Here is a 144,179-nt window from a genome sequence, read left to right on the forward strand (position 1 = left end):
AGAAGCAGAATTACAGCGTCATCATTGTTTTGGACGTGCAGACATCAGGGAGATGGAAACCAGGCCTCGGTCTACTGTACAGGAAGGTAATGTTAACAAGGGTATAGCAAGCGCTGATGTTACTGAGATGCGGACAGAAAACATTCCTAAAACCGGAATGCAACAGAATGATAATAACGGTACAGTAAACCAGAATTTCGTCTCATTTTATTTTACCAATGTTCCGGACGATATTTCTTATTATTCTTTACGGCAAGGATTTGAGGTGTGTGGGATTATGGAGGATGTTTACTTGGCTAGAAAGCGTAATGTTAACGGTGCTTTGTTTGACTTTGTCCGATATGCTAAGGTTAAAGATGTTGAGAAATTATTGAAAGCAGTGAATAATGTATGGTTTGGTGAATGTAAGGTGGTGGCGAAGGTGTCTAGTTTTGATCGTTATGGTAATAAGCTTGGTGAGGGTGGTAACCGTAGTGAGGGATGAAAAAACAATTTTAGAGAGGGAGGGAAAAATATGATGAGGGAGTTAGTATCAACGAGGGAGAAATTAGAAAGTTGGTGGGAACAGGGGTAGTTGAAAATGGTGAGGGAGAAAAAGTTAATTTAGAGGTAGAAAAAAGAAAGTGTGGGGAGAATGAGGGGGTTTCCGTAGGTGGTGCAAGGGTGGTTGAGGAAGGGGTGAAGGAACGTGCTGGGAAGGGAAGTAATGTGGTGCATTCAAAACAAATTTATGTCCATAAATACATGTCTGATGCTTCTGATACCATGTGGGCATCGAAGGGTGTGGTGGTCACAGTTTTGAACGGGGAAGCTATTCGAGTTATGCAGCGTCGAATTTTTTATGCTGGTTTCGAAAAAATTGACATCATTCCTTTGGGTGCTTACAAGGTTCTTGTTCGATCTACGAAAGATGAGGATGTTAGTGTTATGTTCTCGGAAGCACCATATTTTTTTGGTAATTTTTTCTCGTCACCAGTCAAGTGGAATAACGATGTTATTGTTTGCGAAAGAGGTGCGTGGGTAAGAATATATGGTGTGCCGTTACACGCGTGGAAAATTAACTTTTTCAAATTTTGCGTTTTTGATTGTGGATGCCTGCTGAAAGCTGATGAATTTACTTTTGAAAAAGAGCATCTTGATTAGGCGCGGGTTTTATTGTCGACCGTATCTTTGGAAGTGATTAATGCTGATGCTACTATTATGATTGATGGTGTTCGTTTTGACTTTAAAATCATTGAAGAGTGGGGTGACTCATTAGGTGAAGATGCTTGTTTATTTGATGAGGAAGATGTCAGAGAGGGTCGTAATGACGGCACAACTGAAGCTTTAGAGGAGGACATAGGTAGGGAGGATATTGATGCCTTTGTGAACCAAATTTCAGAAGATTGGGGTCATGATAATGTGGTACAAATTCAGAATGATAAGGAAGACTTGGCTGAGTTTAAATATGGGAAGGCAGCTGCTAGACATCCATTTAATGTTCCAATGCCTTCGGTTGATAAACATGACTCACATAGTTTGAAAAATGATGATAAAGTAATTAAGTTGGTGGCTAGTCAATTGTCTCATAAACCTGATGTTCAAGTGGTGAAACAAAATGTTACAGCTGATGGCAGAAGGTCTCGTGAGGTGAAAAGTGAAGCAAGGAAAATAGCTAAACGCACTACTTCATGTCCACCGGACCGTGTTCATTCAGTTACTCCGGGACCGTGGAGTTTGAAGTGGATTAATAGACAAAATAATGCGGATAAAATTGTTAATAACAAGACGCTTTTAGCAGAGGTTCCGCGAGCTATTAAGAAGAAGGGGGGGTGGTGCTTCTCGCCATAAGGTTCCAAGTTTAAAACGAATTGCAAGACTTCCAGCAAAAGATCGTCATGAAATTCTTCGTGCTCTTCGAAAGACTGTTAAGAAGCACAGGGGGTTGTTTGATGGCTCTAAGAATAAGGTATCTTCTGATGAGAGTTTTTCCCAACCTTCTGGTTCTCTATCATCTGTTAATAATGACTGGACGAATTGGCTTGTGCTTCATGGAAATAAAAATAATGCGGTTGATGATGTGTGGGGGATAGGGAAGGCAGTGGGACTGAAATTCACAAGAGACAAAAATAATATGTTTGACGTCTTGTCGGGGGCGGGAAGAAAAAATAAGGATGGTGATGGAAAAGGGCAGTAGGCCACGGGTAGTGAGGGTTCTGGGCAGGTGGTGGTTTTGTTTGTAATGAATATAATTTCGTGGAATGTCAGGGGATTATGGAGGTATGAAAATAGGAGTGAAGTTCGTCAATTAGTGAAGGAGAAACACCCGTTTATTCTTTGTATCCAAGAAACTAAGATGGCTTTGGCTGATGCTTTTATTTGTAAATCTTTATGGAAAAATAGATGTGAAAATCACTTATTTCAATAAAAGGGGAAAGAGAAAAACGAGTTAGAGGGGTGATTTTGGGTCAAAAATTGACCCTAAACCACCCCTTTTTGGTAGATGAAGGAGAAGAAACTAGGATTTTGGTGACGGCTCACTAGAGAGAGAAAGGAAAAAGAAAAAGGTTTTTATCCATGGTTACGTTTTTTTTCAAATTTACCGCTCTTAAAACTAAGGTTAATAGGTTTGTTATTGAATTTTGATTTGAAACGAAATTGATAAATTACTTTATTTATAATATTGTTGCTGAAATATTTATTTCTAAAATTATGCATGAATTCAAAAACAAGAATAAGAAAATATAAGCAAGTAATCATTTTTGATGTCATAATCCCTTTTGGACTTACCATCTCAATCTTAAATGGTCTATAAACATTTTTTTAATGAAGTTGGTTGGAAAAAATGATTTTAGAGTAAATATTATAACCCAATTTGTAACAAAAAAAAACTTAAAAGACCAATTGATAAAAAAACATAAAAGTTTAATTATTTATTATTTTTGATAGAAATTTTTTAATTTGTTATAAACATCTAATTTAAAGGACTAAGATTTATTTTTTGTTGATCAAAGGGCTAAGATTTATTTAGCCAAAAAAGACACTCCATCCGTTTTATTTTAATAGTCGTTTTAGAGTTGTGCATGATTTAAAAAAATGATTAATTGAAATGATTTTAATGTTAAAAATAGTGTAATTTACTCAAATATCCTTGTTAATTGTAGTTAGCGAAGTAGTTAGAGAGAGTGGAATTCAGTAAATAAATGTATATTTAAACAATAAAAAATAAATGTCGTATCCATATTCTAAAATGATGATTATTTTTTTTTTGACGCTAAAATGTTGATTATTGGAAACATAAACAAATATTGAAGTGACAATTAAAATGAGACGAAGTAAAAACTTTGTTTTTTGAACTGAAATGATATTTGTATAATAATTTTTTAACAATTTTGTGACAACTTTTTCTCTCTCATAGTAATATTGTATATATTTTTTTTTTGACAAAATTATATTATATATATAATATTTACTTTATCTCTCTATTGTTTTATTTAGTAGATTCATTGTTTCTAAAGTTGTCATATAAATTGTTGCTAATTAACTCAACTCTTTTACACGTTTATAAAGTAACAACAAAGTAGTACCCCACGTTTTCTACCACTGTTGCTCACCTCCGCGCCCGTTTCTCTCGGTGAGTTCCTTGTTCCCAATGAATTGATTCAATCCTGCTATGCTAGTAATTTTTTGATGTGTTGGGAGACATTTGATTATGCCACTTGTAAAATCTTTTACTTTAACTCTTGCTTGCTTAAATGCACACAAACTGTTTGATAAAATGCTCCAAACATTTTCCATCTTCAAAATTTATGTTATGCCAGGATTAAGAGTGAATCCAAACCAGCCATGCCTTGTAAGGAGAAAATTAACAGCATGGGAGTTGAGGAATCCATGGAAGCAGTTCGTAACTATTCTCTCCGGTCAGCAGCTATTATCACTGAGGCTATCAAAACTTTTGAGACGGAGCGCTCCAAATTGGAGTCGGAGTTGAATTCTCTTCGAATTGATTGTAATGAGAAGCAGAAGGAAATTCTCAAACTGGAAGATGACGCTTATGATAGTTATGAGGATGGATTTGAGAATGCTCTTCAGCAGATTCGGGTACTTTACCCTGCCATTGATCTTTCTGGAGCAGATTCGATGATGCGTGTCCTAAGAGGTCGGATTGTAGATCCTCTGGCCAAAGCTCCTTTTGGTGTTGTGACAAGCGCTGGTTCACGTACACAAAGTGAGCACTAAAGTTTGGTTGTTCGACTTGATTTGATATGTTCAACAATTATTTCTGTCCGTTTTCTTCTTTGATTTTGAGTAGTGTGTTGTATTATTCGCAAGGTCACTTTTGTACCATCACTATGTTTATTGTAAACCATGCACTTTCGCGACTCTTGTTCTTCTGTTGTACCCGAGCTAAGCTCAGTTTTACACTATTCTATTTGTTCCAATTAATGGTCTGTTTCAGCTTCTGTTTCTATGACAATATTCTATTTATGCCAATGCAGGGTTTCAACACCACTTCATTATTAAAAAGTAAAAAAAATGCAAAAAATATAATAGTTCTTTAAATTATTGTAACTTCACATATAACCTACAAAGAACAAATTTAAAACAAGTAACATAGACGAAAAAAATTAACAGAAAATTAATCTTATCAGCAAACAAACTAATGAATCAAAAGTAAAATAAACTTAGAAGGAAAGTGCAATAATTTCTTAATGAAAACAATTTATATGCAGAAAAAAATGGATTGTATTCTATTCTACCTTTTATTATTAAAAATATTTTATAAAGAAGCACTTATTAAGTACTTATGATGTAAGCGCTTAACTAAATTCTGTATCTAAATAGGGCTGCAGTGAAGAAAGAAAAAAAATATGGAAAAAAAGACTAATCTAGTGTGAGATTCTTCCATAATGCAAAGTTATCCATCAGACTTAAGTAGTGTCATAGCTAAAGATGGAATTACTGTTTTGTCCAACACCATAACATATATTGAAGAAGTGGTGTTTATGTTTAGGTGTGAAGGTGGCAATCAGAAATTTGAGGGAGCAACAGAAGAAAGCACATAAAGTATTGAATGAGAATAAGAATAAAATAAAGACCAACCACCTTACTTGAATGTGTTGGCATTAAACATAGATATTTTTGTTTTGGAGGTATGTCCAAAAAGGGGAAAATGGAATTTCATCAATCTCTTGTTCACTGGTTTTGTTCTTTTTGTTAAGGGTGTACAATGTAGGTGTCTTATCAGAGCAAGGATAAGAGAATTTTGGTTGATCTTGTATTATTTGAATGAATTTGAGAAAGGAGAGAAATTGAACATGATGAAAATTAACTAAATCTAGCAAAAATAGTTCTCATTGAGTGTATCATACAACCTGTCACAATCACAAAAACGATGAGTGACGATGAGACACAAATATAGGTTTGTTTTGTTTTTTGTTGAAACAATGCTTGTGGAGTTCGTGTCTAAGTTGTGAGGACTAATACTACCTTGAATTTCTACTTATATGAGTGACATTGATTTCTGTCAAATTTTCAAACGATTTTCATGTATTTTTCATTCGTAGACCATATGAGATACTTCTCCACCTTAGAGGCTCAGCTAAACAAAATTACAATCACAAAAACACAAGAAAACCTGACAGAATTTTGTTTGTATTAAATTTCAAACACTTCTATTTGAAATATCACACAGACATGCAACTCAACTAAACATGTGTGCCACACTACATTATATTTCCTCTTTTTGATACATGCTGCACTGCCTACTGACTGGATAGCCTCTGTGCCTGTGATCCTTAAATTTCTTGATAAGCCACTGCCTCTAGTTTTTCACTTGCAACTCTTTCAGCACACCCTTAAATCAACCTTTTCAAATACACTGTAGAATCTGTCACCGAGACTGTTAAATATTTTCCACACTTCGGCACCTTCGAGTGAGCTGAGATGGCTGAGACTAAAGCGATCTATCAGGAGTCTAGGACATTTCAATAGTTCTGAACCTCAAAGATTGAGGCCACGAGGAGCTGAAGCTGAAAAGAAAAATTAATGACAGCTCAATAAATTGTCATATCTCTTAATATAATATGTTCGGTAAGTTTTAATCATTTCGTCGAATCTTGAATCAGAGACATAAGGTTGGTATAAGACGATCCATTCTCCATCAAAGTAACCCTACACTTTTTACTCATCTCTTTTACATTCCTCCTAATCTCATCACTATTGTTCATCAAAGTACTAACACCATTCTTAACTTCTTCTGCACGCACCAGATCCCCACCTACCCTATAGTCCAGCCTAATCTCCACCGCTAATCCCAATTCCCTAACCATCTGGAATGCATTCATTTGTTGCTCCTCATAGACCGGCCATGTGGCAATTGGCACACCAAACCACAAACTCTCTAAAATTGAGTTCCAACCACAATGCGACACGAATCCACCCACCGCCTTGTGGGCCAGTACCTTGGCTTGTGGGACCCATCCACATACTATACCCATTCCCACAGTCCGTTCCAAAAACCCATCCGGTAGAACATTCTCGTAACTCGCATAGTCTCTTGGGTCTGCTAACTGGGCCTTCGGAGGTCCACGTAAAGCCCATAAAAATCTAATCCCAGCCCATTCAAGACCAATAGCAATTTGCTCTACTTGTTTTACTTCAAGACTCCCCAAGCTACCAAAGCAAAGAAAAACCACAGACCCAACAGGCTGTAAATCTAGCCACTCCATGATATAATTATATTGGACCGGGTTTGGGTCCCATTGGACCGGTCTAACAAGGTTGAGAACCGGTCCAATCGGGTAAACAGGTGGAAGTTGCAAATCGTTGTAAAGTGATTGAAGAGCATAAGGTTCAAGCTCTTGTAATGTATTTACCACAATACCTTTTGTTTCTCTGTACCTCTTTGCATGGTATGAAACCCATGAATAAGCGTCTTCTTCGGTTTTCCAGTCCAAGACCAAGTTAGGCAAAACAAGTTTCGGAAGCAAGTTTTGGAAAGTCGGAATTTCAAACTCATTTTCCAATTCAACTGATTTGAGTTGAGGAATGTGCAGCGTGAATCCGAGAAAACTCGCAGGCGATGCGAAGAAGAGGTAGCAAGGTACGGATATCTCATTCGCAACATCGATGATGGTGGTGGAGAACATGTCAACAAACAAAGCAGCGAGTTTAACCGAGTTGTTTTTTGTGAGGCTGAGGAGTGTGTTTTTTATGTTGTTTGTGTGTTTTTGTATGAGGAAGGAAATATAAGCGATTAATGATTGGTATTGATCAGGTGTTGGAGGGTCTACGGTAGGAAGGTGGATGAAACGGAGATTAGTTGCGGAGGAAGGACGTGATTGGAGGTAAGTGTTAACGAGTGGTAGCTTTGGTATGTTGATGATAAGAATGGTTGCAAAGAGTTGAGGGTGGTGTTTGGTTAGATGGTTAGCAAATTCAACTGTGGGAACCATGTTTCCAATGGTTGGTGTTGAAATGAAAACCACCTCAAATTTAGTCATGATGATGATTGAGTCACTACTACAGTCTTCTCTAGATTGTGTGATATCGTGTGGTATGAATGCATATATAATAATGAGGAAAAAATATAATGGCCAATGAGGAATAGAGAGAGATAATGTTATATTTTGGAGTTTAGTTAGGTACATCAATTATAGATAATGGCAGTGAGACAAATGCATAGAATTTTGTAAACTACATTATCAAGAAGATGTGCAATACAAGGCATCACTGTCCAAAGGTAAAAGACAAGCATTGAGTCTTTGGCATTTGTACACTTTGCTCACAATAAACCAAGCAATTAGTAATAAAATTGACACAATGCTTACCAAATGTGTGATAGAAGTAAAATACAAGCCAGCTTGCAATCACTAAAACAATATTCAAATGAAGTATGCAGTAAGTAATAACAATATCAAGTTACAACCCAAAATACCAAACCAGTAAATATACAAAAATTCACTACCATCAGCCATAAAAACTAATGTAAAAATGGTTACAAGATAAAAATCCTAAGATAAAACCAAAATACAAGCATATATAACATTTTCAAGCCACAACATATACTCCTGTGTGACACACGCTACTGTTCCATATTTAACACTCCCCATTCCATGTATTAAAAGATGTAAAAGTTTTGTAATACTAATCTTTCATAAGTATTGGAGCAAAAATGATTTTGTTAGTAAGTTAATGTTTTGGAATTTATTAAATGCTGACCAAGTTTTGTTTGTTAATTTTTTCTAGTGCTTTGGTAGTATGATAAAGGGTTGGAGTCAACGTGTGATTAAATTTCACTTCAAATAGCTCTAGGCTTCCTCACATTGTAATATAGGAACAAAACTACATTGATCTTGCTATGATCTTGCTCACAAGTTTTAGTTCAACCGGCAAAAATGCCGGAATTGTTGTTAGGCCAGACGCCGTGACCAAGGTTCGTACCCCAACTCCTCCATTTATGTGTGTGAGTTTTCAATAACTATTGTAATTTTGTCTATCCACAAAAATTAAAAGAAAAACTCCGATTGAATTTGAACAACCTAATTTCATTCATATGCAGAAACTGTACCAAGGCTTGTCCATCTTAGCAATGACATGATGAAAAACCAGTTTGCTGTCAGTAATAGCAAATATCAAATTACAAGAAAATACCAAACCAGTTATCACAAAACCATTATGTCGAAAGAGAGTTACATCGAAAATTCACTAAAAGGAGTAACTAAAAAGTAATGTATGCTAAAAAGTAAATGTGCACTTACAATAATGGTGATACAAGACTCTCATGGTAAACATATTGTATATACATGCAACCACTAATCCCAGGGGAATCCACCCTACCATTATTTAAGTTGTAGAAGACCAACTTATCCCATATCAGCACAACAACATGATCTTCAAGAATGAGCACTGGTTTAATATAATAAAACGTGTGTTGTACATGATTCCGTAACTGCTCATGAGGGATCATCATCAACCTAGTCCAGGATTCAGCAACTCCATATGTTTTCATCAACCACAAAACCGAATGAGTTTTGTTCTCGTCAAAATACACATAAAGACAGTTATTGGAAACACATAACCTAGGATTGCAGACATTGACACCATCATGTTCAGGCAGCAGCAATTCCTTATAAATCTCCTTTTCAAGATCAAAGGAAATAATCACTCTTTGATTAGAACTAACAACCCATTGCACGAACCAAAAATAGTATATTCAGTTTCTAAGTCGAACTCAGCAGCTTTAGGTTCTAACGAGTCCTGGAAAAAGCGTTTCATGCTGAAGCTAACAGATTTGGCAGGTTGTGATAGGTTTTCAAGCAATGACTCAACTGGGAGAGATATGATATATTCTAAAGAAGAAAATAAATGCTGGTGAGTTATGTTTGGACTCATGGTTAAGCTCTGAAGGTGACTTTTTACGAAACAGGGATCAGAGATTAGGGTTTTCCATGATTTGCAAACAAGTTTCAATTGCAGTAGGGATCTCACTGGAAGTCTCAAGAGGATCTGAAAGACGACATCATCCGGCAAGACGGGTGATGGTCGCCGCCAGTGAAGTAAACCGTCACTCATTGAATTTGAGGATATGTGTTGTGAATTGTTTGCAGAAGAAAGTTACGTTGGGTATAAGGAGGGCTGTTTGACGATGGACTAAAAAATAGTGTGAATCTATATTGTGTATACAAGAAAATAGGGGATTTTGGTGTAACTTTTTAATTATTTCAATTATACCCTTATACAAATTTTTATAAAATATTATATTGTTGGTGTTAAAAAAAAGATAAAAATAAAGAATATTATCTTGTGTCATTGAAAAAAATAATTATAGTTTGTTGAATTTGTTACAATTTGAAAGTAACATATATTTATATTTATAATTTTCATAAAAATTAAAATTTCAACCGTTCATAATTTAGTAAAATAAAAAGAGAGGTCCTCGTGAACTTAGCTCAGTTGCTATGGACAATGCATAAAAATATACAAAGGTACGAGGTTCAAATCCCAACCACCACCAAAAAAATAAATAAAAAGAGAGCGAAAAGAGAGATTGAGTGATAAGAACTGGTTTCCCTAAAAAAAAGTGATAAGTGCTGTTTATTTTTTTTAGTTGGAGTTTAATTGGGATAATATTATTTTTAAATATCTTTAAAAAAATTAAAATTTGAATTTTCACTAATATAATAATAATAATATACTAAAATTAATGTCCGTCGATTTTACTAACATGACATGATGTATCTTTTATTCTCATGAAATTTTTGAAGATTACATGGTCATTTTGCAAATAATCAGATTGGTCGTTACATTCTCAATCCCTATCCCTGTTTTTCTAACTTTATCAAACAACCTTATGATTTGTCAAGAAAAAACCTAGAAAAATGTAGATTGTTCCTTGATTTTTGATTTTCACCATGAATCCTTTTTTATGTAGAAATTTTCTCCATGAATCCAATATCCTAAACAAATTTAAATTTGATATTGAAAACAGTGATAAGGTCGGTTATAAATCCCTCTTTAAGAAAAATAAAATGATTACTAAAAAAGTAAAAATCAATTACTAATGTAATTATTTTTTTTTCCCGATCAAACTAATATAAGAAAAAAAATAAAGGCTTTTTTTTGACAAAATAATAAAGTTAGTATCCACTAAACTTCATTAAATGTCCTACGTTCAACCATTAAAATAGAATAAGAAAGTCCTAAAAAGAAATAGAATAAGAAAGTTAATTTTTTGAGAGAGAATAATAAAGTTAATGTCTCGCTAATTTGCATATAAAGTAAAATTAAATTTAATAGAAATACCGCATTAATGTTAATTTTGACGGTGTTTTACATATAAAATAACAAAATATTTAATAGAAACACTACATTGACGATGAGAGAGAGTGGTCCAGTGAGAAAGAGAAGCGGTTACCCTATCCACCGAGGGCCACCGCGACGGTATTCACCTTCGCCGGAAGTGAGGTACTATACAGGGGGGATCTAAGCAGGGTGCCACTAAATGGGAGGGATAGGGGAGAGTGGTCCGACGTGAGACCGTGAAGAGGGAAAGCGTAGGAACAGGTGGCAGACAGACAGGACAGGGTTTGGGAGGAGCAGCGGCGTGGAGGTTCAAGGCAGCAAGGGCAGTATAGGGTTAGGGCAAGGTTTGGTTCTAAATGGGGAGATTTTGAATCTGAGGATTCACATGATTTTTGTGAGCTGATTCTTTCCAATGATGGGCAGGTCATACTACAGTAATCACGTCATGATCGGTTTCATGGTGAAGAATCACACAGGGAAGGAATACTATCACCGTGTCACCAATGGCGTTCGTTGTCTCGGAGAAGGTATCACAGTCGTATGAATAATCGTGCAGGTTCTAGGGTTGAGAGGTAGCGCCGTATTTCGTTTTCACCAGAAAGGAAACCTTGCAACACAAATTGATAGAAGGGGCTAATGTGTTTTGCGTAGGGGAGCTCATTGTGCACTGATGAAAAAACAGCAAGGTCCCTTAGATACAGTACGACAAGAAGCAGAATTACAGCGTCATCATTGTTTTGGACGTGCAGACATCAGGGAGATGGAAACCAGGCCTCGGTCTACTGTACAGGAAGGTAATGTTAACAAGGGTATAGCAAGCGCTGATGTTACTGAGATGCGGACAGAAAACATTCCTAAAACCGGAATGCAACAGAATGATAATAACGGTACAGTAAACCAGAATTTCGTCTCATTTTATTTTACCAATGTTCCGGACGATATTTCTTATTATTCTTTACGGCAAGGATTTGAGGTGTGTGGGATTATGGAGGATGTTTACTTGGCTAGAAAGCGTAATGTTAACGGTGCTTTGTTTGACTTTGTCCGATATGCTAAGGTTAAAGATGTTGAGAAATTATTGAAAGCAGTGAATAATGTATGGTTTGGTGAATGTAAGGTGGTGGCGAAGGTGTCTAGTTTTGATCGTTATGGTAATAAGCTTGGTGAGGGTGGTAACCGTAGTGAGGGATGAAAAAACAATTTTAGAGAGGGAGGGAAAAATATGATGAGGGAGTTAGTATCAACGAGGGAGAAATTAGAAAGTTGGTGGGAACAGGGGTAGTTGAAAATGGTGAGGGAGAAAAAGTTAATTTAGAGGTAGAAAAAAGAAAGTGTGGGGAGAATGAGGGGGTTTCCGTAGGTGGTGCAAGGGTGGTTGAGGAAGGGGTGAAGGAACGTGCTGGGAAGGGAAGTAATGTGGTGCATTCAAAACAAATTTATGTCCATAAATACATGTCTGATGCTTCTGATACCATGTGGGCATCGAAGGGTGTGGTGGTCACAGTTTTGAACGGGGAAGCTATTCGAGTTATGCAGCGTCGAATTTTTTATGTTGGTTTCGAAAAAATCGACATCATTCCTTTGGGTGCTTACAAGGTTCTTGTTCGATCTACGAAAGATGAGGATGTTAGTGTTATGTTCTCGGAAGCACCATATTTTTTTGGTAATTTTTTCTCGTCACCAGTCAAGTGGAATAAAGATGTTATTGTTTGCGAAAGAGGTGCGTGGGTAAGAATATATGGTGTGCCGTTACACGCGTGGAAAATTAACTTTTTCAAATTTTGCGTTTTTGATTGTGGATGCCTGCTGAAAGCTGATGAATTTACTTTTGAAAAAGAGCATCTTGATTAGGCGCGGGTTTTATTGTCGACCGTATCTTTGGAAGTGATTAATGCTGATGCTACTATTATGATTGATGGTGTTCGTTTTGACTTTAAAATCATTGAAGAGTGGGGTGACTCATTAGGTGAAGATGCTTGTTTATTTGATGAGGAAGATGTCAGAGAGGGTCGTAATGACGGCACAACTGAAGCTTTAGAGGAGGACATAGGTAGGGAGGATATTGATGCCTTTGTGAACCAAATTTCAGAAGATTGGGGTCATGATAATGTGGTACAAATTCAGAATGATAAGGAAGACTTGGCTGAGTTTAAATATGGGAAGGCAGCTGCTAGACATCCATTTAATGTTCCAATGCCTTCGGTTGATAAACATGACTCACATAGTTTGAAAAATGATGATAAAGTAATTAAGTTGGTGGCTAGTCAATTGTATCATAAACCTGATGTTCAAGTGGTGAAACAAAATGTTACAGCTGATGGCAGAAGGTCTCGTGAGGTGAAAAGTGAAGCAAGGAAAATAGCTAAACGCACTACTTCATGTCCACCGGACCGTGTTCATTCAGTTACTCCGGGACCGTGGAGTTTGAAGTGGATTAATAGACAAAATAATGCGGATAAAATTGTTAATAACAAGACGCTTTTAGCAGAGGTTCCGCGAGCTATTAAGAAGAAGGGGGGGTGGTGCTTCTCGCCATAAGGTTCCAAGTTTAAAACGAATTGCAAGACTTCCAGCAAAAGATCGTCATGAAATTCTTCGTGCTCTTCGAAAGACTGTTAAGAAGCACAAGGGGTTGTTTGATGGCTCTAAGAATAAGGTATCTTCTGATGAGAGTTTTTCCCAACCTTCTGGTTCTCTATCATCTGTTAATAATGACTGGACGAATTGGCTTGTGCTTCATGGAAATAAAAATAATGCGGTTGATGATGTGTGGGGGATAGGGAAGGCAGTGGGACTGAAATTCACAAGAGACAAAAATAATATGTTTGACGTCTTGTCGGGGGCGGGAAGAAAAAATAAGGATGGTGATGGAAAAGGGCAGTAGGCCACGGGTAGTGAGGGTTCTGGGCAGGTGGTGGTTTTGTTTGTAATGAATATAATTTCGTGGAATGTCAGGGGATTATGGAGGTATGAAAATAGGAGTGAAGTTCGTCAATTAGTGAAGGAGAAACACCCGTTTATTCTTTGTATCCAAGAAACTAAGATGGCTTTGGCTGATGCTTTTATTTGTAAATCTTTATGGAAAAATAGATGTGAAAATCACTTATTTCAATAAAAGGGAAAGAGAAAAACGAGTTAGAGGGGTGATTTTGGGTCAAAAATTGACCCTAAACCACCCCTCTTTGGTAGATGAAGGAGAAGAAACTAGGATTTTGGTGACGGCTCACTAGAGAGAGAAAGGAAAAAGAAAAAGGTTTTTATCCATGGTTACGTTTTTTTTCAAATTTACCGCTCTTAAAACTAAGGTTAATAGGTTTGTTATTGAATTTTGATTTGAAACGAAATTGATAAATTACTTTATTTATAATATTGTTGCTGAAATATTTATTTCTAAAATTATGCATGAATTCAAAAACAAGAATAAGAAAATATAAGCAAGTAATCATGTTTGATGTCATAATCCCTTTTGGACTTACCATCTCAATCTTAAATGGTCTATAAACATTTTTTTAATGAAGTTGGTTGGAAAAAATGATTTTAGAGTAAATATTATAACCCAATTTGTAACAAAAAAAAACTTAAAAGACCAATTGATAAAAAAACATAAAAGTTTAATTATTTATTATTTTTGATAGAAAATTTTTAATTTGTTATAAACATCTAATTTAAAGGACTAAGATTTATTTTTTGTTGATCAAAGGGCTAAGATTTATTTAGCCAAAAAAGACACTCCATCCGTTTTATTTTAATAGTCGTTTTAGAGTTGTGCATGATTTAAAAAAATGATTAATTGAAATGATTTTAATGTTAAAAATAGTGTAATTTACTCAAATATCCTTGTTAATTGTAGTTAGCGAAGTAGTTAGAGAGTGGAATTCAGTAAATAAATGTATATTTAAACAATAAAAAATAAATGTCGTATCCATATTCTAAAATGATGATTATTTTTTTTTTGACGCTAAAATGTTGATTATTGGAAACATAAACAAATATTGAAGTGACAATTAAAATGAGACGAAGTAAAAACTTTGTTTTTTGAACTGAAATGATATTTGTATAATAATTTTTTAATAATTTTGTGACAACTTTTTCTCTCTCATAGTAATATTATATATTTTTTTTTTGACAAAGTTATATTATATATATAATATTTACTTTATCTCTCTATTGTTTTATTTAGTAGATTCATTGTTTCTAAAGTTGTCATATAAATTGTTGCTAATTAACTCAACTCTTTTACACGTTTATAAAGTAACAACAAAGTAGTACCCCACGTTTTCTACCACTGTTGCTCACCTCCGCGCCCGTTTCTCTCGGTGAGTTCCTTGTTCCCAATGAATTGATTCAATCCTGCTATGCTAGTAATTTTTTGATGTGTTGGGAGACATTTGATTATGCCACTTGTAAAATCTTTTACTTTAACTCTTGCTTGCTTAAATGCACACAAACTGTTTGATAAAATGCTCCAAACATTTTCCATCTTCAAAATTTATGTTATGCCAGGATTAAGAGTGAATCCAAACCAGCCATGCCTTGTAAGGAGAAAATTAACAGCATGGGAGTTGAGGAATCCATGGAAGCAGTTCGTAACTATTCTCTCCGGTCAGCAGCTATTATCACTGAGGCTATCAAAACTTTTGAGACGGAGCGCTCCAAATTGGAGTCGGAGTTGAATTCTCTTCGAATTGATTGTAATGAGAAGCAGAAGGAAATTCTCAAACTGGAAGGTGACGCTTATGATAGTTATGAGGATGGATTTGAGAATGCTCTTCAGCAGATTCGGGTACTTTACCCTGCCATTGATCTTTCTGGAGCAGATTCGATGATGCGTGTCCTAAGAGGTCGGATTGTAGATCCTCTGGATAAAGCTCCTTTTGGTGTTGTGACAAGCGCTGGTTCACGCACACAAACTGAGCATTAAAGTTTGGTTGTTCGACTTGATTTGATATGTTCAACAATTATTTCTGTCCGTTTTCTTCTTTGATTTTGAGCAGTGTGTTGTATTATTCGCAAGGTCACTTTTGTACCATCACTATGTTTATTGTAAACCATGCACTTTCGCGACTCTTGTTCTTCTGTTGTACCCGAGCTAAGCTCAGTTTTACACTATTCTATTTGTTCCAATTAATGGTCTGTTTCAGCTTCTGTTTCTATGACAATATTCTATTTATGCCAATGCAGGGTTTCAACACCACTTCATTATTAAAAAGTAAAAAAAATGCAAAAAATGTAATAGTTCTTTAAATTATTGTAACTTCACATATAACCTACAAAGAACAAATTTAAAACAAGTAACATAGACGAAAAAAATTAACAGAAAATTAATCTTATCAGCAAACAAACTAATGAATCAAAAGTAAAATAAACTTAGAAGGAAAGTGCAATAATTTCTTAATGAAAACAATTTATATGCAGAAAAAAATGGATTGTATTCTATTCTACCTTTTATTATTAAAAATATTTTATAAAGAAGCACTTATTAAGTACTTATGATGTAAGCGCTTAACTAAATTCTGTATCTAAATAGGGCTGCAGTGAAGAAAGAAAAAAAATATGGAAAAAAAGACTAATCTAGTGTGAGATTCTTCCATAATGCAAAGTTATCCATCAGACTTAAGTAGTGTCATAGCTAAAGATGGAATTACTGTTTTGTCCAACACCATAACATATATTGAAGAAGTGGTGTTTATGTTTAGGTGTGAAGGTGGCAAACAGAAATTTGAGGGAGCAACAGAAGAAAGCACATAAAAAATTGAATGTGAGTAAGAATAAAATAAAGACCTACTTGAATGTGTTGGCATTAAACACATTCAAGGGGAAAATGGAATTTCATCAATCTCTTGTTCACTGGTTTTGTTCTTTTTGTTAAGGGTGTACAATGTAGGTGTCTTATCAGAGCAAGGATAAGAAAATTTTGGTTGATCTTGTATTATTTGAATGAATTTGAGAAAGGAGAGAAATTGAACATGATGAAAATTAACTAAATCTAGCAAAAATAGTTCTCGTTGAGTGTATCAAGAAACTGATACATACACTAAAATCATCTTGGAATGTAAAGCAAGAAACTGATAAAAATGTGCAGAAATTATAGTTGCAGAGGACCCCCTGTACCTGCACCTATACTTGCACCCTCATGCCTTTTTTAATGGATAAAATGAAGTTCTATTCAATGGAAATGGTTGATCATGGGACTTAAAAGGGATTCTTTTCTATGAAGTTGATATTAACTTCGGTAGAGTTAGAGACACAAATTTAGGTTTGTTTTGTTTTTTGTTGAAACAATGCTTATGGAGTTCGTGTCTAAGTTGTGAGGACTAATACTACCTTGAATTTCTACTTATATGAGTGACATTGATTTCTGTCAAATTTTCAAACGATTTTCATGTATTTTTCATTCGTAGACCATATGAGATACTTCTCCACCTTAGACGCTCAGCTAAACAAAATTACAATCACAAAAAGCTCAGAAAACCAATGACAGAATTTTGTTTGTATTAAATTTCAAACACTTCTATTTGAAATATCACCAGACATGCAACTCAACTAAACATGTGTGCCACACTACATTATATTTCCTCTTTTTGATACATGCTGCACTGCCTACTGACTGGATAGCGCTTGTGCCTGTGATCCTTAAATTTCTTGATAAGCCACTGCCTATAGTTTTTCACTTTCAACTCTTTCAGCACACCCTTAAATCTACCTTTTCAAATACACTGTAGAATCTGTCACCGAGACCGTTAAATATTTTCCACACTTCGGCACCTTCGAGTGAGCTGAGATGGCTGAGACTAAAGCGATCTATCAGGAGTCTAGGACATTTCAATAGTTCTGAACCTCAAAGATTGAGGCCAAGAGGAGCTGAAGCTGAAAAGAAAAATTAATGACAGCTCAATAAATTGTCATATCTCTTAATATAATATGTACAGTAAGTTTTAATCATTTCGTCAAATCTTGAATCAGACATAAGGTTGGTATAAGACGATCCATTATCCATCAAAGTAACCCTACACTTTTTACTCATCTCTTTTACATTCCTCCTAATCTCATCACCTCTTTTACATTCCTCCTAATCTCATCACTACTGTTCATCAAGGTACTAACACCATTCTTAACTTCTTCTGCCCGCACCAGATCCCCACCTACCCTATAGTCCAGCCTAATCTCCACCGCTAATCCCAATTCCCTAACCATCTGGAATGCATTCATTTGTTGCTCCGCATAGACCGGCCACATGGCAATTGGCACACCAAACCACAAACTCTCTAAAATCGAGTTCCAACCACAATGCGACACGAATCCACCCACCGCCTTGTGGGCCAGTACCTTGGCTTGTGGGACCCATCCACATACCATACCCATTCCCACAGTCCGTTCCAAAAACCCATCCAGTAGAACATTCTCGTAACTTGCATAGTCTCTCGGGTCTGCTAACTGGGCCTTCGGAGGTCCACGTAAAGCCCATAAAAATCTAATCCCAGCCCATTCAAGACCAATAGCAATTTGCTCTATTTGTTTTACTTCAAGACTCCCCAAGCTACCAAAGTAAAGAAAAACCACAGACCCAATAGGCTGTAAATCTAGCCACTCCATAATATGATTATACTGGACCGGGTTTGGGTCCCATTGGACCGGTCCAACAAGGTCAAGAACCGGTCCAATCGGGTAAACAGGTGGAAGTTGCAAATCGTTGTAAAGTGATTGAAGAGCATAAGGTTCAAGCTCTTGTAATGTATTTACCACAATACCCTTTGTTTCTCTGTACCTCTTTGCATGGTATGAAACCCATGAATAAGCGTCTTCTTCGGTTTTCCAGTCCAAAACCAAGTTAGGCAAAACAAATTTCGGAAGCAAGTTTTGGAAAGTCGGAATTTCAAACTCATTCTCCAATTCAACTGATTTGAGTCGAGGAATGTGGAGCGTGAATCCGAGAAAACTCGCAGGCGATGCGAAGAAGAGGTAGCAAGGTACGGATATCTCATTCGCAACATCGATGATGGTGGTGGAGAACATGTCAACAAACAAAGCAGCGAGTTTAACCGAGTTGTTTTTTGTGAGGCTGAGGAGTGTGTTTTTGATGTTGTTTGTGTGTTTTTGTATGAGAAGGGAAATGTAAGCGATTAATGATTGGTATTGATCAGGTGTTGGAGGGTCTACGATATGGAGGTGGATGAAACGGAGATTAGTTGCGGAGGAAGGACGTGATTGGAGGTAAGTGTTAACGAGTGGTAGCTTTGGTATGGTGATGATGAGAATGGTTGCAGAGAGTTGAGGGTGGTGTTTGGTTAGATGGTTAGCAAATTCAACTGTGGGAACCATGTTTCCAATGGTTGGTGTTGAGATGAAAACTACCTCAAATTTAGTCATGATGATGATAGAGTCACTACTACAGTCTTCTCAAGATTGTGTGATATCGTGTGGTATGAATGCATATATAATAATGAGGAAAAGATATAATGGCCAATGAGGAATAGATTAGAGATAATGTTATATTTTGGAGTTTAGTTAGGTACATCAATTATAGATAATGGCAGTGAGACAAATGCATAGAATTTTGTAAACTACATTATCAAGAAGATGTGCAATACAAGGCATCACTGTCCAAAGGTAAAAGACAAGCATTGAGTTTTTGGCATTTGTACACTTTGCTCACAATAAACCAAGCAATTAGTAATAACATTGACACAATGCTTACCAAATGTGTGATAGAAGTAAAGGGTCATGTTAACCAGTGCCCCGGGGGCACTGGTTAAGGAAGCCAAAAGTGGAAATTTTAAGTAAAAAAAAATACAATTTAAGCTTTTAATGCAAGATACTACTATATTTAACTCCTTAACCAGTGCCCCGGGGGCACTGGTTAACATTTCCCTTAATACAAGCCAGCTTGCAATCACTAAAACAATATTCAAATGAAGTATGCAGTAAGTAATAACAATATCAAGTTACAACCCAAAATACCAAACCAGTAAATATACAAAAATTCACTACCATCAGCCATAAAAACTAATGTAAAAATGGTTACAAGATAAAAATCCTAAGATAAAACCAAAATACAAGCATATATAACATTTTCAAGCCACAACATATACTCCTGTGTGACACACGCTACTGTTCCATATTTAACACTCCCCATTCCATGTATTAAAAGATGTAAAAGTTTTGTAATACTAATCTTTCATGAGTATTGGGGCAAAAATGATTTTGTTAGTAAGTTCATGTTGTGGAATTTATTAAATGCTGACCAAGTTCATGTTGTAGTATGCTAAAGGGTTGGAGACAACGTGTGATTAAATCTCACTTCAAATAGCTCTAGGCTTCCTCACATTGTAATATAGGAACAAAACTACATTGATCTCGCTATGATCTTGCTCACAAGTTTTAGTTCAACCAGCAAAAATGTCGGATTTGTTAGGCCAGACGCCGTGACCAAGGTTCGTACCCCGACTCCTCTATTTATGTGTGTGAGTTTTCAATAACTATTGTAATTTCGTCTATCCACAAAAATTAAAATAAAAACTGCGATTGAATTTGAACAACCTAATTTCATTCATATGCAGAAACTGTACCAAAGGCTTGTCCATCTTAGCAATGACATAATGAAAAACCAGTTTGCTGTCAGTAATAGCAAATATCAAATTACAAGAAAAATACCAAACCAGTTATCACAAAACCACTATGTGGAAAGAGAGTTACAACAAAAATTCACTAAAAGGAGTAAATAAAAAGTAATGTATGCTAAACTTGGAAGACTTCACTCCATAAATGTGTACTTACAATAATGGTGATACAAGACTCTCATGGTAAACATATTGTATATAACTGCCATCACTATTCCGAGGGGAATCCACGCTACCATTATTTAAGTTGTAGCAGACCAACTGGTTCCATATCAGCAGAACAACATGATTTTCAAGAATGAGCACTGGTTTAATATTAAGCGTGTTTTGTACATGATTCCGTAACTGCTCATGAGGGATCATCATCAACCTAGTCCAGGATTCAACAACTCCATATGTTTTCATCAACCAAAGAACCGAATGAGTTTTGTTCTCTTTAAAACACACATAAAGAAAGTTATTGGAAACACACAACGTAGGAATGACATTGACACCATCATGTTCAGGAAGCAACAATTCCTTATAAATTTCCTTTTCAAGATCAAAGGAAATAATCACTCTTTGATTAGAACTAACACCCCTTTTTAATATTACCCAATTCAAAGTGCCACTCACAAATATCCCACCCTGTTCCATCCCAAAGTTGGGGCCAGGGAAATTCGGAATGGTTTTCAAAGAATTCTCACCAAAAGTATAAATTTTGGTCACAAAATTTCCAAAACCAATACCATTATCAGTGAAACTTTTTACGTGCACTAGCATCTTGTACTTGTCATTAACATGATCATAGCCAAATCCACGATATGTGATTATGCATTTATTATATTCATAACAATCAAGGGCGGGAATTTTTTTGGATTTCAATCTAATAGAAGGGTTCCACAATTGAACACAACCATGATTCATATCAAATAGACACAACAACCCATTGCAGGAACCAAAAATAGTAAAACCAAGCTCTACGTTAAACTCAAAAGCTTTTGTAGGTTCTTCTAATGAGTCTTGAAACGATCCATTGTTGCATGACCAAAGAATCCGACAAAATCGTTTCATGCTGAAGCTAACAGATTTGGTAGGTTGTGATAGGTTTTCAAACAATGACTCAACAGGGAAAGATACGATCTGGTAGTTGTAATGGTTAAGACACAGTGTTTTTGAAGAGAATAAATGTTGGTGAGTTATGCTTGGATTCATGGTTAAGCTCTGAATATGACATTTTGCGAAACAGGGATCAGAGATTAGGGTTTTCCAAGATTTGCAAACACGTTTCAATTGCAGTAGGGATCTCACTGGAAGCCTCAAGAGGATCTGAAAGACGACATCATCCGGCAAGACAGGCGATGGTCGCCGGTGAAGTAAACCATCACTCATTGAATTTGAGGATATGTGCTGTGAATTGTTTGCAGAAGAAAGTTACGTTGGGTTTGATGATGGACTAGAAAATATTGTCAATCTTTACTATATAATAATCAAATAGGTCTCCTTCAAAAAAAAAAAAAAAAAACAAATAGGTCGTTACATTCTCAATCCCTGTTTTTCTAACTTTATCAAACAACCTTATAATTTGTTAAGAAAAAACCTAGAAAAATGTAGGTTGTTCCTTGATTTTTACCATGAATCTCTTTTTTTGGTAGAAATTTTCTCCATGAGTCCAATATCCTAAACAAATTTAAATCCTTATTTATTAATTTTGTTACGTCTGCAGTAACTTAACCTAATTTTTTCCCGCTCATTTGCTTTATTAGGTTTGCAATTATTTAACCTAACAAATTTCATCTAAAAAAATGCATTGCACACCAATTTCATTCCTATCCGCTTGCCTTTTTTTTTGAAGAAAATATTTTCTACCATATCAATGATCTTACGGGTTATCTATTGGTCACTATTATAGTCGAGAAAACTCGTGCCACGCACGGGTCAAAAGTCTAGTTTGATATTGAAAACAGTGACAAGGTCGGTTATAAATCCATCTTTAATTTATCTAAAAAATAATAATAATAATCCATCTTTAAGAAAAAATAAAATGATTACTAAAAAAATAAAAATCAATTACTAGTATAATAATTTTTTCCCGATCAAACTAATATAATAAAATAATAAAGTTAGTAAAACAAAAAATAATTATTGTGAAAAAATGAGCGAGAGAGCGTGGTCGAGAGAACAGCGGTTATCCTCGTTTCGACCGGGGACAATCGTGCTGGTATTCACCTTCGCCGCATGTGAGGTACTGTGGAGGGGGGGTCCAAGCAGGGTGCCACCAAATGGGGGGATAGGGGAGAGTGGTTTGACGCGAGACCGCGACGAGGGAAAGCGCATGAACAAGTGGAAGGACGACGAGACATGCTTCAGTAGGATCAGCGGATGGAGGATTCAGGGAGCAGCGGTAAGGTCAGTATAGGGTTAGTGTTCGGTACGTTTCTTTGTCAAGGTATGATTCTGAGGAAGGACAAGGGTTTGGCCAGCATGTTTAATCGCATGATGGGAGGGTTGTGATTCATTATCCACGACCAGAGGATGATTATCGTGGTAGCAGACTTAAGCGCGGGTCACAATCAAGGTGGCGCCCGCATGAACTAGTGTGTATACCGACGACAGATTTGCGTGATACAGGCATCAAGCACAGGTTTGTATCGCGCGGGAGAGACCAGCTTTTTAAACAATCAGACGCGCATCAACAAGTGCAACAGGCAGCAACGCGCGGTACAGGCAAGCATAGGTCTGTGTCGCGCAGGAGTGTGCAGAATTAGCAGAAAACAGATGCGCAGCCGCAAGATATTTTCGGTACAGTGTCACAATTTATTTCCTTTTATTTTACAAATGCGCAGAATATATTTTCTATAATTGTTTACGTCAAGGTTTTGAGGTTTGTGGTATAATGGAGGATGTCTATTTAGCAAGAAAATGTAATGTTAATGGTGGGGGTTCTAATCTAGAGGGAGAAAAAAGAAAGGATGCTTTGATTAGTGGTGGTGAGAATTTCATTGATGAGAAGGTGGGAGGGGGGATGTTTACGCCGGCTAAAAGGTGTGGGAGGTGTTGGCCGCGGGTGGCGGGAAGAAAGAGGTTGTTTTGCCAGTTCAGTAAGCGGGAAGGCTAATAATGACGAGGTGCATTGTAAACAGGTGTTCGTCCCCAAATATAATTCTACTGTTAATGATTTGAAGTGGGCGACGAAAGGTTTGGTGGTGTCTGTCTTGAATGGAGATGCCATTCCAGTGCTCCAACGCCGGATTTTTGATGCGGGTTTTGATAAGCTTGTAATTATTCCGTTGAGAGCTAATAAGGTGTTTTTGAGAACTATTGATAACGGAGATGTCAATGTTATTTTATCAGATGCCGCTGACTTTTTTAACAATTTTTTCTCTAACTAGTTCGATGGAACAAGGATACTTTAATTCGTGAAAGAGGTGCATGGGTGAGGATTATGGAGTGCCTTTACATGCATGGAATATTGATTTTTTCAAACTCTGTGTCCTTGACTGTGGTCGTCTGTTGAGAGTTGATGATATGACATTGGATAGAGATCGTTTCGATTATGCACGGGGTTCTACTGTCGACTTCGTCGGTGGAAATTATTAATTAAGGGGCTCGGATAATGGTGGATGGGGTGCTCCTTGATTTTCAAATTATTGAGGAGTGAGGTTTTTCTTTGGGTGAGGATGCTTGTCTCCTTGATGACGAAGAGACCCAAGATGATGATTATAATGATGTGTCGGAAAACCATGACGATGTTGCTGGGTGTGGTGATGTGAATGATTTATTGAATGATTTAACGGAGGACTGCGAAAAGGAGGTGAAGAATATTTCAATGCAGCCGCCTAATCCTGATTCTTCAGTGAAGGGCACTTCAGATGTGAATTCAACACCTTCGGATCCTTTACTGACGAAGGGTGCTTCACCTTCGTCGAATGCAACATGCATGAACTTGGTTGATAAGAATATATTGAAGGAAATGTATGGTAAAAATGATATTATTTTGTCGGGTGATGGTGGTGGTAAAGTTGGCGAGAAGAGAGTTGTTAAGCGAACATCCTCCTGTCCTCCAAGTCGGGTTCGTTCTACAGAATTTGGTCCGTGGAGCTTAGAATGGGTTAACAAACATCAAAAACATGATTCTGACTCCTTATTTTCGTCTAAAAAAAAGAATATTCAGAAAAAGTCTTATCAGGCGGCATCTAAAGTTGCTAAAAAGAAGGGGAGCGGTTATCTTCGACATTGTGCTCAGAGTCTGAAATGTATTGCTAGACTTCCTGATAAAGACCGTAGAGAGGTTCTTCGTGCTTTGCGAAGGACTATGAAACAACGTAGGGCAGTATCTGAGGTTTTCAAAGGTTAAGGTAATGTCTAAAGAAGGTACTTCTCATAGTGAATCTCAGTCTTCTGTTAATAATGATTGACAGAAATGGTTGGTGCTTCATGGTGATGATAAGGCTGTGAATGAGGATGTCTGTGGCATAGGACATGTTGTCGGTCTTAAGTTTAGTGGTGACAAAAATAATAAGTTTGATATATTGTTAGGGGCGGGGAGAAAAAAGGATGGTGGAGGAGTGAAGGATGTATAGGCCAAAAGGATGGATGGGTTGGAGGAGGAGGGCTGGGTTAGTGTTTTGTCTTTGTGATGAAGCTTATTTCTTGGAACATAAGGGTCCTATGGGGTTTTGAAAAGAGGAGAGAGGTGTGTCAGCTGGTGAGGGAGAAACAACCATTTATTCTTTGTATTCAAGAGACTAAGTTACTGGTATTTGATGTTACAGTATGCAAATCTATTTGGGGTGATGGTAATTTTGATTTTTCTTTTTAACCTTTGATGGGGGCGTCTGGAGTGTTGGTTACTCTTTGGGACACTAAGGAGGTTGAGGTGTGGTCGTCTATGTCATTTGAGCATGTGTTGGTGATTAGAGGCAGATTTTTGAAGACTATAGAGGAAATTGTTTTGTTTAATGTATATGCCCCGTGTGATGTTTTGTGAAAACAAACTCCTTGGACCAATTTATCTGACAGGTTAGGTTCTCTGAATGATTAATATGTTTTCTGGTGATTTTAATGCGGTTCGGTGTGTCGAGGAACGCAGAAGTGTAGGAAGTGTTTTTAATCAAGCAGGGTCCGCACACTTCAACAATTTTATTGAAGGAAATTTTTTGGTGGATTTTCCACTCCGGGGCCGCAATTTTACGTGGTTTCGGGGGGATGGAAAGTCTATGAGTCGTCTTGATCGATTCTTGTTGTCATAGAGTTGGTGCTTGAACTGGCCTAATTGTTTTCAGTTGGCTTTGGCTCGTGGTTTGTCGGATCATTGTCCTTTAGTGTTATCTGTTGATGAAAACAATTGGGGACCGAAACCAGTCCGTATGTTGAAATTTTGGGAGAATTTTCATGGCTATAATAATTTTGTTCGGGATATGTGGATGTCGCTTCAGGTTGATGGATGGGGTGGGGGCCGGGGGGGGGGGGGGGGGGGGGGGTTATTAAAATTGGCTTTAAAGGAATGGCATCAACGTCACACACAAAATTTACCTGCAAGAATTTTAAGTCTGAAGGATGAAATTGCAGCCTTAGATTTAAAAAGGGGAGACTGATATGTTACTAGAAGAGGAGGTAGAGGAGCTTCATGATTTTTTTGAAGATTTGTTCTCTTTATCTCGTGCCAATTCAAATATTTTCTGGCAATAATCTAGAATTCATTGGTTACTTGAATGAGATGCAAACTCTAATTTTTTTCATAGCATTTTATCGAGCCGACGTCGCAAGAATGCAATCCCTTTTATTCTTGTGAATGGTGTGTTGGTTGAAGGGGTTGATAATGTGTGGCATGCTATTTACAATCATTTTTTGACACATTTTCAGTAGGGTCCGGTCCAACGACCTAGTATGGAGGGTCTGCATTTTCGGTCCTTAGATCACACAACAGGGGCGAGTTTGATAAAGCCTTTTTCATTTGAAGAGGTGAAGGTGGCGGTGTGGGATTGTGAAAACTTTAAATGTCCAGGTCCAGATGGGATTACTTTTGGTTTCATTAAAGACTTTGGGGATATTTTGAAGGAAGATGTGATGCGTTTCTTGTTGGAGTTTCATTGGAATGGAAGGTTGACCAAAGGAATAAATAGCATATGTTCATTGCTCTTATTCCTAAGCTTAATAGCACCCAACGGTTGAATGACTTCCGTCCGATTTCGTTGGTGGGTGGTTTGTATAAGATTTTGGCAAAGGTGCTTGCAAACAGGATGCGTACAGTTATTAGTTAATTATGTTATTTCAGATTCTCAGTCTGCCTTTATTAGAGGTCGTCTGATTCTTGACGGCATATTGGTGGCTAATGAAATTGTTGATGAAGCTCATAGGTGCAAGAAGGAACTTATTCTTTTTAAGGTGGACTTTGAAAAAGCCTACGACTCTATTGACTGGAGTTATTTAGATGAGGTGATGTTGAAAATGGGTTTTCCGACTCCTTGGTGGAAATGGATAAAGGAGTGTATAAGAACGACCTCAGTTTCAGTTTTGGTAAATGGGTCTGGGTCTCCAACTGATGAATTTTCCTTGCGGCGGGGTTTGAGGCAGGGTGACCCTTTTTCACCTTTCTTGTTTTTGTTAGTCGCGGAGGGGTTTCATGTGTTGATGGAATCTTGTCATTAAATAATCTTTTCACTGGTTATAGGGTGGGAGTTGTTTCTCATCTGTAATTTGCAGATGATACTCTAATTCTTGGAGGAAAATCTTGGGCTAATATTCAAGCGATGTGTGCCATTCTTTTTCTCTTTGAAGCCTTGTCGGGTTTGAAAGTGAATTTTTCAAAAAGCCTCTTGGTTGCTGTTAATGTCGCCCCTTCTTGGTTATCTAAACCTGCAATGGTGTTGAATTGCAAGGTTGGGTCTATTCCTTTTGTGTATCTGGGGCTGCCTATTGGTGGTACCTCGCGTCGATTGTCCTTTTGGGAACCGATCATTAACCGTATAAAATCTAGACTGACGGGTTGGAATTCGAAACATCTATCTTTGGGGGGTCGTCCGGTTTTGTTGAAGTCAGACCTGTCTTCTATGCCTATTTATGCTCTTTCTTTTTTCAGGGCTCCGCCAGGTATCGTCTCCTATATTGAATCTCTTTTTGATTGTTTTTTTTTTGGGGGAGTGCTGACCACATGAAAATATCTTGGGTGGATTAGAAAACTGTTTGCAGGAGAAAGAAGGTTGGTGGTTTGGGGGTAAGGAGTATTAGGGAGTTTAATATTGCTCTGTTAAGGAAGTGGTGTTGGCGGATGCTGGAAGAGAAGGAGTCATTATGGTTTAGGGTGTTGTCTGCACGTTTTGGGGTAGATAGGGGCAGCTGTTGGGTGGTGGCTGTGGGTCATCTTTATGGTGGTGTGATGTTTATGACTTGTGTAGTCAGGAGTGGTTTAGCGATCATGTTAGTCGATCGGTTGGGAACGGGAATCATACTCTTTTATGGATGGAGTCTCGTCTTGGTGGGGCGTCGTTTCGTGTCAGGTTTAGTAGGTTATATGACTTGACGATGTTTAAGGGGGCGGGGTCTGTCTTTGATATGAGTCAGCTAGGTTGGGTGGAGGAGGGTGGGGCGTGGAGATGGAGGCGGAGGTTGTTACCGTGGGAGGAGGAGTTGGTGGGGGAACTCATTTTACTGCTTCATAATGTTACTTTGCAGGTTAATAAGGATGACAGATGGCTATGGATATTGGAAACTTCTAAAGTCTTTTCTGTTCGTAGTGTCTACAATTTTTTAACGGCTCAGCTTCCTATGGCTACATCGGTGCCCGTTTCATCTGTCTGGCATAAGGACGTCCCTTTAAAAGTTGTATTGTTTGCTTGGTGATTGTTCTGGGATAGGTTGCCTACATAGGACAATTTATTTCGGCGAGGTGTTCTTGATCAGAATTCCTTGGAGTGTATAGCAGGGTGCGGTTCAGCTGAATTGTCCGCTCATCTATTTTTACATTGTATCTTTTTTGGGTCTGTCTTGCATTTAATTTATGGGTGGTTGGGCATCTCTGCGGTTCCACCTCAGTTTTTGCTGGATCATTTTATTCAATTCAGTTATATTGGCAGATCAGGAGAGGTTTGGTGGTCAATTTCACAGGTTATTTGGTTTGCAACTGTCTGGGAAATCTGGAAAGAAAGAAATAACAGGCTATTTACAGATAAGACATGCTCGATTCTTCAGGTGCATGTAGAGCTGTCAAAACGGGCCGGGTCTTACGGGCCGGCCCGAAAGCCCGAATTTAATGCAGGGCCTGGGCCAAAAATTTGGAGCCCGAATGGATTCAGGGCTTTTTAGCCCGGCCCGAATAAACCCGGGCCCGTTAGGGCTAGCCCGGTCGGGCTTCGGGCGGCCCGGCAGCCCGCAAAAAATTGCATTGGATCATTTCACTAGACTGGATCATTGGACAACCCAATTACAATTAAGGATCCGGCCCAAAAACCAAATATAGAAACCCTAAAAAACACTCACTCACACTCACATGATTCATGAACGGCAGCCTCACACTCACTCTCTCTCTCTTTTCTCTGTATCGCACGCACATATTCTTCTTCTTCAACATCTCGGTTTGTTCTTCTTCTTCATCGTTTTCCAGGTTTGTTTCTTCTTTGTTTTACTGATTTTGTTTCTTCTTCTTTCTATTGTGTGTTATTCTGTTTGCTGGTTCTACTGTGTGTTATTCTGTTTGCTGGTTATTGTTCTTCTTCTTCTCTGTTTGTTGGTTATTTTGTTTCTATTGTTCTTCTTCTTCTTCAGTGGTTCTATAAGCTGGTTTGGGTGATTTGTAGGAATTTTGTTTCTTTTGTTCTTCTTCTTCAGTGGTTCTTCATCGTTTTCCAGGTTTGTTTTTTCTTTGATTTACTGATTTTGATTCTTCATACAAGGGCCACTATTTAGGACTGATTTTGATTCTACTGATTTTGCTGGTTACTGATTTCAGAATGATACACTATTTAGGACTGTTTCAGGGATACAAAAATTATGCAGACTGTTTCAGAATGTTTACTTAATTTAATACTATAATTTAATACTATAATTTAATACCTAATGTTGCTTTCTTCTTCTATTTTTGACGAAACTAATGTTGCTTTCGTGATTACCTCTAAGTTTGGTTAATTTAATTCAAGACATTGTCCCCACGTGTTGAAAAAAGCTAGTACTTTAAGAATAATAATGATGAATTTGTTTCATATTTCTACAGAACCTGACTATTTATAATTTGGTTGCCAAAAGCCAAACAATCAATAAACAATAATTATTTACACTATCAAATATCAGTCAATAATATTGTAATATCTATTGTGTATGCCTGTCATCTCTATTTTCAGAATGGTACACTATTTAGGACTGTTTCAGTGATACAAAATTTATGCAGACTGTTTCAGAATGTTTACTTAATTTAGGAGTCATTTTACTAAGTTGATTACTTTCTTCTTAATAGAATTTAGCTTTAGGTTGATTGTGGGAACCAGTAGATATGAAAGACAGCTTCTCATCATGAATTGACTATTTATGTGATCTTTAATGATTGATTTTCTGGTTTAGATGTCGTTATTCTACATTTAGTTTGACTTATAATTTGTCATATAATATTATAGGAATTACAATCTGTTTGTGCTTGAAATATGGCGGATACGGATAGTGATAGTCATGATATGTGCGTTGATGGGGAAATTGAGAGCCAAGCTAAGGAAATTCCACCGGTACCACGATTTGATGAAAATGCACAAGAAGTGTCTTCTGAACCGAAGAATAAGAAGCGTAAGGGAAAGGCTAACGACAAGGCTAAGGACAAGGCTAAGGGCAAGGGTAAGTCTCTAACTTCTGAAGTTTGGCAATATTTTGTTAAAGTTGGTATTGTAGACGGAGTAGAGAAATGTAAATGCAAGGGGTGTGAAAAGTTATTGACTTGTGACTCGGGGTCCGGAACTAGTCATTTGAAGCGTCATAGAGATAGTTGTAGAAAGACTGTTAGAAATCATGATGTGGGTGAAATGATGATTGATGCTGAAGGAAAATTGAGAAAGAAAAAGTTTGACCCTATGGTTAATCGAGAAATTTTAGCTAGAATCATGATTACACATGGTGCGCCATTTAATATGGTTGAGTGGAGGGTCTTTAGAGAATACCAGAAGTTTTTGAATGATGATTGTGTTTTTGTTAGTAGAAATACTATAGCCAAAGAGATTTTGAATGTTTATGGTGATGAGAAACAAAAGTTGAAATCACAGTTAGCTCAAATTCGTGGGAGAGTTTGCTTGACATCTGATTGTTGGACCTCATGCACGAATGAAGGTTATATTTCTTTAACTGCTCATTATGTTGATGTGAATTGGAAATTGCAAAGTAAGATTTTGGCATTTGCTCACATGGAACCCCCACATGCGGGGCGAGATTTAGCATTGAAGGTGTTGGAAATGTTAGATGATTGGGGCATTGAAAAGAAATTTTTTTCCATTACTTTAGATAATGCTTCTTCAAACAACAGCATGCAAAACTTTTTGAAAGAACATTTAGGGCTATCAAATAGTTTGTTGCTTGATGGAGAACTTTTTCATATAAGATGCTCAGCTCACATCTTGAACCTCATTGTTCAAGATGGACTCAAGGTAGTTAGTGATGCTTTACATAAGATTAGACAAAGTGTGGCTTATGTGAGGGCAACAGAAAGTAGAACACTACTTTTTAATGAATGTGTTAGAACTGTTGGTGATATTGATACAACCATCGGATTAAGATTAGATTGTGTTACTCGATGGAATTCTACTTTCATAATGCTTCAGAGTGCGCTTGTTTATCGTCGTGCCTTTTATAGCTTAAGTTTGCGCGATTCAAACTTTAAGTGTTGTCCTACAAGTGAGGAGTGGAGAAGGGCTGAAACGATGTGTGATATTTTGAAGCCATTTTACAATATCACAAACTTGATTTCTGGATCTTCATATCCTACTTCAAATCTGTACTTTGGCGAAATATGGAAGATAGAGTGCCTTATAAGATCTTATTTGAATAGTCAAGATCTTTTGATTCAAAAAATGGCCGGAAGGATGAAGGAGAAGTTTGATAAGTATTGGAGTGACTATAGTGATGTTTTGGCAATTGGGGCTGTTCTTGATCCAACCAAGAAGCTTAATTTTTTGAAATTTGCTTATGAAAAACTTGACCCACTCACTGCTGAGGAGAAGGTGAAAAATATTAGGATGACATTGGGGAAGCTTTTTGCCGAGTATATGAAGAATGGGATTCCTTTTAATCTAAGCGCTTCACAAGTCCAAACTAGCTATGGAGGAGGAACTCAAATTGTGTCATCTTCATATGATGTAAGTTCATATATTCCTTCTTTATTTTATTCTTTTATTAATTATTTTGTTTTTGTTTGTATGAATATTTTGTAACTTGGTTAGGTTGGGTGATTTGTAGGAATTTGAGGAATATGAAAGCCAATCAAGCAACAACACCGGAAAATCTGAACTTGATACTTATTTAGATGAGATGCGGATGCCTCGATCAGCAGAATTTGATGTCTTGGCTTTTTGGAAGGAAAGAAGTCGTAGAAGTCCAAATCTTGCAAGGATGGCTTGCGATATATTGAGTATTCCAATAACAACGGTGGCATCAGAATCTGCGTTTAGTATTGGCGCTCGAGTGGTGAATAAGTATAGAAGTTCAATGAAAGATGAATCTGTTCAGGCTCTCTTGTGCGCACGTAGCTGGTTACATGGTTTTGAAGGTATAATTTTTAAAGTTCTATCATTTTAACAATTGTTTTATAGTTAATATAGTCAATGGTGACAATGAGGTATGAAATCTTTATCACATTATGAATCTCTCGCTTCTATCATCTTACGATTAAGGAGTTGCTGCTGTGTTTTTTTTGCTGCTCTTGCTTGGTTTATGTTTTGTTTGTTGCCGTTGGATGTCCAACATGTTGTGTTACAACCTTCTATATTTCAGTTTGCTGCTGTTGTTTGGTTTTTGTTTTGTTGGATGTCCATTTCAGTCTATATTTCAGTTTATATGCTATAAACCTTGCTGTTGTTGCTTGATTTTTGTTTTGTTGGATGTCCATTTCAGTTTATATGTTGTAAACCTTATTTTGTTGGATCTGTTTTGTTTCAACCTTTGCCAAATGGATCTATTATGTTACTAATTGAGCTTTGTTTCTCCAGCCTTATGCACTTTTTGTGCTAGGCTGTTATGTTGGAATAATATTATGCTAAACTATCTTGGTTAATTCTTGTTATGTAGAATTTTAGTTTGACAATTATTATAACAAGCATTCAACCAATTTTGTTATTCTTATGTCTTTCTTAATTTGTAGAATTATATGATGACAACAATGATGTTCAAGAAGAAGAAACTAATGGAAGTGGACAAGCATCAAACAGTGTGGATGTTGTGAACCTTACTGAAGATTAAGTGACTTTGTTGGGAGTGACTTTTTGAATCATTAAAACTTTTGTTATGTTATTCTGGATAATTAGTATTTTGAATTTAGAATCTTGGATAATTGGTGACTTTTGTTAATGTTACTATGGATAATTGGTATTCTCTTGTGTATATTTATGTTAATTAATATGTTCAATCTTTTGGGTTCTTTTGCGTCAGGCATGTATGCTACAGCAGAGGTGTGCTTGTGTTTTGTGCAGCCTCTGTTTGTTTTGGTGCAGTGTATTGGGTTAGCTTTTCTTGTTTTCAATGTGCTTCTCCATGGTGCAGCCTTTGATTGTTTTTGCTGTTATATTGGTTTAGCTTTTCATGTTTTCAGTTCCTTCCAAGCTTATTAGTGCTTCTTGCACGGGCTTGTCTTAATAATATTCGCCGTTTCAAAAAAAATATGTTCAATCTTTAAAGAAAGGAAAAAAAAAAGAAGGGAAAAACGGGCCTGGGCTGGCCTGTTAGCCCGGGAGCCCGTAAAGGGCCGGGCTCGGGCTTTATATTTGCGGCCCATATTCAAACAGGGCTTTTTAGCCCGGCCCTAAAAAGCCCGTTACCCGGTCGGGCCGGGCCTAAACGGGCCGGGCCGCCCGTTTTGACAGCTCTAAGTGCATGGTTGATAAGATTAAGTCCCTCACTTTCATGTGGTTAAAGGCAAAATTTGCTACTTTTCCCTTTAACTTTCATGGTTGGTGGCTTAGTCCGTTCACCATACTGGGCATAGGCTAATAGTTATTTCTGTTCTAGTTTTATCTTTTTGCACAGTTTCCTTGTAAATATTGTTCGGACCTTGCAGTTTCTTTCTTAGTACACCTTATGCTAGGAAAATCACATTGTTTTCGTAATATATTCCATTTTAACTTCTTAAAAAAAAGTTAGTATCCACTAAACTTCTTTAAATGTCCTCCGTTCAACCTTTAAAATAGAATAACAAAGTTAATTTTTTGAGAGAGAATAATAAAGTTAATGTCTCGCTAATTTGCATACAAAGTAAAATTAAATTTAATAGAAACACTACATTAATGTTAATTTTGACGGTGTTTTACATATAAAATAACAAAATATTAAATAGAAACACTACATTGATTTTAATATTTAGAAAATAGTTATGAATTTTTAAAATTCTTTCACATCAACATTCTCATATTAGTAAATAAAAGGCTTAATTGCAGTTTTGGCCCCCTAAGAAAAAAAACTATAAAACCGCCCCCTAAGTTTTGCAACTATAGTAGTTTTGGCCCCCCAAGGTAAAAAAAAATAAAAAAAATAACACGTGGCATCTCACTTAGGGTGCCACGTCAGCGTAGACCAAGTCAAAATTGGTCTTGGTATCGTCTGAACATATATGTCTACAAACTAGAAAGAAAATATTAATCTTGGCATTCGTTCAGTTAAACTCTTCCGCATAATCCGAACTATTTTTCCTGCCTCATCTAGATGATTAAACAGACATAACTTTGTCGAATTGAAGCAAGTGCCATTTCAACGAGAAGTTAATATGAATCTAATTACTTCCTCACTTTTTCCATTTTCCATTTTTTTAAGCATCAAAAAGAATAAGACACAAAATCACACGTATCCATACTCTAATATTTAAAAATGCTGCATTCAATAGAAATAGAATACATTTTGCATCATCTTAATCATTAATAACCAGACTCCATCCAACGGTTCCATTTTGAATAGAATTCCAATATATAAAATCACCCACACTATGAATAAACACATGCAGACTAGCAAAAATGCAAAACCTTATCATTTTAAACTCTTACACAAAATCCCATCTTTTTATTTCTGCCACATAAATAAAAAACGTCCATAGGTTGTTTATTGAATTGAAGTGTAATGGTTGCTTTGTTTTTCCAATTCCACTAATGAAAAGTAGTTACTATGAAGGAGAAGTTATTATATTGTTAAAAGCAAAAGTAGAACTTCATAAACAATATTACACACTCTCTCTATATCAATGAAACTATGCTTACAAAGAGAGCTGCTATATCAAGTGAAAAATACAACCCGAAGGAATCACGAGAATTGCATAACCAATTGAATTTGTTTATCGGGATGATTTCGCTCACTGATTTGGCGCTATAAATATCTTTTCCCCCTTACAAAACATATACATTTCCATACTATAATGTATAAAAATGTTGCAAACTCTATCCATCAATTATTTTTATACCACTCTTACAAGCAAGTGCTTATTTCCTCAACTCATAAATCAAAGCAGTAAAAGAAAAGGCAAACAATAAGCAAAATAACAATCTGCAAAAGGGTAGATATTAAGTGGGGCATTTTGGCTGATGATGAAAAATCAGTTAGCAGGAATTAATTGAAAAAATGCAAATGGTATGCATACAAGTACGCAATCAGTAATAGCATTAGCGAAATGCAAACTAATAGCCAAACTATACGTCCGAAAGCAATAGTAGAGTGCAAACAAAATCCCAAACCAGCAATGCAGTCAGTAATAACAATATCAAATTAGACGCAAAATACCAAACCAGTTATAGTTCCAAAATGTCAAACGAGTTATAACAAACCACTATATGGAAAGATGTTCAAAAAAATCAGAAGGAGTAACTAAAATGTAACGTGTACTTACAATAGTGGTGATACAAGACTCTCATGGTAAACAAGTTGTTTATACAAATAATTGTCACTACTACTCCAAGGAGAATCGACCCTACCATTATTCAAGTTATAGAGGACAAATTTTTCTTCCGTTCTTATCAGAACAATACGATTTTCAAAAATGAGCACGGGTTCAATTAACTGAGGGGAGTGATGTACACGATTCCATAACTGCTCATGAGGGATCATCATCAACCTAGTCCAAGATTCAGCAACTCCATATATTTTTATCAACCACAAAATCAAATGAGTTTTGTTCTCGTCAAAACACACATAAAGATAATTATTGGAAACACACAATGTAAGATTGCAGTCATGGACCCCATCATGTTCAGGCAGCAAGAATTCCTTATAAATCTCCTTTTCTAGATCAAAGGAAATAATCACATTTTGATTAGAACTAACACCCATTTTCAATATTACCCAATTCAAAGTGCCACTCACAAATTTCCCATCCCACCCAAGGTCGGGGCAAGGGAAATTTGGAATGGTTTTCAAAGAATTCTCACCAAAAGTATAAATTTTGGTCATAGATTTTCCAATACCATTAGTGAAACTATACAAACCTACTAGAACCTTGTACTTGTCACTAACATGATCATAGCCAAATCCACGATAGGTGGTAATGCATTGATTATATTCGTAACAATCAAGGGTGGGAGATTTTTTCGATATCAATCTAATTGAAGGGTTCCACAGTCGAAAACAACCATGAACCCTATCAAATAGACACAACAACCCATTGCATGAACCAAAAATAGTAAAACTGTGTTCTAGGTCGAACTCAACAGCTTTTGTAGGTTCTAATGACTCTTTGAACGATCTATTGTTGCCTGACAAAAGATTCCGGAAAAAGCGTTTCATGCGGAAGCTAACAGATTTGGTTTTGGTAGGTTGCGATAGGTTTTCAAACAATGACTCAACGGGGAAAGATATGATTATTTTAGACGGGTTATAGATAGAACCCGGTCGTTTTGAAGAGAATAAATGCTGGTGAGTTATGCTTGGATTCATGGTTAAGCTCCGAAGGTGACATTTTGTGAAACAGGGATCAGAGATTAGGGTTTTCCATGATTTGCAAACACGTTTCAATTGCAGTAGGGATCTCACTGGAAGCCTCAAGAGGATCTGAAAGATGACATCGTCCGGTAAGACAGGCGATGGTCGCCAGTGGAGTAAACCGTCTCTCATTGAATTTGAGGATATGTGCCGTGAATTGATTGCAGATGAAAGTTAAGTTGGGGATTAAGGAGGTTTTGTTTGATGATGGACTAGAAAATAGTGTGAATATATTTGTTTATTTGTTCCGTTACATGGATTTTTTTTTTTTTGGTTACATAATAGTGTGAATATATAAAGGGGGGTGGAAGCGGATTTGTTTGTTATATAAACTTTTTTAGTTATATTTGTTATATATACTAGCAAAAAGACGGGCACTGTTTCCACTCTTTTTATTGCGTTAACGTTTGAAAATTATGAACGCTGATTTTTTATAAAATTTAAATTTCGATTAAAAGTAAAAATATAAATGTTTTTTCTTTCAAATTATAATAGATCAAACTAAACATGATTATATATTTTAATGAAACCAATAATATAACAAAAAATATAGTCTAAATTCTTATTTTTTAATGACACCTAAAACAATCTTTATTATAGAAAAAAATTGTTGTTTAAGGGTATAATTTGGATAATGAAAAAAATAAGTATAAATACACTCTTCTCGTTTGTTATAGGTTTTTAAATCAATAGTATATATCAATCAATAATAATCAATCAATCAATAGTATATATATAAAGTAAGGTTTTTTATGCCACGTGTCACTTCCACGTTTATTCTCAGTATTTTTATTATTTTTTTATATTTTATTTGACATAAATATCTCAACAAACTATTTATCTTATCCACTAAATATTTTATTTAATTTTATATTTAATTTCTAATATTTTATGTAGCCAAAATATCTCAACAAACTATATATAATACTTTCAATATTATCCATTAAATCTTCCTTTTTTCTTCTTCTTTTTTTTAGGAAAAGAAGTTTCAATTAGTTATTATATAATCTTTTAACACCATATTATTTTAGGAAAAGAAGTTTCAATTAGTTATTATATAATCTTTTAGCACCATATTATTCAATTAGTTTTTTCATTGAGGAAAAAAAGGCTTCGGTTTTTTTTTTTTAACTATAAATAAATGAGATTTTGTTAATCACCAAAATCACATATTTTTAGCAGAAACCGAAACTCAAACCTTCTTTTGATCTAAGCTTTTTTTTTCTTCATGTTTGACAAACACCTATACTATCGTTTCTTCTACTTATGCTTAGATTTTTATTTTTATATATATAATATATGATGGAACTAACATCTACGAGTGAGTTTACTGATTTTTTTCTCTTTCAGGTCCTTGAACTATTGTTTCTGGTATCCATTACAAACACCTACGAGTTTCAGGTCCTTGAACTAACACCTATACTATTGTTTCTGTTTCAGGTCCTTGGACTAACACCTATACTATTTTTTGAAGAAAACTAACACCTATACTATTGTTTTTTTTTCCTTTTCCGATTCAACAGTACCGCTCTTCTCTCCATTCTTATTCATAATTCATAATTGAGTTTGTGGCATCCATTCCTATTTTGTATTATTATTATTATTATTATTATTATTATTATTATTATTATTATTATTATTATTATTATTATTATTATTATTATTATTATTTTATTATTATTTCACCAGTTCCGTAGTTTAGCAATATATGTATTTTTGCTTATGTTGATCTTTTATGTTGTTTTGTGCGTGAACCCAGTATAGTGGACATTCATAATTGGTGTGTGCCGTTATAGCAATAGGTATTGGCATCCATTCATAATTGGTGCATGGCAATATAGCGGACACCGTGAACCCAATAGTGTATAGGAACACACAGTCGTTTCTAAATAACAAACCAATTACAGTCGTTTGTATTTCAAAATAATTATCAATATCAATCAATCAATAGTATATCAATCAATCAATAATATATATATATATATATATATATATATATATATATATATAAAGTAATTTTTTATGTCACGTGTCACTTCCACATTCATTCTCAATATTTTTATTATTTTTTCTATTTTTAAAACCAATATTTTATTTAACATAAATATCTCAACAACATTTTGATCTTATCCACTCAATATTTTCTTTAAATTTTTATTGAAATTCTAATATTTTATGTAGCAGAAATATCTCAACAAACTACACATAATACTTTCAACAAAGTTTACATATACGATCTTATTTTATGATTAAAAGACTCCAATTTGTTTATTTGTTTTTAGGAAAAGAAGCTTCAATTAGTTATTACTAATCTTTTAGCACTATATCATTCAATTAATTTTTATGTTTTAGGAAAAAAATGGTTCGATTAGTTTTTTTTTTGATAAAAAAAAGGTTCGATTAGTTATTATGTTATCTTTTAGCAGCATAATTTTCGTTAATCACATATTTACATATTTTGAGCACAAGCAGAAACCTCAAACCTTCTTTTCATCTAACATTTTTTCTTCTTCAGGTTTGCCAAACACCAATTTTATTATTTCTCATACATATACTTTGATATATATATATATATATATATATATATATATATATATATATATATATATATTTCAACCATTTTCTTTCCTTTCAATCAATTTTTCTCTCTCATACGCATGGGCCACGAAACAAACCCATGACCACATGTTTAAAAGGAGTCAAAACTCTTACCACTAGGACTAATTCATTATTGATTTTGTTACACTTTTTATCTTGCATTGGACATTCATCTCATCATTTATATTTATTTTTATGATATTATTATAATTTTAAATTTAAATAAATTCAATCTAATATACTGACACGTGTATTCGTGCACACAAACTTATAAAACTTATTTAATATCTAACCCGGGCAACGCCGGGTCTCTAAACTAGTAGTATATATATAAAGTAAGGTTTTTTATGCCACGTGTCGTTTTCACGTTTATTCTCAATATTTTTATATTTTTTTTATATTTTATTTGACATCTTATTTGACATAAAAATCTCACCAAACTTTTGATCTTATCCACTAAATATTTTATTTAATTTTATATTTAATTCCTAATATTTTGTGTAGCCAAAATATCTCAACAAACTATATATAATACTTTCAATACTATCCATTAAATTTTCCTTTTTTTTGCTTTCTTTTTTTTAGGAAAAGAAGTTTCAATTAGTTTTTTTTCGTTGAGGAAAAAAAGGCTTCGATTTGTTTTTTTTAACTATAAATAAAGGAGAATTTTTTAATCACGTAAACACATATTTTGAGCAGAAACTGAAACTCAAACCTTCTTTTGATCTAAGCTTTTTCTTTCTTCAGGTTTGACAAACACCTATACTGTTGTTTCTTTTACTTATACTTAGATTTTTCTTTTTATATATAATATGAGAGGGAACTAACACCTACGAGTGAGTTTACCGATTGTTTTTTTTTTCTTTCTTTCAGGTCCTTGAACTATTGTTGCTGACATCCATTACAAACACCTACGAGTTTCAGGTCCTTGAACTAACACATATACTATTGTTTCTGTTTCAAGTCCTTGAACTAACACCTATACTATTTTTTTCCTTTTCGTTTCAACAGTAGCGTTGTAATATTATCAATCACCTATACTGTTTTAATTTTTATTGTTTTTTCTATTTTTAAAAACCAATATTTTATTTAACATAAATATCCCACCAAACTTTTGATCTTATGCACTCAGTATTTTCTTTTTTATTTTTATTGAATTTCTAATATTTTATGTAGCAGAAACATCTCAACAAACTACGCATCAATCAATCAATCAATACATAAAGTAAGGTTTTTTATGCGACGTTTCACTTCCACATTCATTTTCAATATTTTTATTATTTTTTCTATTTTTAAAAATTAATATTTTATTTAACATAAATATCCCAACAAACTTTTGATCTTATGCACTCAGTATTTTCTTTTTTATTTTTATTGAATTTCTAATATTTTATGTAGCAGAAATATCTCAACAAACTACGCTTCAATCAATCAATCAATACATAAAGTAAGGTTTTTTATGCCACGTTTCAATTCCACATTCATTTTCAATATTTTTATTATTTTTTCTATTTTTAAAAATTAATATTTATTTAACATAAATATCTCAACAAACTTTTTATCTTATGCACTCAGTATTTTTTTTTTTAATTTTTATTGAATTTCTAATATTTTATGTAGCAGAAATATCTCAACAAACTACACATCAATCAATCAATATATAAAGTAAGGTTTTTTATGCCACGTGTCACTTCCACATTCATTCTCAATATTTTTATTATTTTTTCTATTTTTCAAAATTAATATTTTAATTAACATAAATATCTCAACAAACTTTTGATTTTACCTATTAAATATTTTACTTACCTTTTTTATTTAATTCCTAATATTTTATGTAACAGAACTATCTCAACAAATTACTTACGATACCCTTCAACTATACGACAAATCAGGTATTCACAAATTACTAATCCAACAAAAATCATTAATTAGGAGATCCAGTTATATATTATTTAATGTAACACAACAATTGTATAATTTTATAAATTTAATAACGAATATGGATTTATGCGAGTCTGAAAACATAAAAAAATGTAATTTTATTCTATATGTGTTAATATTTTTACTAAATCCAGTTAATTTTATCTGTATGTGCATCTATAAATTTACGAGTATTTATAATATGGTATATTTTATTATATTTGTGTGTATTTATTAAGATATTCATCCTATACCAATTTGTGATAAATTTTATTTGCAGATATCATACATAGAATTTTTTTTCTCTTCTTGAATATGTCTAACCCGGGCAACGCCGGGTAAATACACTAGTAATATATATGAAGTAAGGTTTTTTAGGTCATGTGTCACTTCCACATTCATTCTCAATATTTTTATTATTTTTTTTATTTTTTAAAACCAATATTTTATTTGGCATAAATATCTCAACAAACTTTTGATCTTATCCACTCAATATTTCATTTAAATTTTTTATTGAATTTCTAATATTTTATATAGATGAAATATCTCAACAAACTACTTAAAATAATTTCAACAAAGTTTACATATCCTTATTTATTAATTTTGTTACGTCTGCAGCAACTTAACCTAATTTTTTCCGCTCATTTGCTTTATTAGGTTTGCAATTATTTAACCTAACAAATTCCATCTAAAAAAAATGCATTGCACACCAATTTCATTCCTATCCGCTTGCCTTTTTTTTTGAAGAAAATATTTTCTACCATATCAATGATCTTACGGGTTAAAGATTATTTATTGGTCTCTATTATAGTCGAGAAAACCCGTGCGACGCTTGGTTCAAAAGTCAAGTATGATCTTATTTTATGATTAAAAGGCTCCAATAGGTTTTTTTTTTATTTTAGGAAAAGAAATTTCAATTAGTTAATATGTAATTTTTTAGCACCGTATCATTCAATTAGTTTTTCATTTTGAGATAAAAAGGTTTCAATTAGTTTTTTTTTTTAAGGAAAAAGGTTTCGATTATAACATTATTAACCCTTTTTGATATAACATGTTTTCATATTTTTATTATTTTTTATTTTTTGATTTTTGAAGACAACTTTTCAAATATCTTAAACACTTTTACTAGTGTTTACACACACACACACTTACAATATCTTGATTCAATTTTGATTCCCAACTAACCAGATCATCAATTTCATCGTTCTATTTTTTATTTTTCTTGTCCAAAAATTTTGGCTACAAAATTTAACATCATTGATGACGTCAATCAATCAATAATCAATATCAATAGTATATATATAAAGTAAGGTTTTTTATGCCAAGTGTCATTTCCACATCTATTCGCAATATTTTTATTATTTTTCTATTTTTTAAAAACAATATTTAATTTGGCATAAATATCTCAACAAACTTTTGATTTTATCTATTAAATATTTTACTTAACTTTTTTTATTGAATTCCTACTATTTTATGTAACATAAATATCTCAACAAATTACATACGATATCCTTCCACTATAAATCATCAATCAATCAATCGATCAATCAATAGTGTGTATATATATATATATATATATATATATATATATATATATATATATATATATATATATAAGTAATGTTTTTTATGACACGTGTCACTTCCACGTTTATTCGCAATATTTTTATTATTTTCCTATTTTTTAAATCCAATATTTAATTTGACATAAATATCTCAACAAATTTTTGATCTTATCTATTAAATATTTTACTTAATTTTTTATTGAATTCCTAATATTTTATGTAACAGAAATATCTCAACAAATTACATACGATACTCTTCCACTATAAATCATCAATAAATCAATCAATGTATAGTATCTATATCTATAGTATATATATAAAGCAATGTTTTTTATGACACGTGTCACTTCCACATTTATTTGCAATATTTTTATTATTATTCTATTTTTTAAAACAAATATTTAATTTGGCATAAATATCTCAACAAACTTTTGATCTTATCTATTAAATATTTTACTTAACTTTTTTTATTGAATTCCTAATATTTTATGTAACAGAAATATCTCAACAAATTACATTCGATACCCATCCACTATAAATCATCCATTAATCAATCAATCAATAGTATATATACAAAGTAAGGTTTTTTATGCCACGTGTCACTTCCACGTTTATTCGCAATATTTTTATTATTTTCTTGAAGATATTATCGGAGTATTAGCTGCAATGGGAGAACTTACTGAATACAAAAGTGGTGTCTAACAAACTCACGTGCAAACTATCGGAAGAATATGCAAATCAACTTATTGACTTTATGTCTGAAAATTCAGATGTACCCATTATGTTGATATTGCTATTGGCTAAGTTTAAATTGTACAGAGATATTTTTCTTAAGAAATTCTTACTTGTTTCAAATTAAAGTTTACTTTGTATATTTAAAATTGTTTGCAAATGTTTATTATTTCTTTATATTTTGGACTTTTAGAAAAAAAATAGGAGTATCAAACACACTATATAATAATTCAAAACTAATAATTAACGATGTTGTTCCTGAAGTTCAACAACTCCAAACCAGATATTCACAAATTACTAATCAAACAAAAATCTTTAATTTGGAGATCTAGTTATATATTATTTCATGTAACACAACAATTGTATAATTTTATTAATTTAATAACGAATATGGATTTATGTTAAAAAAAGTTAATTTTATTCTATATGTGTTCATAATTTTTACTAAATCCATTAATTTTATCTGTATGTGTATTTATAAATTTACGAGTATTTATAATAATGTTTATTTTATTATATTAGTGTGTATTTATTAAGATATTCGTCACATACCAATCCTTGATAAATTTTATTTGCGGATATCATACATAGAATTTTTTGATCTTCTTGAATATGTCTAACCCGGGCAACGCCGGGTAAATACACTAGTATATAAATAAAGTAAGGTATTTTATGTTACGTTTCAACTCCACCTTTATTCTAATTTTTTTTTATTAATCTTCTATTTTTACGCGAAGATTTAGTTTTGCATAGATATCTCAACAAATTCTTTATTTTCATCAAAAAATATTTTATTCTTCTTTCTATTTAGCATATATCACTCCCTCTCAACAAACTATATACATTACATTGATATTTTCCAATAAATTTGATTAAAGTTTATAATTAAGCAACCTACATATATTTAATCGATGAGATTTTTATGAATGATAGAGCATGCATCAAATTTTTTTCTTCGTTCCCGTTTAATTTGTCTATTCATCTTAATTATTGGACAAATGAGGTGCATAATAAAAAGCTAACGCGTGGAGTTTGGTTAATCTGACATGCCAAATGACGAATGATAGGATTTTTAACAAGGCTTGGGGGATAAATGAAATGGTGGAACAAGTGAAGGTGACTTCTTGGTATTGGAGTTTGAATAGATTGAAAATTGCTTCTTGCTTATATTATAAGTGGTGTTGGAACTTAAGACATTGTCTAGCTAGGTAGTTGCCTTTTGATGAGATAATTAATTTAGGTGGGGCTTGGCTGGAGGGTGTATTAGCTTTGCTGTTTTGGTTTAGTAGCCTTTTTTAGGGGTGTGTAATTGCCTCAACCATGCCTCTCTGTCCATTGTGTTGTATGAATGCAATTATGACTACAATAATGTTATCATTTTTCTGCATAACGCCTACACTAATTAACATATTGTTACTAATGGAGATGATTTTACAATATGGTGGTCAAATAATTATAATGATCAACCAATACCCTTTTTTTTTGTCAGGTAGCTTAGCTTAGTGACTAGAATTCACCTTTTTCAAAGTGAATAAGTGGGGTGTCTGAGGTTCGAACCCCGACCCCTATATATAATAATACATGTCTCTGGCAAGTGAGCTATGCTCACGGGACAACCAATACCCTTTTTATATGTTCAAACTTAGAAAACCACTTAAATTACATCAACACACACAAATGAAATGAACACTAAAGATTTACCCAAGTCTAAAAATTTGGAGAAAAGATCAATATATTCAGAGATTGGTTAAATTTGAGAACCACCACTCATTCTCTTCATTTTGCTTTTGTAAACAATATGGATTTTTTGGGTTTCAACGAACAATGGTAAGAGGTTTAAGAAGACATTGTCCAATAAAAACCCTAATATTTTTCAAAATAGTCTCTTAACATTTGTGAGTTTAAGTTAGCAACATTGGCCTCTACGTATGCCTAAAAAATTGATTAATAGTTTCTGTGCAGCTTGCATAACGCCATGTTTGGATTCCAAATACAACAAAAAAAGGCGTAACAAAATTGTATGATTAATTCTTTTTCGCTCATCTCATAGTCATTACACGTTGATCAGCAGCAGTTGTTGTTCTCTCCCTCCATCAAGCAGCAAAAATTCCTCCATCACTATTACCAGAAAATCATGTGCTAGTTCTACTGATATATCATTTGTAATAGAGGTGTCACCCAGCTGGTTCAAGGCTGCGAGCACACTGTTCTGGTACAAACACGATGGATGATTTTTTGTGAAGGCTGAGCTCTACTGCCGAAATAGAATCTAAAAAGAATCCATTTTGCAGCTTCTTAGAATTTCCATTCCATCTTGATGGAAACAGCCATCATCAGTAAAAACAGAATCATCTAATCTATAAAATTTCCTACCCTAAGAATATGTAGCTGAAATTTTTTAACCTCTATGTTTGCTCTGTTAAACTCTTCCACCAAAATTGCTAGCTTTATTGAATTAACACCTTTGCCTTTTAAATGAGAAGTTATAATGAATCTATTGACTTGCTCACTTTTACCATTTTCTACTTTGTTCAAGACACTATCCTTAGAATTACTAGACGATATAAAAATGCTGCAAACTCTATCCAAGACAAGACACACAAGAACATAATCTACCACTCTTCCAAAACGATGGATGCAAAACACTTATAACAGAAAAGGAAAAACATAAACAAAACAGCAATTACAAAAGGCTACATGGTTAATAACAATAGAAATCAGGTCTGCACTCATTAGTACCAAATAGAATTGTATACATTATACAATGTCGTCAAATTCCACTATGCTACATATTTCTATAACTCTGCTATTTGATAAGACTTTGTATACAAAGCGTATCTTGGAACAATATCCATTTGTTCAACATTGATTGTATAGGAATAATACTTGAATTTTATTGATAACTTCTCTAAAGTTTCTTACACGCAATAGTACAATTCTTAACAAAAAGATTACAAAGAAAGAAGAAACATGGATATCAGGATATGCTTCTTCCAAGATTTCAAGAACTTGGTATCTCCCAATATAAACAAACACAACTAATAAAAATGAATTGACACAATTAATTAACATAAGTGCTCCTGGTAAATATAATAACTACCACCTAATAACATAAAAACTGTCGGATTATATTTACTTACGAGAGGTATAATTAACAACAATATGCATACAAAACTAAATGACAGACCATATGAGAGCACTATGCAGTTAATAGTAAATAGAGTTCAAAAATACCAAACTGGTTAAATTTATATATCTCAAAAATGCCAAACCAGTTATAACAAAACCACTATCTGTAAATAGAGTTGAAACAAAATTCACAAAAAGAACTAAAAAGTAATGTAAGCAAAACCTGGAAGACTCCACGCCACAAATGTGTATTCAAAATTTTGGTGACACTAGACTCTCGTGGTAAATATGATTATCAAGCGCAAAACTACCTGGAAGGCAATCCAATCTACCATTATTTAAGTTATATAGCAAAAATTTGCTATATGATCGCAGCAGAACAGAACTATTTTCAGACATGAACAAGGGATGAATAAAAGAAGGTCGGAATTGTAAGCAGTGCCATATCTTGTTAAGAGGGATCATCATCAATCTAGTCCACGACTCAGCAACTCCATATTTTTTCATTAACCAAAAATCCCGATGAGTATTATTGGAGACAAAACTTACACAAAGACAGTTACTCAAAACACCCAGCACGTGGTTGCGGACATAGACACCATCAGGTTCAGGCAGCAACACTTCCTTATATCTCCTTCGCAAGATCAAAAGAAAGAATCATGTTTCGGTTAGGACTGATCCCTGTTTTAACTATTACCCAATTTAGAGTGCCACTCACAAATCTCCCTGAGCATGAAACGCTACCGACAGGAAAAGGGAACTTCGGAATAGTTGTCCAAGAATTTTCACCAAAAGTATGAATTTGTGTCCTTTTTCCACAAACTGCTAGCACCTTGTATTTGTCATTGACATGGTCATAGCCAAAGCCATGATTTGTGATCCATTTATGATATTTATAAGAATCAAGGATTGGAGATTTTTTGGATTTCCATTCGATAGAAGGGTTCAACAATCTAACATAACCTTCATTGATAGAAAATAGACACAACAACCCACTGCATGAACCAAGAATACGATACTCATGTTTCATGCTGAACTCAATAGCTTTAGGAGGCTCTGATAGGTTTTCGAATAATGGCTTCACAGGGATAGATGCGATTTTGCACGGTTCATTCTCCAGGGAATAGAAAAATCGTTGATGGTTTATGGTTGGATCCACGATTAAGTTCCCAAGGTGAGTTTGTGTAAATTGAGGATCAGAGATTAGGGTTTTCCATGATTTACTCACGCACTTGTATTGGAGGAGGGATTTCACCGGAAGCCTCGAGAGGATTTCAAAGATGAGTTCATCCGGCAAGAATGGTTGCCGGTGAAGTAAACCATCACCAGTAGAAGAAAGATGTTGTTGTCTCTTAGTGGTGTCGTTTTCTTCACCCATGATTATGCCTCCGCAGCGGTGAAAAGTTTTTAACCTAGTATTTTGACCTAGGATTTATGTTTATTTTGTTTCTTGTTACAATTTTTCTTTTATAGGGTAACACGTTTTTTTTAGTGGACAGGTAATAAGTTTTTTTTTTTTTTTTTTTTGAAATAAGTTTTTAGTGGACGGCTAATAAGTTAAGAAGTTAAAAACGAAATTAAAAAAAAAAAAAAATTGCATTAGATAGATAAAATTTAAACTATTAATATATGTAATGCACCATTTTCTAGTAATTTTTTTTGCTTAGTTTCTAAACCCTTGCTTCGAGGGAGCAAATTAGCATTTTTTTTTTGTATACATTACACCCTATTTTTTTAGATTAATTTATACTAAGCATTGACGTTGTAAAAAATTTTACGCATGCCTCGAATCAAGATTGATTTAGAAAAGGTTTATGATTTGATGAATTTGAGTTTCTTCGACTATATGTTCTTGAGATTTGGCTTTTGTGAAAATTGGAGCAGACTGAGGAGGGTGTGTCTTTGAAGGAAATGTTTTGGTTCTTGTCAATACAAATTGATAGAGAACATCGATACAATACAAATTCAAAGTTACTAAAAACAAAAAATGATGAATCTGTGAACAAACTCACAACATCCATGTTAATAGCATAAAAAGGAAGAGTACATATGGCTACAAATATGACTATATTCAAGCCACCGAAATATGCATGTTTTCAGATCTGCAACGTTAACGACGCAAAAGTCATTGGTTGAATCTACACTTGATTAAAACTAATTTTCAACCTGAATCAAATAAACACCGAACTAGACGGAAAATCAAAAACACATCACACAAAGAGAAAGAAAACGAAAGAAAACTGAAAATATGTGAAAATCACCCCTCTTTAGTAGATCAAACACAATTAAAGTTGTGTCGTCAAGAGTTTGGGAAAGTGAAAGGCAAATATGGTGGTATAAATGTTGTTCATCAGAAAACACTAAAAACGTAATTCGCTTTTTAGAACCAATAAATATTGCAACATATTTGACCAAAAAAAAAATATCGCAACATATATATAAATAAATAATTAAATCGTGAATCCATAAACTAATGTAGAATCTCATATTCATAAAGCACCAGTTGCATAAAATAATCGAGAGTTCACTAATTTTATTAGAGTTTTCGTGAACTAGTAAGAGTTTACTAATATTTACCAATGTGTGTATTAGACTACAGTTAGTTAGAGTGTTTGAGAAGCTTGGTTAAGAGTTAGTTAGAGTTAGTTACACAACTAAACTCTATATATAGGAACACTCATGTATCATTTCAATCATCTTTTATACAATTGTTTCTTAGTAATGACTCCTTGAGAGAATTACACGATCTATCTTTCCATTACATTTGACCTAGAACCATGGAATCCTTTGATTCATAACATGGTATCAGAGCTCTATTGAGATAGCGATTTTGATCCAGTTTCTGATGAAGAAGAAGATTCCAATGGTGACGAAGAAGAAGATCTTGAAGCTTCCACATCAGTAACCTTGTGTTCTTCCGCTTCGCAAGTTTCAGTTGTTTTTGGTAGCTTTGGCGGTTCCGTTTCCACTCCTGTTTCTTCACCATGGATCACACCAGAAATTGATGGATTCACCATCAAGATCGGTAACATTCCTTGTTTTCTCGTTGATTCACGTTGCAGCGATCGCAACTCTGCTTTTGACGCTTCAGAAGAAAACCAGAAACACTGATTCTTGACTCGGAGTTGATAATTTCTGCCAAATCAACGATTTCAAACGATCGCGAATCTGAGTTCCATGTTTCTGAAGCCGCGACCATGAAATTGACGAATCTAATCATTGGTACCGTTATCACATGCCTTGGACCTGTTTACGGTGTTTGCTATTTCGTCGAAAAACAGGAACCAATTGCTTCTACAGTCAACAACAGGATTCGGATTTTTCAGTTACATGATGAATTCCTCGTCGACTTCGATCCGGTGGATATCCTTGTGGTTCGTTGTCCTCTTCTCTGTCAAATTTCATTTCAATTTTGTTCTTTGTTTGCGTTTTCGTTTTCGATCCTGGTGGAAGCATTTCTTGGTTCTTGCTGTTCGTTGTTTACAAAGTTTCAACTCAAAATCGATTGTGGAAGATACCTTGGGATGGAGAGAGAGTATGCAAAGAAGAATTGGTTTGAGTATGCATCACATCATGTCCAGAATCACGTTTTTCTTATTCTTGTTTCTGGAAAAAGTGCTTTTTACAAAAACGCATTTTGGAAAGAACTTGTTTCGGAAAATTGAGTTCTCCATAAGCTGCTTCTTTGGTTGTTCCTGTTTGCAGAATCATGTTACAGAAAATTTACAGTTGTACGGTTAAAATAAGTTGTTTTGGTAAATCGAGTTTTCAAATAAGTTGTTGGCAAAAGTGCTCAAGTTGCAGAATCATGTTTTTAAGCAGAAGCAGAAAGAGCGCTTTTGGGATAAGCTGTTTATGGTTCAGCTGCGTGATTCAATGAGCTGTTTTTTGGAAAAATTGCGTTCTGCATAATCACTTTTTGGGAACCTGGTTGCAGATTTCCAGCAGAGAAAGAAGAAAACTATTGTTTTCCACGTTTTGGAGTTTTTAGAGCTGGATTGGGCATATTCTCTTTACTTGGGCTTGGGTCTCTTGCAGATTGGTCTTGTGTTACAACATATTCTCTTGCTTAGTTTACCCATTTTCATAGTTCCATCATTATACTTAGGTAGAGTGTTTGAGAATTGTCTGGTTTACCTTTTTTTTTTTTCACTTCATTTGCCTTCTACTTTTCATTGTATTTCAAACTCAAATTGGAAAATTTCCCACTTTGAGTTTGAGGGGGACTATTAGACTATAGTTAGTTAGAGTGTTTGAGAAGCTTGGTTAAGAGTTAGTTAGAGTTAGTTAGACAACTAAACTCTATATATAGGAACACTCATGTATCATTTCAATCATCTTTTATACAATTGTTTCTTAGTAATGACTCCTAGAGAGAATTACACAATCTATCTTTCCATTGCATTTGACCTAGAACCATGGAATCCTTTGATTCATAACAGTGTGTGATCTAAAAAGCAATTATGAATATGTCAAACTATAATGATCACAGGCAATTGGATTAAAAAAGCCATTTGTACATGATGTTTCACATTGCTTGATGACAAATTTTAACATATCAGAAGAAAATTTTAGAGCAGGCACATGGTTTTGTTAAAAAATGAGTGAAAAGTAAGAATGGAAAATGAGACCCAGCCATGCTCTGTCCATTGTGTTGTATCTTATTGTATGAATGAAATTATGACTACAATGTTGTAATTTTTCTGCAGAAATTATGATTAGAATATTGTTACTAATGGAGATGGTTTTACAATATTGTTATGTAATTAATATGATTAGCCAACACCCTCCTTATATGTTCAAACTTAGAAAAACACCTAAATTACATCAACACAGAAATGAAATGAACACTAAAGAATTACTCAAGTCTATAAATTGCAATGTTCATTATTGAGTGAATCATAAGTTCTAAAAATTTGAAGAAAAAATCAATATATATTCAGAAAAGATCTATAATTGCTAACGTTATTGAATTAACAAATTTTAAATGATAACTTGTTATGAATGTAATGACTTGCTCACCTTTTCCATTTTCCAAGACACACAAGAACATAATCTAACTATCTTATTAATTAATTGTCTACCACTCTTTCAAGCAAGTGCTTATTTCTATAACTCAGAAATCAGTCTGCAATCACAGGATGCAAAACCATTCTGCAAAATCAGTGTGCAATCGTTAGTAACAATAAAAGTGTCACATATGCAACTAGAGAATGGTTCTCAATCATAGAGTTTCTTACACGCAACTGTATAATTCTTAACAAATAGATTACAATGAAAGAAAGAAACCTATCCAATATCTTTCCAAATAGATTACAATGAAAGAAAGAAACCTGTCCAAAATAGATATAAACAAACACAATTAATGAAAATGAACTGATATAATTAATTAACATAACTGCTCCTGGTAACATAATAACTGCCTGATTATATTTACTAACGAGAGGCATAATTAACAACAATATGCTTACAAAACTAAATGACAGACCATATGTTTGAGCATCCTCTACTTTCGCATCACCGGAAGGAATATCAACTTTCGGCGGAAGAACATGGACTTTGGCATTTCCGGAATCATCTATAACTTCGAGTGAAACAATCGGCAACATAGCCTGAGGCTCAATCTCTTGTTTCTCTCATTTTCAAGGCTCGATATTTTCCGACTAAACTCTATGTTACTTCTACCATCAGTCACAACCCGAGTTATGGGTGGCGTAGCATTTTGCATGCCCGTTATATTGTGCGGGGTGGGGAGAGATGGAGTATTGGTTCTGGTGCAAAAATTCCAATTCTTGATGCACCCTTGTTGTCTAATGGTGAGTTTATTGACGGTAATATAGAGGAGGACTACCATGTTGGTGATTATAAAGTTCAAAGTTTACTGTTTGAGAATGGAAAGGTTTGGAATGCGCCTCTTATTAGGCAGGTGTTTAGCAATGACATTGTTGAAGCCATTTTGAATACGCCCTTGTATGAACAAGTTCAAAACGATCGCCTTATATGGAAAGCGAAGATGAACAGTTGTTATTTGGTGCGAAGTGCTTACCGTCTATGTGTTAAGGAGTTGGTTGATGTTTCCCACCTCCATCGTCCGGGTAATTGGCGAGACATTTGGCGACTCAAGATTCCACCAAAGGTCAAGCATTTGGTTTGGCGTGTGGGTAAGGGATGTTTTACCACTAGAGTTCTGTCGCAAAACAAAGGGGCTTCGTGTCCGACGAATTGTACAAGCTGTGGTTATGATTATGAGGATCTAAACCACCTTTTATTCGAGTATCCGCTTGCTATTCAGGTTTGGAATTTAGCTGGAATTTGGCAGGATGTCCAAAAATGCAGCCACGGATTTGGATTATGCGGCAACCATGATTGCCGCAATTTATTTGAGTTTTTGGAAGCATTGGAACCTCAAAATATGGGTAAATGTAGCTGAGACTAGCGTACAAGTTGTTGACAAAGCTAGACACTTACTAGATTTTTGGCAGGAGGCCAATTTTTTGTGGCCAGAGGTGCTGCTGCAGGCGGGCAATCAGCAGATGCATTCTGTCGCGTTTGTGCAGCAGTGTACATCAGCAACATCCTCAAACTGGACCTGCCATTCCGCAGTGGAAGCCGCCTAGTAACGGAAGGTTTATGTGCAATGTAGACAGGGCTTTTTCGGACCAATTTCAGCAGACAGGTATTGAGGTTTGTGTTTAGGATGAGTCGGGAACTTTTGTGTTAGCTAAGGTGCAGCAGTTTAGTCACATTTATCCAGTAGCAATCGGTTAAGTCTTGGGACTCTATCAAGCTCTCCAACGGATGAAAGATATGAAATTCGATACTATCAATTTCGAGCTAGATTCCAAGATCACGAGAGATGTGTTTCATTCCTGCACGACGGATGTTACAGAAATTGGAAGTATTATTGGTGCGTGTCGATAGTTGTTCTACATTTCTTTCTCAAACTCAAGGGTTGAGTTTTTTGGCAACAAGCGAATGCGGTCGCTCATGCTTTAGCAAGAGAAGTCACTTCCTTAGCTAGTCCCAATATTTATTATGCTATCCCACATTGTATTGAATAGAATATTATTATTAATGAAATGTTATAAGAATCTTTTATTAAAAAAAAAAAAAAACCACCTAAATTACAATGATCAGCCAATAGCCAAGTAATGGAGATGATTTTATATGTTCAAACTTAGAAAACCACCCAAATTACGTAACACACACAAATGAAATGAACACTAAAGATTTATCCTAGTCTGTAATTTGCAAGGTTCGTTGAATGAGTCATAATAAGTTCTAAAAATTTGGAGAAAGATCAATATATTCAGAGATTGGTTAAATTTGGGAACCACCACTCACTCTCTTCATTTTGCTTTTGTATGATTAATTCTATTTCTCTCTTGTCTCATAGTCATTACACGTTGATCAGCAGCAGTTTTTGTTCTCTCCCTCCATCAGGCATATCATAATCAACCAGCACAAATTCCTCCATCACATGATTTTTTGTGAAGGTTGAGCTCTACTGCCGAAATAGAATCTAAAAAGAATCCATTTTGCAGCTTCTTAGAATTTCCATTCCATCTTGATGGAAACAGCCATCATCAGTAAAAATAGAATCATCTAATTCTAATCTATAAAATTTCCTACCCTATTAATATGTAGCTGAAATTTTTTAACCTCTCTATTTGCTCTGTTAAACTTTTCCCCTTAAATTGCTAGCTTTATATTTTAAACGATTACTTGTTATGAATGTAATGATGTGCTCACTGTTTCCATTTTCCAAGACACACAAGAACATAATCTAACTGTCTTTCCAAAGTTCTGCGCAAACTGTATTCATCAATTAATTGTCTACCACTCTTACAAGCAAGTGCTTATTTCTATAAATCATTTCCAAAACGATGGATGCATCACTACTAACAAAAAAGGAAAAACAATAGAAATCAGGTCTGCAATCACAGGATGCAAAACCATTCTGCAAAATCAGTCTGCAATCGTTAGTAACTATGTTGTCAATTGTAGATTGTGGAAAATTGTGTTTTCTACATTTCTATAACTCTACTATAGCCGCTATTTGACAAGACTTTGTATACAAAGCGTATCTTGGAACAATATCGTTTTGTTCAAATTCCACTACAGTATGGTGATGCTATTTGAAAACATTGATTGTATAGGAATGATACTTGAATTTTATTGATAAATTCTCTAGAGGATGGTTCTCAATCATAGAGTGTATTACACGCAATAGTACAATTCTTAACAAATATATTACAATGAAAGAAAGGAAAAAGGAGATGCTTCTTCCAAGATTTCAAGAACCAATGACATAACTTATAGATAACAAACTATCCAATGTCTTTCCCAATATAAATAAACACAACTAATTAAAATGAACCGATAAAATTAATTAACATAGCTGCTCCTGGTAATATAATAACTAACGAGATATATAATTAACAACAGTATGCATACAAAACTAAATGAGAGGCCATATGTTTGAGAGCAATAGAAAAATCAAAACAAATAACAGTAAAATGTAAACAAAATACCATACTGGTTATATAGTTCAAAAATGCCAAACCAGTTATAACAAAACCACTATCTGGAAAGAGAGCTGAAACAAAATTCACAAAGAGAACAAAAAAGCAATGTAAGCAAAACCTTGAAGACTCCACTCCTCAAATGTGTATTCAAAATTTCGGCGATACAAGTCTCTCGTGATAAATACGATGATCAAACTCGTAATAACCTGGAAGGCAATCCAATCTACCATTATTTAAGTTATATAGGAAAAATTTGCTATTTGTTCTCAGCAGAACAGAACTATTTTCAAACATGAACAAGGGTTGAATAAAAGAAGGTCGGAATTGTAAGCAGTGCCATATCTTGTTAAGAGGGATCATCATCAATCTAGTCCAGGACTCAGCAACTCCATATTTTTTCATTAACCAAAAATCCCAATGAGTTTTATTGGAGTCAAAACATACACAAAGACAGTTACTTAAAACACCCAGAATGCATTTGCGGATATTGACACCATCAGGTTCAGGCAGCAACACTTCCTTGTAATTCTCCTTCGCAAGATCAAAAGAAAGAATCACGTCTCGGTTAGGACTGCAACGGCTACCCACCCAATTCAGAGTGCCACTCACAAATCTCCCTGAGCATGAAACTTTACCGACAGGAAAAGGGAAATTCGGAATAGATGTCCAATAATTTTCACCAAAAGTATGAATTTGTGTCACTTCTCCACCAAATTCATTAGCCAAAGCCATAATATGTGATCCAATATTTATGATATTCATAAGAATCAAGGGTTGGAGATTTTTTGGATTTCGATTCGATACAAGGGTTCAACAATCTAACATAACCTTCTTTGACAGAAAATAGACACAACAACCCATTGCATGATCCAATACGATACTTGTGTTTCATGCTGATCTCAATAGGTTTGGGAGGCTCTGATAGGTTTTTGAAGAATGGCTTCACAGGGATAAATGTGATTCTGCACGGCTCACTATTCGGGGAATAGAAAAATAGTTGATGAGTTATGGTTGGATCCACGATTAAGTTCCGAAGGTGAGTTTGTGCAAATTGAGGATCGGAGATTAGGGTTTTCCATGATTTACACACGCACTTGTATTGGAGGAGGGGTTTCACCGGAAGCCTCGAGAGGATTTCAAAGACGAGTTCATCCGGCAAAAATGGTTGCCGGTGAAGTAAACCATCACCAGTAGGAGAAAGATGATGTTGTCTCTAAGTGGTGTTTTTTTCTTCTTCACCCAATGAAAAAATCAATATTTACGTTTATTTACAGTAGTAGTTTGAAAAGTTTTTACGATCTGATTTGTTTTGTAGATATATATATTTTTTTATTTTGGTTCTTGTTACGGGAAATATACATTTGGACACAAGTATTATTACACTAGGCTCACACGTACAATACTTATTATTTTTTTTTGACAAAACACGTACAATATTGATTTTTTTAAGGAAAACGTACAATATTGATTTTTTTGAGGGAGAACGTACAATATTGATAAAAGGTGAAAAGAGAAATTAATTAAATAATATTTAATTTTGAAGTAATAAAATGAAATATACTTTTATTTTTTGAGGGAGAACGTACAATATTGATAAAATGTGAAAAGAAAAATTAATTAAATAATATTTAATTTTGAAGTAATAAAATGAAATATACTTTTATGTGTGTGTCTACATATTCCTCTGTTTTTCAGTTAAATTTTTAGCCCAACTTGCTCACCTGTATATAATTGCCTCCACTCATTTCACAAACTATTGAATCAATTTGCTAAATCTCTCTAAAGTTTTTTCTCTCTCTTTTTCTATAAATTCTTCATACTAAACACTTTTTCTAAGAACACTTGTAGGATTTGAGATCTATATTGTTAGGGTGCTATAGGAATATTATATGTTTGGTTTCATTCAAGGATCATGTTGGAGAATCAAGGATCTAAAGCAAAACGAGGTACTTTTCACCTCCAAAGGCAATTGTCGAAGTTGTTTCTCAAACAATCAAGGTTGAAGGGAATCGAAGCGGATTCATAGCAAAGAAGATTTATTGGGTAAGAAGATCAAAGGATTTCATGCTAGCTTGATTTGAAGATAATGAGATTCATCCAATTTTAAGGAGCTTTGAGATTGGAGGTGTTGGAGGGATTGCATAGAGTAGAAGACTTGAGATCGTGGTGATTCGTAAATTGAAGGAACCTTTGTAATTGACTCTTGTAAACATTCTCGGCATTATTGTGGAAGTCTGTAGAGGAGGCGTATTTTTCTACGAAATGAGGATGTACCCCTAACGAGGATAAAAATGGGGAATTTCTATAAATCTGCTGTTTTTCTTTCCCTTACTCTTTAATTTCCCTAAATTTACTTTGATAGATGATAATAATGAATTATTTTACTTGTTATATGCTTTGTGATTGAATATTTTCTAAAAACCAATTGTCAAGAACTTGTTGATCCATCGCTTCAATCAACTTACATACTAGAGATTAACTTGTTGGTTAATTCAACACATATATCAAAATTGTGTAGTTTCTTTTGTTTGTGATTTCTTGTTTAAGAAAAGGTTTGGTTTGAGAAAGTTATTGGTTTTGTAGATTAAGTTGTGTATTGTTAATTAATTGTTAAGTAATAATTCATGAGTGAATTTCTATTTCCTAATTGAACACTACAAGAAAAACTGCATTTTGCGACATTTAAAAACGCTGATTGCGACTGTTAGAAGGGTCGCAAATGTACATTTGCGACTGTTCCCCAACAGTCACATTTGTTGGGGTCGCAACAGTCATTTGCGACCCTTCCTAGAACAGCCACTCCAACTGCTGCAACAGGTGCTGCGACCCTTCACCAACAGTCGCAAATGTTAAGTTTTTTTAAAAAAAAGGGGCTTGCGACCCTTCACCAACAGTCGCAAATGTTAAGTTTTTTAAAAAAAAAATAAAATTGAATGGGGCAGTTTTTGTTGCCAATTTAAATAAATATATTATTAAATACTTAAAATACAGAAATATATAACTAAAATTAATAATCTACATGAACTGACATCAAACAATAATAACGACAATACTAGAATTAATAATCAGAGGTTTCTACAAATAATTTGACAGAGTTTCCCCTAAACTGCAGAAGTTTCAAAATATCATGAACCTGTACATAATCTACTCAAACAGTTCAGGCCAACCAGGTCCGGATTAAGCATCAAGAGCAAAGTTGTTTTGGAACAATATATCTAGTTTTGCAACAGAGCCATTAAATATTAGCATATATTACAACCCCAAAAGACATAATCACATGTAAACGTGACGACAAAGCATGCTTTCCAAAACACACCGGAACCTCACCAAATATGAACAACTATGCTCTCTAGTAGATGTGCTCGGTTCTGCACGTGTGCTAGTGGATCTGAAACATAGTAGAGAGAGACGATGTGAGTCACCAGTGAGTAGATAACGAGTAATATAACAAGCAGGACATAGTAGTATCAATGAAACATCAACAATAACATAAAAGATTGTTGAATAAACTATATAGACTATTTATATACATACATATAAACTCTCCGCGGTAATTAATAATAATAACAACGATATAAGCTATATGTCTCTAAGTTTCAATAGTCGGCTCCCCGCCTTAGGCTCCCTGCCTTTAATTAATAATAACAGTAGGCTCCCCCCCGCCTCTATATGTGTTAATTATAGGCTCCCCGCCTTAATCAGGCTCCCCGCCTTAGTTAGGCTCCCCGCCTGTAAATAGTGACGATAGGCTCCCCGTCAAAGTGGCTCCCCGCCGGTAAAATTACTATTAATAATAATTAATACTAATAATAAGCTTTCAGCTTCAAGTACGTTAATAGTGTACCAATGTTATTATCCACAGATACTACAACTACCATGTTCTGATGACATTCTTCAAAAACAGTCCAAACCCAACATTGTTCCAACAATTTAAACTCCCAAAAGTATCCAACGAAATTCATGCATTTGACTTTACTAAACCCCAAATTCAAAGTAATTACCATACCCTTCTAAAGAATCAATGAATGAGACAGTGTAAATTGATAGATAGAAAGAAGCTTAAAGTGATAACATAGGACTAGTTATAGTCCCCATAATTAACTCACAAGTTTTCTAAGTTGCTGAGAAGTGGATTGAGAACTGATGCTGGTCAATCAGATTCACCGTATCAACACAAATCCTTGTTCTCCCTCTTCTATCCTTAGTATCCCAAAGTAACCCAATTCAGCCATCTATTCCTTATTGCATGTTACACTACCCATCAATAAACTTGATCTACACCTCTAATTTCATGAAATCTCTAGCTAATACATTCAATTTAGACATTGATTTTGAATTGATGACTCACTCTCCAGCTCCCTTCGTTTCCCTTTCTAACTCCCTTGTACCCTTCTCTTTTTCCCCCTTCTATTCTCTTATTTTATTTTTTTATTTTTTTCTTAATGGCTTTTCAGCAACTAATTGGGTTTTGAGCTTCTTTTGAAAGCTTCCCTGTCACCAAGACCATTTTCTTCCTCTATATAAAAGTGATAATGCCTATATAAACTCTTATATTATATAATAAATTAGTTACTAGTATTTTATTTATTTTATATTGTTTTTATTTTTTTATACTAAGTCTATGTAAAATTCTTGTAAGCTTTCACTACTACATATGCTAACTATTTTTTTATTCTCTAAATTTAGTAAAACTTTTGAGGGTATTACATAGTTATTTCATGGAGACAGTTCACTAGCTGCAACTAAATTGAAATTGAAAGAAATAAGACTGAAGTTTCAAAATAGTGGACCAAAACAGATAAAACACTAGGAGTTAAACAAGCTATGAAACAAGTGTTTTCGATCGCAACTTGCATTAAAAAGAGCCATTCAAACACAGAATGAGACAATATTAAAACTATTAATACTAGAAACTTTTGTCACCTTAATTAACTTATCATCTCCACAAGTTACAACGCATAGCTGGTTTTTTTAAATGAAAAGGCCAAGTCATTAACACCACCATCATGAGCATCAATCTGTAATAATGAAACAAAGACATTATTAATCAAGAGTTAAAAAAATTAAAATTGTATTAGATTCATCTAAAAAAATTAATTTCAAAATACCTCCAAATGCTCTTGTAGGCCATTATGGACTTGATGGGTATATAAATGAATCAAATGTTTTGCAAAAGCAACACCTGAAAAGAAAATAAAATATCATAAAGCATTAATCAAGCAACATCGGAAAAAAATTACAATATTTACCAATAAAACACGCATCCGGGCTCCATGATACACGATTGATGGATATCCACGATTCTTTCAAATTCAAAGCCTGTTCAAAAGATCATTTTACTAAACTCCACCATAACATAAAGGATCATTTTAATGCCATAGCAGTGCATTCATCACTCATATACACTACCAACTGGAAATATTCCATATTTTGAAAATATTCCATATTTTGGAAATATTCCATATTTTGAAAGGCTTTGATATCAGCCTCTCTCGTAACCTTGCTTCCCAAAGTGAAATTTCTCCATTTTCACTACCAACTGTTTCAATTAAACTTAATAGGTTAGTAAAATAACTAATCAAGTTTCTGGTGTAACAAACAAGACATGTTATTTATTTTAATTTACCAGCAAGGATAGAATGAATTGATGGATGAAACTCCATATTTGTTACAGTTGATCCTTGATGTAACTTGCAAACAATAGTTGTAGGAAGTTCATCAAACAACCGAGGCGCTGGTTGAGATGTAAAGGTATATGCAACTTTCACAGCCTGTAAAGAGTTGTCAATATAGCAATGCTATTACAAATAAAAAGAAAAGAAAATATGCAAAACTAATATTCAAGTAGCACTTCAACAGATTGTGAAGGACCGGGCAATGAGGAAGCTGCGAGCGCAGCAAGTGATTGAGAAGATGACGAAGGATTTCCATTCCCCATCCATGCTGCTACAGCATTAGCACTAGGAGCAGCAGGGACTGGTGGAAATGGCTGTACAAAATTAAGTAATAATAAGTGGAAATGCAGCAATCCAATGTATATAAACAACCGAAAATAACAATTTTATCAATGAACATGAAAATAAATACAAAAATCAAGTTCATACTGCAATTTCAGCAGGAAGTGCAGCTAAGGTAGGCGTGCAATGTCCATTTCTAGGTGAAATTGAAATCCCATAGAATATGGATCCTTCCTTTAATATTAATGCAGATGTCCTTATAACTGCAGTCATGCTATCAAGACCAAAAGGAAACTTAAGAAACCAGTCCCATGGTAACTAATGTTTTTTTTTCAATCTTGTTTTAATAAAATCCTAACCAAACACACTGTAAACATAAAACCAATTTGAATAAGTAAAAGGTCATGTGTAGCATGTAATTATCTCGATAGCAAGGAATCATTAAGCACTTAAAAACCAAAGGGTAGTAATTTGTCCAAAATACAATCATGTACCAGCAATTTCCCATGTCACTAGAATTAAACACTCTCAAGTGAACAGCCCCAAACAAAATTAAAAAAACCTTAATCCTTCATGAGGCAAAGAACACAACAGAATTTAACAATAAATGGCAAGACCCAAAAATATAAATAAAAGTAATGTACGTATGAACTAGATGGTATTTAATATCTTCAAACCTTGCCAGGACAACCAACAATGTCTTAGAATAATGGCTATTGCACAAATAAGCAAAAACAAGTAAGAAAAACCCAAACTAGAGCATTATTAATCAGAGAATCAATGAGTAAAATCTTAAGTAGATCATTATAATATAAAGCCTATGTACACAAACTCATGGAGGGACACCGGACACACTATTAATAATTTGCAAAAAATGACATAAATCAATGTAATCATATGTATCGTGTCATGTCGGACACGATACATATCACCGAGACTCACCTAATTAGATAATTATATGTGCATCATAGAGTAAAGCATACAAAAGGGTCAACAAAAATCCCCTTTCTATTTAAGTAATGTCCTGATTCTTTCCATACCAAAAACAAAGGTTGAAATAAATAAATTTTACCTTGAAAATGTAAAGTAGTGTTATACCCTAATTTTGGACCTAAAAATACTTATTCAATTCTTCTTTTCTTGCATTATAAGTCATTTGAACTGTCTATGATCAATTGCATCTTTCTCTGCATTTTATTTCAATGTTACTTGCAAAATTCACATAAAAGGGCATTTTAGTCATTTCCTATGTCAAAATTTCTTTCAATCTTTAAAAATTTGTTTGAGTCCTTTCAAATAGTTTGAATAAGTCTTCATTTCAATTCTATGTCAAAATCCATTTTAAAATTGCATTTGAAGTCATTTTTTTTCAGTTTTGCCCCTAGGGGCATTTTAGTCTTTTCAAGTGTCAAAGCTCTGTTCAAATCTTAAAAAGTGCCTCTGAGTCTTTCAAATTGGTTTAAATAAACTTTTGTCTCAATTCCCTGTTAAAAATTCATTTTTTTAATTTGTATCTGAGTCATTTTTTAGTCGTTTTAGCCCTAGGGGCATTTTGGTCATTTCACACTAAATTTCGGCAGAGAGAGGTTACTTTAAAGTACCTCATTTAGGCCATTGGTTTGTTTTAGTCCGTTTTGTCAATTTTAATCATTTCACTTTACGTTATTTTCCAAATTACCAATTTTAATTCATTTTATTTTTACTTTTTATTTTTTAGTCCTAAAATCCTAAACATTTGCATTTTAGTCCATTTTGTCCAAGTCATTAGTCCAGTGCCACGTGTCAGTCTTTTATTTGTCCAGAAGTTAGTTACGCCATATGGCAGTTTGTTATTGATCCAGGCATTACAGTCATCAGCTATATAAGCCACATCACAGTCAAAAGGTCAAGGTCACCATTCATTTCTTTACAACTCATCAAAAACACTATTTCCCTTTCTCTTTCCACCCTTCACAGATCAAAAACGAAAATCTGCAAAAAACTCAAGAACATTCATAACCGAATCATCATCACCAAACCCTAACAAACCAATTCCACCACCGTCCACCACTGTGAACCACTGTAACCAACTCCAAAATCATCATCAATTGCACACAATAAACACAAATTATCAGCAAAACGAAACAAACAACCATGCCAATTCAGTGAATCTTCGTCAAAATTCGAATAGCTCTCAGTTGATTTCCTTCGAAATCATCATCATTGAGCTGTATTGATCCCTCTTCTCGCAATTCAAGCCAAACGCGATCACGAGAAGAGGATTGGAGAGAAGAAGAAGAAAGATCGAAGAATCAGTGAACACAAACCCTAACTGCAATTTTCCAGAAACATAATTCAGCACGAAAAAGGTTCGAATCCGTTCAATTCTCACCAGAATCATTCAATCATCACCGCAAACAACACCAATACAGAATCATAGAAGCATCAACACATCAAATTCCTCAGAAAGCCGAAGAAAATTCGCGAACATCGCAGAGAAAGAGAAGACACATAATCTCCGATTTATTTTCGGATCGAAGCCTTTCAACTCGAAGAACGAAGTTCTCCATTTCTCTGCTCGTCGTTTTCTCTCCGATTCAAACGAGGTAATACTTCCTCTCTCTTTTCTTTCGTAAATCTTTCTTTGGCTTTGCATGTTTGTTCTTGATGCATACGAGCGTAGATCGGAGGATGTAGAGTGTTCCTTTTCAAAAAAGATTTCAAGAAGATAAAGATCTTGTGAAACCGTAAAGTTTCACTCCGATCTACGCCGTTCTGTTAAGTTTTAGGAAAAATCAGTTAAGGTTTCGTGTTTACGACGGAGAAGACGACCTCTTTGCATCAAAAAATTTTGAAACCGACGAAAATCCAACTCCGGTGTGGCGGCGCTGACGCCGGCCACCGCACCGGAGGCTTTTTCGGTCGTCTTCTCCGACCTGCTTGTTGCAGAGTTCGGATACCTTAGAGAGAGAGAGGTGAAGACTAGAGAGAGAAAGGGAGGCTAAAAATGGAGGGTTGGACCGGTTTCTTGATTATATATGCATTCAAGCCGGTTCAACCCGTTCCTTCAACCCTAACCCGATCCATTCCCTTCATTTTGAGCCCAATAACTGTCTTAGGCCCTGCCTGCTAAGCGCCCCCCCTGTTTCTGCGTTCTTGCTGTGAAAATTGCTACATGCACCCTCACCATGCCTAAAATTCTTTAGAAAATTTTATAAAATTTTGTGAGTGTTTCTTATTATTTTTACAACATTTGTATGATATTTTTGCACTGAAAAATGGATAAAAAAATAATGTGTTGTGTTTTGCTTTATCCCTTGAGTTTTATGACAAAATTTGTGAAAATGTGCATTAATTTTGATTCCAATCTTTGATATATGCTTGAGGTTTGTGGTGTGTGAATTGGTGATGGATTTGTCACTGTTTGGGTGAGTCTCTTGCTGAGTGTGAATATGTGTGTTTAGTTACTTGTTTTACAAGGCAAATTAATGTTTGTTTGAGAAAAGTAAAGTGTTAAGTAAATCTAGAGATGAATCACAATCTTGCAATTTGTGCATGAACCTCTAATTCCCACACTTTTGGCTGTATTAAAACTCACTTTAAAATTGTCACAATGTGGAAGTTATGGGTCATGAAGTGTTGTGATTAATTTCTAATATGCTTTAACACTTTATCTTTGTGATCTTGCCTTTGTTTAGTATTTTCTTGCCTTATTGTTACTCCATTATATTTTGTGTTACTAACCATTTCATTTCATGTCTCTTCATAAGCATTCTCATGTCATTCCATATCCATCCTATTTCTTGCACTTTAAGTTTCACCAAGGCTTAGAATGTAAACATTTAGGAATTCTTGTATTTTACCTTTATGCAATTTTAAATTTCTTGCAAGACCATATAATGTATCTAGGTCAATGATGTAATAAGGACAATGGACTCTAATAATGTACACCGACACAAGCACCGACACATGCACACACATCACCTTAGGTATATAGCTAGAATATGCATGTTTAGATGTATGTTTAGGATTGTATGTTTAGATGAATGCCTAGGATTTACACTTAGAAAAAATCATTTCCCAAAAATATGAACAAACTTCATTCAAACTATTTTCATAATAAACCTTGGGATCAAAATCCCATTGAACTTTCCCTTTTATTTTCTTAATCAAATTTCAATGAAAAATAATCATACTTAGACCACATTTTGCAAATGACTAATCCAACCTCACAATTTCATAAATCTCATGCCCTTGAGGCCTCTTTCTATTCTTCAAATCCCAATTTTCAAACTTAAAATCAACCAACAAAAACAAAAACATTTTTGGAAGAGAACTACGGTGGATTTGATCCCTTAAACGGGTACGTAGGCAAGGAACAAAAATTCCTTCAATTCAATTAAAATAAAAATTCAAACACTTTCTTCTCCCTCCAATTCTTGACTTAGAAAACTCATAGGTATAGATATCACTTTTCAAAATAGCATTTAAAAATAAAGCGCGCGTGTAGAAATTAAAGACGGTTCCTATAGGATACTATAGTCGTTATGGGTGCCTAACACCTTCCCGTAGCGAAAACAACTCCCGGACCTCGATTCTCAAGGGTTTTGCTTACTTTTTCCCTCCCAAGAAAAAATAAGATATCACCGGTTAGAAAGGTTCAAACGTAATCAATGTTTGACACCCGAAAACCAAGATAAAACAAGTAGGACAGCTGAATAACTACAAAAGACGGCAAAACCCGCGAATGAAACCCATTTGCACAGAACAGAGATCGCAAAGCTGAAACAAGAAATTACAAAGTTAAAAAAGTCAAGAAATTAACAAGAAAATCACTCAAATCAAAAGAAATTAAGAAACTAACCAGAAGTTCGGCGACTAGGAGTGATATTCGAGGGTAAAATGAACGGATAGGTAGTGATATACGAGGATTGTGACAGTGATTGAGAGTGAGATTGTGGGAACTGAGACGAACGCTTGAAGTTCTGCGAATGGCTGGTGGTGAAACGAACGAACGATTGAAGTTCTGCGATTGAGTGATATTGCTGAAATGAGATTGTGGGAACTGAGATTCTGCGATTGAATGAGATTGGAACTGAGATGAACGAACGATTGAGTGTGGGTGGCGAGATCGACAGAAAAGATGGTGAATAGCTCGGTGATGAGCGATGGTGAGAGTGAGATTGAGGAGAAAGTGAGAATGAGGGAGAGATTGGAATACAATTGAGATCTAGGGTTTTGAGTTGTGGGAGTGAGATGCGGTAGTGAAATATTTGAGCAAAAATGATTTTTTTTTTTGTTTTTGAGTAGGAGCAAAAATTTCTTTTGGGAAATAGATAAACGCGTTGAAAATTTTAGATTAAAATATACGGCTGTTGACCACAAAGGTCGCAACAACCGTCGCAAATGTGCACTTTGCGACATTTTTGAACCAAGGGTCGCGGAGGAAATGTCGCAAAATGCTAAATTTCTTGTAGTGGAATTATCGTTGTTTATTCTTTATCGTTGAAATTTTGCACTGTTCATTCTTTGGGAGATAGAAAATTCGTTGTTGGGTTATGCTTAAATCCACGATTACGTTCCGAACCTGAGTTTGTGCAAATTTAGGATCAGAGATTAGGGTTTTCCATGATTTACACACGCTCTTGAATTGGAGGAGGGATTTCACCGGAAGCCTTGAGAGGATTTCAATGACGAGTTCATTCAGCAAGAATGGTTGCCGAGAAAGATGATGTTGTCTCTCAGTGGTGTCATTTTCTTCTTCACCCATTGAAATTGAAACCGCGTCGTATCTTGTAGAACACAATGATTATGCGTCCGTAGTGTTGAAAAGAGTTTAACCTGAAATATACCTGCAAGGTTACCAATTTACCCTGTTTCAAATTTAATCAAACTTAAATTCATGTCCACTTTAGTAATTAACAAACTACTAATAATGTTTTTTTTTTACTTTGGTTTTTTCCTTTTTTTTAAAAATTTTTACGGTTACTAATTTTTTTTTTTAGTAATTAACAAACTACTAATAATTGGTTACACAATACGGTTCCACAATAGTAGTTTCTACTTCTTTGGTTTTTTCCTTTTTTTTTTAAAAAAATTTCTGGACTGACTCATGGTGTGAAGAACCTTTGACAACTACTCTCAATATCCGCCCTGATCCGCACAGTCACCTAAATGCTACTCTTGATATTCTTGTATTCACAATTTTAGGTGAAGTCCCACAAGAAATCTTAATTGCTTGCCCAATCCTTCATAAAAAACTGAAGCTGGAGTCAATCCCTAATAAATACAAGGAGGATGAGCTAATTTGGAAGCAATCTCGTGATGGTAATCTATCATTCAAAGATGCCTTCATATTTCAGACTTCTCCTCAATCTCAAAATCTCAGCTAGGCTAAAGTTATTTGGAATGCTGCTATTCCTCCTTCCAAGTCTCTCCTGGTTTGGAGAATTCTTCTCAACAAGCTTCCTACTGATGATATTCTTGCAAAGAGGGGATGTTTACTTTCTTCAGTTTGTTCACTTTGTGGTAAAAGCCAAGAAACTCTATCTCATTTATTTCTTGAATGTACTTTTTCTACTGCCATTTGGAATTGCTTGTTTCACATTCTGAATATTCCAAGTACACTAGCAAGCATTTTGGACATTATAAAATGATAGTTGATAGAAGTTGGTCCCCCCCAATGCAGATTGGTAATTTTATCTGCCATAATACACTGCTTCAACACCATATGGTATTGCAGGAATCAAAGGAGGTTTAATGATAAAACCTTCATTGTCAGATCAGCACTTAATTTGGTTCTATCAGGTGCCTCAATATCTGACAATATTTCAAATCTCTCTGCTAACTCATCAATCACAGACTTCTCCATCCTTAAATCTTTTGATGTTACAATTAATCCCTCAAAGCCAAGAATTAGTAAAGAGGTTCTATGGTCTCCTCCAATTCTTGATTGTGTCAAATGTAACACTGATGGAGCATCTATTGGCAACCCTGGTGTGGCAGCTTGTGGAGGTCTATTTAGAGATGCTAATGCTAACTTTCTAGGAGCTTTCTCAGTTAACCCTTGAGTTACTTCATCCTTACACTCAGAACTTATAACAGCTATGGTAGCAATTGAAATAGCTAATCATAAACCCTTGAAACTAACTCTATGTTAGTTTTCTTGGCATTCAAGTCTTCTAAGATTGTGCCTTGGCATCTCAAGAACAGATGGGATAACTGTATGCATCTCATGCATCATTTCAACTTCAATGTTTCTCACATTTATAGAGAAGGTAACCATTGTACAAATCAGCTTGCTAACATTGGACTCTCCATTCCTTCTTACACATTGATAGGAATAGACTTGGTATTCCTAATTTTAGACTTTGTTAACTCTTTTGAGGGTTAAGTTTATGCCCCCCCTCATTTCCCCTTTTGTATTTTCATCTTATCTTTAATATATCTAGGGGTTGCATCTTTCTGCAACTTCCTTTGTTTAAAAAAAAACCCGTTTAGTAGGTAAAATCGACTCACAAATTCGATTCTAATTCATCAGAATTAACTAATATTAAAATAACGTTTTTTTTAGGGGATACAAATAACATATTTAGATAATGCAACATCATTGAAGTAATACTAATTTAACATTTTATCTCTTAGATAAAGGATAAATAATTTTAAACAGAAAAAAACAAACTCATATGGGGGTATAAATGTTTTTTTTAATAAAAGATATTCATTCGTTCAAATTCATAGAGTACATCGATGCTATACAAATTCAAATTCGATAAAAACAAAAAGGATGAATATGTGAACAAACTCACAACATTCATGTTAATAGCATAAAATGGCAAGTACATATGCCTACAAACATGACTATAATCAAGCCACCGAAATACTCATGTTTCTATGCAATGTTAATGACACGAAATTCATTGGTTGAATCTACATTTGATCAAAACTAATCTTTCAACTTGAATCAAATAAACACTGCACTAGGGCGAGAAATCAAAAAGACACCGCACAAAGACAGGAAATCAAAATAAACTAAGTCGTGTTGGACGATGAAATCATAAAAAAACAAACGAAAGAAAACTGAAAAATATGTGAAAATCACTTAGTTAACTAAAAAAGAAAGAAAAACAATTCAGAGGGGCGATTTCATATCAAAATTGAACATAAATCACCCCTCTTTGATAGATCAATATGGTGGTATTAGAGTTTTCGTGAACTAGTAAGAGTTTTCTAATATTTACCAAAGTGTGGGTGATAGGATATTGGATTTGGGTAAGAAGATATTTAAGTAATTAGTAGGGGGGTCTAACTGGTCAAGCGCTTTGGCTTGTCTGGCCATTGGCTAACCACCTTTGGTTTTGTTTTCCTCTTGATATTGATTCTCTTTGTATTTTTATAGTGGTCTTTTAGGCAAACCTTGTACTTGGGATCTGCTATTATTGTGGTAATATAATTTCATTTTGGTTTGTTCAAAAAAAAAACTTATAACTTATTAATAACTTTTTACTAATTATTATTTTACTAATTAATATAATATACCAGCAAAGTTACTAATCTACCCTGTTCCAAATCTAATAAAACTTAAATTCATGTCCATTTTTGTAATTAACAATCTATTTAGAATTTGTTACATACTAAATACTTTTTTTTCAAAATTCACGGTTCCCTTAAGTAGGTTAATATATGTATCTGGTAATTGGTTAGTTATAATCCACACGGTTACTTTATAGTAGTGGTTTGTTCTATATAAACTTCAACAATCCTTTATTTTCTACATTATTTTCCTCACTTCTACATTCATTCTCTTCTTAGTGATTTCATTGTTTCAAGTGTAGAGTTCTTAAACTCATGTGTTTCCTTCAATTGGTCTCTAAATTTTCATTTTACCTTTAATTCAAATCCTAAATTTGTTTACAGAATGGCTTTTTCATTTTAAACTTTTATTCACTGGAAATTATTTCTATTGCTCTTTCTTTTTTATTTATGAATTCTTTTTTTCTAGTTACACAAATATTTTTTTGGTGTTATCTCTTTTATTTGGTGGAGTCTGGATGTTTACTGGTGATAAAATTAGTCTTTGAGATAAAATGCATGACTACTAACGGCTGAAGTAGATTATTTTTTGATTCTACCTGGATTATAATTAGGATGTTTTTGTCAATGATCCATAGTTTACCTCATATTTAATTTATTCTCTCTCAATACTGATTTTATAGTTCATACCAAACTATATGAAAACGAAAACAAAAATAATGAGATGTGATTGAATTAACAAGGTTAAACATTTCCATTTGCTCTGTTATGAACAATTCCCCCAAAATTGCTAGCTTTATTGAATTAACACATTTTAAACGATAACTTTTTATGAATGCAATGACTTGCTCACCTTTTCCATTTTCCAAGACACACAAGAACATAATCGAACTATCTTATTAATTAATTGTCTACCACTCTTTCAAGCAAGTGCTTATTTCTATAACTCAGAAATCAGTCTGCAATCACAGGATGCAAAACCATTCTGCAAAATCAGTCTGCAATCGTTAGTAACAATAAAAGTGTCACATATGCAACTAGAGAATGGTTCTCAATCATAGAGTTTCTTACACGCAACTGTATAATTCTTAACAAATAGATTACAATGAAAGAAAGAAACCTATCCAATGTCTTTCCAAATAGATTACAATGAAAGAAAGAAACCTGTCCAAAATAGATATAAACAAACACAATTAATGAAAATGAACTGATATAATTAATTAACATAACTGCTCCTGGTAACATAATAACTGCCTGATTATATTTACTAACGAGAGGCATAATTAACAACAATATGCTTACAAAACTAAATGATAGACCATATGTTTGAGCATATCCTCTACTTTCGCATCACCGGAAGGAATATCAACTTTCTGCGGAAGATCATGGACTTTGGCATTTCCGGAATCATCTATAACTTCAACTGAAACAATCGGCAACACAACCTGAGGCTCAGTCTTTTGTTTCTCTCATTTTCAAGGCTCGATATTTTCCGACTAAACTCTATGTTACTTCTACCATCAGTCACAACCCAAGTTATGGGTGGCGTAGCATTTTGCATTCCCGTTATATTGTGAGGGGTGGGGAGAGATGGAGTATTGGTTCTGGTGCAAAAATTCCAATTCTTGATGCACCCTTGTTGTCTAATGGTGAGTTTATTGACGGTAATATAGAGGAGGACTAGCATGTTGGTGATTATAAAGTTCAAAGTTTACTGTTTGAGAATGGAAAGGTTTGGAATGTGCCTCTTATTTGGCAGGTGTTTAGAAATGACATTGTTGAAGCCATTTTGAATACGCCCTTGTATGAACAAGTTCAAAATGATCGCCTTATATCGAAAGCGAAGGTGAACAGTTGTTATTTGGTGCGAAGTGGTTACCATGTATGTGTTAAGGAGTTGGTTGATGTTTCCCACCTCCATCGTCCAGGTAATTGGCGAGACATTTGGCGACTCAAGATTCTACCAAAGGTCAAGCATTTGGTTTGGCGTGTGGGTAAGGGATGTTTTCCCACTAGAGTTCGGTCGCAAGACAAAGGAGTTTCGTGTCCGATGAATTGTGCAAGCTGTAGTTATGATTATGAGGATCTAAACCACCTTTTATTCGAGTGTCCGCTTGCTATTCAGGTTTGGAATTCCGCTGGAATTTGGCGGGATGTCCAAAATGCAGCCAAGAATTCGGATTATGCGGTTATCACAATTTTCTATTTGCTCCAAAATTCACGTATGAATATTCAACCGTGTTTTACCGCAATTTATTTGAGTTTTTGGAAGCACCGGAACCTCAAAATATGGGAAAATGTGGCTGAGACTAGCGTACAAGTTGTTGACAGAGCTAGACACTTACTGGATTTTTGGCAGGAGGCCAATTTTTTGCGGCCATAGGTGCTGCTGCAGGCGGGCAATCAGCAGATGCATTCTGCCGCGTTCTGGTACAAACATGATGGATGATTTTTTGTGAAGGTTGAGCTCTACTACCGAAATAGAATCTAAAAAGAATCCATTTTGAAGCTTCTTAGAATTTCCATTCCATCTTGATGGAAACAGCCATCTTCAGTAAAAATTGAATCATCTAATTCTAATCTATAAAATTTCCTACCCTATTAATATGTAGTTGAAAATTTTTAACCTCTCCATTTGCTCTGTTAAACTCTTCCACCAAAATTGCTAGCTTTATTGAATTAACACATTTGCCTTTTAAACGATAACTTATAATGAACATAATCTAACTGTCTTTCCATATAGAATTGTATACATAATTGTCAATTGTGGGTCGTGGGAAATAGTGGTTTCTAAGAAATTCCACTATGCTACATTTCTATAACTCTGCTATAGCCGCTATTCAATAAGACTTTGTATACAAAGCGTGTCTTGGAACAATATAGATTTGTTCAAATTCCACTACACTATAGCGCTGCTATTTGACAACACTGATTGTATTGGAATAATACTTAATTTTTTTTCATAACTTCTCTAAAGAATGGTTCTCAATCATAGAGTTTCTTAAACGCAACAGTACAATTCTTAACAGATAGATTACAATGAAAGAAAGAAACAAGGAGATGCTTCTTCCAAGATTACAAGACCCGATAAAATAAGATAGATAAAAAACTATCCAATGTCTTTCCCAATATAAACAAACACAACTAATAAAAACGAGCTGACACAGTTAATTAACATAACTAGTCCTGGTAATATAATAACTGTTTGATTATATTTACTAACGAGAGGTATAATTAACAACGGTATGCATACAAAACTAAATGACAGGCCATATGTTTGAGAACAATAGAAAAATCCAAACCAATAATAGTAAAATGTAAACAAAATGCCAAACCATAACAAAACAACTATCTGGAAAGAGAGTTGAAACAAAATTCACAAAAATAACTAAAAAGTAATGTAAGCAAAACCTGGAAGACTCCACTCCTCAAATGTGTATTCAAAATTTCGGTGAGACAATACTCTCATGATAAATATGAGGATCAATGAAATAACTACCTGGAAGACAATCCAATCTACCATTATTTAAGTTATATAGGAAAAATTTGCTATATGTTCTCAGCAGAACAGAACTATTTTCAGACATGAACAAGGGTTGAATAAAAGAAGGTCGGAATTGTAAGCAGTGCTTTATCTTGTTAAGAGGGATCATCATCAATCTAGTCCACGACTCAGAAACTCCATATTTTTTCATTAACCAAAAATCCCGATGAGTTTTATTCGAGACAAAACACGCACAAAGACAGTTACTCAAAACACCCAGCACGCGGTTGCGGACATTGACACCATCAGGTTCAGGCAGCAACACTTCCTTATAAGTCTCCTTTGCAAGATCAAAAGAAATAACCACGTATCGGTTGGGACTGAAACGGCTACCTAGCCAATTCAGAGTGCCACTTACAAATCTCCCAGAGCATGAAACGCTACCGACACGAAAAGGGAAATTCGGAATAGATGTCCAAGAATTATCACCAAAAGTATGAATTTGTGTCACTTTTCCACCAAATTCATTAGCCAGAACTGCTAGCAACTTGTATTTGTCATTCACATGATCATAGCCAAAGCCATAATATGTGATCCAATATTTATGATATTCATAAGAATCAAGGGTTCGAGATTTTTTGTATTTCCATTCGATAGAAGGGTTCAACAATCGAACATAACCGTCTTTGACAGAAAATAGACACAATAACCCATTGCATGAACCAAAAATACGATACTTGTGTTTCATGCTGAACTCAATAGCTTTAGGAGGCTCTGGTAGGTTTTTGAATAATGGCTTCACAGGGATAAATGTGATTCTGCACGGCTCACTATACGGGGAATAGAAAAATAGTTGATGGGTTATGGTTGGATCCATGATTAAGTTCCGAAGGTGAGTTTGTGCAAATTGAGGATCGGATATTAGGGCTTTCCATGATTTACACAGGCACTTGAGTTGGAGGAGGGATTTCACCGAAGCCTCGAGAGGATTTCGAAGACAAGTTCATCCGGCAAGAATGGTTGCCGGAGAAGTAAACCATCACCAGTAGAAGAAAGATGCCTTTGTCCATTAGTGGTGTCGTTTTCTTCTTCACCCATTGAAGTTGAGACCGCGTGTGTCTTGTAGAACACAATTGCCTCCGCAGTGTTTTTAACCTAATTTTTACCTAGGATTTACCTTTATCTATCTTCTATCTTTTTTTTTTTTGAAGGAAAATTTATTATTATTATACTAGACTTTTGACCCGTGCGTCGCACGGTTTTCTCGACTATAACAGAGACCAATAAATAATCTTTAACCCGTAAGATCATTGATATGGTAAAAAATATTTTCTTGAAAAAAAAAAGAGGCAAGCAGATAGGAATGAAATTGGTGTGCAATGCATTTTTTTAGATGGAATTTGTTAGGTTAAATAATTGCAAACCTAATAAAGCAAATGAGCGGGAAAAAATTAGGTTAAGTTGCTGTAGACGTAACAAAATTAATAAATAAGGATTACTAGCGGAAAGACAGTCACTATCGTGCCCGTCTGTCCGCTCTTTCTACTGCGCTAACGCATGTGATTATTTTATTATGTTTGTTTGTATAATTTAGATTAAAATTTTAAAATATGAATGGAAATTATTGATATACTGATTTATAAACAAAATATTGTCAAGACATATAACAAAATTATTTTTGAACTTAACATATTTTTGTTTGCCTGCATATAAAATTAAGATAAAAATAAAATTATGATCAAATAATGATCATTTATTGTTTATTCTAATAGTAATTAGTAATAACATAAATGTATAAATGACATGTTAAGTAAAAGAAACATTGTTATGATTGCGATAAAAGAATATCATTAAAAACTACATTTTTTGTAAGGTCTCCATCTTCTCCTTCTATTTTCCCTTTATTTAATAATTAAAAAAACCACGGTTCTCTTTATATATAAAAAAAAACCATGCTATCATAGTTTGTATAGGCAATTATAAATCAGCAAAGTCAAATAATCCTTAAAATTAATCGTAAACAATTTGAATCATAATCACTTATAAACCAACAAAGTTAAATATAATCCATAAAACTAATCGACTTTGATTAGTTGTAACATGAAAGAAAAAGAAAAAAAACTTACAGGTTAATTCTGAATTCCGATGCAGAGGGCCGAGAGAGGTTGAGAAAAATTAAACAATGCGGGAACGAACTATTAACTGTGAGAACCCTACTTATTAATATTTAATATAGTTCTAACAAATCTTTTTCGAAAATATTTTGAGTCCTAATCTTTTTTTAAAGGATTTAAAGTTCAATCTTTAACATTATTTTTGTTCACGTTTGTTACTAATGTTTTTTCAAAAGATTTAAAGTCCAATCTTTGACATTATTTTTTGCTCACGTTTGTTACTAATCTTTTTTTAGAGGATTTAAAGTCCAGTCTTTAACAATATTTTTTGCTCACATTTGTTACTAATCTTTTTTTAGAGGATTTAAAGTCCAATCTTTAACATTATTTTTTCCTCAAGTTCGTTACTAATGTTTTTTTAGAGGATTTAAAATCCAATTTTTACCATTATTTTTTGCTCACGTTTGTTACAATGGATGAAAGACTAAGGAATAAGAACTTATATTAATAAAACTAGCGCTCAGACGGGCACTCCCGTGCCCGTCTGACCGCTTTTTCTACTGCCCTAACGTATTAAAGTCATAAACAATATGTTTTTGTTTGATGAATTTTCATTTAGCCTATTTTGTATAAATATGATTCAAAAAATCCTACAATTCTTCAACAAATAAACAATTGTTTAATCATAATTGATCCACTTTAGTTGTAACACCCATACTAGACGTATCTAGAATGTCTAGCACGTGCGTTAAGTTTAGTATTGGATACATTAAAAATTTACAACAATACAACTACGAATGAATATATATACAACCAAATGCGTTCGTACATAATAATACAACTCAACTTCTCTAAAAATATTATGAATGCATCCTGGCATCTCCATCTCAACCTGCAGCAGGTACGAACGAACACTTGTTGCATACTCCATTCGGCTACTAGCTTGCTAGTCCAACCTGTTTATCTGAAACAAATAAGGATTGGGATGAGACATAAGGTCTCAGTGAGTTCCCTTAAATCCTAGGCTATAGGTAACCTCAAGGGGAAACCTACGGTCACCACGTGTCTAAAATACAACCTGCCGGTTGATTATACGTGTGTGGGGACTTGCATACTTAGACGGTCGTGCATACTAGGGCCGTCTTAGTCTTATCTCACTTGTTATAGGCTTCACATCCTATACGTGTCATGGCGGTCGAGGGGAAACTAAAACCTCAATGCCAAGAATACGCTCTACGTATCGAGGCCTAAGCATACTATAATCATGACACAATTCTAAACCGGACGATTAGGGGAAACCTAAGATCGTCATCGGCATATCTTTCTCTATACTTGCTCTATGCATAACTATGTTGTATCTAACAACATATTCTATCTTACTATCATACTAGTTTTGACGATCTACGTCTATGTTCTACTATTCTTGACGATCTACGTCAAGGCTCTACTATTTCTTGACGATCTACGTCAAGGCTCTATGACATAACATAATATATCTAATAATATGCACAGTCAGATTCATTCATAAAGTTAGCGTTTAACAAACAAACATTATCTGAGTTCATTTTACGGAAAGCCCCGAGTGGAATAACCCCGAGCGCAATCCCTATCTATCTGATGGAAACCTATCTAAGGTATAACCAACGGCACTCCTGCAGTGACGTGCGGGATCCTTACGGATAACCCCATTTCACCTAATGGAAACCTCTTGAACCAACCTAGTGTGGACACAAGAGACACGACCACTACATCTTACTTACTAAGTGACATGCGGGTTCCTTACGGCTAACCCCGTTTCACCTGATGGAAACCACTTGAGCCAACCTAGTGTGGACACAAGAGACATGGCACCTTTAACTTTAAAGTCTGGGTCTATAAATATGCATGAGTATTACATCTATACAAGCTATCTCATTTACCTCAGATGCTATACGATCCGACTAGAGGTAAACTATATGCTTGCTTAACTTTCTATGTGAAGAGATATCTAATCAGTTCACGTCTTGCCACACTCGTATGGCACTCTAGCTTCTATAGGAAGAGAAAACTCTATGTCACTTTGCGGCTTATCAAGCATACAACTCATGTCTAACCTTCTATTCTATTCTTTACTAACTATTCTAGTTCTTGACAAGCTATGTCAAGGCTCTATTTTCATCCCATGCCTAGCTCTTTGCTACCCGAGTAACTCGGCTAAACTCTCTTGAATCACTCTTGCCACTCATGTTAAGATTGCCATGATTTTCTTTTCAAGAATCGTTCGATGTTATGTGCATTGCCTAGATGTTGTTTTGGGGTTATAAAGTTGAAAAATGTTGAAAGAAAAACATCGGAATGCACCACGGACCCACACTGAGCCAACAACCATAAAGCATGTTGGCTGGTCCAGAGGGCTGCGCTAATAGCGCCCCTGGAGCGTGGCTTTTTTGGGGAATTACGCTATTAGCGTAGATTTCGCTAATAGCGTAGTTCTTCAGGTCTGTGGTACCAAATTTCCAATTTTTGACCCAAAACTCATTCTAATGGTTCCTGCAATGCACCAAAACATCCAGCAACATACATATACATTTCTAAACTTATTTCATGGCAATTTAACATCAAATCAACAAGAATTTATCAAAAGTCCATTAGGGTTCTAAATCCCTCATAAACATAAATTACTACTTTCTAGCATGAATTTACACAACCAAGGGAAGGTAAACTATCTATGGAACTCACCTAACATGTTCCTTGCCACTTCTCAAGCATCTAGCATCAAACCCTAGCTTTTGATCCTTAGTCCTTTTTCACCAAACCATGCCTCAATCCTTTCCCTTATGTGTTTCTTGCTTGCTAAGCTGCCTTAATCCATGCTTGATCATGATTTGGAAGAAGTTTGGATGATTTGGAGAGGGAAGGAGGGTGAAATTCTAGAGAGAAGGAGGAGAGAAATGTTTTGCCCAAAACCTAGAGAGAGAAAGTGAAGTGGGAAATGAGGGAAAATGGCCCTTATGGTCTTATATAGTCGCTTGTGACGTTTTACCACTTTGCCCTTCGCCTCAGTCGTGTTCACCTGACTCTGATACATAACTCATGCTTGACTGATATTACTCATTAATATCTTTCGTCGTACTTAACTTTATTCATCATGATCACTTTCTATGAATCTTAGTCCTCTGATACATTTAGCAGATGAAATTTCCATTAGCTGACGAGCGGGATGTTACACTCTACCCCCCTTAAAAAAATTTCGTCCTCGAAATTTAGAAATCATCTACCAAACATCGCAGCAAAAGTCTGCTTCCTTTGGTTTCTGCTATACAATATCTGATCAAACCACTCTAGGGAGTTGAAGAATACTTTTCTCAACAAAGCATGTAATTCTTCCTCTTCTTAATCTGCATGACGAATAAGATCTCTTCTATTTTAATATCTACCTCAAATCACAGATCTATCTGAGAACATAGTGATTAAAACTAACTGTTGTTATGCGGATTGCTTGTCTCGGATCTATTCCTTCTCTGTGTAGCATGAACTCTACATCTACGTAACTTTTCTCTATCTGAAACACTCAGGATTTGCCTTTAGACTGGAGTTCTACTGATATCCAGGTTTGCCCTGCAGTGCTTACGTATATCTAACACATCTTATCATGCATACATCTTATCACACACAGATAATATTTCTTACCGCACCTTGCGATTTATGATTCTTACTGATGCTACTTGTCTTGATGATTCTACTCATCTCTAATCATAATCTTATGAAACCTTTCTATCTCTTCATAATCTCCCTGTACTGCAAGTCATGGGTAACTTGTCTAGCTTGGCATGAAGAAGTGAAATCAACTACACTAATTCATCTGACAATCTATTAACCTGTCTGGCGGTTCACATGCTCTTGAAACTTTCTACCAAGTCCTTTTGCACTCGCATTGAACACTCTAAGCACAAATCCGTGCATCCCGTATGACATTAATATCACATGAGCCTTATCATTCATTTAAAAACTTTACCCTCTATAGTTTCTGCATACCTTCTAACGCCACTGCTTGTTAGTTAATAACGATACTCAATTCTAGCTTTTGTTTCTAAGAGTTTCTAAACTTTGGTACATAGGTTCTTGGAACGAATAAATACACGACTAGAAAAAATATCATTTTAAAACTGAGTCTATACTAGTACTGCAGAACCACAGGACGAGTCTCTATATCTGAAAAAGGTTTTATGACTCTCCTTCACACTTGTCTCTAACAAGCTGGTCCTGAAGTCTGTACGTCTTAAGTGAGCTTACTCGCTTACGATGTATCTCATCAGTTTTAACAAAGTGAAATTTCATGTATTTTTAAAACATCATTCCCAAGTTCCTTAATACCAATCTTAACTTTAAAAGTCATAAAATCATGGCTTGACACCATTCTAGAAAGTATCGTTATCATTTAACAAGTATGGTATAAGAGGGTATGTACTTCGTCAGGCATAACCCATAAATCACACTCCATTAACATAACACATACTCTTTCTGACTAATCAACAGCTCTTCTACGCATTCGACATCACCAAAAAGGCAACTTGATTAATTCATCTGTGTTAACTCTAGTCTTTCTCATCTTACCTGAGTGAAGATGCTTTCTTTAAACTTTACTTTAATCATTACTGGCTGCGTAAGCATCTGTACTTACTTACATAACGAGAACTCCTCGCTTTCCACATAATACTTCTCACTAAAGCTGCATTGCTATTCCTGAACTTCTTCACGAAATTTCTTATTACAAAATTCCATGTTCCATGGCTATTGTTCGCAACTTAATTAATTAATTAACTTCCGTTGCGCTACTCTGATTCCCACCGGCTAGCTTCAACCAATACTCTGATTCGTTGAGACGAGTGAACTTTATTCTTTTCCTATCATTACATTACTATCTTCTTGAACTCTTCTCAAGATTTTCTATGTTGCAATCTACTCTGCAACTCTGCGCTATCGTTTGCTAGTAAGATTTAATCTCAAGGTGGACTTTCCTCTGAACATATCAATGCTATACATACTCTTGTCCCCGATCAACTTAACTCAAGGAACACATCTTTGCTATTACATAACTACTATTCCATGAAACGCTCTTGAAACATTCCATAATAGACTAATCTTGCATTCGGACATACTTCTTTATGCATCTAACATTGTAGCTTCGCATCTCGAATACTATGTTTTGCTTAATCCTTCCTATGCTTGCTCGTTAATTTTTCTTCCCAAGAAAATTTCGTAAATTAGCACACGGGTCATTGACGTTGATGATTTTCCATTATATAAAAACGTATACTGAATCTAGGTCCCAGTCGTTACTCTAAAATCCCAGGACGAGTTGATAACATGTATGTGTCATCAAATCTTAATCCTAGTGAGTTTAGCCCAACTATACGAGTCGTAACAAACTGGTACCTACAAAATTTCATTTTGAACTTCAAAAATATCAACTTCAATCACCCATATGCGTATGTTTTTCTAAAATCATGTAAACTTTACTACTTAGCATCCTAACGAGCCTTAGCAAGTCAATCAAGCAAAACATAGATTCGAGGGGTACTCATAACTCTGCGAAATCCAAAATCCTCGTGATTTCATATGACTTTGCACCATTTAACTTCTTGCTTCATGCCTTCACATCTGTGACTTCCATTCTAAATAGTGGTGCCTCTATACTCTTGGTCTAAACTCATTCTTATCTCTTGACACATTAACTTCCAAAGTCACGTTAAACCGAATCGACTTTCGTTGATGGTTGCCCATGCCTTTTCCCTTTTGAAAATTTTAGGGGGTGATATGCATTCGTCACTTGATATATAAAAACAATTTCTCATTGCATAAAAGATGGTGAAGACAACTCTCCAATAGTCACTGCATTCCCTAGAGACGAACTGAAAAAAAAATTTCGCTCCGGATTCGCTATTGATGAGTTTCTTCAGCTCAATTTTTCAAAACATACTTTGCATAAATTTTTATCTCTCAAGTAAATCAATGCACATCAGTCATTCCCAACATCTAAAATATTCTACTACATATGCATGGCAAGCATCAACCTAATTCGATACAATTCTCGGCACTTTAGAAACTAATGCTTCATTCCTGATAACATAAAACTTTCACTGAATCCTTTTCTACTACGAGTAGCTTACTTCTCTGCGTTACCGCTTAACGTAGATTCCCGAACACTAGAACCTTGTTTACTTTGAACATTCAAGTCCATAACTTCAATAGCATAACACCAATCCTGAGAGTCTACTAATTCCGTCAACATACGTCGACTACTCTCTATCTTGTAGCCTTGCGCTTACTTTCTGGAATACAATTCCGTTCTAACTACTACCCTTTTATGAAGCTTCGGGTCCCGCTAAGACATTTCTGTATTCTTTACTTACGGGTATACGAAGTATCATCAACAACTTACCCAACGCTGTCTAAACGTCCCTTCTTAACATTGCTTTACATTCCCAAAGGATTCATACTTCTACTTGCTTAGTTCACCGGCCACCTACTGGCACGATCAACTTCTTACTAGTACTCATTCCGAGTTCTTACTTCTGAGTTCACACGTTCCAGTGCATCTTCTTCACATACTTCGTTCCTCCAGGGTCCTATTCAGCTCTCAGGCATCCATTCTAATCGTTGAATGCTAAATTGAGTTGATCAGGCTCAACTAACAACAACAACTAGAACATTTACCCGGAACCCAATGGTCCCCCTACCTTTGTTGTAATTCAATGACCCAAGGCACGATCTGAATCGACCTGCTCTGATACCAAATGTAACACCCATACTAGACGTATCTAGAATGTCTAGCACGTGCGTTAAGTTTAGTATTGGATATATTAAAAATTTACAACAATACAACTACGAATGAATATATATACAACCAAATGCGTTCGTACATAATAATACAACTCAACTTCTCTAAAAATATTATGAATGCATCCTGGCATCTCCATCTCAACCTGCAGCAGGTACGAACGAACACTTGTTGCATACTCCATTCGGCTACTAGCTTGCTAGTCCAACCTGTTTATCTGAAACAAATAAGGATTGGGATGAGACATAAGGTCTCAGTGAGTTCCCCTAAATCCTAGGCTATAGGTAACCTCAAGGGGAAACCTACGGTCACCACGTGTCTAAAATACAACCTGCCGGTTGATTATACGTGTGTGGGGACTTGCATACTTAGACGGTCGTGCATACTAGGGCCGTCTTAGTCTTATCTCACTTGTTATAGGCTTCACATCCTATACGTGTCATGGCGGTCGAGGGGAAACTAAAACCGCAATTCCAAGAATACGCTCTACGTATCGAGGCCTAAGCATACTATAATCATGACACAATTCTAAACCGGACGATTAGGGGAAACCTAAGATCGTCATCGGCATATCTTTCTCTATACTTGCTCTATGCATAACTATGTTGTATCTAACAACATATTCTATCTTACTATCATACTAGTTTTGACGATCTACGTCTATGTTCTACTATTCTTGACGATCTACGTCAAGGCTCTACTATTTCTTGACGATCTACGTCAAGGCTCTATGACATAACATAATATATCTAATAATATGCACAGTCAGATTCATTCATAAAGTTAGCGTTTAACAAACAAACATTATCTGAGTTCATTTTACGGAAAGCCCCGAGTGGAGTAACCCCGAGCGCAATCCCTATCTATCCGATTGAAACCTATCTAAGGTATAACCAACGGCACTCCTGCAGTGACGTGCGGGATCCTTACGGCTAACCCCATTTCACCTAATGGAAACCTCTTGAACCAACCTAGTGTGGACACAAGAGACACGACCACTACATCTTACTTACTAAGTGACATGCGGATTCCTTACGGCTAACCCCGTTTCACCTGATGGAAACCACTTGAGCCAACCTAGTGTGGACACAAGAGACATGGCACCTTTAACTTTAAAGTCTGGGTCTATAAATATGCATGAGTATTACATCTATACAAGCTATCTCATTTACCTCGGATGCCTATACGATCCGACTAGAGGTAAACTATATGCTTGCTTAACTTTCTATGTGAAGAGATATCTAATCGGTTCACGTCTTGCCACACTCGTATGGCACTCTAGCTTCTATACGAAGAGAAAACTCTATGTCACTTCGCGGCTTATCAAGCATACAACTCATGTCTAACCTTCTATTCTATTCTTTACTAACTATTCTAGTTCTTGACAAGCTATGTCAAGGCTCTATTTTCATCCCATGCCTAGCTCTTTGCTACCCGAGTAACTCGGCTAAACTCTCTTGAATCACTCTTGCCACTCATGTTAAGATTGCCATGATTTTCTTTTCAAGAATCGTTCGATGTTATGTGCATTGCCTAGATGTTGTTTTGGGGTTATAAAGTTGTAAAATGTTGAAAGAAAAACATCGGAATGCACCACGGACCCACACTGAGCCAACAGCCATAAAGCATGTTGGCTGGTCTAGAGGGCTGCGCTAATAGCGCCCCTGAAGCGTGGCTTTTCTGGGGAATTACGCTATTAGCGTAGATTTCGCTAATAGCGTAGTTCTTCAGGTCTGTGGTACCAAATTTCCAATTTTTGACCCAAAACTCATTCTAATGGTTCCTGCAATGCACCAAAACATCCAGCAACATACATATACATTTCTAAACTTATTTCATGGCAATTTAACATCAAATCAACAAGAATTTATCAAAAGTCCATTAGGGTTCTAAATCCCTCATAAACATAAATTACTACTTTCTAGCATGAATTTACACAACCAAGGGAAGGTAAACTATCTATGGAACTCACCTAACACGTTCCTTGCCACTTCTCAAGCATCTAGCATCAAACCCTAGCTTTTGATCCTTAGTCCTTTTTCACCAAACCATGCCTCAATCCTTTCCCTTATGTGTTTCTTGCTTGCTAAGCTGCCTTAATCCATGCTTGATCATGATTTGGAAGAAGTTTGGATGATTTGGAGAGGGAAAGAGGGCGAAATTCTAGAGAGAAGGAGGAGAGAAATATTTTGCCCAAAACCTAGAGAGAGAAAGTGAAGTGGGAAATGAGGGAAAATGGCCCTTATGGTCTTATATAGTCGCTTGCGACGTTTTACCACTTTGCCCTTCGCCTCAGTCGTGTTCACCTGACTCTGATACATAACTCATGCTTGACTGATATTACTCATTAATATCTTTCGTCGTACTTAACTTTATTCATCATGATCACTTTCTATGAATCTTAGTCCTCTGATACATTTAGCAGATGAAATTTCCATTAGCTGACGAGCGGGATGTTACATTAGTATTACTTAAAAGCTACTTGATTGATGAAGTTCTTAGTTAAAAATTACATTAGTGGTTTTATTTAAAGGACTCTCTCTCTCTCCCCCTCTCTCCCCGTTGATTGTACATCTTTATTTCTTCCATCATTTTGAGTGACTTCTTTGAGGATACATGTTTAGCATTCAAAGGAAGGGACGTGTGGCATCTCCACTCTGTTTTCCAACTTTTTTCCTCACTCTATTCTTCCCTTTGATCTCCTCTTAGTATCTATCTTTATTTTGTTGTTAATGACAACTTCTCTCCCTTTTCACATTGAACAAATGTCATAGAAAGAAAAAAAAAAAGAGACAAATAAGATTAATGACAACAACAAAGTTGAGCAAAAAACTGAAAATTACAGTAGTACTTGGAGACAATAAAGCAAAAGACAAAAAAATTAGAAAGGGGCTCGAGTGCCTTGCAATCAGTCAACCTACTTTGGTCTCATATTGTGTCCAAATACTTGATCATTCACATCTTCATCCCATCATTTATGACTTTATCCCTCACCATGTGTTTGTTTTCTATTATCTGTAAATTCTCTTGAAAATTTCAACTATCTAATGCCTCCTCTCAAGTTTGTATTTTGTTCGGAGCCCTTGACCTCGGTATTTTTCCTTTATTTCCTCAACTAACCTTATTTTTGCTCATTCATCCGATTGCATTCTTTTTAAAACTATTGTTTGAAACACATGACACAATGAAATATACTACATCAAGCCGAGACAAACCTATATGTAAAGAGGATTGTCATACACCTCCTTCATCTTCTTCCTTCCAAAAATAAAACTCCTTCCTCTTCCTAAGGTTCTTCACAAAAAACAATAAAGGACTAAGTGAAATGTGAGTAAAACAATATGAGATTTAAATAAAGAAACTATTAATTGAATTTCATATAGTTTTTGATGAATTTAGAACAATGCAAATAGAAGAACCAATTTTAACTACTTTTATTGTTGGATGGTGAACCATTAACTTAACTTGCCTTGTGTTGAGATTGCCGTATATATAAGAAAGCATATAAAGAGTTCTCTATTTTCATTTTGAGTATCTCTAATGGTGGGATCAATCTCTTCAACATTCAACCCTCAATTACCATAATGACACGCATTGTACCCATTTCACAATTCAACAATACGTTTCTAAATCAATTACTGGAGGCATCACAACATAGATGGAAAATGTAACAAAACAAATTCATCTATTTTTTTTTATGTAAATAAGAATAACATGATGAAAATAAAACTAATACAATCATACAATAATGATTTTTTTCTTTTAGGAAATCATACAGTAATGAACAAAAACAATTATAGTCCTTGTAACATGTATCGTGAGCACACCTTCCACCTGAAACAACGCATGCCCGAAGAAAGCTGCTATAATAAAACAATCAACATCCACAAAGAAGAAATGAAAGACTAAGAGATAGGTTTGTTTAGTAAAATAGCAAAATAAAAATAGAGAACCCTATTATGGAAATTCTCCTTCAATCTTTCTCTTCACTCATTCTTTATCTCTGCTATCCGTCTCAAACACAGGCCACCTACGACCCTCCCACTTTCGTCTCCCCCATCCTCTTCATCTCCCTCTTCATCCATTCTGCTTCTATCTTCTTACATTTTTCCAATCCACTTTATGCTTGTTATTGAATCTCCACTTTAGTGCACTTTAATCAAAGTCAACAAAAAAAGGTTTAAAATAAAAAGTCAATTCGGTGGTGTGTTTTTTATGGTGTGAAATCAGTTTAGCAAATACTATACGCTTTTAAGTGATATATAATATTCATGCATTTTACATTTCCGATCAAGATATCAAAATACAATTTAAACAAAGATAAATGATTAAGTAGAAAAAACTACAAAGTAGAAGGGGTTATAAATTAAATAGTGATTTTTTTTAGTACATTAGAAGGTATATCTAACTTTCCATCAAAGGAAAACGAAAAGTGGAAGAGAAAAAGAAAAGAAAAAAAAACTAATCAAGTGCCAAATTAGTAACCATTCTAAATCAATATCATGAAAAAAGAAACAAAAATTAGAAACATAAAATTAGCAAAGAATTGTCAAACCTAATTATGTTGTTACTTCCTTTCCTATTGATTAAATTTTGATTTATAGTGCTCTTACATATATGAAAAAAGGTGTATTACCTTTGCAATTTATAAAATGAGATTCATCAAGCTAAAGGCCATAAAATTATTCATTGATCCATGCCATTCAAATGCGTTGACTACACCCTTGATAGAAAGATACATCCTGAGTTGTTGGAAACAAATAATGGTGAGCATTCCAACAACACATTTCACAGTGGCAATTTCCCCTTACAAAAAGTGGCACATGTTGATCTCATTATTGACCCCCTCTCCTTATCTCTATAGATGTTTTAATTCAAAGAGAAGTTACATGTTGATCTTGAATATGAATGAGACGTAATTGTAGAGAAAATGAAAACGATTAATGTATGAAATCAATTAAATTAATATGATTGTGACTCACAGCAAAGTTCAGCCCGTGCACATCTTCATGCGGTGTTTGTTTGTAGCGATTACTTTCTGCAAACCAGCATATTGAGTGATTTTGTTTGGTGTGATGGAAACCATATTTTGCGATTGTAATGCCCTTGTTGTGGTTCTATGTTTTTTCTTCTCTTGCAAAATAACTAAACCGCTTGATTTTAAAAGAGTAAAAATAATAACCACCTCCAATCTCCATTGTTTCATATCCTACTTCTTAAATTAATAACCCTAATCCTAATTCTCCTCCTCTTTTTTTTTTTGTTCCTCTCAATTATACTCTCCCCTCTCCCCTTAACCGAGTTAATTGAACCTATTTTCCATTTTTTTTCTTTCATACCGATTAGACCAAGTGAGGTGGGATAAGAAGGTATGGAGAAGATACTCATTTTTTTTTCAGAGAGGAGATACTCTTGTTCTTCTCTTTTGATAAAGAAGTTTTTGTTAAAAAAATCATATAACCTCCTTTAATGCAGTTAAGGAAAAAACCGTAAAAGAATAGAAGAAAAAGTCATTTTTGCCCTAAAGTTAGTTTTGGACATGAGCAAGTAATTGAATAGACTGAAGGGCAAAAATGGTATATAAAATAGGCTACACCAAAACAATGTTTTGCCTTTATTAATAGGTATAGATAATAAAATAATATGGAAATACTGTTTGTTGTGGAAGTAATAAAATAATATGGAAATATTGTTTTTTGTGGAAGAGATATGAAAATACTTGGCAATCTTTGTCGGTTGTATTGAGGGAAACAACACAGATGTACAACATAAAATCGGTTGATAAAAAAGTAACATGAGTTTTTGTTTTGTCCTAGTTTTTTGTGAGTTTGATATGTGGTTATCGGAGGTAAAAGAGGGTTAACGGGGACGATTAGTGACATGGATTAGTAATCCACATGTTATTTTATAATTGGCTAACAATAAGAACAGTTCATAAGGAATTGTGTGTAAGTTTTCTCCTTAAATTAAATTTGTTTTTATCTATTTGTTACATGTGTTATTTGTATTTAAAATTAAAATTAAAACTTAAAGGGTATAGAAAAGTTTAACCCAAATTCTTTCAAAAAAAAAAAAAAAAAAGTTTAACCCAAAAGTGTGCTGAAAGGGGTAGTTTACTTTATATATAGTATAGATAGATTATTATTATTATTATTATTATTATTATTATTATTATTATTATTATTATTATTATTATTATTATTATTATTATTATTATTATTATTATTATTATTATTATTATTATTATTATTATTATTATTATGCCTCCGCAGTGTATTTAATGTTTATCTAAAGTCAAATTATGTTCCTAATTTTATGCTATTTTTTTGGAAAGGAATTACCCTGCCCTATATTACTCTACTGTCATCTCTTACTTATAAAGCTTAACCTGTCTCGCTATTCTAAACCTAATTTTAACATAATTTTTCCTCCACACTTTTGCATTTAATGTTTATCTAAAGTCAAATTATGTTTCTAATTTTATGTTATTTTTTTGGAAAAGAATTACCTCGCCCTATATTACTCTACTGACATCTCTTACTTATATAGCTTAACCTATCTCGCAAATTAGATGTTTCATTATGGAATGAACTATGTCATTGCACTCATATTATTTTATATTTCATTGTCAATTATTACTATCGATATGACACGAGCGTAAGCACGGGTCGATGGTCTAGTCTTACTTACTAAAGCTTGTTAGCTCAAGCTAACCATAACCCTAACCCTAAAGCTAGCATTTTCCCGCTCATTCTAAAGCATTTATGTCGACGCTTGACCTCCTCACCTTTAATACACACCATAAAGTCATTTCATTATAGGTTGTAGTAACGGCCATTTATAACATAGTTGCATATTATTTTAATTTTTGAAATAGAATATCACACGATTGTTGTATTAATTGCCATCTCAAATTAGACCCGTGAATTACGTACACAATTGTATAATGGAAATAAAATAAGACACAATCAATTGTATATTGATTAGCATTAAAACCACACGGTTGAAAATTTCTTTTAAAAACAAAAGAGGCCACACATTTGAATATGAAAAAAACAGCACCTTTTGCATATTAAAATAAAACCACACAGTTTGCATAATGGAAATAAAATAACACACAATCAATTGTACATTAACTAGCATTAAAACCACACGGTTGAAAATTTCTTTTAAAAAAAAAAAGAGGCCACACGGTTGCATATGAAAAAAACAACACCTTTTGCATATTAAAAGAAAACCACACGGTTTGCATAATGGAAATAAAATAACATCCAATCAATTGTACATTAACTAGCATTAAAACCACACGGTTGAAAATTTCTTTTAAAAAAAAAAGGCCACGCCTGAATTTCTCAACACAATAGTTACGTCTGGACTTCCAAATCACAAGTTGCGCTTAAAAGTAGGAGTTCCAGTGATGTTGTTGAGAAATATAGATCAAAGTTTGGGATTGTGCAACAGAACTAGGTTGGTCATTACAAGGATGGGTAAGTTTCTGCTTGAAGGACAAGTCATATCCGGCTCTAACATAGGTGATAAGGTTTTTATTCCAAGAATATCTTTGATACCGTCTGATACTAGAATTCCTTTCAAGTTTCAACGAAAACAATTTCCGCTTACCGTTTCTTTTGCAATGACTATAAACAAAAGCCAAGGTCAATCTTTGAAACATGTTTCCGTATATTTGCCATCGCCTATCTTCTCTCATGGTCAATTGTACGTGGCTTTCTCAAGGGTTACTTCAAGAGAAGGTTTGAAGATATTAATATCTGATGATGATGGTGAAGACACTGATGTAACTTCTAATGTAGTTTATCACGAAGTTTTTCGCAATGTATCCTAAATTGTGTACCTAGAAGGATTGACCTCAATTAAACTTCTTCATTGTTAATTATTTATGCTTGACAATTTTCCCTAGGTTGTGTACTTTCTATTATTTAACAGAATTAAAGTTCTTCTATTCCTATGATTCATGGCTTGGAATGTATCATAAATTTTGTACTCTCTATATTTTACAACTTATTGTTATAATTATTATGACTTATTCTGCTATGGTATAATATTGGCTTAGGTAACATTGTGAGTTTCTACATGAAAATAAGACCCGTGCGTCAGCACGGGTCATGGTTCTATTATATATAATGCCTCGTTGAAAGCATAATTCTAACCTAATCCCGCCTGAATCCTCTAATTAACTCATAATCTCATTTTCAATAATAACTAGAACTTCGACCCGTGCATCGCATGGGTCCTATCAACTATAATAAAGACCGATAAGTTATGTTGTCCGTTGATGTTAAATAAGTTATAGAAAAAAATTGTGTTACCATTAAACACAATAGGATGAACATCATATTTTTTGAGACTGGGGTTCAGACAAACATTAGTTATCATCCTCTTAAAAAAAATGGCATCTTCACCATCTTCATCGGTTAGCAATAATTCAATATGTTCAACCCTTCTCTTGAAGTAACTATTGCAATTTCAATGCATAATTGACATGCAAAAACACAAACGTTGGCAAAAATATTCTGACAATTTAATTGATTGCCCTTGACTCTTATTGGTAGCAATTGCAAAGGAAACAACTAACAGAAATCGTCTCCGTTGAAACTTGAAAGAAATTCTTACGTTAGAAGATGTCAAAGATAACTTGGGTATAAAAACATTGATATTACTTCCAGATATCAATTAAATTCTTTCCTTCAAGCACATATGTTATCATCCTTGTTATAATCATTATTGTTCAATTGCATGATCTTAATTTATGATCTATATTTCTTAAAAGCAATATTGACACTCCAACTTTTGATATCAACTTGTGATTTGGTAGTCCCGAAGTAGTAATAGTGTTGAGAATTTCAAAAGTGTGAGCATCATCCGCTGAATCACCATACATGTTGCGTGAATATGGTCACCTCAAATCAAATCCAACGTATAATTGCTGACGTACAATTGAGTTTTTAGAATCTTTTAGAATCTCCATAAGGCTACCTTAAATGCTATCTTCATAAGGCTTCTAAGAAAAGATTCAATTTTAATTCCAACCGATTCAAAATATAGATTTATTTAACTTTATTTAGAGGAGATTTTATTTAACTTCATTGCTTGTTTTAAGAACAAAAAAAGAATTCCCTATGATGTTGAAAAAAAAATTATTAGATAACAACTACATTAGCAATACTTCTTTCAAAAAAAAAAAAAAAGACTACATCATCAATATTCATTTGATATGGTTATATAACAAATTAAACTGTCTAAAGTTTAATACATTTTTTGCAATGCTCAGATAACAGCTTAAAAGCTGAAATGTAAATTTAGTTCACAAACATTAAAAATAAAAAGAAATAAATAAAAATGATGCACAAAAATATGGCCCAATAACAAACAAAACTGATTGTTTTGATGCTCATGATTAAGCCTTGAAAATTGCTTTTCTGACATCAAATGTTTCCTAATGACGCATGTAAATGATGAAATTACCTCCAGCGGTAGTTAACTATCATTGAAAAAAACAGGCAGCAGTTAACTACCGCTGCCGCTAGCCCCAGCGGTAGTTAACTGCCGCTGAATTAGTTTTTGGTTCAAGGCAGTAAACTTCCTCAAGGCAGTACATGTAACAGCCCGATTTTCGCTAGATTTATTTAATTATTTATTTATTTGTGTTATGTGTGCTCTTATGTGATTATTGCCTCTGTGTGTATTTTTGGTTGGGATTCGTAGAATTCGGTATTAGAGGGGTATTTTAGTCATTTTGGACTTAGGGGCATTTTGGTCATTTTGAGAGTAGGGGTAATTTTCTAATTTTGACGGAAGATTATTTTAGTGCTTAGTGAGAGTTGTTATTTTACTAAGTGCTAGGGAGTTGTAGTAATTTATTTTATTACCGATAAGTGACTGTTAGTGTTGTATTTTACCGTTAAGTGAGTAGTAACATTTTTAAGGTTAGAATAGAAATGGGTTAGACCCATTAAGGTTTGTGAGATAAGCCCAATTAGGGGCGCCTATATAAACTAATGTTAGTAGAGAAATAGGGTTTTCCACCAACATTTTTCATTTGAGAAGAGAAGAGATAGAGGCTAGAGGGAAGAACAAGAACAAGGGTTAGAGGCAAGAGGAGATTCATCATCTAGGAGCTAAATTGAAGCTTGGGTTAGAGATTCTTGGTGCTAGAGGTAAGAGGGTTAGGTTTCAACCATAATTCCTAACTTTTCATTTCTACCCATTTTGTGAAATTGATGAATTGAACCTAATTAATTGTAAATTCGTGCTCATGTTTTGATGCAATGTTTGGGTATGTAAATTGAATGTTAATTGAGTTGTTGATGATGAAATTACATGCTTAAATTTTGGTTATATGTGTGCTTTGCATTTTTGTCCAAAAATGATGATATGAGGTGTTGTTGTGATGAATTATTGATGAATTCATGATTGTTAGTTGCTGTTGTTGTTGAGAGATGTTGTTGTTGATGATTAAAACATTGGGTAATCATAATTGTGGAGTTTGCTATGACTTTGTGTTGTTTTTGAAGTTTTAATGAAAAATGGGTCAAATGATGATTTTTGTTGTAAGGTTGTTTTGGTGCAAATTTTATATGGATTTGTGTGTCTTTTCATGTTTAGAAATGTTTGGACAGACCTTGGAATCAAATTTGGGCATTGGGGAGTCAAAATTGGGGTTTTGGGGTGAAAATGACTCTTTTTCCCGAAACTACTGTCACAACTCGCCACCGTGCTCGCAATGGCGAGTTGGATGCGAGCAGCAGGGGCTCCCTGGAGCTTACTCGCAATGGCGAGTAAAGTTACTCGCAATGGCGAGTTACACAGGGCAGCACCCCCTATTTCGCATTCTTGCATCTTTTTCCCTCGTCTTTGTTGTGAACTGGTTTTTGGTACAAAAATGAAAATTGTAGATAATATTTTTAGCTTTCTAAGGGCGTTGGTTTGACTTGAATATGATTTTTGGTTTTCAAGTTATGGGAAAATATTCTTGAAAAGTTTTATCGAAAAACCCGCATAACTAATTCTAAGTCGACCCAAACCTTGTGGAATGTTTTTAACCTTTGAAACTTGATTTTTATGAGTTCAATTAAGGTATTAAAACTATGATGTGGTGAATCTAACTTGTCTTTCTTTGAAAATGGAAATTTTTGTGAAAAGTGATCAAGTGAGACGAACTTCAGAATTTTTGCGAATTCTCCTTATGTGGCCGATGAAATGCTTATGTAACCTCTAATGCACGCATAAGTGACTTGTGAGAGTACATGACATAGGCAATTGAGCTTGTAGAATTGGTTTTGGTTCATAACCTCTAGTTATTTTATGTTGTGATTTTGAGAGACGAACTTTGTTGAAAATGACTTTAAGAGCTAATTGTCTTGTGAATCCTTTATGGATAGTTGATACATTATAAGTGGAGATGATTAATGGTGTATATATGTGACAACTACATGTTTATTGGAATATGGATGTTGTTGGTGATTGTATATATGTTATGTGGTGGTGAATTGTTGTTGATTGCATATATACTAAATCTTGGTGATGTTGAGGTGATTTGTATGTGTGAACTTATGCATTTGGAGTTGAGTCATATGTTCATGCATTCATGACTGATGGTGGTGGATTTTATATCCAATTGAGGTGATTACGATGTTTTTGTTGCATCGGAGGTGATGACCTTGGAGTAGACTCGGTACCACATGCATCTAGATGAGTCTAGAGCCATTGCATACACTGTTGGTGAATTGAAATGCATTTGAGTTGTGAATGATGATTGAATTTGTTAATTGTTGATTGACATGGTTGAATTTGTGATGCGTGTATGATACACTTGTTGATATGAACTTGGGATGATGATATTGAATGATGTGAATGTTATGAATACTTGTGAGTACATGTATAGTTTGTTGTTCATCGTTCTTAAATATATCTTTCATTCTCAAAGTTTCTTGTTAATTTTAATTGGATTATGATGATGTAATGCTAACCCTCAGTGGTTTACCACCTACCTTTCCGTATGGACGGGTAGATGGAGTGCAGGATGCTTAGACTTTGTGTTAATGTTGCCGAGGAGAGGAGTTCCTCTTTTTATGAGCAAGTGTCTAGATTAGGGCTCTGATCTAGGGTAGTACTTGCACGTTGGATTTCTATTTGATTATGTATTTTGGGTGTTGAGACATTATTATGTTGAGATTTGAGATCATGTATTTATCATCATGAGATTTGGAGATGTTATTCATATGGTTATGTATGTTCCGCTGCTATGTTATGTAACATGACATTTTATACATGTATGATATGTTTGAATTTTGTGTGAGACGTAGCGTCTATTTCTTGAATATTCGTTATATTCGCGTGTTTTATCGCTTTAATAGAGATAGGGCATTACAGTATACACATCCAATACCCAATTGCTTTCAACTATTACTGATCCCTCTTTCTCTCTCTCTCGTCGATGAATATTGGATAATCACACAAGAATAACTGTGAAGAACTGCTGGAAGAAAACTCCTGAACGTGATGACTTAATTTTTTTATGAAAAAATGGAAAATAAAAATTAAACTCAATTGTTCATTATACAAACGATGAGTGGAAAGTGAAAAAGGAAGAAGAAGTGGCTTGGGGAAGAAAGATATACAGTAGATGATTGTGTACATATAGAAAATATAAATCTCTATGAGTGGTAGCCATTGATGATTGTGGCAGCCATTAAAATCTAGAAAAAACATTATTTTATGATGTTGAATTTAATCTTTAAATGCTCACCCAAAAATGTAGTAATGAACTTGAATGATGTTGTTTTATTTTTGTTATTTTTAATTCAGTCAAAATAATCAACTGTCCAAAATTCTTGTCCATATTGTAACAATATGGTTGCTGCAGAATTGGGTTAAAAGGTTGCTGCAAAATCTCAGTTGTTTGTGAGGAAGAAGACTCCGTACCAAGAATAAGAGGAGAAGACAGAAAAAGGTGTTTGTCAGCGGTAGTTAACTACCGCTGGGGGTATTTAGGTATTTTACTTGTGTCAATGTGAACTTATCAATGTTAGAAAAGCAATTTTCTTAAGCCTTATGAAGCTCATACATGTAATGTAACTAAGTCCACATAAAGTAAACAATGTATTAAGTAGTAGACACATGATCTTATATATTATCTTATGCATTGCATTCAACCTTGTAACACTAAAAAAAGACTAAACAGTTTAAAGAAATAATTGTAACCACGTAAATTGAATCCTAGGTTTTTCCTTTGTAGAAATGGGAAGTACATCAATCAACCCCTAAAAGAAATAGGAACATTTTGATCTAATTTAGTTAGAAGAAACCCCTAAAAATTTACATGATTTTTTATTACAAAAAACTGTCCTTGAACCTTCCTCTTCTCAATTTTCGACAGATCTATTTCTTGATACAATGGTGTGATACGCTATTGTTAGAAACTTAGGTCTTAATAAAAACAGATTTCATAAAACATGTTCAACAATTATGAATCAATAGCGGAAGCAAACAAAACATTGAACATGATTATGATCGGATCTACGACATGTTTGATTTATCAAGGATATCAAGAATTAGGGTACTAGGAATACCTGGATAAAGCTTTCATGGCAGCCCTTTCAACAGCAACTAACAACAACGGTAAACATAGAGAGAGGTGATCTGAAACAAACAAGAACGTTAGCGACGGCTAATTTGGTTCTTCCTCAACCGGTACCTTTATGCCTCAAGTTCTCTTCAGATGGGGAGAAGAGAGAGTTTGCCGTGTACGGTATATTGGGGACCATAGCCTCTTTTATATTGGATGACCATTAGGGTTTCCCATTATTCCGTTAATGGGCCATCCAGACATCCACTCATTGAGTCCATATCAACTAATTAAATATTTATTTAATTATCCAATTAGAAATCTAATAGCCTTATTACTTAATTTGACCACTAATCAACTAAGGCCCACAAATGATAAATAGCTAATATAATTATTGTTACGATATTTGCCCACATAATATTATTGGAATATAATAAATAATAAAATATTCCAACAATCTCCCACTTGGGCTACATATCTTAATAATTATATCAGAATTCTTTAGGCGCGCATCCGAATGCTATTTATCTTTAGATTTCAACCTTACAATCTGGTCCACCTCATACATTAATAATGGGACCACCGCGGCTGTCGTCACTGACATATAACGTAACGGAACCCCGACGACCACCATATCAATGCACTTGATGACATAGATTGATATGGATGAGTGGCATGGAAATTTCATGTAATGTGATCTCTAAATCATGCCTATTTCCAACTGATCCAACTGAAAACTTTAGTGAGATCAAACTGAAGTTTGCAAATTTAATATTTGCACAAAATGATACAGTAATGGTTATAATAAACATAACCTCATGAACTTTACTTCTGCAGAAAATCATAGCATAAAGTCTGTATCAATACCAAAACAAAAGTATAGAACATAAAATAAAGGAGACTCCCACTAATCGAAGACATCCTTAATGACAACAACCATATGAAAAGACCATAGGTGTCATGTCTTTGATTAGTGGTATAGCTAGCATAAAGTTTGTCTCTACATATGCATGTTCTATCATTCAACAACAATAATCTATAAGGCAATAAACTTTATAAAGGTTGTTGACTAACTATAAGACTGAATTATGTCATTATATAACTTGAGTGGTCTTTCAATACCTTTAACAATATGCAACCAAGTGACATAAATACTTACAGTAATTTCCTGAATCAGGATGTGTATTATATACAGACATCCAAAAGCCAGAGTCTGACATACTAATGATCTCCAAATTGTCAGATTTCTAATGTGAGCATAAGCTCTCTTGTTCTCTTTAATAATCCTTATGGTTGCCTTTTTAACAATTCAAACTTTGAATTGCTCAAGTATCTGCCAAACAATCTTATTATATCCGCTATTTCCAAATGCGTATAATAAAATCATATATAAGAATCCTATAGGCAAAGCTTAGGAAAATACTTAAATTTCTGAATTCATATACTTCCTAATGGGCAATATTTGAGATTGAAAAGTCTCTCTCGGTGATTGAGGTCATCCAAAAATTATGTCATTTCATTTTCAACTTTATTGATATAACTCTTTTGTGATATCCGAATAATACCTTGAGAAGAATCTCTAAGTATTGAAATGCCTAATACAAAAGAGGTGTCCCCAGGATCTTTCATCACTAACTTTTGTTAGAGATTTCCTTGGTTTCACATAACAAACATATATCATCGCTGACTAAATAAAATAAAATTGACATATTAAACTAGGAATATAAACTTACTCCCACTGAACTTGCTAAATCCACAATTCTCCATAATATTATCTCAAAACCAAATGAGACAATTGCTTTATAAGAATTTGTGGCAACACTAAAGAGACAAATTTCTTAACTCATAAAGTGGATTTCATGACTTTGCAAACCATCTACTTTGTATCTATTGACACAAAAGTATTATTCAGTTGCACCATATTGTATCATTAATGTCACCAATTGAAATCCATCTTATGCAGCTCCAAAATTATAATAAGCAAACTAGTATCATGACTGTCCTAATAGAGTCTTTCAATTAAACTAAATAGAATTTCTCTTTTCAGTCAATTCTTAATGATACTAGAAGCCCTAGTTCTTGAGGGTGTTGAGTTTGATCTACAGGAAATAATTTCTTAACTTGATTGAGAGAGAAAGAACAATAATGTCCTCATGAGGATCCAAAAAATACTATAATAGTAACTATATGAATTAGTTTAAAACTAATTCTTCCTCATTCAATTTTGTTCTATTACCATATCTCTCCCCCAAACTCAATATCCTCAAGAAAACTTAACAATTTGTGTCTCAAAATTTCCTTAATTTGTGGGACGAAAAACTTATAATATTCAAACCGTTAAACAATATAGAATGTCACAAGTCATAACTAAATTGACTCTAATAGTTGAACTTAAAAGACACATTGAATCATCGTTTGAAAATAAAACTCAAAAAATATTGATTTATGCAAAGAGAAATTAAGACAAAAATCAATCCAAGTAATGATTCACTAAATTGTCTTTTAAATACAAAAAATAATCCATTAATGACAATCCAAAAATATTTCAAAAAATGGATAAAGGAATCTTTATCAACTTTGTCCATTCTAAATTGATATATCTTTCAACATCATTGGACATAAGTTAGTCAAGACTACTTTCCTTTATTTGCCATTGTCTTTTGAGGTATTTTCCGAATGAGCACTATTTTATTTTCTCTTGCTTCAACTTTTCCTTATTTGCACACTTTATGAATTGATCATTTAAATGATCATTTCTAACTGGAACAGTTATAAACTTAATTGTGCAAAGAGAATACTAAATACTGAATTTTCGAACAAGTCATATGATAGTCGAAATTATAGTGTCTTAGCAAGATTAAATGTTTACATAATGTGCTCCTAACATATTATTTGCCTAATAACCTTAGTGAAATACCCACTCTCCAATGAGAGCTTGTCTTTCTCTATATTGCTTTAAAAGCACTTTAAGCAAAGAAAATATGACAACAAATTTGTCATCTTAAATAACACCTCTAATACATATGATATTTTAACTTTATGATCTCACGTGACCTATGAGATTTGGTGTATACGCACTTGTCAAACTTAATTCTCACATTAGTTGCTGAATTTGTGAGAGAATGTGAGTTTCACCAACCTTATTTAAGGTCTAGATCCAAGAACAATGTTAATGTTCTTCTTTAAATCCTAAATTAGAATTTTAAGAGTTAAGGAATTTAACTCAAATTAGCAGATACATACACTATATTAGTTTAGAGAGAACAAGAGTAGTAAAAGCACTCACTAAAATACCTAGTGCATCATCAATATCAAGTCTTTAAACAATAATATCAATTGCTAGTGGTATTCTATAACAATGATCAAACAATGACAATTTACTATGACAGAATAAATTCTTATAATTGTCGTGTGTTTACCATCACAAGTGTAGATGTAAACTCTTAAATACTTGAATGACTTTACATTCACACAACATTAGTAGACATGTCAAAATTAATTAATTGTAAGACATGCACAATTGATCTTTATTTGTAAATTAAAAGACAAAAAACAAGATACCAAGCGCACCATTAAAACACAATCTTTTGATTGCTAAGAATTAATTGCAAGCGGTACTCTCAATGTAATGATCAAATATTGGTAATAAGTTCTGTCAGATAATGGGTGCCTTTTGACATCCTCATTACCCACATGAAAAAACTTAAGAGTCTTGTCAGATAATGGGTGTCTTTTGACATCCTCATTACCCACATGAAAAATTTAAGAATTACCACATATTTATCATCACAAGTTGTAAATTAAAAGACCAAAAAACAAGATACCAAAGCACCATTAAAACACAATCTTTTGACTGCTAAGAATTAACTGCAAATGGTAAATCTCAATGCAATGATCAAATATGGTAATAAGTCCTGTCAGATAATGGGTGCCTTTTGACATCCTCATTATCCACATGGATAAAACTTAAGAGGTCCGGTCAGATAATGGGTGTCTTTTGACATCCTCATTATCTACATGGAAAAACTTAATAATTACCGCATATTTACCATCGCAGGTATGTAATTATCCGGCCAAACTGCGCCTTCCTTTTGGCCGACTAAAACAGCTCGCATGAACAATTACATACTACATCTTTTGTAATTCTAACTGAATCAAATCTACGCAACAGAGGTTACTTTTGCAACTTGTTGTTTCAACCAACTCAACCAAAATTACTAGACAATTCAATAAATGAATTTAAGTGGGAATGGTCTTAATTTTACAAGCCAAATGGGAAATGTCTTAAATTTACAAGGCACTACCGACTTAATGTAGGCCGAATTAGTTCATTATGTCGCTAAGTAATCATAAGGTCACTTGACAACCCTTAAGTGTGAAGACAAACTCACAAATTTGAAAGAAGATGCAAGTCACAAATCACACCAATGTGTGTATGACAATATTTAAGTGTGAAGACGAACTCATGAATTTGAAAGAAGATGCAAGTCACAAATCACATCAACGTGTGTATGACAATACATTTACAGGTATCACATTAAAGCAACAACATAAATAGCATGAAATATATCCAAAATGCATGATTGGAGGAAAAATAATAATAATGTCATTGTAGAAACTTAATAACAATAAACTCAGACATCACAATCATGCTCAAAACCAAATATTCAATTTTAAATCAGAAGAAAATTGAATCATGCTAAAAATATTCATGCCATAATTGATTCACATATACCAAATGATTCTTTAAATAAAATGAATAACTCTAGACTCAATAATGAATAACTCTAGACTGAATTATTTCCTAAATAAGGAAACAAACTTTATATGTTATAAATAAACAAACAAAACTAGAATCAATATTTTCAAAATTTAAAGAATCAAAAACTTATTTTGAAATATGTTGTACTACTCATTTTGGTTCAAAATATTTTGAGATGTGTTAAGCAACCGATATACCACAAGTATATATAACAACCAAATATATATAACAAAACTTAATTTACCTTATTTCCCAAAATAAACATTTAAGTACAAGATCTATGTGTATCAAAATTCATTTTCTAATAAAATAAAAAAAAATGAAATCAATTGTCACCCAAATGTATAAAACATAATCGATATAAATATATATTTCCAAATATGAACCTTATTATCACAAATATAATAATTACGAGAATTATAATCCTTATAAAACTAAGTTTATCCTTATATTATAATTCTCAAATGACAATATTAATTATCAATGTGATATCAAAATATAGTTAGTGAAATATATATTATAACTAATTTAATTTCTTTCGAAACAAATCACAAAAGACAACTCAAAAAATTAGAAATTAAAAGTGTCTCAAATTTACTAAAGCAAGACACTTATGCACAAAATTGGCATTAAAATATTTTACGGCAACAAAAAAAATATTTTTGCTGATCCAAATTCAACCATGATACAAAAAAAAAAAAAGGCCAAAATAAAATAAGAATTGAACCAGAATTCAATTGATTATTTCCGAACATTAACGAATATTCCAAATTAAAATGATGGTGTTCATAAACGAGAACCAAATTCAAACACGTGCCATTCAAAAAAGTTAGACAAATTATGATTATGATAGATGTTGATCATGGAACGAAGCAGTACATGCCACATTTATGCCACATTTTAAACAAATCAAGAATCAATAGTAATGATAAACAACCGAAGCAGTACATGCCACATTTTAAACAAATTAAGAATTAATAGTAATGATAAACAACCAAAAGAAAATCGATTAATGTAACAAACATATGAATCGCAAGAGTGGTTGAGTACCATCAGTTTCAAATATCATGACAAATTGGATTAACATTGCCGAAAACAAAAAAGAACAAAAAACAAAAATTCACAATGATTCAACGAATCAGATTTTTTTTTTTTTTTCTTTCGAAAACAAAGAATTAACAATGATTCCACGAAGGGCATCCCAAATTCAATAATTAAGAGTGCATAACGAATCGGTAAAAAATTATCGAAATCCCCGGATTCAACAATAGAGTTCATGCGAGTGAAAACCTAAAACTCAAACATGAATAAATCCAAAGTATTTGACAATCAATCTCAATAAATCAAACATGAAGACCTGCTCTGATACCACTTGTTAGAAACTTAGGTCTTAATAAAAACAGATTTCATAAAACATGTTCAACAATTATGAATCAATAGCGGAAGCAAACAAAACATTGAACATGATTATGATCGGATCTACGACATGTTTGATTTATCAAGGATATCAAGAATTAGGGTACTAGGAATACCTGGATAAAGCTTTCATGGCAGCCCTTTCAACAGCAACTAACAACAACGGTAAACATAGAGAGAGGTGATCTGAAACAAACAAGAACGTTAGCGACGGCTAATTTGGTTCTTCCTCAACCGGTACCTTTATGCCTCAAGTTCTCTTCAGATGGGGAGAAGAGAGAGTTTGCCGTGTACGGTATATTGGGGACCATAGCCTCTTTTATATTGGATGACCATTAGGGTTTCCCATTATTCCGTTAATGGGCCATCCAGACATCCACTCATTGAGTCCATATCAACTAATTAAATATTTATTTAATTATCCAATTAGAAATCTAATAGCCTTATTACTTAATTTGACCACTAATCAACTAAGGCCCACAAATGATAAATAGCTAATATAATTATTGTTACGATATTTGCCCACATAATATTATTGGAATATAATAAATAATAAAATATTCCAACAGCTATTCCTAGCCTCCTACCAAATGTAGACTGGTCCTGAAATTAGATTGTGTTCCATTTAATCCTAGCACCTCATACATCCACAAAGATGCATACCTGCTGCACCACTGTTATCAATATGAGAATCTCAAAATTGACAAACAAACTAAATCCCAGAATTACTCATACAGACAATTATTTTGATTTGTGAAAGAAAATCGAAAAGGAAAGTGTAAGAAAGAAGCGTATACCGTCACAAACAAATAAACAAATAATCGAAAATTGAAAGTGTCAAATTCTGGGTATGTGTCATAAAGCGAACAAACTTGAAAGCGTAAACAATGTTAGTAAGAATCATGCTCAGAATAAGTTTAGTGAATAATTAAAAAATTAGAGAAAAATATTTGGTTGATAAAGTCATATTTTTATCCCCCATTTTCATTTCCCTCTGTAAATTCAGGTTTAGTAAGTTCAACAACTTTATGAACCTACAAAGTAATAGAGAAAAACACAATCTAAAATCTTTTGGTGCTTGAAGTCAACATCAGATCAAAATAAGAAATAATTCAATGGTGAGATCAAAACAACAATAACAGCAAAAATTGGCAGGTTTGTGTCAAATACAACATTAAATCAGAAATAACAGGAAAATAACAACCAGAAAACCCCCCTAAAAGCTACAAACAAAATGCAATACCAGCTGGTAATGATAACGCATTCAATTACGAATCAAATTAGAATGCTAACGGCTAACACGAATCTGGAACAAAACTGCAGCAACACCAACAGACACACAATGCAACAAGGGAGAAAAATGATTGAAACCACGACAAAGAACTACTCCAGTCCAAGATGAAGGGATCCCGTGCAATAAGGGAGAATAATGACGGAAACTCTATACATACATTGGTTATTCACATACAACCAGACTCTCTCATTTGAGATTGGAATTACTCTAAAAAGAAATCTGCGAACAGGTTTGATAACTTAGCTACTAACATCAAACCATCACCTAGTATTTCTGCAACAGTGTTCGCAAAATCGAGACCTCGCTGTAACAAACCAACATGACTCATAATTGAAAACGGTTAACAAAACTATTTGACAGTAGTTGAATACACCAGTAGGAAAACCATAAAAGCACAAATATAAAACCATTAAATATATGATTGTGTTGGATATATGATTGTGTTGGATATAAATTTATTTTTGTTTGCTTCTCCATTAAATTGTGTAATTCCCGTAAATCCTAAGGATTCTGCACCTATATTGTTCTTGATCTACATACAAATAAGATTTTTTTTATCTATACATGATGTAGTGACAAAAGAGTGAGTGTGTGTAGTAATAGATCCTCAATTATTTTTATCATTGTTGGTGATTAAAGTGAAAGCAAAATTAAGAAAGGAATGAGAAAAATAGTGGCCCTAAAAGAACTATTACATACAGTTTATTAATTCTACGTGTAATTCATTAACTCCTTCTAGCCATGCCCAATGCAAACTGAAATTTACGTAGCAACAATACAATACAATATCTTCTTTTTTTAACATAGCAACAATATTTCAAACTAAATCATAATCAACATCAACATATCAATACCTAAATATCTAAACAAAAAGTCCTATTATAAATATTTTGCAGAAAGAAAAATTAAACCTCTTACTATATTGAAGCCCCTTTAATTTGCAGCTTTATATTGAAGTTGTTTCTTTATCTCATTCGTCAACAGCTTGAACTATAATCTTCATCATAACTATCATCATCTATCAATGGACTACTCCCTTTGCCACCGTCGAACAACCACCCTTTTGCAACCGTCTTTGATCCATTGGATTTTGAGTTCAAGAACTCCAGTCAACCATCACTCTTGATTCTCATCTGCTTCATTATGATGCCGCTATCGTGACGCAGTACGGAAGCATAGGATTACCAAGCGTTAAACCTAGATAGAAAAGAACAAGTTTGCAAGCGACAAACTTGTGAAAATAGGGTTGCAAGCGACAAACCTATCAAATTAAGGGTTTCCGGAATCCACCAGAATTGAGAGAAAATCTCGAATAATTTTATTGAATCAAAAAGTGTCCTCTTAGGCTACATAAGTTCTGCTTATATAGTTAAAGAAATAACAAACCCGTGGGCCAAAATAAAATAAAACGAAATAATAATTGAAAGTTCTAGAAAACTACTAAGATTTGGCTAAATAATAAATACTACTAAATTACTAAGAAATCCTCCTGCATCATATTGCATCAAAGTTTCTGAAGTTTCCTGGCGGCGCTAAGCTTCAAACTATGTTTGCAAGAGAAATTGAAGAAAGAGAAAGACGATCGTGTGAGCTAATTCATTGGATAATGAATTAATAAAATGGAACACCGGAATTGAAGGAAGATAAAGACGATTAAATGATTAAAGCAGAAAGAAAGAGGAAAATTGAAAAACAATTAGGTTAGCCATGGTGAAGGCAGAACAGTCGTGGAGAGGAGAGGGAGAGAAAGGTGAAGTTGGACAGAGATAAGAAAGCTTAAAAAATGGGTCTCTTAGAAATCAAAAGTGAATCAGTGAGACTGGGTCGGAATCAGTCGGTAGAGTCGACGACAGCGAGGGTGAAGCCGTAACGGAGAGAATTGGTGTAGGGGAGTGATGAAATGAGAAAGAGGATGGCGACATTTTGGGGTAAATGAGAGGAAGGACGAGGAAGAAGATGATAGAAAAGTGTTCGGTGTTTTTTTTTCTAAGGGGAGGGAGGAGTTTCAGTGTTGGAAACGTAATACCTTGGAAAAGTGGTTCACTGCAATATGTGTTGGAATAGCAAAAGAGATTTTGGAAATAACAAATAGCAGTAATGACCGGAATTGTAAGTGCCACAAATAATCAATCAACTGCTGAGATGTGTTTTTGATTGAAATCAACGGCCAGAATTAATTGGAGGGAAAAATGAGGGGGAAAAATTAGGGTTACCAATAACTTTGGGGGATAAGCTTTAGTAAGTAAGATAAAAAACTCATAATCTCTGCATTAAAAGACACACGTTTTGTCAACTCTGCATTAAACTCATCATTTCTCATTTCCATCTTTCTTTCGGCATCCTCATCTTCTCAGTCTCAAATTCAATCTCATTCCTCTCCCTTTCCACCTTCTTCTTCCATTTCTCATTCTTAAAACCCATTAATTAATTTTATTTTGCACTAAAAAAAAAACCAAAATCCTTCAACTCTCTGCATTAAATTCTGTTATTTCTGGCACGTTAGACTTACGATGTTCCAAACGATGTTCCAACACAGGACACAGTAAACAGATGTTGTATATGATGTTTAGAACATTAAGCTAACAGACATAAATATAATAAAGCAAATAATAGATAGGAAAGAAAAAGAGGCACAGAGAATTGTTAACCCAGTTCGGTGCAACGTCACCTACATCTGGGGGCTACCAAGCCAGGAAGGAAATCCACTAGTGCAGTCCGTATTCAAAAGCTCTCAGCAAACCACGTTTGCACTTATGACCTAGGACCTACCCCAACTAGACTTCAACCTATGAACTCCTAGATTTGAGATCGCATCTCACTCCCTTACAACAGATCACAATCCCCTGTGATTCCCAAATTACAGACTCAATTCAAATGAGGTTACCCTCAAAAAACAACAACTTGCAACCTTGCTTAAAAGCTTAGATGCAGTCCACAATCTACCTAGCTCCTTGCTTAAAAGCTTCGGAGTAGTGCACAGTATTACAACTCAAAGCACAGTCCTAAACATGTATCAAGATGATACACGAAAGGCTCACAATATGTATGACTCAAAACCTAAACAAAACTCTATTTGTAAACCAATGTCTTGAGTGAATATCTTCAGGTCTTGCAGCCTTTTATATACTGAAGCAAGGCGTGTCATTCCTTCAATCATGCTTCAGATCGGATCAGTGACTTCTTCATTAAGCAATGGACAGATATAGAAACTCCTATAAAATAGGCTTATTAAAAGTCACATAAAAATACTTTCCTAAGTCATTTCATCAATTCCTTAAGAAATCACATATGTTCTGATCTCTTCATAATTGCACACAGTTCATACCAACACATGCTGGTGTGGATTCCTTCAATCAAGCATGCGCGTGCGTAAACATAGGTCAGGCCCAGAACGTACATAACAACTCTTGATGTTGGAACATTGTGTTCCACATCTGAAGTGAATATTTGTTTTAGGCAAAAGTGAAGCCAACATACAAATATCCAACAATCTCCCCCTTTGGCAAATTTTTGGCTAAAACAAATTCAGCCCACACCTGTTAAAAACAGAGAGATAGCACACGAAACCTTTCCTTCAATCTTCACAAATAAAATCTTCCTTGAAGAAAGGTTCACATTCTCAAACTTCCAAAGGATACCAAAAATATAGTTCTTCAGTCATCACACATAATCTTCAGGACTAAAGAAGTATATTATAAGTCTCAGATTCTGCTTCCAATATTTTCACACAACAATTAACACATGGAAATAAGCAGACAAGAGAACTATAAGGTATCAGAGAGAAAATCAGAGTCTTGCAGCAGAGGACGTATAAGGAAAAATAAATTCATGTACATCCTAAACAGACAGTCAACTGTCATAACACGCTACTTAGAGAAATAGGAGTATAGTACTCAGTAGCTCAAACCATCAGGATGTTCCAACATCCACAGGAACATTCAGGGACACATAAGCTTACTCCCCCTCAAGGAGTACAAACATATATTCTTTACTCCCCCTGAATATATGCACAAAATAGAATCTTACTCGAACTAGATCAATACGAAAACATGCATGCATAAACACAGAAGACTTCAACACATCAACACATCCATCAAGTCTAGGTGATCAATCAAATAAAAACAAGTATTGACGGGATGGTTGTAGAGCATTGCCCATAACATGAACAACTCATCGGTTCTAGTGTTTCCTAGTTCGGTTCTTCCCCAAATAGTGTAAGCCATTACCCTCTGAAGGTACCTAAGTACGGGGTTGTGAATGTTGCTAGCTATGTTCGCCCTAGGGACGTATTTGTTAAGACCGGTGATTTGTTTCCAAAAGGCAGATGGGTCATAGTTAGCCGGTTTTAGACTAGGATCCCAATGATCATGAATATATCCTTCATTTGCAAAACCTAAGGCCTCACAAAAGTGCTGAAGTGACATGTCATAATCAATATTCATCAACCGGAAAACAATTTTATGGTTAGGGTTATCATAATTCAACTTATCTTTGGTAAAATCTATTGAGCTCAAGAATTCATAAGTGAAGTTTTCATAACCCCGCATAGGTTTCAGCAAATCAGTCCAACCTAACTTTCCTATCAGCCTAGAAACATCATCAAAAAGCTCTAGCACATCCAAAGTATTGGGATCAGGATAACGAGAAGGATGCAAGTGTTTAGAGATGAGATTTTTATACCTGTCCCTTTGCTTGTTGTTTTTGAACTGGATTCCATGATTCTTCACTTGGGCTTGCTTCTTTGGGGGAGGTCCTCCTTGACAGCTTGCTGGTTCTTTACCACTTCTTCTTGAAGCCATTGACCCTTGTTGGAATTGGTTTTGAAGGTTTAGGGTTTGAGAAGATTTTTGGTGGAAAGGATTGGTTTAGGGTTGGGGTTGATGTTTTTGTTGGTTTGGATGTGGAGATTGGTTAAGGTTTTGTGGTGTTTGGGTTAGGTTTTGAAAGATTAGGGTTTTGGTGAATTATGGGTTTGGATGGATGAAAGATGTTTTTGATTGGTGGTTTTTGTTTTGGATAAAGTTTGTGGTTGATTGGTGAAAGAATTGAGTGATTTGGTTAAGATTTGAGGGAGATATGAGGGTTTGAAGGTTTGAAGGTTATGGAGGTTTAGAGAGAAGTTTGAAAGATGAAAGAGGGTTGTTGTTTATGAATGAGGAAGAAGAAAGAAAAATTTGTGGATATATGGGGTGTAGAGGTCGGGCACGGCCGTGCCACCTATTGGCACGGGCCGTGCCATCTTTCTGACTTCAACCACCAATTTTGCTTAAAAACTTGGCACGGCCGTGCCATACCTAGCACGGGCCGTGCCACCTTTCTGGTCCTGGGGCTTCAAAAATTTTCCATTTTTTTCGAATCAACTCGGACAATTACCTACAAACACACTTAAAACAAAGGAAAACAAAACAAAAGCAATTAAATGCGTGGGTTGCCTCCCACGAAGCGCTCTTTTAATGTCATTAGCTTGACGGTTAGAAAGAGTCCTTAGAATGGATCAAAGATATCATATTGTGTAGATGACGTTATAAAACGTTCTTTCACAACATGATCATTAAGCATGCAACAAGAGTAAAGAGCGGGACCCTTCATAACATTTTCCAACTCGTATCCTACCATTTGATCACTCACTTGAAAGACTATTCTACCAAGTTTAACATCAATGAGAGCTCCCGCAGTTGCGAGGAAAGGTCTACCTAGGATTATAGGGACATCATCGTCCTCTTCAATGTCAACGACTACAAAATCAGTGGGGATGTATATCCCCTCTATCTTAACAGGTATGTCCTCGACAAATCCTACAAGTTTCATGGTAGAACGGTCAGCTAACTTTAATTCCATTTCGGTAGGTTTCAACTCTCCTATCCCTATCCTTTTAAGAAGAGACAAAGGCAGCAAACTAACACTAGCTCCTAAGTCACATAAGGCTTTGTTTATGGTTTCATTCCCAATTTCACACGGTATGGCAAAGCTACCTGGATCTCTAAGCTTAGGGGGTGCTTCTTGGATGATTGTACTAGTTTCCTTAGCCAAGGCTATTGTCTCATTATGCTCTATAGCCCTTTTCTTTGAAAAAATTTCCTTTAAAAACTTGGCATATAGAGGCATCCTAGACAAAGCTTCAGCAAAGGGAAGTTTAATGCAAATCTTCCTAAGTATGTTAACAAAATTTTCAAACTTACCCTCTAGTTTAAGCTTTTCAGGATTTAAGGGGGATGGAGTTTTGTTTTCTTGAAGTGGTTTTGCTTCTTCTATCACAACTTTATCACCTAAGGGCTTGACATTTTCTTTCCCAATGTTTTTAACCTTAGCAAAAGTTTCGCCTAACTTACTACCCCCAAAAGATATGACATTAACTTGGGCTTTGGGATTGGCTTCGGTTTGACCAGGAAAGACTCCCGGTGTTTGGGAAGAGGTAGCCACTTGTTGGGCTATTTGAGCGATTTGAGTTTCAAGCATTTTAGAGTGAGTAGCAATAGAATCAACCTTGGTATTGAGCTTGGAAAGAGAATCATTCAGAAATCCAGTTTAGTTTTTAAGTTCTTGAAGTTGTTTGTTTTGGTTGGCAATAGAGTTTTCCAACAAAATTTCCAAATTGGATTTCTGAGTGAATCTTTGGTTGTTTGCATAACCGGGTGGTGCTACTTGTCCATAGGGATTTTGGTTTTTATAAAAATTTTGATTTTGTCGCATCCCTTGGTTGTATTGAGCATAATTCATTTGCTCAACACCGTTAATAGCACTACCTAGTTGGCAATCAACACCAGCATGACCAGTTATACCACATATTTCACAAGAAGGAGTAGGAGCAGAATTGATAGCACTAACATTGAGTTTTTCAAGTTTTTCGGTTAGTGTATCAATTTTAGAAGCAAGGTGGTCATAGTTAGAGACTTCGTACATACCTGCCTCCTTTTTGGAGGATGAAGAACTAGTGATGGCTCTCTCGTCGGTCCATTTGTAATGATTTTGAGCCATGTCTTCAATCAAGGCATACGCCTCCGTGTAGTTCTTGTTCATAAGTGCTCCACCTGCAGCTGCATCAACAAACATCTTAGTGGTATAAGACAATCCATTATAAAAAGTGTGGACTATAAGCCACTTCTCTAGGCCATGGTGGGGACAAAGTCTTAGCATTTCTTTAAAACGCTCCCACGCATCGTAGAGAGATTCCCCATCTTTTTGGTTGAACCGTGTGATTTGGTCTCTAAGTTTAGCGGTTTTAGATGGTGGAAAGAAACGGGCAAGGAATGCTTGCCTCATCTGATCCCATGAAGTAATGGAACCGACTTTGAGGGAATGGAACCAAGCGCTAGCTCTATCCCTTAAGGAAAAGGGAAAGAGATGAAGTCTTACGGCCTCTTGGTTTTCCTTCATGGTTCCACTAATTCGTAGGAAAACAGAGATGTGAAGATTGGGATCCTCAGTGGGGGATCCCGAGAATTGGTTTTGCTGCACCATGTTAAGTAGGGCAGGCTTAATTTCAAAATTGTCATCCTCAACCATTGGGTACACAATAACAGCTTGTGGCTCAGCCGTAGACGGCGTTGCATACTCTTTGAGAGTGCGATTGGCCATGGCGGTGTTATTTCGTGCGTCTCTCTTTTGTCTATGCAAATACCTTTCGATCTCGTTGATTATTACAACTCGATTTCTGGTTTTTCGCATAAAAAATTGAGAACCCAAGAAGCTAACAATAACAGAAAAATAAAAAGTTAAAAATAAAAAGAAAGAGAAAAGAGAAAGAAGGAGAGAGAGTTCTAATTACTAAGAAAAAGTTAATTAAATTAGTTAACTCCCCGGCAACGGCGCCAAAAACTTGATAGGGCCAAACCGCAAGTGCACGGCCTATCGAAGTAATAGTAGTAAGTAAGAGTATCGTTCCGCTAGGGAGTTGTTCAACTTAATTAACTTTTAGTGAATGATTAGAGGAGAGAAAGTTAGAAAAAGGGAGTTTTATTGCTGAAGGTAAAAACAATAATAATAAAGGGCCTCGGGATCATTGGTTTATCATAATGACAAATCCTTCACTAGACAAGACCTAAACATCTAATTTCATTGTTTACACACTAATTTATAAAGACCGGTTTCCCTTAGCCCCTCACCTTTCCGATGAAAGTCCGGTGAGAGTTTACTTCTAGCAACCAAGCCTATTTCGCTGACATGATTACTAGAAGATGCATAGAGGATTGAAACTACTCTTTGTCTCAATAATTGCAAAGACTATTTCACTGTTTTGCAATTATTGTCTAGATTCACTTGTTCCAACATCAAGACTCCGCTCTCGCTTTATGAATTGATGTTTAGGATGATGGATTAACGATTATCAAACCCTCCGCTTTGGCTTCCACAGTTTGATAATTGTTAATCCAAGTTAAGACGGTGAATCTAGATTAGAAATTAGGGTTACATAGAAATTAGGGTTTAGGCTTGTTTTGTTTAGGATTGAGTCATTAGACTCCCCAACAATCCCAAGACGAAGAAGTCTACTCACTCATGTTCATCGTAGACATGGGGGAAGAAGAGAGAAAAACAGTAAAATAAATTGCAAAGAAAGTAAAAGGGAAATAAAGACTTTTTATTGAAATAATACTTGAAATAAACAAAGTAAAAGGTGAATGTTTATGGTGGAGAGCTACTCTATTTATAGCTTTACAATCGACTTAGAAACTAAGCAACTAAAAGGGTAAAACAGTAAAGCTGCAACAGGGTAACTTGGGCCCGAAGAAAAAGCAGAAAAAGGGGCTTCTGGAGGTGGCACGGCCGTGCCACATGTTGGCACTGGCCGTGCCAAGCTTCTGACTTGGTGGGAACATATTTTTGTTCCATATCTTCGTATTTTCGCACTGTATTTGCTCCAGTCCTCTTCCTTTTGCTCCAAGACACCTTCCACCATATATTCGTTCCTAAAATAAAATAAAAGACAATTTAAAGTAAAATATTCTAAAAGGAAATAAAATGCAATATAATTAAATCAAATCTTAAATAAAACTAAACTAAATAAAGCATTAAATTAAACTATCTATGACTCATCAACTACATCAGTAATTATTAACAAAATTTATCAAACTTGTAACGATATAAGCTAAAATCTCGTTGTCGCGGCAAGGATCATCTCATTACTTTCTCTTTACATAATTTAAAACCAAATAGGTTCAATATTATGCTACGCATCAAAGGACATCGAGGGACAAATCCAACCTTCATATTTATCAAACTTCTAACCATATTGGCTAAAATCTCATTTTTGCAACAAGGGTCATTCCAATACACTTTCATCTTACCGAATACAAAACCAAATAGTTTCATATATCATATTTTGCATCAAGGGACATCGAGGGAGGAGTTCAACCTTTATCAAACTTCTAACCATATAGGCTAAAATCTCATTTTCGCATCATGTTTCGCATCAAGGGACAAGTTCAAACTTCTCATTTATCGAACTTGTAGGCATATATACCAAAATCAAATTTTCGCGACAAGGGCCATTCCAACACTTTTATTTTACCGAATTTAAAATCAAATATGTCCAAATATCAAGTTTTAAATCAAGGGAAGTTGAGGGACAAGTTCAAACTTCATATTTATCAAAATTGTAACCATTAGTCTAAAATCTCGTTTTCGCAACAAGGGACATTCCAATACCTTCATATTACCGAATACGAAACAAAATAGGTTCACATATCATGTTTCGCGTCAAGGGACATCGAGGGACATGGTCAACCTTCAAAATTTTCAAACCTTTAACCATATAAGCTAAAATCTCGTTTTTGCGATAAGGGTCATCCCATTACTTTCTGTTACCAAATTTAAAACCAAATAGGTTCACATATTATGTTACGCATCAAAGGACATCGAGGGACAATTTCAACCTTCATATTTATCAAAATTTTAACCATATAGGCTACAATCTCATTTTCACGACAAGGGTCATTTCAAGACTTTCATTTTACCTTATTTAAAACAAAATAGGTTCACATATCATCTTTCAAATCAAGGGACAAGTTCAATCTTCTCATTTATCAAACTTGTAACCATTCTCTTTTTTGCGACAAGGGTCATTCCAATACTTTCATTTTACCAAATACAAAAACAAATAGGTTCACATATCATGTTTCAAATCAAGCGACATCAAGAGACAATTTCAAACTTCCCATTTATCAAACTTTGTAACCGTATAGGCTAAAATCTCGTTTTTGTGACAAGGGTCATCCCAATACTTAATATTTACCTTATTTAATACCAAATAGGTTCAAATATTTTGTTACGCAACAAGGGACATCGAGGGACAATTTAAAACTTCCAATTTATCAAACATGTAACCATTTAGGCTAAAATCTCTTTTTCACGGCAAATAGAAGACATAACTCAATAAAATAAAAAGAAAAAACTCCAAAGTTATAAACCCAAAAGACAATCGATAAAAAAATAAAAAAAACATACGAAAGAGATTATATTTTGACGACAAAATTCAATATCTAAAAAAACTAAAACAAATGGTAAAAGATTAATAAAGAGAGATGTTGTGGTGATTAAAGAAATTAAATTTACAAGTGTTACACGACTAACCTTGAGAGAATTGCATATTTAATGATTGATCCATCAATCAAGAAGCTTCGTATTTCTTCCCATTTGTTGCATTGTCTTCCTACATTATTTGATCCAGACGATAAACAGGAAAGCCAAGAAAATACTTTACTGCGGAGGCATCCTTCCCATTTTTTGCACAATCTTACTACATCAGTAATTATTAACAAAATTTATCAAACTTGTAACGATATAAGCTAAAATCTCATTGTCGCGACAAGGATTATCTCATTACTTTCTCTTTACATAATTTAAAACCAAATAGGTTCAATATTATGTTACGCATCAAAGGACATCGAGGGACAAATCCAACCTTCATATTTATCAAACTTCTAACCATATTGGCTAAAATCTCATTTTTGCAACAAGGGTCTTTCCAATACACTTTCATCTTACCGAATACAAAACCAAATAGTTTCATATATCATATTTTGCATCAAGGGACATCGAGGGACAAGTTCAACCTTTATCAAACTTCTAACCATATAGGCTAAAATCTCTTTTTCGCATCATGTTTCGCATCAAGGGACAAGTTCAAACTTCTCATTTATCAAACTTGTAGGCATTTATACCAAAATCAAATTTTCGCGACAAGGGCCATTCCAATACTTTTATTTTACCGAATTTAAAATCAAATATGTCCAAATATCAAGTTTTAAATCAAGGGAAGTTGAGGGACAAGTTCAAACTTCATATTCATTAAAATTGTAACCATTAGTCTAAAATCTCGTTTTCGCAACAAGGGACATTCCAATACCTTCATTTTACCGAATACAAAACCAAATAGGTTCACATATCATGTTTCGGGTCAAGGCACATCGAGGGACAAGGTCAACCTTCAAAATTAACAAACCTTTAACCATATAAGCTAAAATCTCGTTTTTACGATAAGGGTCATCCCATTACTTTCTGTTACCAAATTTAAAACCAAATAGGTTCACATATTATGTTACGCATCAAAGGACATCGAGGGACAATTTCAACCTTCATATTTATCAAACTTTTAACCATATAGGCTACAATCTCATTTTCACGACAAGGGTCATTTCAAGACTTTCATTTTACCTTATTTAAAACAAAATAGGTTCACATATCATCTTTCAAATCAAGGGACAAGTTCAATCTTCTCATTTATCAAACTTGTAACCATTCTCTTTTTTGCAACAAGGGTCATTCCAATACTTTCATTTTACCAAATACAAAAACAAATAGGTTCACATATCATGTTTCAAATCAAGCGACATCAAGAGACAATTTCAAACTTCCCATTTATCAAACTTTGTAACCGTATAGGCTAAAATCTCGTTTTTGTGACAAGGGTCATCCCAATACTTAATATTTACCTTATTTAATACCAAATAGGTTCAAATATTTTGTTACGCAACAAGGGACATCGAGGGACAATTTCAAACTTCCAATTTATCAAACATGTAACCATTTAGGCTAAAATCTCTTTTTCACGGCAAATAGAAGACATAACTCAATAAAATAAAAAGAAAAAACTCCAAAGTTATAAACCCAAAAGACAATCGATAAAAAAATAAAAAAAACATACGAAAGAGATTATATTTTGACGACAAAATTCAATATCTAAAAAAACTAAAACAAATGGTAAAAGATTAATAAAGAGAGATGTTGTGGTGATTAAAGAAATTAAATTTACAAGTGTTACACGACTAACCTTGAGAGAAGTGCATATTTAATGATTGATCCATCAATCAAGAAGCTTCGTATTTCTTCCCATTTGTTGCATTGTCTTCCTACATTATTTGATCCATACGATAAACAGGAAAGCCAAGAAAATACTTTGCTGCAGAGGCATCCTTCCCATTTTTTGCACAATCTTACTACATCAATAATTATTAACAAAATTTATCAAACTTGTAACGATATAAGCTAAAATCTCATTGTCGCGACAAGGATTATCTCATTACTTTCTCTTTACATAATTTAAAACCAAATAGGTTCAATATTATGTTACGCATCAAAGGACATCGAGGGACAAATCCAACCTTCATATTTATCAAACTTCTAACCATATTGGCTAAAATCTCATTTTTGCAACAAGGGTCTTTCCAATACACTTTCATCTTACCGAATACAAAACCAAATAGTTTCATATATCATATTTTGCATCAAGGGACATCGAGGGACAAGTTCAACCTTTATCAAACTTCTAACCATATAGGCTAAAATCTCTTTTTCGCATCATGTTTCGCATCAAGGGACAAGTTCAAACTTCTCATTTATCAAACTTGTAGGCATTTATACCAAAATCAAATTTTCGCGACAAGGGCCATTCCAATACTTTTATTTTACCGAATTTAAAATCAAATATGTCCAAATATCAAGTTTTAAATCAAGGGAAGTTGAGGGACAAGTTCAAACTTCATATTTATCAAAATTGTAACCATTAGTCTAAAATCTCGTTTTCGCAACAAGGGACATTCCAATACCTTCATTTTACCGAATACGAAACCAAATAGGTTCACATATCATGTTTCGCGTCAAGGGACATCGAGGGACATGGTCAACCTTCAAAATTGTCAAACCTTTAACCATATAAGCTAAAATCTCTTTTTTGCGATAAGGGTCATCCCATTACTTTCTGTTACCAAATTTAAAACCAAATAGGTTCACATATTATGTTACGCATCAAAGGACATCGAGGGACAATTTCAACCTTCATATTTATCAAACTTTGTAACCGTATAGGCTAAAATCTCGTTTTTGTGACAAGGGTCATCCCAATACTTTATATTTACCTTATTTAATACCAAATAGGTTCAAATATTTTGTTACGCAACAAGGGACATCGAGGGACAATTTCAAACTTCCAATTTATCAAACATGTAACCATTTAAGCTAAAATCTCTTTTTCACGGCAAATAGAAGACATAACTCAATAAAATAAAAAGAAAAAACTCTAAAGTTATAAACCCAAAAGACAATCGATAAAAAAATAAACAAAACATACGAAAGAGATTATATTTTGACGACAAAATTCAATATCTAAAAAAACTAAAACAAATGGTAAAAGATTAATAAAGAGAGATGTTGTGGTGATTAAAGAAATGAAATTTACAAGTGTTACACGACTAACCTTGAGAGAATTGCATATTTAATGATTGATCCATCAATCAAGAAGCTTTGTATTTCTTCCCATTTGTTGCATTGTCTTCCTACATTATTTGATCCAGACGATAAACAGGAAAGCCAAGAAAATACTTTGCTGCAGAGGCATCCTTCCCATTTTTTGCACAATCTTACAACATTAGTAATTATTAACAAAATTTATCAAACTTGTAACGATATAAGCTAAAATCTCGTTGTCGCGGCAAGGATCATATCATTACTTTCTCTTTACATAATTTAAAACCAAATAGGTTCAATGTTATGTTACGCATCAAAGGACATCGAGGGACAAATCCAACCTTCATATTTATCAAACTTCTAACCATATTGGCTAAAATCTCATTTTTGCAACAAGGGTCATTCCAATACACTTTCATCTTACCGAATACAAAACCAAATAGTTTCATATATCATATTTTGCATCAAGGGACATCGAGGGACAAGTTCAACCTTTATCAAACTTCTAACCATATAGGCTAAAATCTCATTTTCGCATCATGTTTCGCATCAAGGGACAAGTTCAAACTTCTCATTTATCAAACTTGTAGGCATATATACCAAAATCACATTTTCGCGACAAGGGCCATTCCAATACTTTTATTTTACCGAATTTAAAATCAAATATGTCCAAATATCAAGTTTTAAATCAAGGGAAGTTGAGGGACAAGTTCAAACTTCATATTTATCAAAATTGTAACCATTAGTCTAAAATCTCGTTTTCGCAACAAGGGACATTCCAATACCTTCATTTTACCGAATACGAAACCAAATAGGTTCACATATCATGTTTCGCGTCAAGGGACATCGAGGGACATGGTCAACCTTCAAAATTGTCAAACCTTTAACCATATAAGCTAAAATCTCGTTTTTGCGATAAGGGTCATCCCATTACTTTCTGTTACAAAATTTAAAACCAAATAGGTTCACATATTATGTTACGCATCAAAGGACATAGAGGGACAATTTCAACCTTCATATTCATCAAACTTTTAACCATATAGGCTACAATCTCATTTTCACGACAAGGGTCATTTCAAGACTTTCATTTTACCTTATTTAAAACAAAATAGGTTCATATATCATCTTTCAAATCAAGGGACAAGTTCAATCTTCTCATTTATCAAACTTGTAACCATTCTCTTTTTTGCGACAAGGGTCATTCCAATACTTTCATTTTACCAAATACAAAAACAAATACGTTCACAAATCATGTTTCAAATCAAGCGACATCAAGAGACAATTTCAAACTTCCCATTTATCAAACTTTGTAACCGTATAGGCTAAAATCCCGTTTTTGTGACAAGGGTCATCCCAATACTTTATATTTACCTTATTTAATACCAAATAGGTTCAAATATTTTTTTACGCAACAAGGGACATCGAGGGACAATTTCAAACTTCCAATTTATCAAACATGTAACCATTTAAGCTAAAATCTCTTTTTCACGGCAAATAGAAGACATAACTCAATAAAATAAAAAGAAAAAACTCTAAAGTTATAAACCCAAAAGACAATCGATAAAAAAATAAACAAAACATACGAAAGAGATTATATTTTGACGACAAAATTCAATATCTAAAAAAACTAAAACAAATGGTAAAAGATTAATAAAGAGAGATGTTGTGGTGATTAAAGAAATTAAATTTACAAGTGTTACACGACTAACCTTGAGAGAATTGCATATTTAATGATTGATCCATCAATCAAGAAGCTTTGTATTTCTTCCCATTTGTTGCATTGTCTTCCTACATTATTTGATCCAGACGATAAACAGGAAAGCCAAGAAAATACTTTGCTGCAGAGGCATCCTTCCCATTTTTTGCACAATCTTACTACATCAGTAATTATTAACAAAATTTATCAAACTTGTAACGATATAAGCTAAAATCTCGTTGTCGCGGTAAGGATCATCTCATTACGTTCTCTTTACATAATTTAAAACCAAATTGGTTCAATATTATGTTACGCATCAAAGGACATCGAGGGACAAATCCAACCTTCATATTTATCAAACTTCTAACCATATTGGCTAAAATCTCATTTTTGCAACAAGGGTCATTCCAATACACTTTCATCTTACCGAATACAAAACCAAATAGTTTCATATATCATATTTTGCATCAAGGGACATCGAGGGACAAGTTCAACCTTTATCAAACTTCTAACCATATAGGCTAAAATCTCATTTTCGCATCATGTTTCGCATCAAGGGACAAGTTCAAACTTCTCATTTATCAAACTTGTAGGCATAGATACCAAAATCACATTTTCGCGACAAGGGCCATTCCAATACTTTTATTTTACCGAATTTAAAATCAAATATGTCCAAATATCAAGTTTTAAATCAAGGGAAGTTGAGGGACAAGTTCAAACTTCATATTTATCAAAATTGTAACCATTAGTCTAAAATATCGTTTTCGCAACAAGGGACATTCCAATACCTTCATTTTACCGAATACGAAACCAAATAGGTTCACATATCATGTTTCGCGTCAAGGGACATCCAGGGATATGGTCAACCTTCAAAATTGTCAAACATTTAACCATATGATTTTGCGATAAGAGTCATCCCATTACTTTATGTTACCAAATTTAAAACCAAATAGGTTCACATATTATGTTACGCATCAAAGGACATCGAGGGACAATTTCAACCTTCATATTTATCAAACTTTTAACCATGTAGGCTACAATCTCATTTTCACGACAAGGGTCATTTCAAGATCTTCATTTTACCTTATTTAAAACAAAATAGGTTCGCATATCATCTTTCAAACCAAGGGACAAGTTCAATCTTCTCATTTATCAAACTTGTAACCATTCTCTTTTTTGCGACTAGGGTCATTCCAATACTTTCATTTTACCAAATACAAAAACAAATAGGTTCACATATCATGTTTCAAATCAAGCGACATCAAGAGACAATTTCAAACTTCCCATTTATCAAACTTTGTAACCGTATAGGCTAAAATCTCGTTTTTGTGACAAGGGTCATCCCAATACTTTATATTTACCTTATTTAAAACCAAATAGGTTCAAATATTTTGCTACGCAACAAGGCACATCGAGGGACAATTTCAAACTTCCAATTTATCAAACATGTAACCATTTAAGCTAAAATCTCTTTTTAACGGCAAATAGAAGACATAACTCAATAAAATAAAAAGAAAAAACTCCAAAGTTATAAACCCAAAAGACAATCGATAAAAAAATAAACAAAACATACGAAAGAGATTATATTTTGACGACAAAATTCAATATCTAAAAAAACTAAAACAAATGGTAAAAGATTAATAAAGAGAGATGTTGTGGTGATTAAAGAAATGAAATTTACAAGTGTTACACGACTAACCTTGAGAGAATTGCATATTTAATGATTGATCCATCAATCAAGAAGCTTTGTATTTCTTCCCATTTGTTGCATTGTCTTCCTACATTATTTGATCCAGACGATAAACAGGAAAGCCAAGAAAATACTTTGCTGCAGAGGCATCCTTCCCATTTTTTGCACAATCTTACTACATTAGTAATTATTAACAAAATTTATCAAACTTGTAACGATATAAGCTAAAATCTCGTTGTCGCGGTAAGGATCATCTCATTACGTTCTCTTTACATAATTTAAAACCAAATTGGTTCAACATTATGTTACGCATCAAAGGACATCGAGGGACAAATCCAACCTTCATATTTATCAAACTTCTAACCATATTGGCTAAAATCTCATTTTTGCAACAAGGGTCATTCCAATACACTTTCATCTTACCGAATACAAAACCAAATAGTTTCATATATCATATTTTGCATCAAGGGACATCGAGGGACAAGTTCAACCTTTATCAAACTTCTAACCATATAGGCTAAAATCTCATTTTCGCATCATGTTTCGCATCAAGGGACAAGTTCAAACTTCTCATTTATCAAACTTGTAGGCATATATACCAAAATCACATTTTCGCGACAAGGGCCATTCCAATACTTTTATTTTACCGAATTTAAAATCAAATATGTCCAAATATCAAGTTTTAAATCAAGGGAAGTTGAGGGACAAGTTCAAACTTCATATTTATCAAAATTGTAACCATTAGTCTAAAATCTCGTTTTCGCAACAAGGGACATTCCAATACCTTCATTTTACCGAATACGAAACCAAATAGGTTCACATATCATGTTTCGCGTCAAGGGACATCCAGGGACATGGTCAACCTTCAAAATTGTCAAACATTTAACCATATGTTTTTGCGATAAGAGTCATCCCATTACTTTATGTTACCAAATTTAAAACCAAATAGGTTCACATATTATGTTACGCATCAAAGGACATCGAGGGACAATTTCAACCTTCATATTTATCAAACTTTTAACCATGTAGGCTACAATCTCATTTTCACGACAAGGGTCATTTCAAGATCTTCATTTTACCTTATTTAAAACAAAATAGGTTCGCATATCATCTTTCAAATCAAGGGACAAGTTCAATCTTCTCATTTATCAAACTTGTAACCATTCTCTTTTTTGCGACAAGGGTCATTCCAATACTTTCATTTTACCAAATACAAAAACAAATACGTTCACAAATCATGTTTCAAATCAAGCGACATCAAGAGACAATTTCAAACTTCCCATTTATCAAACTTTGTAACCGTATAGGCTAAAATCCCGTTTTTGTGACAAGGGTCATCCCAATACTTTATATTTACCTTATTTAATACCAAATAGGTTCAAATATTTTTTTACGCAACAAGGGACATCGAGGGACAATTTCAAACTTCCAATTTATCAAACATGTAACCATTTAAGCTAAAATCTCTTTTTCACGGCAAATAGAAGACATAACTCAATAAAATAGAAAGAAAAAACTCTAAAGTTATAAACCCAAAAGACAATCGATAAAAAAATAAACAAAACATACGAAAGAGATTATATTTTGACGACAAAATTCAATATCTAAAAAAACTAAAACAAATGGTAAAAGATTAATAAAGAGAGATGTTGTGGTGATTAAAGAAATTAAATTTACAAGTGTTACACGACTAACCTTGAGAGAATTGCATATTTAATGATTGATCCATCAATCAAGAAGCTTTGTATTTCTTCCCATTTGTTGCATTGTCTTCCTACATTATTTGATCCAGACGATAAACAGGAAAGCCAAGAAAATACTTTGCTGCAGAGGCATCCTTCCCATTTTTTGCACAATCTTACTACATCAGTAATTATTAACAAAATTTATCAAACTTGTAACGATATAAGCTAAAATCTCGTTGTCGCGGTAAGGATCATCTCATTACGTTCTCTTTACATAATTTAAAACCAAATTGGTTCAATATTATGTTACGCATCAAAGGACATCGAGGGACAAATCCAACCTTCATATTTATCAAACTTCTAACCATATTGGCTAAAATCTCATTTTTGCAACAAGGGTCATTCCAATACACTTTCATCTTACCGAATACAAAACCAAATAGTTTCATATATCATATTTTGCATCAAGGGACATCGAGGGACAAGTTCAACCTTTATCAAACTTCTAACCATATAGGCTAAAATCTCATTTTCGCATCATGTTTCGCATCAAGGGACAAGTTCAAACTTCTCATTTATCAAACTTGTAGGCATAGATACCAAAATCACATTTTCGCGACAAGGGCCATTCCAATACTTTTATTTTACCGAATTTAAAATCAAATATGTCCAAATATCAAGTTTTAAATCAAGGGAAGTTGAGGGACAAGTTCAAACTTCATATTTATCAAAATTGTAACCATTAGTCTAAAATATCGTTTTCGCAACAAGGGACATTCCAATACCTTCATTTTACCGAATACGAAACCAAATAGGTTCACATATCATGTTTCGCGTCAAGGGACATCCAGGGATATGGTCAACCTTCAAAATTGTCAAACATTTAACCATATGTTTTTGCGATAAGAGTCATCCCATTACTTTATGTTACCAAATTTAAAACCAAATAGGTTCACATATTATGTTACGCATCAAAGGACATCGAGGGACAATTTCAACCTTCATATTTATCAAACTTTTAACCATGTAGGCTACAATCTCATTTTCACGACAAGGGTCATTTCAAGATCTTCATTTTACCTTATTTAAAACAAAATAGGTTCGCATATCATCTTTCAAACCAAGGGACAAGTTCAATCTTCTCATTTATCAAACTTGTAACCATTCTCTTTTTTGCGACTAGGGTCATTCCAATACTTTCATTTTACCAAATACAAAAACAAATAGGTTCACATATCATGTTTCAAATCAAGCGACATCAAGAGACAATTTCAAACTTCCCATTTATCAAACTTTGTAACCGTATAGGCTAAAATCTCGTTTTTGTGACAAGGGTCATCCCAATACTTTATATTTACCTTATTTAAAACCAAATAGGTTCAAATATTTTGCTACGCAACAAGGCACATCGAGGGACAATTTCAAACTTCCAATTTATCAAACATGTAACCATTTAAGCTAAAATCTCTTTTTAACGGCAAATAGAAGACATAACTCAATAAAATAAAAAGAAAAAACTCCAAAGTTATAAACCCAAAAGACAATCGATAAAAAAATAAACAAAACATACGAAAGAGATTATATTTTGACGACAAAATTCAATATCTAAAAAAACTAAAACAAATGGTAAAAGATTAATAAAGAGAGATGTTGTGGTGATTAAAGAAATGAAATTTACAAGTGTTACACGACTAACCTTGAGAGAATTGCATATTTAATGATTGATCCATCAATCAAGAAGCTTTGTATTTCTTCCCATTTGTTGCATTGTCTTCCTACATTATTTGATCCAGACGATAAACAGGAAAGCCAAGAAAATACTTTGCTGCAGAGGCATCCTTCCCATTTTTTGCACAATCTTACTACATTAGTAATTATTAACAAAATTTATCAAACTTGTAACGATATAAGCTAAAATCTCGTTGTCGCGGTAAGGATCATCTCATTACGTTCTCTTTACATAATTTAAAACCAAATTGGTTCAACATTATGTTACGCATCAAAGGACATCGAGGGACAAATCCAACCTTCATATTTATCAAACTTCTAACCATATTGGCTAAAATCTCATTTTTGCAACAAGGGTCATTCCAATACACTTTCATCTTACCGAATACAAAACCAAATAGTTTCATATATCATATTTTGCATCAAGGGACATCGAGGGACAAGTTCAACCTTTATCAAACTTCTAACCATATAGGCTAAAATCTCATTTTCGCATCATGTTTCGCATCAAGGGACAAGTTCAAACTTCTCATTTATCAAACTTGTAGGCATATATACCAAAATCACATTTTCGCGACAAGGGCCATTCCAATACTTTTATTTTACCGAATTTAAAATCAAATATGTCCAAATATCAAGTTTTAAATCAAGGGAAGTTGAGGGACAAGTTCAAACTTCATATTTATCAAAATTGTAACCATTAGTCTAAAATCTCGTTTTCGCAACAAGGGACATTCCAATACCTTCATTTTACCGAATACGAAACCAAATAGGTTCACATATCATGTTTCGCGTCAAGGGACATCCAGGGACATGGTCAACCTTCAAAATTGTCAAACATTTAACCATATGTTTTTGCGATAAGAGTCATCCCATTACTTTATGTTACCAAATTTAAAACCAAATAGGTTCACATATTATGTTACGCATCAAAGGACATCGAGGGACAATTTCAACCTTCATATTTATCAAACTTTTAACCATGTAGGCTACAATCTCATTTTCACGACAAGGGTCATTTCAAGATCTTCATTTTACCTTATTTAAAACAAAATAGGTTCGCATATCATCTTTCAAACCAAGGGACAAGTTCAATCTTCTCATTTATCAAACTTGTAACCATTCTCTTTTTTGCGACTAGGGTCATTCCAATACTTTCATTTTACCAAATACAAAAACAAATAGGTTCACATATCATGTTTCAAATCAAGCGACATCAAGAGACAATTTCAAACTTCCCATTTATCAAACTTTGTAACCGTATAGGCTAAAATCTCGTTTTTGTGACAAGGGTCATCCCAATACTTTATATTTACCTTATTTAAAACCAAATAGGTTCAAATATTTTGTTACGCAACAAGGGACATCGAGGGACAATTTCAAACTTCCAATTTATCAAACATGTAACCATTTAAGCTAAAATCTCTTTTTCACGGCAAATAGAAGACATAACTCAATAAAATAAAAAGAAAAAACTCCAAAGTTATAAACCCAAAAGACAATCGATAAAAAAATAAACAAAACATACGAAAGAGATTATATTTTGACGACAAAATTCAATATCTAAAAAAACTAAAACAAATGGTAAAAGATTAATAAAGAGAGATGTTGTGGTGATTAAAGAAATGAAATTTACAAGTGTTACACGACTAACCTTGAGAGAATTGCATATTTAATGATTGATCCATCAATCAAGAAGCTTTGTATTTCTTCCCATTTGTTGCATTGTCTTCCTACATTATTTGATCCAGACGATAAACAGGAAAGCCAAGAAAATACTTTGCTGCAGAGGCATCCTTCCCATTTTTTGCACAATCTTACTACATCAGTAATTATTAACAAAATTTATCAAACTTGTAACGATATAAGCTAAAATCTCGTTGTCGCGGTAAGGATCATCTCATTACGTTCTCTTTACATAATTTAAAACCAAATTGGTTCAATATTATGTTACGCATCAAAGGACATCGAGGGACAAATCCAACCTTCATATTTATCAAACTTCTAACCATATTGGCTAAAATCTCATTTTTGCAACAAGGGTCATTCCAATACACTTTCATCTTACCGAATACAAAACCAAATAGTTTCATATATCATATTTTGCATCAAGGGACATCGAGGGACAAGTTCAACCTTTATCAAACTTCTAACCATATAGGCTAAAATCTCATTTTCGCATCATGTTTCGCATCAAGGGACAAGTTCAAACTTCTCATTTATCAAACTTGTAGGCATATATACCAAAATCACATTTTCGCGACAAGGGCCATTCCAATACTTTTATTTTACCGAATTTAAAATCAAATATGTCCAAATATCAAGTTTTAAATCAAGGGAAGTTGAGGGACAAGTTCAAACTTCATATTTATCAAAATTGTAACCATTAGTCTAAAATCTCGTTTTCGCAACAAGGGACATTCCAATACCTTCATTTTACCGAATACGAAACCAAATAGGTTCACATATCATGTTTCGCGTCAAGGGACATCCAGGGACATGGTCAACCTTCAAAATTGTCAAACATTTAACCATATGTTTTTGCGATAAGAGTCATCCCATTACTATATGTTACCAAATTTAAAACCAAATAGGTTCACATATTATGTTACGCATCAAAGGACATCGAGGGACAATTTCAACCTTCATATTTATCAAACTTTTAACCATGTAGGCTACAATCTCATTTTCACGACAAGGGTCATTTCAAGACCTTCATTTTACCTTATTTAAAACAAAATAGGTTCGCATATCATCTTTCAAACCAAGGGACAAGTTCAATCTTCTCATTTATCAAACTTGTAACCATTCTCTTTTTTGCGACTAGGGTCATTCCAATACTTTCATTTTACCAAATACAAAAACAAATAGGTTCACATATCATGTTTCAAATCAAGCGACATCAAGAGACAATTTCAAACTTCCCATTTATCAAACTTTGTAACCGTATAGGCTAAAATCTCGTTTTTGTGACAAGGGTCATCCCAATACTTTATATTTACCTTATTTAAGACCAAATTGGTTCAAATATTTTGTTACGCAACAAGGGACATCGAGGGACAATTTCAAACTTCCAATTTATCAAACATGTAACCATTTAAGCTAAAATCTCTTTTTCACGGCAAATAGAAGACATAACTCAATAAAATAAAAAGAAAAAACTCCAAAGTTATAAACCCAAAAGACAATCGATAAAAAAATAAACAAAACATACGAAAGAGATTATATTTTGACGACAAAATTCAATATCTAAAAAAACTAAAACAAATGGTAAAAGATTAACAAAGAGAGATGTGTGGTGATTAAAGAAATTAAATTTACAAGTGTTACACGACTAACCTTGAGAGAAGTGCATATTTAATGATTGATCCATCAATCAAGAAGCTTCGTATTTCTTCCCATTTGTTGCATTGTCTTCCTACATTATTTGATCCAGGCGATAAACAGGAAAGCCAAGAAAATACTTTGCTGCAGGGGCATCCTTCCCATTTTTTGCATAATCTTACTACATCAGTAATTATTAACAAAATTTATCAAACTTGTAACGATATAAGCTAAAATCTCGTTGTCGCGGCAAGGATCATCTCATTACTTTCTCTTTACATAATTTAAAACCAAATAGGTTCAATATTATGTTACGCATCAAAGGACATCGAGGGACAAATTCAACCTTCATATTTATCAAACTTCTAACCATATAGGCTAAAATCTCATTTTTGCAACAAGGGTCATTCCAATACACTTTCATCTTACCGAATACAAAACCGAATAGTTTCATATATCATATTTTGCATCAAGGGACATCGAGGGACAAGTTCAACCTTTATCAAACTTCTAACCATATACGCTAAAATCTCATTTTCGCATCATGTTTCGCATCAAGGGACAAGTTCAAACTTCTCATTTATCAAACTTGTAGGCATATAGACCAAAATCAAATTTTCGCGACAAGGGCCATTCCAATACTTTTATTTTACCGAATTTAAAATCAAATATGTCCAAATATCAAGTTTTAAATCAAGGGAAGTTGAGGGACAAGTTCAAACTTCATATTCATTAAAATTGTAACCATTAGTCTAAAATCTCGTTTTCGCAACAAGGGACATTCCAATACCTTCATTTTACCGAATACAAAACCAAATAGGTTCACATATCATGTTTCGCGTCAAGGCACATCGAGGGACAAGGTCAACCTTCAAAATTAACAAACCTTTAACCATATAAGCTAAAATCTCGTTTTTACGATAAGGGTCATCCCATTACTTTCTGTTACCAAATTTAAAACCAAATAGGTTCACATATTATGTTACGCATCAAAGGACATCGAGGGACAATTTCAACCTTCATATTTATCAAACTTTTAACCATATAGGCTACAATCTCATTTTCACGACAAGGGTCATTTCAAGACTTTCATTTTACCTTATTTAAAACAAAATAGGTTCACATATCATCTTTCAAATCAAGGGACAAGTTCAATCTTCTCATTTATCAAACTTGTAACCATTCTCTTTTTTGCAACAAGGGTCATTCCAATACTTTCATTTTACCAAATACAAAAACAAATAGGTTCACATATCATGTTTCAAATCAAGCGACATCAAGAGACAATTTCAAACTTCCCATTTATCAAACTTTGTAACCGTATAGGCTAAAATCTCGTTTTTGTGACAAGGGTCATCCCAATACTTAATATTTACCTTATTTAATACCAAATAGGTTCAAATATTTTGTTACGCAACAAGGGACATCGAGGGACAATTTCAAACTTCCAATTTATCAAACATGTAACCATTTAGGCTAAAATCTCTTTTTCACGGCAAATAGAAGACATAACTCAATAAAATAAAAAGAAAAAACTCCAAAGTTATAAACCCAAAAGACAATCGATAAAAAAATAAAAAAAACATACGAAAGAGATTATATTTTGACGACAAAATTCAATATCTAAAAAAACTAAAACAAATGGTAAAAGATTAATAAAGAGAGATGTTGTGGTGATTAAAGAAATTAAATTTACAAGTGTTACACGACTAACCTTGAGAGAAGTGCATATTTAATGATTGATCCATCAATCAAGAAGCTTCGTATTTCTTCCCATTTGTTGCATTGTCTTCCTACATTATTTGATCCATACGATAAACAGGAAAGCCAAGAAAATACTTTGCTGCAGAGGCATCCTTCCCATTTTTTGCACAATCTTACTACATCAATAATTATTAACAAAATTTATCAAACTTGTAACGATATAAGCTAAAATCTCATTGTCGCGACAAGGATTATCTCATTACTTTCTCTTTACATAATTTAAAACCAAATAGGTTCAATATTATGTTACGCATCAAAGGACATCGAGGGACAAATCCAACCTTCATATTTATCAAACTTCTAACCATATTGGCTAAAATCTCATTTTTGCAACAAGGGTCTTTCCAATACACTTTCATCTTACCGAATACAAAACCAAATAGTTTCATATATCATATTTTGCATCAAGGGACATCGAGGGACAAGTCAACCTTTATCAAACTTCTAACCATATAGGCTAAAATCTCTTTTTCGCATCATGTTTCGCATCAAGGGACAAGTTCAAACTTCTCATTTATCAAACTTGTAGGCATTTATACCAAAATCAAATTTTCGCGACAAGGGCCATTCCAATACTTTTATTTTACCGAATTTAAAATCAAATATGTCCAAATATCAAGTTTTAAATCAAGGGAAGTTGAGGGACAAGTTCAAACTTCATATTTATCAAAATTGTAACCATTAGTCTAAAATCTCGTTTTCGCAACAAGGGACATTCCAATACCTTCATTTTACCGAATACGAAACCAAATAGGTTCACATATCATGTTTCGCGTCAAGGGACATCGAGGGACATGGTCAACCTTCAAAATTGTCAAACCTTTAACCATATAAGCTAAAATCTCTTTTTTGCGATAAGGGTCATCCCATTACTTTCTGTTACCAAATTTAAAACCAAATAGGTTCACATATTATGTTACGCATCAAAGGACATCGAGGGACAATTTCAACCTTCATATTTATCAAACTTTGTAACCGTATAGGCTAAAATCTCGTTTTTGTGACAAGGGTCATCCCAATACTTTATATTTACCTTATTTAATACCAAATAGGTTCAAATATTTTGTTACGCAACAAGGGACATCGAGGGACAATTTCAAACTTCCAATTTATCAAACATGTAACCATTTAAGCTAAAATCTCTTTTTCACGGCAAATAGAAGACATAACTCAATAAAATAAAAAGAAAAAACTCTAAAGTTATAAACCCAAAAGACAATCGATAAAAAAATAAACAAAACATACGAAAGAGATTATATTTTGACGACAAAATTCAATATCTAAAAAAACTAAAACAAATGGTAAAAGATTAATAAAGAGAGATGTTGTGGTGATTAAAGAAATGAAATTTACAAGTGTTACACGACTAACCTTGAGAGAATTGCATATTTAATGATTGATCCATCAATCAAGAAGCTTTGTATTTCTTCCCATTTGTTGCATTGTCTTCCTACATTATTTGATCCAGACGATAAACAGGAAAGCCAAGAAAATACTTTGCTGCAGAGGCATCCTTCCCATTTTTTGCACAATCTTACAACATTAGTAATTATTAACAAAATTTATCAAACTTGTAACGATATAAGCTAAAATCTCGTTGTCGCGGCAAGGATCATATCATTACTTTCTCTTTACATAATTTAAAACCAAATAGGTTCAATGTTATGTTACGCATCAAAGGACATCGAGGGACAAATCCAACCTTCATATTTATCAAACTTCTAACCATATTGGCTAAAATCTCATTTTTGCAACAAGGGTCATTCCAATACACTTTCATCTTACCGAATACAAAACCAAATAGTTTCATATATCATATTTTGCATCAAGGGACATCGAGGGACAAGTTCAACCTTTATCAAACTTCTAACCATATAGGCTAAAATCTCATTTTCGCATCATGTTTCGCATCAAGGGACAAGTTCAAACTTCTCATTTATCAAACTTGTAGGCATATATACCAAAATCAAATTTTCGCGACAAGTGCCATTCCAATACTTTTATTTTACCGAATTTAAAATCAAATATGTCCAAATATCAAGTTTTAAATCAAGGGAAGTTGAGGGACAAGTTCAAACTTCATATTTATCAAAATTGTAACCATTAGTCTAAAATCTCGTTTTCGCAACAAGGGACATTCCAATACCTTCATTTTACCGAATACGAAACCAAATAGGTTCACATATCATGTTTCGCGTCAAGGGACATCGAGGGACATGGTCAACCTTCAAAATTGTCAAACCTTTAACCATATAAGCTAAAATCTCGTTTTTGCGATAAGGGTCATCCCATTACTTTCTGTTACAAAATTTAAAACCAAATAGGTTCACATATTATGTTACGCATCAAAGGACATAGAGGGACAATTTCAACCTTCATATTCATCAAACTTTTAACCATATAGGCTACAATCTCATTTTCACGACAAGGGTCATTTCAAGACTTTCATTTTACCTTATTTAAAACAAAATAGGTTCATATATCATCTTTCAAATCAAGGGACAAGTTCAATCTTCTCATTTATCAAACTTGTAACCATTCTCTTTTTTGCGACAAGGGTCATTCCAATACTTTCATTTTACCAAATACAAAAACAAATACGTTCACAAATCATGTTTCAAATCAAGCGACATCAAGAGACAATTTCAAACTTCCCATTTATCAAACTTTGTAACCGTATAGGCTAAAATCCCGTTTTTGTGACAAGGGTCATCCCAATACTTTATATTTACCTTATTTAATACCAAATAGGTTCAAATATTTTTTTACGCAACAAGGGACATCGAGGGACAATTTCAAACTTCCAATTTATCAAACATGTAACCATTTAAGCTAAAATCTCTTTTTCACGGCAAATAGAAGACATAACTCAATAAAATAAAAAGAAAAAACTCTAAAGTTATAAACCCAAAAGACAATCGATAAAAAAATAAACAAAACATACGAAAGAGATTATATTTTGACGACAAAATTCAATATCTAAAAAAACTAAAACAAATGGTAAAAGATTAATAAAGAGAGATGTTGTGGTGATTAAAGAAATTAAATTTACAAGTGTTACACGACTAACCTTGAGAGAATTGCATATTTAATGATTGATCCATCAATCAAGAAGCTTTGTATTTCTTCCCATTTGTTGCATTGTCTTCCTACATTATTTGATCCAGACGATAAACAGGAAAGCCAAGAAAATACTTTGCTGCAGAGGCATCCTTCCCATTTTTTGCACAATCTTACTACATCAGTAATTATTAACAAAATTTATCAAACTTGTAACGATATAAGCTAAAATCTCGTTGTCGCGGTAAGGATCATCTCATTACGTTCTCTTTACATAATTTAAAACCAAATTGGTTCAATATTATGTTACGCATCAAAGGACATCGAGGGACAAATCCAACCTTCATATTTATCAAACTTCTAACCATATTGGCTAAAATCTCATTTTTGCAACAAGGGTCATTCCAATACACTTTCATCTTACCGAATACAAAACCAAATAGTTTCATATATCATATTTTGCATCAAGGGACATCGAGGGACAAGTTCAACCTTTATCAAACTTCTAACCATATAGGCTAAAATCTCATTTTCGCATCATGTTTCGCATCAAGGGACAAGTTCAAACTTCTCATTTATCAAACTTGTAGGCATAGATACCAAAATCACATTTTCGCGACAAGGGCCATTCCAATACTTTTATTTTACCGAATTTAAAATCAAATATGTCCAAATATCAAGTTTTAAATCAAGGGAAGTTGAGGGACAAGTTCAAACTTCATATTTATCAAAATTGTAACCATTAGTCTAAAATATCGTTTTCGCAACAAGGGACATTCCAATACCTTCATTTTACCGAATACGAAACCAAATAGGTTCACATATCATGTTTCGCGTCAAGGGACATCCAGGGACATGGTCAACCTTCAAAATTGTCAAACATTTAACCATATGTTTTTGCGATAAGAGTCATCCCATTACTTTATGTTACCAAATTTAAAACCAAATAGGTTCACATATTATGTTACGCATCAAAGGACATCGAGGGACAATTTCAACCTTCATATTTATCAAACTTTTAACCATGTAGGCTACAATCTCATTTTCACGACAAGGGTCATTTCAAGATCTTCATTTTACCTTATTTAAAACAAAATAGGTTCGCATATCATCTTTCAAACCAAGGGACAAGTTCAATCTTCTCATTTATCAAACTTGTAACCATTCTCTTTTTTGCGACTAGGGTCATTCCAATACTTTCATTTTACCAAATACAAAAACAAATAGGTTCACATATCATGTTTCAAATCAAGCGACATCAAGAGACAATTTCAAACTTCCCATTTATCAAACTTTGTAACCGTATAGGCTAAAATCTCGTTTTTGTGACAAGGGTCATCCCAATACTTTATATTTACCTTATTTAAAACCAAATAGGTTCAAATATTTTGCTACGCAACAAGGCACATCGAGGGACAATTTCAAACTTCCAATTTATCAAACATGTAACCATTTAAGCTAAAATCTCTTTTTAACGGCAAATAGAAGACATAACTCAATAAAATAAAAAGAAAAAACTCCAAAGTTATAAACCCAAAAGACAATCGATAAAAAAATAAACAAAACATACGAAAGAGATTATATTTTGACGACAAAATTCAATATCTAAAAAAACTAAAACAAATGGTAAAAGATTAATAAAGAGAGATGTTGTGGTGATTAAAGAAATGAAATTTACAAGTGTTACACGACTAACCTTGAGAGAATTGCATATTTAATGATTGATCCATCAATCAAGAAGCTTTGTATTTCTTCCCATTTGTTGCATTGTCTTCCTACATTATTTGATCCAGACGATAAACAGGAAAGCCAAGAAAATACTTTGCTGCAGAGGCATCCTTCCCATTTTTTGCACAATCTTACTACATCAGTAATTATTAACAAAATTTATCAAACTTGTAACGATATAAGCTAAAATCTCGTTGTCGCGGTAAGGATCATCTCATTACGTTCTCTTTACATAATTTAAAACCAAATTGGTTCAACATTATGTTACGCATCAAAGGACATCGAGGGACAAATCCAACCTTCATATTTATCAAACTTCTAACCATATTGGCTAAAATCTCATTTTTGCAACAAGGGTCATTCCAATACACTTTCATCTTACCGAATACAAAACCAAATAGTTTCATATATCATATTTTGCATCAAGGGACATCGAGGGACAAGTTCAACCTTTATCAAACTTCTAACCATATAGGCTAAAATCTCATTTTCGCATCATGTTTCGCATCAAGGGACAAGTTCAAACTTCTCATTTATCAAACTTGTAGGCATATATACCAAAATCACATTTTCGCGACAAGGGCCATTCCAATACTTTTATTTTACCGAATTTAAAATCAAATATGTCCAAATATCAAGTTTTAAATCAAGCGAAGTTGAGGGACAAGTTCAAACTTCATATTTATCAAAATTGTAACCATTAGTCTAAAATCTCGTTTTCGCAACAAGGGACATTCCAATACCTTCATTTTACCGAATACGAAACCAAATAGGTTCACATATCATGTTTCGCGTCAAGGGACATCCAGGGACATGGTCAACCTTCAAAATTGTCAAACATTTAACCATATGTTTTTGCGATAAGAGTCATCCCATTACTTTATGTTACCAAATTTAAAACCAAATAGGTTCACATATTATGTTACGCATCAAAGGACATCGAGGGACAATTTCAACCTTCATATTTATCAAACTTTTAACCATGTAGGCTACAATCTCATTTTCACGACAAGGGTCATTTCAAGATCTTCATTTTACCTTATTTAAAACAAAATAGGTTCGCATATCATCTTTCAAACCAAGGGACAAGTTCAATCTTCTCATTTATCAAACTTGTAACCATTCTCTTTTTTGCGACTAGGGTCATTCCAATACTTTCATTTTACCAAATACAAAAACAAATAGGTTCACATATCATGTTTCAAATCAAGCGACATCAAGAGACAATTTCAAACTTCCCATTTATCAAACTTTGTAACCGTATAGGCTAAAATCTCGTTTTTGTGACAAGGGTCATCCCAATACTTTATATTTACCTTATTTAAAACCAAATAGGTTCAAATATTTTGTTACGCAACAAGGGACATCGAGGGACAATTTCAAACTTCCAATTTATCAAACATGTAACCATTTAAGCTAAAATCTCTTTTTCACGGCAAATAGAAGACATAACTCAATAAAATAAAAAGAAAAAACTCCAAAGTTATAAACCCAAAAGACAATCGATAAAAAAATAAACAAAACATACGAAAGAGATTATATTTTGACGACAAAATTCAATATCTAAAAAAACTAAAACAAATGGTAAAAGATTAATAAAGAGAGATGTTGTGGTGATTAAAGAAATGAAATTTACAAGTGTTACACGACTAACCTTGAGAGAATTGCATATTTAATGATTGATCCATCAATCAAGAAGCTTTGTATTTCTTCCCATTTGTTGCATTGTCTTCCTACATTATTTGATCCAGACGATAAACAGGAAAGCCAAGAAAATACTTTGCTGCAGAGGCATCCTTCCCATTTTTTGCACAATCTTACTACATCAGTAATTATTAACAAAATTTATCAAACTTGTAACGATATAAGCTAAAATCTCGTTGTCGCGGTAAGGATCATCTCATTACGTTCTCTTTACATAATTTAAAACCAAATTGGTTCAATATTATGTTACGCATCAAAGGACATCGAGGGACAAATCCAACCTTCATATTTATCAAACTTCTAACCATATTGGCTAAAATCTCATTTTTGCAACAAGGGTCATTCCAATACACTTTCATCTTACCGAATACAAAACCAAATAGTTTCATATATCATATTTTGCATCAAGGGACATCGAGGGACAAGTTCAACCTTTATCAAACTTCTAACCATATAGGCTAAAATCTCATTTTCGCATCATGTTTCGCATCAAGGGACAAGTTCAAACTTCTCATTTATCAAACTTGTAGGCATATATACCAAAATCACATTTTCGCGACAAGGGCCATTCCAATACTTTTATTTTACCGAATTTAAAATCAAATATGTCCAAATATCAAGTTTTAAATCAAGGGAAGTTGAGGGACAAGTTCAAACTTCATATTTATCAAAATTGTAACCATTAGTCTAAAATCTCGTTTTCGCAACAAGGGACATTCCAATACCTTCATTTTACCGAATACGAAACCAAATAGGTTCACATATCATGTTTCGCGTCAAGGGACATCCAGGGACATGGTCAACCTTCAAAATTGTCAAACATTTAACCATATGTTTTTGCGATAAGAGTCATCCCATTACTATATGTTACCAAATTTAAAACCAAATAGGTTCACATATTATGTTACGCATCAAAGGACATCGAGGGACAATTTCAACCTTCATATTTATCAAACTTTTAACCATGTAGGCTACAATCTCATTTTCACGACAAGGGTCATTTCAAGACCTTCATTTTACCTTATTTAAAACAAAATAGGTTCGCATATCATCTTTCAAACCAAGGGACAAGTTCAATCTTCTCATTTATCAAACTTGTAACCATTCTCTTTTTTGCGACTAGGGTCATTCCAATACTTTCATTTTACCAAATACAAAAACAAATAGGTTCACATATCATGTTTCAAATCAAGCGACATCAAGAGACAATTTCAAACTTCCCATTTATCAAACTTTGTAACCGTATAGGCTAAAATCTCGTTTTTGTGACAAGGGTCATCCCAATACTTTATATTTACCTTATTTAAGACCAAATTGGTTCAAATATTTTGTTACGCAACAAGGGACATCGAGGGACAATTTCAAACTTCCAATTTATCAAACATGTAACCATTTAAGCTAAAATCTCTTTTTCACGGCAAATAGAAGACATAACTCAATAAAATAAAAAGAAAAAACTCCAAAGTTATAAACCCAAAAGACAATCGATAAAAAAATAAACAAAACATACGAAAGAGATTATATTTTGACGACAAAATTCAATATCTAAAAAAACTAAAACAAATGGTAAAAGATTAACAAAGAGAGATGTGTGGTGATTAAAGAAATTAAATTTACAAGTGTTACACGACTAACCTTGAGAGAAGTGCATATTTAATGATTGATCCATCAATCAAGAAGCTTCGTATTTCTTCCCATTTGTTGCATTGTCTTCCTACATTATTTGATCCAGGCGATAAACAGGAAAGCCAAGAAAATACTTTGCTGCAGGGGCATCCTTCCCATTTTTTGCATAATCTTACTACATCAGTAATTATTAACAAAATTTATCAAACTTGTAACGATATAAGCTAAAATCTCGTTGTCGCGGCAAGGATCATCTCATTACTTTCTCTTTACATAATTTAAAACCAAATAGGTTCAATATTATGTTACGCATCAAAGGACATCGAGGGACAAATTCAACCTTCATATTTATCAAACTTCTAACCATATAGGCTAAAATCTCATTTTTGCAACAAGGGTCATTCCAATACACTTTCATCTTACCGAATACAAAACCGAATAGTTTCATATATCATATTTTGCATCAAGGGACATCGAGGGACAAGTTCAACCTTTATCAAACTTCTAACCATATACGCTAAAATCTCATTTTCGCATCATGTTTCGCATCAAGGGACAAGTTCAAACTTCTCATTTATCAAACTTGTAGGCATATAGACCAAAATCAAATTTTCGCGACAAGGGCCATTCCAATACTTTTATTTTACCGAATTTAAAATCAAATATGTCCAAATATCAAGTTTTAAATCAAGGGAAGTTGAGGGACAAGTTCAAACTTCATATTCATTAAAATTGTAACCATTAGTCTAAAATCTCGTTTTCGCAACAAGGGACATTCCAATACCTTCATTTTACCGAATACAAAACCAAATAGGTTCACATATCATGTTTCGCGTCAAGGCACATCGAGGGACAAGGTCAACCTTCAAAATTAACAAACCTTTAACCATATAAGCTAAAATCTCGTTTTTACGATAAGGGTCATCCCATTACTTTCTGTTACCAAATTTAAAACCAAATAGGTTCACATATTATGTTACGCATCAAAGGACATCGAGGGACAATTTCAACCTTCATATTTATCAAACTTTTAACCATATAGGCTACAATCTCATTTTCACGACAAGGGTCATTTCAAGACTTTCATTTTACCTTATTTAAAACAAAATAGGTTCACATATCATCTTTCAAATCAAGGGACAAGTTCAATCTTCTCATTTATCAAACTTGTAACCATTCTCTTTTTTGCAACAAGGGTCATTCCAATACTTTCATTTTACCAAATACAAAAACAAATAGGTTCACATATCATGTTTCAAATCAAGCGACATCAAGAGACAATTTCAAACTTCCCATTTATCAAACTTTGTAACTGTATAGGTTAAAATCTCGTTTTTGTGACAAGGGTCATCCCAATACTTTATATTTACCTTATTTAAGACCAAATAGGTTCAAATATTTTGTTACGCAGCAAGGGACATCGAGGGACAATTTCAAACTTCCAATTTATCAAACATGTAACCATTTAAGCTAAAATCTCTTTTTCACGGCAAATAGAAGACATAACTCAATAAAATAAAAAGAAAAAACTCCAAAGTTATAAACCCAAAAGTCAATCGATAAAAAAATAAACAAAACATACGAAAGAGATTATATTTTGACGACAAAATTCAATATCTAAAAAAACTAAAACAAATGGTAAAAGATTAATAAAGAGAGATGTGTGGTGATTAAAGAAATTAAATTTACAAGTGTTACACGACTAACCTTGAGAGAAGTGCATATTTAATGATTGATCCATCAATCAAGAAGCTTCGTATTTTTTCCCATTTGTTGCATTGTCTTCCTACATTATTTGATCCATACGATAAACAGGAAAGCCAAGAAAATACTTTGCTGCAGAGGCATCCTTCCCATTTTTTGCACAATCTTACTACATCAATAATTATTAACAAAATTTATCAAACTTGTAACGATATAAGCTAAAATCTCGTTGTCGCGGCAAGGATCATCTCATTACTTTCTCTTTACATAATTTAAAACCAAATAGGTTCAATATTATGTTACGCATCAAAGGACATCGATGGTCAAATTCAACCTTCATATTTATCAAACTTCTAACCACATAGGCTAAAATCTCATTTTTGCAACAAGGGTCATTCCAATACACTTTCATCTTACCGAATACAAAACCAAATAGTTTCATATATCATATTTTGCATCAAGGGACATCGAGGGACAAGTTCAACCTTTATCAAACTTCTAACCATACAGGCTAAAATCTCATTTTCGCATCATGTTTCGCATCAAGGGACAAGTTCAAACTTCTCATTTATCAAACTTGTAGGCATATAGACCAAAATCAAATTTTCGCGACAAGGGCCATTCCAATACTTTTATTTTACCGAATTTAAAATCAAATATGTCCAAATATCAAGTTTTAAATCAAGGGAAGTTGAGGGACAAGTTCAAACTTCATATTTATCAAAATTGTAACCATTAGTCTAAAATCTCGTTTTCGCAACAAGGGACATTCCAATACCTTTATTTTACCGAATACGAAACCAAATAGGTTCACATATCATGTTTCGCGTCAAGGGACATCGAGGGACATGGTCAACCTTCAGAATTGTCAAACCTTTAACCATATAAGCTGAAATATCGTTTTTGCGATAAGGGTCATCCCATTACTTTCTGTTACCAAATTTAAAACCAAATAGGTTCACATATTATGTTACGCATCAAAGGACATCGAGGGACAATTTCAACCTTCATATTTATCAAACTTTTAACCATATAGGCTACAATCTCATTCTCACGACAAGGGTCATTTCAAGACTTTCATTTTACCTTATTTAAAACAAAATAGGTTCACATATCATCTTTCAAATCAAGGGACAAGTTCAATCTTCTCATTTATCAAACTTGTAACCATTCTCTTTTTTGCGACAAGGGTCATTCCAATACTTTCATTTTACCAAATACAAAAACAAATAGGTTCACATATCATGTTTCAAATCAAGCGACATCAAGAGACAATTTCAAACTTCCCATTTATCAAACTTTGTAACCGTATAGGCTAAAATCTCATTTTTGTGACAAGGGTCATCCCAATAATTTATATTTACCTTATTTAAAACCAAATAGGTTCAAATATATTGTTACGCAACAAGGGATATCGAGGGACAATTTCAAACTTCCAATTTATCAAACATGTAACCATTTAAGCTAAAATCTCTTTTTCACGGGAAATAGAAGACATAACTCAATAAAATAAAAAGAAAAAACTCCAAAGTTATAAACCCAAAAGACAATCGATAAAAAAATAAACAAAACATACGAAAGAGATTATATTTTGACGACAAAATTCAATATCTAAAAAAACTAAAACAAATGGTAAAAGATTAATAAAGAGAGATGTGTGATGATTAAAGAAATTAAATTTACAAGTGTTACACGACTAACCTTGAGAGAAGTGCATATTTAATGATTGATCCATCAATCAAGAAGCTTCGTATTTCTTCCCATTTGTTGCATTGTCTTCCTACATTATTTGATCCATACGATAAACAGGAAAGCCAAGAAAATACTTTGCTGCAGAGGCATCCTTCCCATTTTTTGCACAATCTTACTACATCAATAATTATTAACAAAATTTATCAAACTTGTAACGATATAAGCTAAAATCTCGTTGTCGCGGCAAGGATCATCTCATTACTTTCTCTTTACATAATTTAAAACCAAATAGGTTCAATATTATGTTACGCATCAAAGGACATCGAGGGTCAAATTCAACCTTCATATTTATCAAACTTCTAACCATATAGGCTAAAATCTCATTTTTGCAACAAGGGTCATTCCAATACACTTTCATCTTACCGAATACAAAACCAAATAGTTTCATATATCATATTTTGCATCAAGGGACATCGAGGGACAAGTTCAACCTTTATCAAACTTCTAACCATACAGGCTAAAATCTCATTTTCGCATCATGTTTCGCATCAAGGGACAAGTTCAAACTTCTCATTTATCAAACTTGTAGGCATATAGACCAAAATCAAATTTTCGCGACAAGGGCCATTCCAATACTTTTATTTTACCGAATTTAAAATCAAATATGTCCAAATATCAAGTTTTAAATCAAGGGAAGTTGAGGGACAAGTTCAAACTTCATATTTATCAAAATTGTAACCATTAGTCTAAAATCTCGTTTTCGCAACAAGGGACATTCCAATACCTTCATTTTACCGAATACGAAACCAAATAGGTTCACATATCATGTTTCGCGTCAAGGGACATCGAGGGACATGGTCAACCTTCAAAATTGTCAAACCTTTAACCATATAAGCTAAAATATCGTTTTTGCGATAAGGGTCATCCCATTACTTTCTGTTACCAAATTTAAAACCAAATAGGTTCACATATTATGTTACGCATCAAAGGACATCGAGGGACAATTTCAACCTTCATATTTATCAAACTTTTAACCATATAGGCTACAATCTCATTCTCACGACAAGGGTCATTTCAAGACTTTCATTTTACCTTATTTAAAACAAAATAGGTTCACATATCATCTTTCAAATCAAGGGACAAGTTCAATCTTCTCATTTATCAAACTTGTAACCATTCTCTTTTTAGCTACAAGGGTCATTCCAATACTTTCATTTTACCAAATACAAAAACAAATAGGTTCACATATCATGTTTCAAATCAAGCGACATCAAGAGACAATTTCAAACTTCCCATTTATCAAACTTTGTAACCGTATAGGCTAAAATCTCGTTTTTGTGACAAGGGTCATCCCAATACTTTATATTTACCTTATTTAAAACCAAATAGGTTCAAATATTTTGTTACGCAAGAAGGGATATCGAGGGACAATTTCAAACTTCCAATTTATCAAACATGTAACCATTTAAGCTAAAATCTATTTTTCACGGGAAATAGAAGACATAACTCAATAAAATAAAAAGAAAAAACTCCAAAGTTATAAACCCAAAAGACAATCGATAAAAAAATAAACAAAACATACGAAAGAGATTATATTTTGACGACAAAATTCAATATCTAAAAAAACTAAAACAAATGGTAAAAGATTAATAAAGAGAGATGTGTGGTGATTAAAGAAATTAAATTTACAAGTGTTACACGACTAACCTTGAGAGAAGTGCATATTTAATGATTGATCCATCAATCAAGAAGCTTCGTATTTCTTCCCATTTGTTGCATTGTCTTCCTACATTATTTGATCCATACGATAAACAGGAAAGCCAAGAAAATACTTTGCTGCAGAGGCATCCTTCCCATTTTTTGCACAATCTTACTACATCAATAATTATTAACAAAATTTATCAAACTTGTAACGATATAAGCTAAAATCTCGTTGTCGCGGCAAGGATCATCTCATTACTTTCTCTTTACATAATTTAAAACCAAATAGGTTCAATATTATGTTACGCATCAAAGGACATCGAGGGTCAAATTCAACCTTCATATTTATCAAACTTCTAACCATATAGGCTAAAATCTCATTTTTGCAACAAGGGTCATTCCAATACACTTTCATCTTACCGAATACAAAACCAAATAGTTTCATATATCATATTTTGCATCAAGGGACATCGAGGGACAAGTTCAACCTTTATCAAACTTCTAACCATACAGGCTAAAATCTCATTTTCGCATCATGTTTCGCATCAAGGGACAAGTTCAAACTTCTCATTTATCAAACTTGTAGGCATATAGACCAAAATCAAATTTTCGCGACAAGGGCCATTCCAATACTTTGATTTTACCGAATTTAAAATCAAATATGTCCAAATATCAAGTTTTAAATCAAGGGAAGTTGAGGGACAAGTTCAAACTTCATATTTATCAAAATTGTAACCATTAGTCTAAAATCTCGTTTTCGCAACAAGGGACATTCCAATACCTTCATTTTACCGAATACGAAACCAAATAGGTTTACATATCATGTTTCGCGTCAAGGGACATCGAGGGACATGGTCAACCTTCAAAATTGTCAAACCTTTAACCATATAAGCTAAAATATCGTTTTTGCGATAAGGGTCATCCCATTACTTTCTGTTACCAAATTTAAAACCAAATAGGTTCACATATTATGTTACGCATCAAAGGACATCGAGGGACAATTTCAACCTTCATATTTATCAAACTTTTAACCATATAGGCTACAATCTCATTCTCACGACAAGGGTCATTTCAAGACTTTCATTTTACCTTATTTAAAACAAAATAGGTTCACATATCATCTTTCAAATCAAGGGACAAGTTCAATCTTCTCATTTATCAAACTTGTAACCATTCTCTTTTTTGCGACAAGGGTCATTCCAATACTTTCATTTTACCAAATACAAAAACAAATAGGTTCACATATCATGTTTCAAATCAAGCGACATCAAGAGACAATTTCAAACTTCCCATTTATCAAACTTTGTAACCGTATAGGCTAAAATCTCGTTTTTGTGACAAGGGTCATCCCAATACTTTATATTTACCTTATTTAAAACCAAATAGGTTCAAATATTTTGTTACGCAACAAGGGATATCGAGGGACAATTTCAAACTTCCAATTTATCAAACATGTAACCATTTAAGCTAAAATCTCTTTTTCACGGGAAATAGAAGACATAACTCAATAAAATAAAAAGAAAAAACTCCAAAGTTATAAACCCAAAAGACAATCGATAAAAAAATAAACAAAACATACGAAAGAGATTATATTTTGACGACAAAATTCAATATCTAAAAAAACTAAAACAAATGGTAAAAGATTAATAAAGAGAGATGTTGTGGTGATTAAAGAAATTAAATTTACAAGTGTTACACGACTAACCTTGAGAGAATTTCATATTTAATGATTGATCCATCAATCAAGAAGCTTCGTATTTCTTCCCATTTGTTGCATTGTCTTCCTACATTATTTGATCCAGACGATAAACAGGAAAGCCAAGAAAATACTTTGCTGCAGAGGCATCCTTCCCATTTTTTGCACAATCTTACTACATCAGTAATTATTAACAAAATTTATCAAACTTGTAACGATATAAGCTAAAATCTCGTTGTCGCGGCAAGGATCATCTCATTACTTTCTCTTTACATAATTTAAAACCAAATAGGTTCAATATTATGTTACGCATCAAAGGACATCGAGGGACAAATTCAACCTTCATATTTATAAAACTTCTAACCATATAGGCTAAAATCTCATTTTTGCAACAAGGGTCATTCCAATACACTTTCATCTTACCGAATACAAAACCAAATAGTTTCATATATCATATTTTGCATCAAGGGACATCGAGGGACAAGTTCAACCTTTATCAAACTTCTAACCATAGAGGCTAAAATCTCATTTTCGCATCATGTCTCGCATCAAGGGACAAGTTCAAACTTCTCATTTATCAAACTTGTAGGCATATATACCAAAATCAAATTTTCGCGACAAGGGCCATTCCAATACTTTTATTTTACCGAATTTAAAATCAAATATGTCCAAATATCAAGTTTTAAATCAAGGGAAGTTGAGGGACAAGTTCAAACTTCATATTTATCAAAATTGTAACCATTAGTCTAAAATCTCGTTTTCGCAACAAGGGAC

The 144,179-nt window shown here is 33.9% G+C and overlaps 7 protein-coding genes, 2 long non-coding RNA genes, 1 other non-coding gene and 3 pseudogenes across 15 annotated transcripts; 7 read left to right on the top strand and 6 right to left on the bottom strand.

The window, feature by feature from the left end:
* Positions 1-744: 744 nt before the first annotated feature.
* LOC146946371 (uncharacterized) lies at positions 745-2,176 on the top strand. The gene is made up of 3 exons (XM_085748205.1): positions 745-1,020; positions 1,144-1,695; positions 1,781-2,176. The coding sequence occupies exons 1-3, from the start codon at positions 745-747 to the stop codon at positions 2,174-2,176; spliced, it is 1,224 nt and encodes a 407-aa protein (XP_085604331.1).
* Positions 2,177-3,513: 1,337 nt separating this feature from the next.
* LOC146946372 (uncharacterized) lies at positions 3,514-4,442 on the top strand. Its single transcript, XM_085748893.1, has 2 exons — positions 3,514-3,613; positions 3,801-4,442. Exon 2 carries the CDS (start codon positions 3,826-3,828, stop codon positions 4,216-4,218), a length of 393 nt encoding a protein of 130 aa, XP_085605019.1. The 5' UTR covers positions 3,514-3,613; positions 3,801-3,825; the 3' UTR covers positions 4,219-4,442.
* Positions 4,443-5,618: 1,176 nt separating this feature from the next.
* LOC146946373 (UDP-glycosyltransferase 43 pseudogene) lies at positions 5,619-7,536 on the bottom strand (annotated as a pseudogene). The gene has a single exon (XR_015026705.1). The product of XR_015026705.1 is annotated as a UDP-glycosyltransferase 43 pseudogene (transcript).
* Positions 7,537-12,237: 4,701 nt separating this feature from the next.
* Positions 12,238-13,669, top strand: LOC146946374 (uncharacterized). The gene is made up of 3 exons (XM_085748206.1): positions 12,238-12,513; positions 12,637-13,188; positions 13,274-13,669. The coding sequence occupies exons 1-3, from the start codon at positions 12,238-12,240 to the stop codon at positions 13,667-13,669; spliced, it is 1,224 nt and encodes a 407-aa protein (XP_085604332.1).
* A 1,332-nt stretch (positions 13,670-15,001) lies between these two features.
* Positions 15,002-15,930, top strand: LOC146946375 (uncharacterized). Its single transcript, XR_015028243.1, has 2 exons — positions 15,002-15,101; positions 15,289-15,930. It is a non-coding gene; the product is annotated as an uncharacterized LOC146946375 (long non-coding RNA).
* Positions 15,931-17,672: 1,742 nt separating this feature from the next.
* Positions 17,673-19,255, bottom strand: LOC146946376 (UDP-glycosyltransferase 43 pseudogene; annotated as a pseudogene). The gene has a single exon (XR_015026706.1). The product of XR_015026706.1 is annotated as a UDP-glycosyltransferase 43 pseudogene (transcript).
* A 1,300-nt stretch (positions 19,256-20,555) lies between these two features.
* On the bottom strand, positions 20,556-21,773 carry LOC146946377 (F-box/kelch-repeat protein At3g23880-like). The gene has a single exon (XM_085748207.1). The coding sequence runs from the start codon at positions 21,771-21,773 to the stop codon at positions 20,556-20,558; it is 1,218 nt and encodes a 405-aa protein (XP_085604333.1).
* Positions 21,774-26,509: 4,736 nt separating this feature from the next.
* LOC146946378 (uncharacterized) lies at positions 26,510-29,403 on the top strand (annotated as a pseudogene).
* Positions 29,404-35,423: 6,020 nt separating this feature from the next.
* Positions 35,424-36,470, bottom strand: LOC146946379 (F-box/kelch-repeat protein At3g23880-like). The gene has a single exon (XM_085748208.1). It carries the CDS (start codon positions 36,468-36,470, stop codon positions 35,424-35,426), a length of 1,047 nt encoding a protein of 348 aa, XP_085604334.1.
* Positions 36,471-47,084: 10,614 nt separating this feature from the next.
* On the bottom strand, positions 47,085-47,837 carry LOC146946380 (F-box/kelch-repeat protein At3g23880-like). The gene has a single exon (XM_085748209.1). It carries the CDS (start codon positions 47,835-47,837, stop codon positions 47,085-47,087), a length of 753 nt encoding a protein of 250 aa, XP_085604335.1.
* A 10,180-nt stretch (positions 47,838-58,017) lies between these two features.
* On the bottom strand, positions 58,018-62,034 carry LOC146946381 (uncharacterized). 4 transcript variants are annotated; one of them, XR_015026708.1, is made up of 5 exons: positions 62,017-62,034; positions 60,614-60,976; positions 60,096-60,526; positions 59,911-60,005; positions 58,018-58,375 (listed from the first exon to the last, which is right to left on the bottom strand). It is a non-coding gene; the product is annotated as an uncharacterized LOC146946381 (long non-coding RNA). The 4 variants fall into 4 exon arrangements; XR_015026709.1 differs by lacking the exon at positions 62,017-62,034 and adding an exon at positions 61,092-61,794; XR_015026710.1 differs by lacking the exon at positions 62,017-62,034 and having other exon boundaries at positions 60,096-60,519; positions 60,614-61,055.
* A 26,603-nt stretch (positions 62,035-88,637) lies between these two features.
* LOC146946382 (uncharacterized) lies at positions 88,638-89,716 on the top strand. The gene is made up of 2 exons (XM_085748210.1): positions 88,638-88,679; positions 89,210-89,716. The coding sequence occupies exons 1-2, from the start codon at positions 88,638-88,640 to the stop codon at positions 89,714-89,716; spliced, it is 549 nt and encodes a 182-aa protein (XP_085604336.1).
* Positions 89,717-110,035: 20,319 nt separating this feature from the next.
* Positions 110,036-110,142, top strand: LOC146946383 (small nucleolar RNA R71). Its single transcript, XR_015029433.1, has one exon. It is a non-coding gene; the product is annotated as a small nucleolar RNA R71 (small nucleolar RNA).
* Positions 110,143-144,179: the final 34,037 nt, after the last annotated feature.

The sequence above is a fragment of the Medicago sativa genome, chromosome 2, assembly GCF_051527215.1.
Source record: "Medicago sativa cultivar Bolivia chromosome 2, Bolivia_mono, whole genome shotgun sequence".
Classification (NCBI taxonomy): domain Eukaryota; kingdom Viridiplantae; phylum Streptophyta; class Magnoliopsida; order Fabales; family Fabaceae; genus Medicago; species Medicago sativa.

Excerpts from the sequence above, each read along its gene's own strand:
- LOC146946379 (XM_085748208.1), bottom strand. The coding sequence starts at position 36,470 with ATGAATCCAAGCATAACTCACCAGCATTTATTCTCTTCAAAACGACCG.
- LOC146946382 (XM_085748210.1), top strand. The coding sequence starts at position 88,638 with ATGTCGACGCTTGACCTCCTCACCTTTAATACACACCATAAA. Across the intron at positions 88,680-89,209 it reads CCTTTAATACACACCATAAA|GCCACGCCTGAATTTCTCAA; the intron begins GTCATTTCATTA and ends TAAAAAAAAAAG.
- LOC146946380 (XM_085748209.1), bottom strand. The coding sequence starts at position 47,837 with ATGGGTGAAGAAAACGACACCACTAAGAGACAACAACATCTTTCTTCT.
- LOC146946371 (XM_085748205.1), top strand. The coding sequence starts at position 745 with ATGTCTGATGCTTCTGATACCATGTGGGCATCGAAGGGTGTGGTGGTC. Across the intron at positions 1,021-1,143 it reads TTTGCGAAAGAGGTGCGTGG|GCGCGGGTTTTATTGTCGAC; the intron begins GTAAGAATATAT and ends CATCTTGATTAG. Across the intron at positions 1,696-1,780 it reads CACCGGACCGTGTTCATTCA|AGGTTCCGCGAGCTATTAAG; the intron begins GTTACTCCGGGA and ends CGCTTTTAGCAG.
- LOC146946374 (XM_085748206.1), top strand. The coding sequence starts at position 12,238 with ATGTCTGATGCTTCTGATACCATGTGGGCATCGAAGGGTGTGGTGGTC. Across the intron at positions 12,514-12,636 it reads TTTGCGAAAGAGGTGCGTGG|GCGCGGGTTTTATTGTCGAC; the intron begins GTAAGAATATAT and ends CATCTTGATTAG. Across the intron at positions 13,189-13,273 it reads CACCGGACCGTGTTCATTCA|AGGTTCCGCGAGCTATTAAG; the intron begins GTTACTCCGGGA and ends CGCTTTTAGCAG.
- LOC146946377 (XM_085748207.1), bottom strand. The coding sequence starts at position 21,773 with ATGAGTGATGGTTTACTTCACCGGCGACCATCGCCTGTCTTGCCGGAT.
- LOC146946372 (XM_085748893.1), top strand. The coding sequence starts at position 3,826 with ATGCCTTGTAAGGAGAAAATTAACAGCATGGGAGTTGAGGAATCCATG.